The 144,179-nt window shown below is 43.5% G+C and overlaps 1 protein-coding gene across 1 annotated transcript; it reads left to right on the top strand.

Annotated features, from left to right (window-relative positions):
• The first annotated feature begins 37,303 nt into the window (after nucleotides 1-37,303).
• Nucleotides 37,304-141,996, top strand: LOC124795915 (proton-coupled amino acid transporter-like protein CG1139). The gene is made up of 8 exons (XM_047259995.1): nucleotides 37,304-37,372; nucleotides 46,258-46,385; nucleotides 77,373-77,645; nucleotides 97,542-97,626; nucleotides 108,944-109,216; nucleotides 114,773-114,951; nucleotides 141,285-141,460; nucleotides 141,749-141,996. Exons 1-8 carry the CDS (start codon nucleotides 37,304-37,306, stop codon nucleotides 141,994-141,996), a joined length of 1,431 nt encoding a protein of 476 aa, XP_047115951.1.
• The last annotated feature ends 2,183 nt before the right edge of the window (nucleotides 141,997-144,179 follow it).

Genomic DNA, 144,179 nt, shown 5'->3' with positions numbered 1-144,179 from the left:
CAGCTCGAAATACAATCAAGAAAAAAAAATTATCATGAATGCTGAATAGGACAGAAAGAATAGTCTGTGGGACCTACATCATCAACATGTTGCTGCCCAATGCCTTTGCCCATCTTGATTTTGTCAATGACGCCGCCAGCCAGTAGAAGATCCGATGACATGTCAATAACGCATCATGGCATCAGATGAACTCTCTTTTCAACACACCTACGATCTCAAATTCAATTACTCATGAATGTACTTACTAATTTAGTCTCAATGTTAGTATTGATGGTTCAAATGGCTCTGAGCACTATGGGACTTAACTTCTAAGGTCATCAGTCCCCTAGAACTTAGAACTACTTAAACCTAACTAACCTAAGGACATCACACACATCCATGCCCGAGGCAGGATTCGAACCTGCGACCGTAGCGGCCGCGCGGTTTCGGACTGTAGCGCCTTTAACCGCTTGGCCACCACGGCCGGCTAGTATTGATGCTTCTGAGACAGGGCGGCTAGAATACTGTTCGCATGACAGCTTACGTTTCTCCAGTGTTCTGTTAGTCGTGATGGGAGAAACACGGTGAAATAACTCCACATTAGAGCAATAGCTTAAGTTTTTTTGGACTCATCAATATCTGCCTACTTTGATGCGGCTCGCCAAGAATTGTTTTGCGAAAACACTTCATCACAGAGTAGGACTTACAACTACGTCCTCAATCATTTGTTACATGTGTTCAAGTCTCTGTCTCTCTCTTGTTTTAACCATCTAAAATTCTCTCTAGTGTTATGGTGATGCTGAGGGAATTAGATTAGGAAATGAGACACTTAAAGTAGTAAAGGACTTTTGCTATTTGTGGAGCAAAATAACTGATGATGGTCGAAGTAGAGAGGATATAAAATGTAGAGTGGCAATGGCAAGGAAAGTGTTTCTGAAGAAGAAAAGTTTGTTAACATCGAGTGTAGATTTAAGTGTCAGGAAGTAGTTTCTGAAAGTATTTGTATGGAGTGTAATCATGTATGGAAGTGAAACGTGGACGATCATTAGTTTAGACAAGAAGAGAATAGAAGCTTTCGAAATGTGGTGCTACAGAAGAATGCTGAAGATTAGATGGGTAGATCACATAACTAATGAGGAGGTATTAAATAGAATTGGGGAGAAGAGGAGCTTGTGGCACAACTTGACTAGAAGATGGGATCGGTTGGTAGGACATGTTCTGAGACATCGAGGGATCACCAATTTAGTATTGGAGGGAAGCGTGGAGGGTAAAATTCGTAGAGGGAGACCAAGTGATGAATACACTAAGCAGATACAGAAGGATGTAGGCTGCAGTAGATACTGGGAGATGAAGAAGCTTGCACAGGATAGAGTAGCATGGAGAGCTGCATCAAACCAGTCTCAGGACTGAAGACCACAACAACAATAACAGTGTTATGGAAGCTCTTCTCTGACGTTGGAACACATTTTCTATCATCCTGTCCCTTTTTTCTCGTCAGTTTTTTCCAAGTGTTACGTTCTTCTCCGATTCTGCGGAGAACCTCTTCATAGCTTGCCTTATCAAACCACCTAATTTCAACATTTCTCTGTAGCACCAAAACTCAAATGCTGCTATTCTCTTCTGTTCCTATTTTCCCACAGCGCATGATTCACTGCAAAACAGTGCTGTCCTCCATCCAGATGTACATTCTCAGAAATTTCTTCCCAAAATTACATCCTATGTTTGATACTAGCAGACTCCTTTCGGCCAGGAATGCTCTCTTTTCCTGTGCTTTCCTAACACGTTCAAACCTCTGACATTCCACGCCCCGACTCGTAGAATGTAGCCCTTTTGTCCTTCATTGCATCTTTCTCTCATGGTCACCTTCCCTTTGGCAGTCCCCTTTCGGAGATCCGGATGGAGGTAATCCGGTATCTTTTACCGATGGAGAGTTCACCATGACTTTTCCAATACGGGAACACTTTCTGATCTCTTACCATTGGGGTGGTAAAAGTGCCCTTAAAGGCGGATGAATCAGGCTTGATCGACGACACGATGACCAGAAGGCAATGGGAACCTCTGCTTTAAAGACACAGCTCAACTATGTGACTGAAAAATAAGTGTATGCAATCGATGTTGAAAGTTCATTCAGAGCTCCGAGTATCAATGTAACTAATTTTGTACACCGTCTCAAAAATTCTTTTGAGGTGTGAGATAATTCCAACATAACTGAGAAAAATGAGATCGTACATACCGAAACTCGTATGTCTTCTTGCTGGAGAATTTTTTCTACAGTCACTACTTTTCTGATATTGTACGAGGGGCGTTCAATAAGCAATGTAACACTTTTTTTCTGAAAGTGAGACAGTTTCATTCAGGAGTCCAATACACATATTACTGCCCACTCTTTTGGCTACAAAACCTTGTTTTCAGCGCAACCTCCGTTCAGTGCGACGGCCTTTCGCCAGCTTACTGAGAGGAGATGTATATTGTATCACTATACTGGTCGACATCGGAGCCAACGTCCTGATGCATCAGTAACCCCCCTATCACACGCGTTCTGCTTCCCAAGAAGTGCATCCTTCATTGGGCCAAACAGATAGCAAGACGGAAGGTGCTAGATCCGGACTGTAAGGTGGATGAGGAAGAACAGTCCAATGTAGTTTGTGAGCTCCTTTTAGATGCGCAGACTCGAGTAGGGCCTTGTGTTGTCACTCGAGTGAGAGTGTCCGCACCTTCCAACACTGCAGGAGTCGCAGCTATGTAGAACTGGCTGCCACGTGAGAGATCGGACGGGTTTGCGCGACCTTGTTGCGATGGTGAGAGACGCCTTGCCCAACGACGCACCGTGATTTTTTGCACTTTCAGGTCTCCATAGACATTCTACAAGCGCCTTTGAATCTTGTTTCCCGCTAAAAGAAACTAGAAGGCAGCTCTCTGCTTGGAACGCATCTCCATTACAGACGCCGTTTTGGAGGCTACGTATAGCACCGCCACCTATCGGAACTTCATGGAACTGTAGGGGTTGAAATGGGATTATTCATGCACATCCAGCAGCACATTAGTCAATCTACAGCGCACTTCTCGATGATACAGAGATTCTGGAAACATGTTTTGAATATGTTACCGATGGGTTCTGAGTAGCTCCCAAGTGTCGAATGTAACGGTACTATTTCCTAACTATGGATAGTTGTTAAAGTGCGCTTCTTGGCTCCAAAGGTGAAAGTATTCCAAACAGAATTTCACATTAACATCGAGAGATTCTCCATAAAATGGCTTCCTTCGAGGCTGACACTATCTCAGAATGCTGATATTCTTACAATGCAGTACACTCACACCTTTGACGACGTGAATGGTTTGATTTGATCTATTATAAATGGTTTTTGAAAGCCTGCGACTGTAGAAACAATAGGTTTGTTTATAAATAAATAAATCTTCCGCTACCAGTCACGATTTTTCTTTATTTTACTTTTCGCACGACGCGTTTCGAGAAATAATTCCGATTTTCAAGTGCGTTTTTTGTGTGTATTAAACCATTTCTTTTGATGTCATTGTGTGTGAGTCTGCTTCATTTCGTAATTTATTAGATGGGTTTTCTACAGCTAATAAACTACAGCAAAAACTAATACATAATATAAAGTGTAATCATGAGCCAGATTCAGACTCTGGAATATACAAGGTAACATGCCAGGAATGCTCCAAGTTCTACCTTGGACAAACAGGCCGAAATTTCAACACCAGGTACACAGAACACATTAGAGCATACACACACAACAAACACACTACATCAGCAATAGCAGCACACATACATAATACAGGACACCCATTTGGAAAAATAGAGCAAAATGTCAAAGTACTCCACCGACCGAATAAAGGACATAAAATGGATTTGCTAGAAGAACTGGAGATATATTCACATTACAGAAAATATGAAGATAAAATATTAAATGAAAAACTTGAAAAGCCGGCCGAAGTGGCCGTGCGGTTAAAGGCGCTGCAGTCTGGAACCGCAAGACCGCTACGGTCGCAGGTTAGAATCCTGCCTCGGGCATGGATGTTTGTGATGTCCTTAGGTTAGTTAGGTTTAACTAGTTCTAAGTTCTAGGGGACTAATGACCTCAGCAGTTGAGTCCCATAGTGCTCAGAGCCATTTGAACCAACCAAAAACTTGAAAGTGAATCAGTGAATTTCTTCAGATGTTTTGATAATATACTTAAATAAAAATAATAAAACATAGAAATACGCACAATTGTAATATCAATAAAAGTGATTTATGAGCCAAATTGTTAAGATAAATAACCTCTGTACAAAAGCGTATCATAATCTGTGGAAGACCTATAATGTTATCTCTGTGGACTACATGTAAGAAGATCTTTGCAACTGTTTTGTTTATGTAAGATATTTTCGATGTGTAAAGTGTACAGCAAGTTGTGTGTGATGTTTAGTGTGTGTAAGTACAAATTCTTCTAAATTTCGCCACTAACTTCACCAAAAGAATTAATACCCAACTAAAAAATCGCGTGTTTCTTATGTATTGCAGTATAAGTGAACGAAATGAAGCAGACTCACACACACTGACAGCATCAAAAGAAATGGCTTAATACACACAAAAACGCACTTGAAAATGGGAATTATTTCTCGAAACGCGTCGTGCGAAAAGTAAAATAAAGACAAATCGTGACTGGTAGCGGAAGATTTATTTATTTATAAACAAACCTATGAATGGTTTGATTTACGTTAAGCAATTTTGTGAAACATAGACATGATTCGATGTTATATTGTGGGAGACTAAGGGCGCGTTATGAGGGGGAGGGGCGTGCTGACTGAACATCGCACACTATACAAAGATGTGGTGGCCCTTACGGTAGGGACGTCGATAATAAGAGGGGAGGGGAGAGGAGAGGAGACGGACGCAATACAAGCAGGAGAAACCAATAGCAATCGCTGTAACGAGCCACTGAGTTATAAGCTCAACCTAATACAAACAGGAATTTCAGATTCCCTATCTGAGGGCTTTAGCTTGACTGACACCACCTAATTTGATAAGCCAATATCTGGATTACCAGTAAGAATATTGATCAAACTAACCAGGCCAATGTCATAACCCGCCTTCAGAGAGAGTTCCGTTAACAGTTCCTAAATCATTTTAAGATCAGAACTAAGTATGTCCATTAAGTATTATCTCTACTCTAGCAGTAATAACTGATAGATCTGTTATCTGAATAACAAAGAACTGAGGTAATCTTCTTCAATTGCCCACAATGAAATTTTCACTCTGCAGCGGCGTGTGCATTGATACGAAACTTCCTGGCAGGTTACAACTGTGTGCCGGATGGAGACTCGAAATTAGGATCTTCAAATGTTCAAATGTGTGTGAAATCTTATGGGACTTAACTGCTAAGGTCATCAGTCCCTAAGCTTGCACACTACTTAACCTAAATTATCCTAAGGACAAACACACACACCCATGTCCGAGGGAGGACTCGAACCTCCGCCGGGACCAGCCGCACAGTCCATGACTGCAGCGCCTAAGACCGCTCGGCTAATCCCGCGCGGCGTAGGATCTTCATTTTCGCTGGCTAGCGTTCTACCAACCGACCTACCCAAGCACGATTCACAACCTGTCTTTAAAGTTACTTCCGGCATTACTTCGTCTACTACCTTCCAAATTTCACAGAAGTTCTCCTGCAGAACTTGCGGGACTATCCAGTCTTGCAAGTTATTGAAATTGTGGTATATTACCTGGATATAGCAGAGAGTAGACTTTACTTCCATACAGAACTACACTGATACCTATTAAGACTGTGACACCTTGACGGTGGCATGCTGTAAAGTGCATCAAATGTACTGCATACTTAGGTTTGCAACTGATTAGCATTTCATCACTACCACACAAAGCAGGTTGGAGTATTGCAGTCAACATTCTGTATATTAGGAAAGATTGTGCATTAGGTTTCTCACTCATAAATCGCATTTGAATGTTGTTTACTTGTGAGAAGATCGTGTTATGTCTAGAGCAAGAAGGAGAAACGTCTACCCACAATGGATGGACTATGGTTTATCTAAACTGCGGGTCTACTATTAGACGATACTGCTGCTCATGCTGGTGGAGATCCCACAACAAATATGGAAATCAGTGGGTTAAGGAGGGCCATATTCCACCTCATTTGGGGTATCAACGGCCCCACGTAACTAGCGCCCGTGAACACAGACATATTGCTCACTTTGCTGTGCAATGCCATGCACCTTGATTTTGGGATTTGACATGCTTGTACGCGACGGAGGATGTGCGAAGGTGTCCGGAGCACCACAGACTGTCGGCACGACGACCATTGTTGATTTTTCTCATGACTTCGTAGCAGAGGCCCGCCGACAGTGGTGCGCCCTGCGACAACAATGGACTTCTGACTGGTACCCCGTGTTTCGGACAGTAGTCGAGACGGCGTGGTAACTGACACCTCGCAGGGCTGTTGCCAGCTTTCAACTGCGGAGCGCTAATGGTTTCAGGTGGAAACAGTTGCCGTTTACATAGCTGTGACAAGACCGTGCATTGCCATAGAGACGTTTACGAAATCGCGTTACGTTATTGGTTAAGGTGGTCCCACAAAGCTGCCGTCACCAGACCACTGCAACTGTCTGGGATCAACGAACGCCGACTCAACTATAGTCTGTTCTGCTTACTGCCTTATGACGTCCTGACCTACCGTGATACAAAGGGTTTTCGCCAGTTGACCTGGCAACCATTTTTCCACGTCTATCTATTGAAAACATCTCGTCGTGATTTGCCGAGAGACTGTCATATCAGCACTCATTGGCTACTTCCTTATAACTCAACTGCAAATTAACCCATTAATATAAATTCCAAGAGGAAGGAGACCAGAGCAAATCATTTCCTGATGTATTGAGGAACTGAATTGCAGGATCAGACTTTGGTTTCATCCATTCAGAGAAAAGTTGATAACTTATTCCAAATGGTGGTAATTATTACAAATTATGTAAAGCGTCAAACAGCCTCTTCTTCTTCTAATAGGGATGTAGAAACACATCAACGATCGTATTTTGATGGGTTGAACTTAACCAGAATGGAAAACCTCTGTCAGCTAAAGATATTGTCAGATCCCTGTGCCACAGTATGCAGACCATGGCCTCTGCTCCTCCCTGTGGTTGGCAACATCCCTACTGTTTAGGGCCGGAATCTCATTGAAGTTTAGCGACTCAGACATCACAAAAACCAGGAGCACAGCCACCACCTGCCTCATTTGCTCATTCCTCATTCTGTTACTTTGCTTCTAGACTGACAAGAGCTGTGGTGCTTTGAATTGCCGCACTCATGAACACGGCTTGCTCTAGGATGTATATATACTCACATTAATAAAAAACAGTGAGGTGGCGTAATTTGATCGTTGACAGTGGCAGTGTTCAGTGTGTGGCAGCTTCGCGCGCCTTCATCAACTCATAAAGTAACGCGATTTTGTAAACATCTCTACGTCAACGCCACATTGTTGTTACAGCTCTATAGACGGCTGTTGTTTCCGCCAGCAGACGTTCATGCTTCACATCTGAAAGCTAGCAACAGCACTGCGAGCTGTCAGGGAACTTCTTACTATAGTCGCAGTTTGTTTATTGCTGTGAGCAGAAGGTCATAGTGTCATTCGAGTACAGACGTCACCGTTCTTATTCGGCGCGCACGAATTTGTTGCGTCTCATCCGAACACTTACAGCGTTAACTATGTGGCAAAAAATGATTGCAACACCATTTTTCACATCGGTCATGATCTCATGGGTTCAGAACTCTCTCTCTGGTCTGACAGAAGCTATTCATGCATTCTATTCCTAGCCAGAGTTGATCTGACTAAACAAGTTTGTATCGTTCCATAATTCATGTAGATACTATCAATCTCTATTTTAGGTCTCCATTTACGTATTATTTGTTATCAGAATATATTTACTTGTTGATTTTTAACCTTTCTTTTGTAATTAGAGACCTAATCCCTATCCATCTCCCTCAGTCTCCAGATTAACATGTGTGCTTGCCACCTATACAATGAGAGCACCTACTACTCATAGGAAATGACATCACAATGGTTTGTCAAAGACATAAAAAAGGACGTATAAAATATTCATTGTACCAATTGTGTGCCCAGGAGTGGAGGTAGACAAATAGAAAGTGCAGTCACAGCCCAAGCATATCGCAGGAGGAACTCAGATTTCCTATTCACCGATGACAGATCGCTCCCTAAAAACATGTACAATTAATATTATTCTTGCAGTTTTCGCCGACGTACTAGTTGGTGTAACAATCAGAAACTTAATATATACCAAAAGGAAACTAAAGCGACTACAGCATGCCATGTTAAGTCTGTTACATCGATCAGGTACATTCCGCAGGCTTACAGTCATTCTGCAAGCTATGTTCAGGCGTGCTTTAACGATCGGGCCAGTGAGCTGAATGTGCTCAAAGGCCACCCAACAACTCTGCTGGCGATTGTAGAGTAACAGTGTAGTTTGGGCATCAGCACATGTAATCGACGACCGAACTGATTACGGGACTGTGTGCCGAATGGTATAAAACTCATGTGTAAACGATTTACGTGTCGTATGCATTCATTCCGAGGCTAGTTACAGCTGCACGCCACGGCGGTCTAAATGTGGTGCAACTCCGTAATAATCAAACTCCATCGGATACGAATTCTGTTATCTTGCCTCTTTCAAGATCAAACAACAGTAAGTAGGAGCGCGTAATAGACCGGAAAAGCATCAAGTTGTTCTCCAGCTCCCAGAATGTCTTGGGTCACCTGTCTTTCAGCCAATCGCGACGAGTCTTCTCGATTTCAGCGAATCGCAAGGAATCCGGCAGGTCTTTCCACAAGGTCAACGCAACACATATATTCCGCGTGCGGCCTAGTGGCACATTCCCGTTTATATCACAGGTGTGGTGGAAGGAGTGGGAGTCAATGGTTGGGACCCGAGGTGGGGACATCAGATGAAGCAGCGCTCTCGCTAATCTCAGTCTCGAACAGCTTTGCGATAGCTCACGTTCCACGAAGCGGGCGAAAAGCTGAGGGTCCACAGGCGTCGTAGCTGGTGAGTCATTTTTCGACAGAACTAGTGGAATGAGCTGTGTTGTTGTTTTTTGGGTGAGGAGACCAGACAGTGAGGTCATCGGTCCAATCGGATTGGGGAACGACGGGAAAGGAAGTCGGCCGTGCCCTTTCAAACGAACCATCTCGGCATTTGTTGGAGCGATTTAGGGAAATCACGGAAAACCTAATCAGGATGGCCGGACGCGGGATTGAACCGTTGTCCTCCCGAATGCGAGTCCAGTATGCTAACCACTGCGCCACCTCGCTCGGTACATATACTCGCGAAATCGATAGAATAAATTCTTTATTTCTCGTTTTAGCTATTTACTGCTTCTACGGTTCCCACGTTTTGAAAAACGTTCAAATGTGTGAGAAATCTGATGGGACATAACTGCTAAGGTCATCAGTCCCTAAGCTTACACACTACTTAACCTAAATTATCCTAAGGACAAACACACACACCCATGCCCGAGGGAGGACTCGAACTTCCGCCGGGACCAGCCGCACAGTCCCACGTTTTACGCGGTCTTCCAGGATTTGCTTTTTCCTCTTATTTTTTCTGGTAATCTTTCAGGACTCATTCATTACAAATGTTCGTTCCATTTTCTCTGCTTTTCGTCTAATGGCGCTTTCACTACACGTCTTCAGTTTATTTCTGGTTTCTAAATACCTAACTACTCTTTTAGACCTCCTTTATACTTCATACTCCAGGTATGCATTAATGCTCCTTGTTTACTACATATGTTTTACATTTACATAATGATAGAGCAACAGTACTTAGTCTCGCACTCGTATGTTCCTAAATTTTATTTTTTGGATATCAGCAATTTGTTTCTCAAATAATACTGAATTATTGCCATTATTTTGTGTATGCCATAAGCGTACATTAAACAAGAAATATGGCGTCTTCTATCAAAATGATCCTATCGACAATTTGAGCCCATGGTCTTAGTTTTCAGCATCAAAATTTTCAGATTATATCGTAAATAATTTTGCTTAGTTCAGTATCTACTATTTAGAAAGTACGAAGACGCGCTGAAAAGTAATGCCTCCGAATTTATTATGTGAAAACTGTTAAAACAAACTAACACCGCCCGAACAGGCCTTGAAGGCCCAAAGCACCGACCGGCCGCCGTGTCTTTCTCACTCCTTCGGTGTCACTGGATGCAGATACGGAGGAGCATGTGGCCAGGACGGCCGCTATACCGGCCGTTGTCAGATTTCGTGACCGGTGTCGCTGTTTCTCAGTGAAGTAGCTCTTCAACTGGCCTAACAAAGGGCTGAATGCACCCCGCTTGCCAACAGCACTCGACAGACCAGTACGGTCACCCATCCAAGTGTTAGCCAAGCGCTTAACTTCGGTGACTTGACGGGAATCGCAGCAAGGTTATTGCTGAAAACTGTTAAGATTTTCTAATTAAAACAAACATTATTAACACTCTATATCTTTATTTTGCATATCTACATATTTACAGCCCTCTGCCGCTAGAGGGCTCAGAATTGTGGCTAGTAACGGGGCGGTGTGTAAAGTAACTATGTCGGCGCGTGAGAAACACCGTGCCGTAATCAAGTATCGAATTAATAGAGTTTCAAGTTAGAAGCGTTCGCCCACACGTGGAGCACCTTCTCGTTCAGCTTGACAATGACGGACCACAAACGAGCGCTGCGACATCTGCAACAATGCGACGCCTTGTGTTCATTGTCATCGATCTTCCTCCATACAGACTTGGCTCCATCCGATTTTCATCTGTTTCCAAATATTAAAGAACGCCTTCGATGACTTCACTTTGACAGTGATGAAGCAGAGATGTGGTTGTGCCTCCGTCAACAAAGTCAAACATTCTACAGTGACGCTATCAACAAAAAGGTCCCTCGTTGGGAGAAATGTGTTCCTCGCAAAGGTGACTACGTTCAGAAATAAATATGTAGACATGAAGAATAAAAATGTAGAATGTTAATAACTTTTGTTTTATTTCAAAAGCTTTTAAAGTTTTCACATAAAAAATTCAGAGGCATCATTTTTCAACACGTCCTTGAATTATATCATTATGAAATTTAATTTTTATTCCGAACGTGATGAGTTACAGAAGTCCAACGATAGAGTATATTTTTGTTCGTTCTATTTTAGTCAAGTGCTGGTTTAAAGATTTTGTCCTATTATAGGACCAATGAAAAATATACCGTCAATAACTGTTGCAGTGAACAAAACTTTACTGTAAGAAACGTTTCGACTTCTTTCTTGAATTGCGTTTTCTTGCCTATATTTTTCGTATCTGTTGCAAATACAGTATACTAAAAATGGAATTTGCAGGGCATTCTACTTGTTTCCACACGAGTGTTTCTCTGTGTCTTATTTTAGGCCTGAATACTCTGTATCCTGTTGCAAATACAGTACGCTGAAAATGGAATTTGCAGGGCATTCTACTTCTTTCCACACGATTGTCTCTCTGTCTTATTTTAGGCTTGAATGCTCTGCTTCCTTCCGTAGAAGTTCATATTGTCGACAATAGTTCGCAAGGAGTAGCACACAATTTAGGTGGTTAATCTTAGAAATGTACATTTTTGGTAGGAGACCACGTAATGTACGCGAACTAAAACCGCACAATGCAACAATATGGACACCATTGTCGGTTGATATGTTTTCTAACGCAAGAGCGTTTTAATCACGGACGATGCATTAACTGTGAACATCCCCAAAAGCATTTCTTGCCTCCTTTTGTTCAGAAGAATTTGACAAGAACTGCGATCAAGAAATAACAATTTTTTTTCCAACCGCTTAGATTCAATCGGACGTAGCATTTACTAAAGTTTATCGCCTAATGGCACAAGAGCATTCACCGAAAAGTTTGCAACATCTCACACGTGCCCCAGCTGTGACATTATAGAGTCTGCTTAGTTTCGCAGTCATGATGTAGTGTTCGCTTTATTGTTTTTTCGTGCATCCTTCGTTTCAGGAATTATATTTCTGCTTTCACATCATTTTCACTTTCACCAACGACAGAAAGAAAATAAAAAAGTGATCTTCATCTCACCTTATTCTGGTAGATGATACTGAGAGTGAACGCAAATCGGAAGCGAGCTCACACTTTGTATAAGATTTTACCCAGCATAGCGGTGAGTTGCCAAAAATTGTCCACATAAAACATAATGCTGTTATATATTCAATAGAAGTAATAGCAACCAGAGTAGACTGAACCCGTGCAATTTTGTGAGTGTGAGAAAGGTTTTTTTTCCTTCTTCTTTGGGATGTTGTCCAATAGGCGCGTCATACTGGCTTGAATGGCGATTATGTAGTCAAAGCGTTGAGCCTGAATGTGAATTTCCACACTTTATCGTTTTTGATAGGTTCGTTTTGATAACAAAAAGTCTCGTCATCTGTGTGATATTTTCCAGGATGTCTTTTTGCATTTCAGTCAAGTTGCGGTAGGCGTCTACAAATCGTTGTTTTTGTTCGGGAGTCAAGGTGTGCAAAAGAAAAAAAAACTACACCCAAACTGTGCTTTTTTTCAAAACATTTTGGAGAGTGCCTTGAACGTTATCACTCCGTTGCGATTTGTGATGCAACAACGTTAACAGACTACGTCCACTGTTTACCACTGCCTAGACACAACTGACTGCTCGAATACACATATTTTATTTACAGTTGTTAGGTCAAGCTGCCATCCTAGTTAAACGAGCTGACGGCACTTACGCGTCTGGAATAAAATAAGCCTCGGAATTTATTGACGGACTTAGATTCTGCAGTTGTTCACAATAGTGTTGGGGAGTGCCTCCGGCGATTTTTGTTACAGCTTATCTACGTCCTGGAAACACTACTCTTCAAGTTCGTTTTCAACCTAAGAATCGGGAAAATAGATACAGCGGACAGATCCGGTGAGTAGGGGCTGTGCTTAGCGGTTGTCATTTTAATTCTGGCAAAAATTCTCTAACTGCTTACGCCGTGAGAGCGGGAGTGTTTTCATTTTGGAACAGCCAACCCATTGATCGCCACAAATGTAGTTCGATTTTCCTATAGTACCTCACGAAATCATTGTAGCACTTAACTGTACTAATGATGGTTAGTTCTGATACTTTGGTGAACAAATTAGTCGTGGGTAGCCTATTCATGTCGAAGAAACAAATCAGTATTGTTTTCACACTGAATCTTAACTGCTTGTCTCTCTTCTGTTGTGGTGTTCAAACAATCTTTCATTGGCTCAGATGTAACATATTTTCGAAACAGAGCGACGACTGCGGAAAAAATTTCCCTAACGTGACATTGTTAGATAGCTTCATGTTTCATAGATAATGTGAACGATTTTTTTGTCGAAAAGGTTTGGAATAAGTAAGTTTACGGAAAACATAAACATGATTAAATTTAACATCTGTGCGGCGCTATTTTTCAGTCTTACCCATATAACTCATTTGAAAACCATGTGTTTCTTACGGGGGCTACTATTTTTTAAGCAAAAATTCTTTTATGGAATAGAAGGAGTTATGCAGAAGAAGTGATTTTGAACCAGATTTAAAACTTGTTTTGCTACCTGTCAGACATTTTATGTAATTGAGGAAATGGTCAAAACTCATTATTGAAGCGTGTTGAACCCGTTTCTGAGCCAATGACAGCTTTAATAATGGGCAATAAAGAATGCATTTTCTTCTAGTGTCGTACGTACGGCCATCATCACTCCTCATAAATTATGGTGGATTATTTATGATGAATTTCATTTGCGAATATATACTGGGTGTTTGACTGCTATAGGTAGAAAGGAAAAGGACGAGTAAAGAACAATGAAACAAGCAAATAATCATGATAAGCATAGGTGTGGAAACCAGAGATATCACCGATGCGACATGTGCACAGTCAATGTTACAATATTGGTTACGTGAAAGGCAACGGGTATTTCGAAACAGCGCAAGTAAAGAGTAAATTACGAAGTGATAAACCGCTATCATTTGATTCCAGATACCTAAGTTCTTGGAAATTGCGTTTTGTCGAATGCATCAGTCGTGGCTCGTTAGTACACCATGGTCTCCCAGATATTCCGAGTTCAAGCAGTTTCATTATTTTTTGTTGTTTTGTAGCGTTATTTGGACGCTTTCGTGATTTCCACCTCGGATTGTAGTGTCGACTCCAGGAACGCCTTATCGAGGGTTGTCAACACATTCGGAACATGCCTGGGATTTTTGTGTGTGTGAGACGTGCTGAAGCCTCCCTTCACATAAACAATGACCATATGAAACACTTGCTGCACTGTGTTTGTTCTCAAGTGACACTCAGCAACATGGATCGGTTGTAAGGTGTTTTGTATTCAGTCATAATGAGTGCTTTCGGGGATGCCGCTGGTTTGCGCACCGATGTCTCTTACGATTACTAGGGTAATTTGCTTCTGTCTCGTTTGTACCTTTAACAAACAACCCGTTTATTGTAGAGGTGCAGTTAAAACGCCTAACTCATTGACGAGGTACCTACAACAGGGACTGCGGGTGAACACCACGTATTATTCTTACAGCTCGCTTCGTATAGTAAATCCTTTCTTTCTAAGCGATGAGTTACCTCGGAATATTATTCCTCAAGACATAACTCAACGTTAACACGCCTTTTAGTCATGTCCGCAACTAAAGAGCCGCTGATCGTCTGCTAACAGAGGGTACAGAAACAAATGCTACTCGACGTTAACACGCGGTTCAGTCACGTCCGCAACTACATAACCGCCGAACATGTATAATAAAGATTACGGAAACAAATGCTGCAATGTAGCTGGTAACATGCTGTAAGTAATATGTATATCAGAGGCACCTAGCGATAGAACCCGAGACCACAACCCATACGAAAATGAATTCTAGCAACTTTGTCCTCCCTATTGCCGTTCAGCACCACTGTTATCTCTTCAACTGCGAGAGTTGCTTCGGGTATCAAATATGCTGTATATTATTGTTGTTGTATGTGTGAGACTGGATTTTTATTTTTATTTTTTAGCGACGTATATCTTATGTTGATCATAGCTGATGCTTCAGTGTTATTTGACAGACCAAGGGCTCCAACCCAATCGACTGTCCGCTGCGAAATTGCGCTACAGGAGCACATATAATAGAGTGCGTCAGAGCTTCGGCTTACGGCAGATGCATCCCCATCCTTCATAATCCGTCTCAGGGTTCTCCCACTGTGCTTTGATAGGACTCTGACCGCATAAGGCACAAACGTTTAACTTATTGCACGCAATTAACGAAGACTACAAATAACAAAGACTACGCGCCGCTAAAGACTACAGGAAGTCAGTTTCAGTAACGTACAAGACGCTACTGACAAAGTAACAACATATATCAGCAATACAGAAATAGTGTCAGCAGCGCTGTTCAGAAACTGCTACATCCGGTAACAATTGAACAAAGATTCAGCAGGCCCACAGTACGAATGCAAGCAACTGGATTATTAGAACTAATGATATTAGTTTTTACTGTATATTCACCGTTCTTTTCTATTTGGACCATCTGAAGATGGTTTTACAATGAAATCGAACTAGTTTTCGTGCTTTAATCGTATAAGGAAAAAATTGCTGTCAGGGCAATAAATAAAAAAAAAGATTTTCATAAACTATGTTAAGACTGGCGTCCCCTCCTATGAACCCTGTACCATCTGTTGTATCACAAGCTTTATATTCAATGCCATACCCATTACACTGTGTCTGTATCTCAAGTACAAATCCCAAAATCGTTGACTCATTGGTCACTTTTGATATATGAGAGCATCATTTGCTAGTCAAAGAACGTTTGCACATCCAATCGGCGCAGATGTTTCTTCTTCTCAGTATTCAGTAACGCGTATAAGAGTGCCTTGCGAACTTCGTACCGCTGATTTGATTACATGATGAGCGCAATAAGCTGTGGCAATTAACGCGGGCGGCTTCACGCGCCACAGAGACGGTGGACTGAGGCCTACGAGGAAGACAGGCCGTGGCACTTACGTCACATCACGTGACATCGGAGGTCTTACGAGTGACAGCAGCCGTCTGCGGCAGAAAGCGAGTAACTGTTTCAGATAAGCTCTATAATTCTTGATTGCTCGTTCAAATGCATGCAAGCTGTCTATAGCGCACGACAAAGTTAATACCTTTATTAGGCACCATGTCAGTTACATATTGGTTTCCCTTGGGCCATACCAGAGCCCAGTGTTCTCGTGGGCCTCGGTGAAGTGTGTGACTTAATACAGTATTTTTACGAGCGAACTTGGCAGCTACAATGACGGGTTACAGTTTGTGGTGAAGGAATGACGAATGCTGCTGGAAGCTGGGTGTGGTGCTTAAGAATGAGCGAAAAATTACGTTGAAATATATTAAATTATTCTCCAAAATTTCTAGTACATGCGGAGTTACACCTCCGTCAGAAGACTTGTATGCTTTCCGGGTGATGAGAATCTGCAGAATGGTGTCGTCGACGGATTGAGCAAAGAGGTAGCCGTTGGTTGCGAAGAGGGATTACCCATATTTGTGTGAATAAACGATAAATGCATCAGCGTGCAGAGCGGATGTGCGGAAACGAGACTTTGTGGCAAATGACGTGTGTCATGTTTCGAAAGCAAGGCAAACCTGTCATCAGCCCGAAGGTTATTATGGGATCCACAGTTCTTGTTATGCACGGTTCTGTTGGAGGTCGTATGCCTCTATCTTTCTCTCGCCTTGCAGCTGAGTAATCCAACCAGTCGTCCATTAAAATTGAATCCGAAACACTGTGCCTCTAGCGTTTTTCGCATACACGGGTCAAAGCAACAGGGGTAAGAAGCGGTAAGCCACAAAAAAAAAAAAAAAAAAAAAAAAAAAAAACATACGATTCACTGAATACCGAACTTCTGAATGTCTAGTCATACCAACTGAGCAGGCGAGCCACACGTTTCTGTAGTATTGACAACAAGTACTTTTCTGTCGCAAACGATCCTCGTATTATCCCCTAGCGAGAGCCGACAGTAGTACTTTACAGCTATGCCTGTCCTCTTGACAGTAACTGAAAAGTGAATTAGCTTCTTTTGCTAAAGTTTTGCGGGTATAGGCTCGAAATTGAGTTAGGGATACAGCCCGACAAAGAAATGAAATGTTATGTTGCAGCTGCTATAATATGATCCCTGAATATTAGTAGTTGATATCGAAACGTTTTGCACGGACCAAAATACGGATTTCTGTCGACATTATTGAAAGTAAAGCAATGAACCTATACTGTCTACTAAAGACTCATAAGTAGAAATGGGATAAATACATAGAGAAGAGCTCTTAGAAAGCAGCAAAGTGCTACTCCGAGTTTAGAAATTGAAATTTGTCGTAAGGTCTTACGGGACCAAACTGTTGAGGTCATCGGTCCCTAAGCTCACATACTATTTAATCTAAGTCCGCAGCTCGTGGTCTCGCGGTAGCGTTCTCGCTTCCCGAGCACGAGGTCCCGGGTTCGATTCCCGGCGGGGTCAGGGATTTTCTCTGCCTCGTGATGACTGGGTGTTGTGTGATGTCCTTCGGTTAGTTAGGTTTAAGTAGTTCTAAGTTCTAGGGGACTGATGCCCATAGATGTTAAGTCCCATAGTGCTCAGAGCCATTTGAACCATATGTAATCTAATTTAAACTAACTTACGCTAAGGACGACACACACGCCCATGCTCGAGGGAGAACTCGAACCTCCCTCGAGGGAAGCCACGCGGACCGTTACAAGACGCCATAGATCGCGCGGCTAGAAGCGATAAAAATGCAAAGAAATGTAAATATTGTATGGAATTGTTTGCTGCGATACTCTACGCAGTGGATCCACCCACCTGTCGGAAAATCGGGAAAGGTGTTCTTCCTGCGTGCACAGTGGCCTCTCTCCTTGCGTAACTGTATGAATTGCCGTGTATGTGTATTTGTAGGAGTAGGTTTAATGACATCGGTGCATGTACGTATAGCGTAGTGTTATGTCCGTGTTGTTTGACGATGATGCGAGAAGGGAGAGAACCAAACCCGATGCCGGAACGTAGCCTACTCGCCTCAAATAGCTCCAAGGGTGTCGCCGAGCCTAATGTCCCCATCCGATGTACGGATCACCATCAACAGTGTAATCTACTCTCCCTCCGTAAGACACTGCCGAGAAGTTTGGAATTTAATCCAGTACAATGGCGCAGCTGAACGGAATGGACAGTGTCCTGAAAGGAGGATATAAGATGGACATCAACAAAAGCAAAACGAGGATAATGGAATGTAGTCGAATTAAATCGGGTGATGCTGAGGGAATTAGATTAGGAAATGAGACGCTTAAAGTAGTAAATGAGTTTTGCTATTTGGGGAGAAAAACAACTCATGATGGTCGAAGTAGAGAGGATATAAAATGTAGACTGGCAATGGCAAAGAAAGCATTTCTGAAGAAGAGAATTTCGTTAACATCGAGTGTAGATTTAAGTGTCAGGAAGTCGTTTCTGAAAGTATTTGTGTGGAGTGTAGTCATGTACGGAAGTGAAGCGTGTACGATAAAAAGTTTAGACAAGAAGAGAATAGAAGCCTTCGAAATGTGGTGTTACAGAAGAGTGCTGAAGATTAGATGTGTAGATCACATAACTAATGAGGAGGTATTGAATAGAATTGAGGAGAAGAGAAATTTGTGGCACACCTTGACTAGAAGAAGCGATCGCTTGGTAGGGCATATTCTGAGGCATCAAGGGATCACCAATTTAGTACTGGAGGGCAGCGTGGAGGGTAAAAATCGTAGAGGGAGAAAAAAAAGTGGCTCTGAGCACTACGGGACTTAATTTCTGAGGCCATCAGTCCCCCAGAACTTAGAGCTACTTAAACCTAACTAAGCTAAGGACATCACACACATCCATGCCCGAGGCAGGATTCGAACCTGCGACCGTAGCGGTCACGTGGTTCCAAACTGTAGCGCCTAGAACCGCTCGGCCACCCCGGCCGGCGTTGAGGGAGACCAAGAGATGAATACACTATTCAGATTCAGAAGGATGTAGGTTGCAGCAGTTACTGGGAGATGAAGAAGCTTGTACAGGATAGAGTAGCATGGGGAGCTGCATCAAACCAGTCTCGGGACTGAAGACTACAACAACAACAATAATGGTGCGAAGATTGATGATTAGGAGCCTTATGTCACCAACTGTACTTCTTATCTCGGCCGAAAAGTAGCAGTTAAAATTTCATTTACCACCAGAATTCGAACCGGCTTACCTCCGAGACGAGCGCAACAACATGGGCATGCGTTAACGACTTTTTTCCGAATGCGGTATTTTTTTTAATTCCCCAAAAACAGTATAAATTAAGAACTAGTTTACGATGAAATGACAAAAATAAGGCGACAGCTGATTGTAGTCATCAATTATAGCATTCACAGAATGGGGAATGATATTAAGTCTTTAAAAGCAGCACAGATTTAGCAACGTCCCCCATTCGAGAGACATCTTCACTGTCACCTTTGCAAAGGTAGCTTCGTTCAACATAAAACTCCCAAATGTGTTTCAGTTTACAACTTATTTTTTGTATGGTGATTATTGGGTCTACACTTTCCGGCTTGACAAGCTCGTATAGTTTTGCTGTAACGTATTCTTGATTGTTAAATATCATGCTCAAAAATCGTTTGACATACAACGCCATCGCTTTAGACTTGATGTCGGTTAGCACCATCCCTCCAATGCTTGCATGAAATACTGCTGTCTTCACGGGCACTGGACACAATTCCCCTTTGCTAAGGTGGACATGATCGTCTTCGCCACCAATAATTGGACGGGGTGAACCGGTGCTGTTTAGTAGGCCTTGGATAAAATATACGTGTTGATAAACTGCATTCTCTGGAACTGATCAATGCTACGTTGACCATTTTCAGCCAAATCTCCCTTAATTTTCCTCGCCACTTCTCGCCAATTTACTGCTATCATTTTTAAAAGGGAAGTTGTCAATGCTATTCCAAGAGCCTTGTGTTTACTAACATGATTGGCCCATTCATTGCGAAAGTTAGCAAGTCACTTTACACTCAGAAATTTACTTTTGTTTTCATTGACGCTCGCACCTGATGCGAAACAATATTTTGCAAATGCCATCTCCAGCTGTATCACATCTGCTTGGTTTCTGATGATTACGCGTACATCGGCTGCGTAGGCACCTACCACGGTCTTTGTTCCTTTAACGGTAATGCCTGTTAGTCTATGTTGTAGCTGTCTCAAGAAAAGTTCCAGTGATGTAACGAACAGAAGCATTGATAAGGGGCTTCCTTGAGTAACGCTCCTTTTTATTTCAATTTGTTTTGTCAGTTGACAATTAACGGAGATTTGTGCAATAACACCCATTGCATTGTTCTTGCTGATGTCGATGGTTTTTGGCAGGAAGCTCATTCGGCGCATTGTCTCTATCAGGTATTTGTGATCGATTTGATCAAATGCCTTGTGGAAGTCTATGAAAAGCAGATTGTTTTTAAAAATGTAGGTTCGTAGGCTTTAGCGACTGGAGTCAATTTCCATAAAATAGATTCGAATATTTTAAACCAGGCGTTAGCGTGACTGGCACTAATAACGATGGAACAACAATTTTACTGCTACCTGCCACACTTTGCTTTCTTTCCTCTACGTATTTCAGAGGTTTAAATCTCCGTCACAGATGGATTTGTGAATTTAGTACATCATGTATATGTTGTATTAATTCGCCAGGTTAACCGAGAGCGCTAATTCGATGCCTCCTGGACTCGGGAGGCGCGTCGACCCGGATCGAATCCACCCGGCGGATTACCGACGAGGGCCGGTATGCCGGCCAGCCTGGATGTGGTTTTCAGGCAGTTTTCCACATCCCACTAGGTGAATACCGGGCTGGTCTACACGTCCCGCCTCGGTTATACGACTCGCTGACATTTGAAGAACGTTCGCACTATTTGATGGCTTACACTAGAAGCAAACAGTTGGGGTACACAGATTCCATCACAGGGGGTATGGGTTGGCGGCAGGAAGGGCATCCGGCCACCCTCCAACACTAACGTCGCCAAATTCCATTGTAACAAGGCCGACACCGCGTTGCAGTGGGACAAAGGCCCCAGAAAATGATGACGATGTACATGTCGTATTAATTCACATAAATCCACCTCATGCTGGAGGTTTAGACCTGTGACGGTAAGTGGCAGTGTCATGTTATAAAATGTGCCAACGTTTCAGCCCCTATTGGAAATGATCTTCATCGGTATATATATTACACATTTCACAATGTCATAAAATTCTTCCGACTTCTAGAGCTTGCGTTCTTGTGAAACTTGTATTACACATCGTGATGAAAGCCATTTGCAATAGTGGTCGAAACGTTTGGCACGTTTTACAACATGTCACGGTTTACAGAACTGTTGAAGCTTTCGTGGGCACTTGCTGATAAACTGCCAGTTGACTTCAGTCTAAGGTTCTTCGGCAGACGTTTGATTGATGATTTTTCTGACGTTCCGCCAGCCGAGAGGGTGGCATTGTCAAAGCTTCACTCTCTATTGCTGGTGGTGGACTGGAGCCGAGCTCGCAGCTACAGATTGACAAACATGAGAACAGCTTCAACAAGAAAGAAGAAAACCTCAAGGTGAACGGATCGTGTATTCTCGTGCTGCAGCGAACGACCGTCGCAGGTAGCAAGGAGAGAACCGCAGCGGAAATAACCATGGGAAGCCACAGGCGCCGAATTTTGAATATCTTGGGGTATACTCATCATGTTACACTTTAAAATTCATAATTACCCCCTATCCATTTACAGAAAATGCAAATGGTACTAGTAACTTAAAATACATGTGCGCTCACCTAAACAGGGAGAGTCTGGAACATGCTCCTCCTAACAGTTGTTTTGCTGAAAATTCGTTGATTAGAGGTTCCAGGTACAGTTCCCTTGCGAGATCGGAATGCATTTCCAACAATGCTACATTATTTAACCGGTCTTGCTTCATGTTGGCACTAGTGTAAGTTTTCAGTCTTCGAAATGCAGAAAACGAACGTCCTGCAGTACTCGTGGATACAGGTATCATTAAAAGAAGTAGCAATAATTTTGGTTCAAATGGCTCTGAGCACTATGGGACTTAACTTCTGAGGTCATCAGTCCCCCAGAACTTAGAACTACTTAAACCTAGCTAAGCTAAGGTCGCACGGTTCCAGACTGAAGCGCCCAGAACCGCTCGGTCACCCCGGCCGGCCGCAATAATTTTACGTACTCTGGTATCATGTTCTTCAGAGCTACACATTTGTCATTCTCTGTCCTACCTAAGTATTGCACTACACTTTCAAAGCTATCTAGTGTAACATTATGCTGTTTTACCACATCCAACGAAAAATCTCTCTGAAGAGTGTCTTACACAGTCGAAATCGTCACGTAACTACTATTTTCTTTGCCTAATAAAAGCTTTTCTGTTATGACAAGGTGTGACATTGTTTAGGGCGGAAATCTGCTTTTAAAACTGCTTGCTGTTTGATCCACTACCTCAAAAAATAAAATTTGCAACTTTTCTTGAATATCTGATGAATTATGCTTGTCATCACCTCCTAGCTTTAATGGTAATTTTCTAGGGCGTGAAACGGCGGCGGGGAGACTTAAATTCAATGTGTCACACTTTCATTTAGCATGTTCCCAAAGTGATAGCCGGCCGGGGTGGCCGAGCGGTTCTAGGCGCTACAGTCTGGAACCGCGCGACCGCTGCGGTCGCAGGTTCGAATCCTGCCTCGGCCATGGATGTGTGTTGTCCCTAGGTTAGTTAGGTTTAAGTAGTTCTAAGTTCTAGGGGACTGATGACCTCAGGAGTTAAGTCCCATAGTGCTCAGAGCCAGTTGAATTTGAACCCAAAGTGATAAAAATATACTTCTATTTCTGGCTCCTCCTACTGAAGACAAAACAGCATCTATCGAATTTTTTTTACAAGCAAGGCGGAAATTCAATTAAATTTTTTGAAGTACAGCATTAAGGTTTTTCTATTCTTTGGAATACAATAATTAGCATCTTAATATGAAATAGAGTTTCAAATCTTTCCAGACAATTTAGAATCCTTTATATTTTGCACCAGCATCATTTCGTTCATCTTGCGTATCATTAAGAAACTTCAAAAGAACTTCATAATTATTACCTGTGCACAACAGAGAGACAACACACATGCACCATCGCGTTGGATAGAACGGTCTTAAACCTTGACCTGCTTCAGTGTCGTGTGACTCTGGAAGCAACTGCTTAAGATTTCCGAATTTTCCTAGCCTCTTGGAAGAGCCACGAATAAATAAATCAAATCTTTGAGAATTAACAGAATATCTGTTAATACTGGAATGCTATTAAATGAGCCAAGCAGTGAATGTAAACAGCTCTGGATTCAATTTCTTTTCTCCCTGACTGTAATCCTTGCAGACAACGCTAATATTTGTTGCGCCGTCATAGCATTGTCCACGAAAATTGACAACTGCTCACAGAAATAGAATATCTTAATAAAATATCATTCACAGACTTAAACAGTATATCTGAATCAGTTAATGGGAGTTCATAAAGACTATAAAACAATACATGAACAGCAAAATTTTGGTCAGCAGTATGAAAACAGACGTCTGCTCTCTAATTGATATATCGGATGTCTCGTCCAACATTAATGCATATAAATCATATTCTTTTATTTGTTGAATCAAAATTCTCTGAAGAGACATGCTTATCAATGTTACAATTTCATTAATTATGTCATGAGACATCCATCTGTAACTAGTAATTAAGCCAAAGTTTCAGTCCGGGTACATCCACGGGACGAAATTTCAGAAGACTGACAAAAGTAGAAGGTACATCAACATGACCACGTAAGGCCAATCCCTGGCAAAGCAAGAACAATATTTCAGTAAAAATTTAACTTAAACGATCAGTAGAGGCCTGCATTTCTTTTGATTTAGAATGACTAAATGATGATAGAATATCTACTCTTTTTTTTCCGTAGAATTATTTGTACGAACTGAACACATGTGCAAATTACTATTTTACTGAGATTTGAATCGTTTTAGAACAGCGGGCCAGTTCTTGAAGCCGTATTTAACGAATGCATTATAGGAATCCTTCTACGCAGTAACAGTTTTTGGAGGTAATCTTTTGTTCACACACACAGACCTACAAAAAACAATAAACTCTGTCATCCTTTTCGTCAAACTGAATCCATATATGTCTTTTTAACGAACGTTTTTGAAAAGTCCTGCCCGTGCGGCTGCCTCTTTCAGCACTGGTATTATTTTCGTGGAATTACCAGAAATAGCAACAGGGATTTCATTGTCACAAGTTACCGAAGATAGATCACTTTTACTGCTACACGCTGTCAATTGGATAACACCATCACTATCAGATTATCAGACGAAGCCCTTTTGTATGTCACCGTATACTTATCCACTTTAACGATTTTGACACACAAGACGTGAAGATATAATTCCAAGTGCAGGTGACATAAGTCAAGCAGAATACAAACTAGAGGTTTATACATTTGACTTCTGACTACTTCGTTGTTCATTCAGTTGTTGAAACATGGAAATTCAAATTCGTAAGTACTGTCCATTTAGTGAATGTTTTAGCTAGGAGGGGCGGGGCACTCTTGGTAGCAGATGTTGGAGTTCAATGGTAACGTATTTGGTTGTGTCAAAAGGTTATCTTAAAAGAAACCGCTAATTAAATTCGTATTTCGTAGTATAAACTTTTTCACTGTATCGTACCCAACCGGCTTCATTTCTAGTTGTTTAATACAATAATAATAATTAAAGGTTACCGCCTTCGGTTTACGTTATTGACTTAACAAATGGCACTCCCTTAATATTCAGAGATTTTAGAAAACGGTACCTTTCCTGATACGCCAACGCAGATTTTAAATCCCCGAATTCAATTAGTCGTTTGTTTTAAGATAATCTTTTTACGGTGGTGTATTACAAAAGCAGCTGTCCATAAATGTAATGAGGGAGTCGATTTTAATTACGGTTAAGACGCATACCTTTGCAGCGCCGGTTGGGTACGATGAAAACGTATGTAACGTACTGTTATTGTTGTTGTTGTGGTTGTGGTCTTCAGTCCTGAGACTGATTTGATGCAGCTCTCCATGCTACTTTATCCTGTACAAGCTCCTTCATCTCCCAGTACTTACTGCATCCTACATCCTTCTGAATCTGTTTAGTGTATTCATCTCTTGGTCTCCCTCCACGATTTTTACCCTCCACGCTGCCCTCCAATGCTACATTTGTGATCCCTTGATGCCTAAGAACATGTCCTACCAACCGGTCCCTTCTTCTTGTCAAGTTGTGCCACAAACTCCTCTTCTCCTCAATTCTGTTCAATACCTCCTCATTAGTTATGTGATCTACACATCTAATCTTCAGCATTCTTCTGTAGTACCACATTTCATAAGCTTCTATTCTCTTCTTGCCCAAGCTATTTTTATCGTCCATGTTTCACTTCCATACATGGCTACACTCCATACAAATATTTTCAGAAACGTGACACTTAAATCTGTACTCGATGTTAACAAATTTCTCTTCTTCAGAAACGCTTTCCTTGCTATTGCCAGTCTACATTTTATATCCTCTCTACTTCGACCATCATCAGGTATTTTGCTCCCCAAATAGTAAAAGTCCTTTACTACTTTAAGTGTCTCATTTCCTAATCTAATTCCCTCAGCATCACCCGACTTAATTCGACTACATTCCATTATCCTCGTTTTACTTTTGTTGATGTTCATCTTATATCCTCCTTTCAAGACACTGTCCATTCCGTTCAACTGCTCTTCCAAGTCCTTTGCTATCTCTGACAGAATTACAATGTCATCGGCTAACCTCAAAATTTTTATTTCTTCTCCATGGATTGTAATACCTACTCCGCATTTTTCTTTTGTTTCCTTTACTGCTTGCTCAATATACAGATTGAATAACATTGGGGAGAGGCTACAACCTTGTCTCACTCTCTTCCCAACCACTGCTTCCCTTTTATGTCCCTCGACTCTTATAACTGCCATCTGGTTTCTCTACAATTTGTAAATAGCCTTTCGCTCCCTGTATTTTACCCGTGCCACTTTTAGATTTTGAAAGACAGTATTCCAGTCAACATTGTCAAAAGCTTTCTCTAAGTCTACAAATGCTAGAAACGTAGGTTTGCCTTTCCTTAATCTTTCTTCTAAGATAAGTCGTAAGTTCAATATTGCCTCACGTGTTCCAATACTTCTACGGAATCCAAACTGATCTTCCCCGAGGCCGGTTTCTACCAGTTTTTCCATCGTCTGTAAAGAATTCGTGTTAGTATTTTGCAGCTGTGACTTATTAAACTGATAGTTCGGTAATTTTCACATCTGTCAACACCTGCTTTGGGATTGGAATTATTATATTCTTCTTGAAGTCTGAGGGTATTTCGCCTGTTTCATACGTCTTGCTCACCAGATGGTAGAGTTTTGTCAGGACTGGCTCTCCCAAGGCCGTCAGTAGTTCTAATGTAATGTTGTCTACTCCCGGGGCCTTGTTTCGACTCCGGTCTTTCAGTGCTCTGTCAAAGACGAAAACCTTTGCAGTGCCGGTTGGGTACTATGAAAACGTATGTAACGTACAGAAAAAAATAACACTACAATTTTCAATGAGGTATGCTGTGCATACCCACTGAAATTCTGGGGTCTACTTGAGCGACCGAGCATATCCGTAGTCGGCGCCTATGTGGAAGGTCCTTGGATGTTGGCACGCCAGGCACATGTAACCTGGGATCGCGAGCTTTAATCCAGTCCACCGACAGCAAGGGTGGGGGGTGGGAGGGGGTGGGGGTGGGGGGGGGTGGGGGGGGGGGAGGGGACGAAACTTTGATAGTCTGAAAAATCATCAGGCAAAAGTCGGACGAAGTATCCGAGACAGAAGACGACTGGCAATTTGATAACGCGGCCTAAAATTCAGAAGTATTTTATAGATATTTATAATGGAAATCTATTTTGTTACGAACTGTTTTTAAACTTAATTAAAAAGAGCACATGAAAAACTATTTCACTTTAAAATAAATCATTCGGCTTACTGAAATGTAACCAGATAATAAGTAAACTGGTGGTTGCAGTAGTGCTGATAAATTGCTCGATAACCATAGTTGGAGTCACGAACGATGGCGGTCGACTTCAGGCTTGTTCTGTGCACCTACGTCACGTATTCTCCGACAGCCAATGAGCGTTCAGTAGTGAGCTCTTTGCTGTAAATGCTGTAGCTAATGCGAGCATTAAACGTGACCGTTGCGAGTTGTTTAGTGAATTTCGATTCAGTTTGTTTCGAGTTCCGATCGCTGATTGTGGTAGTAATTGATAAGTTCTGCGTAAGCAGGCGAGAGACAATTTTAAGGATATAAGCGTTCTTCAGGCAAAAAGCACGCGCATGCGCGTACCGCAACTGCCGCTTGAAATCGTCGACAATGCAGTCCGTGTCTCGACATGCGAGTACCGCCCCTGTTTGTGATAATTTACTACACCAAATTACAACTGATCGTTGAGAACTTTTATTTCTGCTTGTAATTTGAGGTAATCGCCTCTCAATTGTCGTATAATTATGTTTCCCATTCAATGCAGAACATTTACACAGCAATCATCAACTTCATAGAGTAAAACACAGCTCCAGAATTCAACTGTGCGATTTCTCTGTTCGTCCCATGTACAAGTTCTACATCTACATTTATACTGCGCAAGCCACCCAACGGTGTGTCGCGGAGGGCACTTTACGTGCCACTGTCATTACCTCCCTTTCCTGTTCCAGCCGCGTATGGTTCGCGGGAAGAACGACTGCCGGAAAGCCTGCGTACGCGCTCGAATCTCTCTAATTTTACATTCGTGATGTCCTCGGGAGGTATAAGTAGGGGGAAGCAACATATTCGATACCTCATCCAGAAACGCACCCCCTCGAAACCTGGACAGCAAGCTACACCGCGATGCAGAGCGCCTCTCTTGCAGAGTCTACCACATGAGTTAGCTAAACATCTCCGTAACGCTATCACGCTTGCCAAATAACCCTGTGACGAAACGCGCCGCTCTTCCTCGGATCTTCTCTATCTCCTCTGTCAACCCGACCTGGTACGGATCCCACACTGATGAGCAAGACTCAATTATAGGTCGAACGAGTGTTTTGTAAGCCACCTCCTTTGTTGATGGACTACATTTTCTAAGGACTCTCCCAATGAATCTCAACCTGGCACCCGCCTTACCAACAATTAATTTTATACGATCATTCCACTTCAGATCGTTCCGTACGCATACTCCCAGATATTTTACAGAAATAACTGCTACCAGGGTTTGTTCCGCTATCATACAATCATACAATAAAGGATTCTTCTTTCTATGTATTCGCAGTACACTACATTTGTCTATGTTAAGGGTCAGTTGCCACTCCCTGCACCAAGTGCGTATCCGCTGCAGATCTTCCTACATTTCGCTGCAATTTTCTAATGCTGCAACTTCACTGTATACTACAGCATCATCCGCGAAAATCCGCATGGACATCCCAACCCTATCTACTAGATCATTTATATATATTGTGAAAAGCAATGGTCCCATAACACTACCCTGTGGCACGTCAGAGATTACTTTAACGTCTGAAGACGTCTCTCCATTGAGAACAACATGCTGTGTTCTGTTTACTAAAAACTCTTCAATCCAGCCACACAGCTGTCCATGAACCTGTGGCCAAAAGGAGCAAAAAGCATGATATGGGCGTATAGCCGGAAATATCTACCAAAGGAGGTACACCCACTTGAAGACAGAGATAGGAGATCTTTGACGATCACCCCGGTAACAGCACTAGACATGTGGGCCGCCAGCATGGGATCAACCAGACGACCGTATGGAACATTCTCTACGACAGCTGCAGCTAGCTATTGGTATCACTTACAACGCGTGAAGGCCTTATTACCTACGGACTTGCCTCTGCGGCGAAGGTTTTGTTACTGGTTCGTTGCACAAGCCACCACAGTGCTAGGACATCTGTTATCCATTCTATTTACAGATGAAGCTACCTTTACGAATTGCGTAATCGTCAGCATTCACAATAACCAACTGCGAGCTGTAGTATGACGGCAGCGAACCTTCAACATCAGTTCAGCCCCAATTATTGGCGACACCTGGAAGATGCGTCTTTCGTGGTGCGAGGGTACATGATGGTACTCCACCTCACTGCTGTCTTGAGTATGGAGTTAAAACACTAGCACAAACTGAACATTCCCACTTGCTAGTGTGTTCTGATATGAGTTTTCAATTCAGAAATATCGTTTATATCAACCTGCATGTTGATGTATCTCCCTTGGACACGTTTCCGGCAGTATGTCCATATGACAATTTTCGCTCTCATTTAGTAAAACCACCATTTATATTTGTGGACATGTTAGACATCATGCGACTTCTGTCACTTATGATGTGTTGTTCATAGAGTGTACAAAAAGTTTCAGATGTATTTTCATTCATGCCAACTTGTCGTTTGGACACGGAAATAGTAGACACGGAACAGTGTCTTGTGTTTTATTACCTGTTAACGTTTCCAATCATAGAGATAATTGAGATGTACTTTGAAAGAACGTTACGTGTTTATGATTTTTAATTTGTTGTAGAGTATTTGAAGAATTGACATCAAAAAATTTTCTGAGCTCCTCAACAGTGTCATGGCTGCTTCAAAATCGAAGCGCAATTGGCGTGATGAAAGACAGGATATTCCACAAGAGTGGCCGAACGGTTCTAGGCTCTTCAGTCCGGAACCGCGCTGCTGCTACGGTCGCAGGTTCGAATCCTGCCTCGGGTGTGGATGTGTGTGATGTCCTTAGGTTAGTTAGGTTTAAGTAGTTCTAAGTCTAGGGGACTGATGACCTCAGATGTTAAGTCCCATAGTGCTCAGAGCCATTTGAATATTCCACAAGATATGAAAAATCAAGACAGCTTCTGAGTGTGTTGGAGATAACACTGCAAATCAACAACACATAAAGGAAGAGGAGCACATCGACTGAGGGAAGTACCGCCGACAGTGTCATCGCGATCTTCAGCACCAAAATATAAGCGGCGCATTTTTTCAGTGCACTGCGAGATTCAGTTCGTCAGTGCTCGGAATAGTTTAACAAAAATGGCTCAGAATTAAAACTGTTTCAAGACTCTCATTTCACTAAGTCTCTATTTAGCGATGCTTCCTTATTTCGGTCTGCTTGTTTTACTTAATTTATTTGACGATAAAACCGACACAGGGATCCCACATACGTTAACTGACGCAAATAGAGTAGACGTAACTATCAACAAATGGCAATATTACTACAACGGAAAAAGAACGTCGTTGATGAGGAAGGTAATGACTGCATGCATTGTATTTTAATAACAAGTTTTGTATGAGAGAATATGAGGCTGTTAGTCTGCAGATAAGTGTATCAGCATCTGAAAAAGTATATAGAAGATAAGAGATGGTTCTTTACGGACGGTTACCGAAATAACGGGAGCTTCTGAAAGAATGTGATTGATGCCACGTTGAAGCACCTCTAAACCTTCATACAACTGCGATTCATGGAGGATTATACAAACTCGTTAATTGCATCCGGGAGCACGCTGCAGCATTCGCTGTGCTAGTGCAGCACTTTCTAGCATGTGCATTGTTGCGACAGGAAACCGGCGGCAAAAAGGCTCTGAAAAGTCGCTCACATACACCCAAAGTCGTATAATTAAGCAAGACCGGAGAGACGTTTTAATTCATCTACATGTTTATTAACCTAAGTCTCAAGGTTTTACATGCAGTGTCTTTTTTGTGTAATGATACCTGTAACACACAGGAGTTTAAAGCATACACATAATCCGATATCACAATTCACCCTAGGAGATTAGCAGCAGAAGTGACCCAGTACCATGAAACTGAATGAGCTCAACTTGTTGAAAGCAAATACGGTTTTCAAAAATCGCAACAAACGATCTGCCACTAGAATATAAAGGACACCAACATTAAGCTGTGATCAGTATATACCAACGAGAAAGACTGGACAATTCAAAAGAATACTGAGGAAGATAGAGCACATGTCAAAGTAAATGCTGACAAATTACGAAATATTTGAATATTTAGAGATCGTAAGAAGCTTGTGGACTAAAATACTATAGATTGTCGATCAGAAGTAGATGGAAAATGGGAAATAAGATTATAAATCTCTAAAGGTTCATGGAACATGCAGTTAAAAGTGTCGAAGCAATAAAAATGATTATGGATAATGGAAGGAAACACAAGAATGGAACAAATCACCACCACCTAGGGAGAAGGACGCGGCGCGGTGTGTGTGACGTCACCCGCAGTGGGTTAGGCTTGCCGAGGCGCTGCGCTGACAGAATCGAGGAGCACGTCCTGCGGTATTTCTCAAAACCTTTTACCGAATGTATTATGTAAAAAAAAAAATTGATTTCTACGTTGCCTGTAGCTTTACACGTCGGCATCATGTTGAAATGCCCATCATTTCGTTATTGGTCATAATTGTAGTGGTATTTCTCATATAAATAACAAGTTGGAAAACACTGCAGTGGTAAATAGGGGTCGCTATGATTTTGGGTTTGGTGTGTGTTACATCATACGTTGCTGCAAATGAAATTTAGCTAAGATATTGAATTTCTCTTTAGACTTGGGTAAAGGTCTGTCTCCCATCTCCAGAAAATTGATCTTAGTTTGCATGTTCTTTTGCAATCGCATGATCGCGGGAACGATGTATTCATAACATCCCTCATATCTCGTAAACCGTTCGATATATCGAAACGAGATTTTGGCCAATGATAGCAAACAAATAGCAGAGTGTTTTGCCTTATGGTTACCATACGGTACTTACGTCGAAATGGCAAAAGCTGCAGTTTTTATTTTATTTTGTTCAAACCAGTACTTCAGTTTTTTAAGAGTCGTGGACAGCTAGTGGAAAGAGAATTTACTAGTATGAAAAACATGAAATTTCTTCTCTTACGCTACTGCAAACGGACACAAAGAGATTTTCTATAAGCTATTGACCACTCTGGTCACTAATTGTTTGTTTAATGATACATCGTGTTTCAGGATTATGTCGCAACTGCTACTGCAAGGTTGTTTTGAGCGAATTATACTGGGTTTTGGAGAAAGAAGCAAAATTAAATATTTCAACAAAAGAAATGTAGCTGTTACTCGTAACACTTGATGTTTTTTCAAATAAGAAAGATTAACATTTCAGACAAAAATAAAACGCCAATTCTGTTGCAATTTTCTCAGAATCGTGTAACCCGTAGTATTCTGATTAGTGAACAGCTGTGACTAAAACTTTCGAAAATATTTGCTTCCTGTTCATCATCTGACAACTATGAACATAATTCACAGCAAATAGTGTACCATCTTTACGTTACTATACCCATTCAAAGTGAAGTTGCGAACATATTCACCTTAATTATCTCTTGATGTGTTAAAGATAAATTATATATATTTATAATCCATTTTGCCGGCCGGTGTAGTCGAGAGGTTCTACGCGCTTCAGTCTGGAACCGCGCGACTGCTACGGTCGCAGGTTCGAATCCTGCCTCGGGCATGGATGTGTGTGATGTCCTTAGGTTAGTTAGGTTTAAGTAGTTCTAAGTTCTAGGGGACTGATGACCTCAGATACCTCAGATGTTAAGTCCCATAGTGCTCAGAGCCATTTGAACCATTTATAATCCATTTTAATGTTACGAATTGTCCCAAGCGGTTCATAAAATAATGAACATTTTGTCTTTGTAACCTTATTAACCAAAAATAAACAGGTATCAAATATGTTAAAAAGATACTTTCGTTGATGGATTAGGAGATATTTGTAATAAGAAGATTCAGTCCCTCACTCTGTACAGAGATAGGAATGGAAAATGGTACACAATTTGCGGTAATTGTTCATATGTCAAAGATAACTGAAGTGTAGAAAGAAAGTCCCTTGGCAAGTTTCACTGTGTCTATTTAGAACAAAATAAGAGAAGAAATTTCACGTTTTTCATACGAGAAAATTCTCTTTTTAGTAGCTGTTCATGACTTAAAAATTACAGTACTGGTTTGAAAAAAACATGAAATAAAAACTGTAGCTCCTGTCACATCGCAGTAAATAAAGTTCTGCATGTTAACCATACGCCTACGGTGCTGCCGCAGTGGTAACACCGGTTCCCGTCAGATCACCGAAGATATGCGCTGTTGGGCTGGGCTAGCACTTGGATGGGTGGCCTTCCGGCCTGCCGAGCGCTGTTGGCTAGCGGGGTGCAATCAGCCCTTGTGAGGTAAACTGAGGAGCTACTTGATTAAGAAGTAGCGGCTCCGGTCTCGGGAACTGACATTCGGTCGGGAGAGCGGTGTTGCTGACCACATGCCCCTCCATACCCGCATCCAGTGATGATGCCTGTGATCTGAGAAGGACACGGTGGCCGGTCAGTATCCTTGGGCCTTCATGGCCTGTTCAGAGTGGAGTTTAGTTGTAGAGCATGTTAACCATATGGAAAAACACTCTCTTCTTTGCGTGCTATCATTGGCCAAAATCTCGTTTCCATATACACTACTGGCCATTAAAATTGCTACACCACGAAGGTGACGTGCTACAGACGCGAAATTTAACCGAGAGGAAGACGATGCTGTGATATGCAAATGATTAGCTTTTCAGTGCATTCACACAAGGTTGGCGCCGATGGCGACACCTACAACGTGCTGGCATGAGGAAAGTATCCAACCGATTTCTCATACACAAACAGCAGTTGACCGGCATTGCTTGGTGAAACGTTGTTGTGATGCCTCGTGTAAAGAGGAAAAATGCGTACCATCACGTTTCCGACTTTCTTAAGGATCGGATTGTAGCCTATCACGATTACGGTTTACCGTATCGCGACATTGCTGCTCCCGTTGGTAGAGATCCATTGACTGTTAGCAGAATAGGGAATCGGTGGGTTCAGGAGGGTAATACGGAACTCCGTGCTGGATCCCAATGGCCTCGTATCACTAGCAGTCGAGATGACAGGCATCTTATCCGCATGGCTGTAACGGATCGTGCAGCCACGTATCGATCCCTGAGTCAACAGGTGAGGACGTTTGCAAAACAACTACCATTTGCACGAACAAAAAAAAAAAAAAAATGGCTCTGAGCACTATGGGACTTAACATCTGTGGTCATCAGTCCCCTAGAACTTAGAACTACTTAAACCGAACTAACCTAAGGACATCACACACATCCATGCCCGAGGCAGGATTCGAACCTGCGACCGTAGCAGTCGCGCGGTTCCGGACTGCGCGCCTAGAACCGCTAGACCACCGCGGCCGGCTCTGCACGAACAGTTCGACGACGTTTGCAGCAGAATGGACTATCAGCTCGGAGACCGTGGCTGCGATTACCCTTGATGCTGCATCACAGACAGGAGCGCCTGCGATGTTGTACTCAACGACGAACCTGGGCCGGCCGCGGTGGTCTCGCGGTTCTAGGCGCTCAGTCCGGAACCGCGCGACTGCTACGGTCGCAGGTTCGAATCCTGCCTCGGGCATGGATGTGTGTGATGTCCTTAGGTTAGTTAGGTTTAAGTAGTTCTAAGTTCTAGGGGACTGATGACCACAGATGTTAAATCCCATAGTGCTCAGAGCCATTTGAACCATTTTTGACGAACCTGGGTGCACAAATGGCAAAACGTCATTTCTTCGGATGAATTCAGGTTCTGTTTACAGCCTCATGATGGTCGCATCTGTGTTTGGCGACATTGCGGTGAACGCACGTTGGAAGCGTGTATTCGTCATCGCCATACTGGTGTATCACCTGGCGTGATGGTATGGGGTGCCATTGGTTACACGTCTCGCTCGCCTCTTGTTCGCATTGACGGTACTTTGAACAGTGGATGTTACATTTCAGATGTGTTACGACCCGTGGTTCTAACCTTCATTCGATCCCAGCGAAACCCTACATTTCAGCAGGATAATACACGACCGCAGGTCCTGTACGGGCCTTTCTGGATACAGAAAATGTTCGACTGCCGCCCTGGCCAGCACATTCTCCAGATCTCTCACCAATTGAAAACGTCTGGTCAATGGTGGCCGAGCAACTGACTCGTCACAATACACCAGTCACTACTCTTGATGAACTGTGGTATCGTGTTGAAGCTGCATGGGCAGCTGTACCTGTACACGCCATCCAAGCTCTGTTTGACTCAATGCCCAGGCGTATGAAGGCCGTTATTACGGCCGGAGGTGGTTGTTCTGGGTACTGATTTCTCAGGATCTATGCACCCAATTAGCGTGAAAATGTAATCACATATCTGTTCTAGTATAAGATCTTTGTCCAATAAATACCCGTTTATCATCTGCATATCTTCTTGGTGTAGCAATTTTAATGGCCAGTAGTGTATCTAACGGTCTGCGAGATGTGACGGATGTTATGGATATTTCATTCCCGTGCTCGTGCGATCGGCAATGAAAATACTACTTAAAATCCATTTTTTCGGGGCTGGAGACAGATAGTGAGACCATCTCCCAAGTCTAAAGAAAAAATCAATATGTTAGCTAAATTTCATTTGCACTAACGCAAATGATGTAACGTGCACCAAATGCAAAATTACAGCGATCTCTATTTTTCGCTGCAGAGTTTTCCAACTTGTTATTTATACAGCACATATCACAAAAAAATTATGACAATTAATGAAATGATGGGCATTTTACCATGAAGCTGACGTGTAAAACTACAAGTCACGTAGAAATACAGTTTTTTTTACCGAATAAATTCTGTGAAATGTTTTGAGAAATACAGCAGGGCGTGCTCCTCGATTCTGTCAGTGCAGCGCCTCGACAAGTATGGCCTGTTCTGGGTGACGTCACATCGACCGCACCGCAGCCTTCTCTCTTGGGGGTGGTGAAAAAATCTGAGAGGAGATCCATTCTACGTGTCCCATAGGAAGACGAACTAATGCTCAAAGTGCTGCATGGAAGGATAGCTGTTTATAAATGTTACTGTTATACTTTAAAGGATGTCGAAAACGCAATGAGGAAAAGTTGTCACAGAGATATGTACGCCATAAATGACTGAGCACCAGTCAGTCATTTATGCCATGCAATTGCGACTGTGAAAGTAAACTATTCTTAAAATACATAGTTTCGACACCTGTCGCGACGAAACGCCATCCATTCGCACTCAAGCCAAACAGAGGGGCATGAGATGTGAATAACACGGTTTCTGCAAAGGGTACCAAATACAGAAAACCTAAAAAATGCATTCGGAATTAAGCTCGGTATAGATTTCGTAGTTAATGTCAGGCGCTGTTTACTGATTAGAAATATATGTTGTATCATGATCTGTATTTCAAATCAATAGATTTTTATCGTATTACCGACAACTTTTATTACGATTTGTAGTTCGTCGTCGAAATATACTTAACTATAAATATGGCCATCTGACGAATTGCTTGCATAAGTTTGAATGGAAGATCATGGGCAAATAAAAATTTCAGAATAATGCATCACGACTGGAAGCTGTTTTTGCTCATATCTTCGTGCACCGGTAAGAAATGCAAGATTATGCAGTATGGTAGAGGAACGAACACGTAATTAGAAAAGGAAGGAAGAATAAGCTATAGGGTCCCACCGAGAAGCCAGGTCATTATAGGCGGAGCACAAGCTCGCATTGTTTAAGGAAAGCGACCGCGGCCTTTCCAAAGGAACAATGATTGTTGTGTTAAGTGACTTAGGTAAACTACGGGAAACTTAAATCTTGTTGGGCAGACCGTTATTTGAACCCAGCTCCTTCCGAAGGCGTGTCCACCACAAGCAGTTTCTCCATTAGTAGAAACAGAGCAACGCAGCTGCGAATGTGGACGGTTTGGGAGTTTTATCCTTCGATGTATTGCAACATAAAGCAGCTATACGCTTAGACAACGTTTATGTTAAGAATATCAAATAAATCTCAATTTCTAACATAGTAAATGGGTTGGAATGGGCGAAGGAAGAATTTTGAATAAAAATAACCACTGGTGTTGAACATTCTCCTAGATATGGGTATCATTTTGCTTAAACTAAAGCATGTCACAGTATTCTAATGAGAACTGAAAAGATGTGAGCAATGAAACTGTGAAACCTTTTTAAAGATTGTATAGGAAGATTAAAACTGAACAGTAAGATATTATGCGGACGACCCGACGAAAAAGTCTGTGTAGAACTGTTACCAAATACTCTTCTGAGAGTCACCATTCTAACAAATCTCGTAATGCGTGTAATGGATACGAAACATCCAATTTCTATGGTTCTGTAACTTGATTTTTGCCCTGCTCTTGTCAGGACTAAAACATCGAATTTCTGTTTCAGAGAAGAGGTCTGAAGTGTTAACTCACTTAGCGTCTATACGGAGATGAGCCAGGATAACCCAGCCTTTTCGGACCAGTCACCGCACGAGAATGGCGGCGGCGGCAGTTTGCCGGTGAGTGTAAGAGTTGATGTGGACTGTACGGCTAATTTAAAGAGTGCAAATTGCATCCATATACACGAGTACTGCATATTAAATGCTTTTTAAAATGACTCCAGGGCTGGATATCAGACGTTAAGGAAAAGTGAGGAGGAGGCTCACAGATTAGGTAAACTAAAGGATTAACGTCATTTTTTGTTTTCCTCTTTGGATTGAAGGAGTGGTCTTTTTCTGCTTCTGTACATTTCTCTTTCTTTACTCTCTCTGCCTTTTCGTCTTCCTCCTACGAGTCTCCTTCAGAGCTACTTCTTCACCGCTCTCCACACTCCCCGGACTTAAGCCGTCTTCACTACAACTTGACTCCTAAATAGAAGGAATCACTTCGTGGTGTTCGCCTCAGTATTGTTACAGATATTCTTCGAGCAATAGACCACTCCACAAGGACTATCAACTCAACTGTCAGTGCTAAGGGTATCCCACGACTCGCACATCGCTGGCAACAATTATACACTCCTGGAAATTGAAATAAGAACACCGTGAATTCATTGTCCCAGGAAGGGGAAACTTTATTGACACATTCCTGGGGTCAGATACATCACATGATCACACTGACAGAACCACAGGCACATAGACACAGGCAACAGAGCATGCACAATGTCAGCACTAGTACAGTGTATATCCACCTTTCGCAGCAATGCAGGCTGCTATTCTCCCATGGAGACGATCGTAGAGATGCTGGATGTAGTCCTGTGGAACTGCTTGCCATGCCATTTCCACCTGGCCCCTCAGTTGGACCAGCGTTCGTGCTGGACGTGCAGACCGCGTGAGACGACGCTTCATCCAGTCCCAAACATGCTCAATGGGGGACAGATCCGGAGATCTTGCTGGCCAGGGTAGTTGACTTACACCTTCTAGAGCACGTTGGGTGGCACGGGATACATGCGGACGTGCATTGTCCTGTTGGAACAGCAAGTTCCCTTGCCGGTCTAGGAATGGTAGAACGATGGGTTCGATGACGGTTTGGATGTACCGTGCACTATTCAGTGTCCCCTCGACGATCACCAGTGGTGTACGGCCAGTGTAGGAGATCGCTCCCCACACCATGATGCCGGGTGTTGGCCCTGTGTGCCTCGGTCGTATGCAGTCCTGATTGTGGCGCTCACCTGCACGGCGCCAAACACGCATACGACCATCATTGGCACCAAGGCAGAAGCGACTCTCATCGCTGAAGACGACACGTCTCCATTCGTCCCTCCATTCACGCCTGTCGCGGCACCACTGGAGGCGGGCTGCACGATGTTGGGGCGTGAGCGGAAGACGGCCTAACGGTGTGTGGGACCGTAGCCCAGCTTCATGGAGACGGTTGCGAATGGTCCTCGCCGATACCCCAGGAGCAACAGCGTCCCTAATTTGCTGGGAAGTGGCGGTGCGGTCCCCTACGGCACTGCGTAGGATCCTACGGTCTTGGCGTGCATCCGTGCGTCGCTGCGGTCCGGTCCCAGGTCGACGGGCACGTGCACCTTCCGCCGACCACTGGCGACAACATCGATGTACTGTGGAGACCTCACGCCCCACGTGTTGAGCAATTCGGCGGTACGTCCACCCGGCCTCCCGCATGCCCACTATACGCCCTCGCTCAAAGTCCGTCAACTGCACATACGGTTCACGTCCACGCTGTCGCGGCATGCTACCAGTGTTAAAGACTGCGATGGAGCTCCGTATGCCACGGCAAACTGGCTGACACTGACGGCGGCGGTGCACAAATGCTGCGCAGCTAGCGCCATTCGACGGCCAACACCGCGGTTCCTGGTGTGTCCGCTGTGCCGTGCGTGTGATCATTGCTTGTACAGCCCTCTCGCAGTGTCCGGAGCAAGTATGGTGGGTCTGACACACCGGTGTCAATGTGTTCTTTTTTCCATTTCCAGGAGTGTACACAATCCTGTTGACTACTTTGAAGGACAGTAAAGCTTTGAAACATGTATGTGTCTTTTGTAAGTTGTAAATAAATAGTTGCCACTGTTCAAGTTTCAACCCTCGTACTGTGTTACTTTTTTTCATTTCTCAAATAGTCGTCGTTCTGCCATGTAAATAAAAAAAATAAATGAATCAAACCGACTCTTTTCACTTTTCTGCCACTATCCAGTCATCAAAAAACCAAATACAGGTAACCGATTATCTGGTTGCATGTTGCATAGATCATTTGAAAGTCTTTTTTTCTAAATTTCTTTGGATCAAGTTGGTTTTCGAATATCTTTACATGATCAGTTTTAACATTAATGAACATATTGTTTGTCATTGCTACTCAAGAAACTACGCATAAAAATTAGCTTTTTTCAGGCCGCAAGCTTTTAATTAGAAAATTCTCTGGTATAAAAGATTTGTCCAGAACAAATGATTGTACAGATAGGATAGAATATGTACGGGGTGATTCCGTAATAATGCTACAAACTTTCAGGGAAGATGACGAAAGGTAAATGTATCAGTTTGAGGTAAGTTACCCTGATCCGGAAAGAGCCGAGTCGAAAGTTATAAGCAAAAGTCGTTCTGATACCCCTGATCGTGGGATACACGTACCGATAGTGTTGTTGCTGAGATTACAGGGTAGGAAATCCGACGAGCACTTGGGTATAGAGATTGGGACAATAAATCAAATAATTCAATGCAGATGGCGTACTGTGTACTGACATGAACAGTCCTGGTGTACAGTATCTGTATTGTAGTAGACTGCGGTCTGTATTTACAAGCTTAAGTCTAAAATAGAACAGCCCGAACCATATGAAGCGACACCCGGTGACGGAACTTGCAGGCATGATTTTCGTGTGTGAGCAAGCAAGAAAAAGGAAGCAGCACAGGGTGCGGGGAATTGTAGAGAACCTAATATTCGCAGAAGATATCCGGCTCACGTCATGGTTCGAAGATTAAGTGACGACGAACTACACCGACCGCAGGCGAACAAAATGCAGTGCTTGCTCAAGTGGAAGAGGCGCCTGCTACCAGCTCTCGCTCAGATGCACGTGAAATGAATGTTTTTCAGAGTACTGTGTGGCAAGTATTACAGGAAATGCAGCTGCACCCCTACCAACCAAAGTAAGTGCGTGCTTTGACTTCTGCTGACTTCGGATCACGTTTCGTGTTCAGCCAGTAGTTCTTACAGCGCCTTAAAGTCGATCCTCACTTTCCTGCATATGTACTTTTCACAGGTGAAGCCTGTTTCACGAAAGAGGGAGCGCAAAATAGCCACAATAGTCATATTTGGGTCGATGAGAATCTCCACGCCACAGTTGTGAAAAGTCATCAATACAGATTATCTGCCAACGTGTGGGCGGGCATAGTCAACGATTATGTTCTAGGCCCGTATGTTCTTCCTCCCGGTTTAAGTGTACCAGTGTGCACACGTTTATCAGAACCATACTACCCAGGTTCCTGGAACATATCACACTTGTAATTCGTCAACGTATGTGGTTCCAACATGATGGAGCCCCACCTCACTTTGGACTGAGGTCTCGTGAACCCCTGGATCAAACATTCCTTGAAAACTGGATAAGCGGAAAAGGTTCTGTTTCGTGGAAAGCACTTTCTCCTGACCTCACACGACTCGACTTCTTCTTGTGCGGTCATGTGAGAATTCTTGTGTAAGAGACGTCTGTCGATACTGAAAAGAATCTCATGGCGAGATTTCTCATTACCTGCGACACTGTTTAAACGACAAAGGGGATTTTAGAGCGGGTGTGACAGAAATTTGTGCGACGATGCCATGCCTACACTGACGACATTTTGAACAACTGTTGCAAATGCAGCAACTTACGAAACTTGTGCAGGTAAATTGAATTCATCATTATTGTACCGTGGACTTAAGATTTTCGGTCTCTCTGATATCAAGTTACTTGCGCCATTGCTAGTCCATCAACACGGGACATTATCTGAGGGTATTAGAAGTGTTCAGCGGGAATTCTGTACGCCGTTATCAGCATACGAAAGTTGTGGCCTTAGTTCCAGCGCTGCGCTAGTCTAAGGTGGAGCCCTATATTCAGGGTGGTTCAAAAACAAATGTACACATTTCGCGATTGAAATTTATGGATAAACAGAAGAGTAAATGTTAAACAAAGTTTTGTCTGAAACTGCTTGATTTCCAAGTTATGGTGCATAATGTCATTTGTGATATGCCTTACATCAGGGGCCAGTACAACCTTTTCGCGCGTCGTTCAAAAATGGTTCAAATGGCTCTGATCACTATGGGACTCAACTGCTGAGGTCATTAGTCCCCTAGAACTTAGAACTAGTTAAACCTAACTAACCTAAGGACATCACAAACATCCATGCCCGAGGCAGGATTCGAACCTGCGACCGCAGCGGTCTTGCGGTTCTGGACCGCAGCGCCTTTAACCGCACGGCCACTTCGGCCGGCCTTTCGCGCGTCGTGTTCGGCTGCATATCGACTGATGTTGCTTTGCCGACGGTGCACCTGCACATTCAAGTCGGAAGGAAAAACAGTATCTCAAAGCTCCTTACCGCGAAAAGTGGCCAGATAGTGCAGGACCAGTCGCTTGGCCCGCCAGATCTCTGGATCTCAACCGCTCGATTTTGTCTTTGGGGCTGTCTCATGAAACTCGCGGATGTGCGCAATTGAGAATGTAGCGCAACTACAGCAGGGGACTGAAAATAGCTGTGCAACTCTGCAGAGTGAGATTAACGGAGCTTGCAAATTTCCGAGAGCGGTAAGAAGTCGAGCACGTTATTGTCTTCGTCTACATGGACATCATTTTGAAAATGTCCTGGAGTAAACGGACAGTACAAAGATGAGTTGAATTTCGTGTCGTTGCTTTCTGAGAAGAATTAAAATGGCTCTGAGCACTTTGAGACTTAACATCTGCGGTCATCTGTCCCCTAGACTTAGAGCTACTTAAACCTAACTAACCTAAGGACATCACACACATCCATGCCCGAGGCAGGATTCGAACCTGCGACCGTAGCAGTCGCGCGGTTCCGGACTGAGCGCCTAGAACCGCAAGACCACCGCGGCCGGCTGAAAAGAATTAACTTTATGTTATTGTGTTGGACTTGTGATGCATACTTTACTGTATAACTCCGAAATAAAGCAATTTCAGACAAAACTTTAATTTTTTACTCTCACGTTGGTATATATATCACACTCACGAAGTGTGTGCAGTTAAATTCGAATCAGCCTGGCTGGCTCTGAGCACTATCCGACTTAACTTCTGAGGTCATCAGTCGCCTAGAACTTAGATCTAATTAAACCTAACTAACCTAAGGACATCACACGCATCCATGCCTGAGGCAGGATTCGAACCTGCCACCGTAGCGGTCGCTCGGCTCCAGACTTTAGCACCTAGAACCGCACGGCTACTCCGGCTGTCTCGAATCAGCCTTTATAATACAGGGTGATTCAAAAAGAATACCACAACTTTAGGAATTTAAAACTCTGCAACGACAAAAGGCAGAGCTAAGCACTATCTGTCGGCGAATTAAGGGAGCTATAAAGTTTCATTTAGTTGTACATTTGTTCGCTTGAGGCGCTGCTGACTAGGCGTCAGCGTCAGTTGTTGCTAAGATGGCGACCGCTCAACAGAAAGCTTTTTGTGTTATTGAGTACGGCAGAAGTGAATCGACGACAGTTGTTCAGCGTGCATTTCGAACGAAGTATGGTGTTAAACCTCCTGATAGGTGGTATATTAAACGTTGCTATAAACAGTTTACAGAGAATGGGTGTTTGTGCAAAGGGAAAAGTTCTGTACGGCCGAGAACGAGTGATGAAAATGTAGCACGCATCCAGCAAGCATTTGTTCGCAGCCCAGGAAAATCAACTCGCAGAGCTAGCAGAGAGCTGCAAATTCCACAATCAACTGTATGTAGAGTCCTACGAAAAAGCTTAGTTATGAAACCTGAACGTCAACTACCCGAGGCGATGGATCGGCCGCCAGGCAGCCCGTGACAGAGCACTTCATCACTGGCCAAGAAGCCCTGATCTTACCCCCTGCGATTTTTTCTTATGGGGGTATGTTAAGGATATGGTGTTTCGGCCACCTCTTCCAGCCACCATTGATGATTTGAAACGAGAAATAACAGCAGCAATCCAAACTGTTACGCCTGATATGCTACAGAGAGTGTGGAACGAGTTGGAGTATCGGGTTGATATTGCTCGTGTGTCTGGAGGGGGTCATATTGAACATCTCTGAACTTGTTTTTGAGTGAAAAAAAAACTTTTTAAATACTCTTTGTAATGATGTATAACAGAAGGTTATATTATGTTTCTTTCATTAAATACACATTTTTAAAGTTGTGGTATTCTTTTTGAATCACCCTGTATTGTAGAGGTGCAGGTTAAAGGCTACGATGTCTCTGGGTAAACACCACATACGGTATAATTCTTACTGCTCGCTGTTATGCAATCAGTACATTGTGTCTAAGTGAAGAGCTACCCCAGAAAATTATTAAGCAATTATTATAAGCAAAACATTTTACGAGGGCGTTCTACTTGTTTCCAAGAATTAATTGATTGAGCAGCCAAGTGGTATATATGTTCTAATTCAAGTTCTCATCAGTATGAACATCAGTGGTACATCAGTTGTTGGTATGCATCTATCGCTAAATTTTCTCAAAATTTAGGTAGAGTTCGTCTTCAAAGAACCACTTCACAATTTCTTCTGTTGCTCTTTCTGTAACGAGATTCATTGCAACACTAATATCGTTTGCAAAAAGTGATTGTGCGGCAAATTCACAATATATGTTTGAGCTCCAGAATCCGCCATTAACTGTTATACTTATATGTATGTGGTGTCTGTTCTTTCGGACATGTCCATGTAAGTATATACACTACTGGCCATTAAAACTGCTACACCAAGAAGAAATGCATATGATAAACGGGTATTCTTTGGACAAATACATTATACTAGAACTGACATGTGATTATATTTTCACGCAATTTGGGTGCATAGATCCTGAGAAATCAGTACCAGAACAACCACCTCTAGCTGTACTAACGGCCTTGATACGCCTGGGCATTGAGTCAAACAGAGCTTCGATGGCGTGTATGGGTTCAGCTGCCCATGCAGCTTCAACACGATACCACAGTTCATCAAGAGTAGTGACTGGCGTAGTGTGACGAGCCAGTTGCTCGGCCACCATTGACCAGACGTTTTTAATTGGTGAGAGATTTCGAGAATGTGCTGGACAGGACAGCAGTCGAACATTTTCTGTGTCCAGAAAGGCCCGTACAGGACCTGCAACATGTGGTCGTGCATTATCCTGCTGAAATGTGGGATTTCACAGGGATCGAATGAAGAGTAGTCACGGGTCGTAACACATCTGAAATGTAACGTCCACTGTTCAAAGTACCGTCAGTGCTAACAAGAGGTGACCGAGAGGTGTAACCAATGGCACTCCAGACCATCACGCCAGGTGATACGCCAGTATGGCGATGACGAAGACGAATACACGCTTCCCATGTGCATTCACCGCGATATCGCTAAACACGGATGCCACTATCATGATGCTGTAAACAGAACCTGGATTTATCCGAAAAAATGACGTTTTGCCATTCGTGCACCCAGGTTCGTGGTTGAGTTCACCATCGCAGGCGCTCCTGTCTGTGATGCAGCGTCATGGGTAACCGCAGCCATGGTCTCCGAGCTGATAGTCCATGCTGCTGCAAACGTCGTCGAACTGTTCATGCAGATCGTTGTTGTCTTGCAAACGTCCCCATCTGTTGACTCAGGGATCGAGACGTGGCTACCCGATCCATTAGAGTCATGCAGATAAGATGCCTCTCATCTCGACTGCTAGTGATACGAGGCCGTTGGGATCCTGCACGGCGTTCCGTATTACCCTCCTGAACCCTCCGATTTCATATTCTGCTAACAGTCATTGGATCTTGACCAACGCGAGCAGCAATTGTGCGATACGATAAACCGCAATCGCGATAGGCTACAATCCGACCTTCATCAAAGTCGGAAACGTGATGGTACGCATTTCTTCTCCTTACACGAGGCATCACAACAACGTTTCACCAGGCAACGCCTGTCAACTGCTGTTTGTGTATGAGAAATCGGTTGGAAACTATCCTCATGTCAGCACGTTGTAGGTGTCGCCACCGGCGCCAACCTTGTGTGAATGCTCTGAAAAGCTAATCATTTGCATATCACATCATCTTCTTCCTGTCGGTTAAATTTCGCGTCTGTAGCACGTCATCTTCGCGGTGTAGCAATTTTAATGGCCAGTAGTGTAGTTCTGGCAACCGCAGCCATGACCTTCTTCTTCTGTGCGGATGCACATATATTCCCCGAACTCTTACGGGACTTGGTAAGAATGTCTTCCACGAGTAATGAGTGTGTTGGGGTGGGACACTACGAATGTAGTGCGTGGACATACAAGGTGAGAATTTGGATCTCGTGGGAGGCGTGCGCGAGATAGTCTCTGCAGTCGCGATATTCTCTGTGCCCTCGGTGGCTCAGCTGGATAGAGCGTCTGCCATATAAGCAGGAGATACCGGGTTCGAGTCCCAGTCGGGGCATACATTTTCACCTGTCCCAGTTAATAGACATCAACGCCCGTTAGCAGCTGAAGATATTAATATGATTCTAATCATTAACTCTTATGTTTCTTACACAATTACAGAAAGGAAAAAAATCTTAGGTGTGGCCCAGACGTCACATATTTATTTTCAGACCCCAAGGAAAACCTACATCAAGATGGTCGGGTACAGATTTGAGCCCAGCTCGTCTCCAAAACCAGTCCAGGTTTGCACCAGGTTACTAGTCTTAGTGTTGTGTATACTGCCAGAGAGGAGACGGGCACGGGACGCTCTGTTACTGACGACTGGTGCGACATAACGCGTATGCCTTTGGCCCAGGCTGCTACTGATTTCTGATGGTCTCCGTTGGCAGGGGTCCGCGACTTCCAACGACAGGAGGAAGCGCTCTGTCGTCAGTCTCACTGGTGGCGACCGGGACAATCTCAATGACAGCGGTGCGAAGGCGACGCCGGAGTCTGATCAACCTCCACCGTACAACAGGTAAGCCAATGAACGCAACAAACCTTAACGGTTTAGCAATAATAATAATTTGTTATCACATTTTATCATCAAGCATGTATTAGAAAATGCGTCTGAATGTAGTCAACGTCTTTACAAACCGTTTTGCTCTAGAAGATGGTCTAAAAAATTTAGTCAGATTAAGTTTCACCTGACAACCTCTTGTGAAATAAGTAAAATTATTAAATCTTTGAAAAATAAATGTACTGTTGGAGTAGATGACATCTCTAATAACATATTAAAACAATGTGGAGCAATTACAGCTGAGGTTTTGAGTAGCATGTGTAATGCATCAGTAACTCAAGGTATTTTCTCAGATGGGTTAAAATATGCCATTGTCAGGCCCCTCTACAAAAAGGGGGACACCATAGATGTGAATAATTATCGTCCAGTATCCTTGCTTACAGCATTTTCTAAAATCTTCGCTAGAGGAATGTTCTCAAGAGTGGTTAGCCTTCTCAACAGTAATGGGATACTTAGTAAACCACAGTTCGGATTTCAAAAATGCTGTTCCACTGAGATGGCAATATACAATTTCACTGTCCACATAATAGAGTCTTTAAATACTAATATGTCACCAATAGGAATTTTCTGTGACTGGTCCAAAGCATTTGATTGTGCGAACCATGGAATTATGTTACTGTGCTATGGTATAAATGGAATAGCATATGAGTGGTTTAAGTCGTACCTACAGAATAGGAAGCAAAAAGTTTCCTTATATGGGTCAAGTGATTTAAATAAGTTTGCCACTTCATCTAACTGGGGTGAAATTACATTAGGTGTTCCACAGGGTTCCACCATAGGTCCCCTTCTGTTCTTAATATAAGTGAACGACCTCCCTTTCTATCTGAAATAGCCTGCCGGAGTGGCCAAGCGGTTCTAGGCGCTACAGTCTGGAACCGCGCGACCGCTACGGTCGCAGGTTCGAATCCTGCCTCGGGCATGGATGTTTGTGATGTCCTTAGGTTCGTTAGGTGTAAGTAGTTCTAAGTTCTAGGGGACTGATAACCACACAAGTTAAGTCCCATAGTGCTCAGAGCCATTTGAACCATTTGAACCTGTCTGAAATAGGAAGCTGAACTGACACTGTTTGATGATGATACAAGCATCATTATTAATCCAGTAAAAGAAACTACAATTGAAAATGATACAAATAAGGTCTTTGGAAAAGTCATTAATTGGTTTTCTGCAAATGGGCTTGCTCTAAACTTTGAAAAAACACAGTGCATCCAATTTTCTACTGCAAAAAGTACTACGTTTTTGGGTATACGCATAGATGAGAATCTCAATTGCAAAATTCATATTTTGGATCTTCTAAAGCGTCTAGGTTCAGCAACTTTTGCAGTCAGAATAATTGCCGATTTTGAGGATATATAAATTAGTAAGCTAACATACTTTGCATACTTTCATTCTCTGATGTCATACGGAATAATATTTTGTGGTAACTCAACATTTAGACAAAAAGTATTCACTGCTCAAAAGAAAGTGGTTATAATAATGTGTGGGGTTCATAGTCGTACATTTTGTAGGCATCTTTTTAAAAGATTGGGAATTCGTACAACAGCCTCACAGTACATTTACTCACTAATGAAATTTGTTCTCAACAACATGGACCAGTTTAAAAACAACAGTGACTTCATGATTATAATACCAGAAAAAAGTAAGACTAACACTACCCTTCACTTAACCTATCCTTGGCACAGAAAGGGGTAAAATATTCTGCTATAAAAATTTTTGACAAATTACCAGATGAAATAAAATGTCTGACAGACAGCAGTAATAGCTTCAAAAATAAATTGAAGTCATATCTCCTTGACAACTCCTTCTATACCATAGATGAATCCTTGAATAGGAATAAATAAATCTATAAACATATATATATTAAAAATGTTGTTTCGTATGTGCGTTTCTTGTGCACTTGACACGTTCCACATCATAACGGCTATTGTACCATGCGATTGATCAATGGAACACGCAATAAACCAACTAACTGATAACAAAATTTTAATTTTCGTGGCTCATGATTTGTCCAAAATTTTTCATCAGGTTTGTTTATTTTAAATCCAACGCCGTTAATTAAACTGGTTTGTGACTGGAATCCCAATTATACCGTCCTTGGATTACGATTTTTGAACACATCAAAATTATTTTCAAGTGTGATTGTTACCAAGTGGGGTCACGTTGCCCGTTGGGATAACTGATGGCCACTTGTTACGAAGAAGCTTTTACTGCTAACAGTAGCAGCTTACAAAACCTCTAAAGTCGCTGCAGAGACTGCATGTAAATCTTTCACTTTTGATACTGGCATTCCTGAGTCATTGCGGGGCTTGCAATCGTTCACTGTGTCAATATACTTGTAATCACATGTTGCATGCACAGAAGATTTTGGGACCTGCGAACCTGTGGCAGAACAGCTCGTCACTTGAGGAGTTATATTAATGGTTCTGTGTTATTAGGCATATAATCAGGACTGGAATTTGAGTTGCCGATTTTTCACTAGCCCGTAAGGAAGTGAGCTCAAGCGTCCAAGAACAAGGAAGATCACTGCCGACAGCCGGTTCCAGGACTTACCAAGTCATGTTGACAGACATGCAAGGGTGATATTGAAGTCTGTCGTAGCCAACAGCCTTGGAAGCTGTAACTCTGGTGACTATGTGAAAAGTGTATTGTAGTGTGTAGTGACGTAACAAGACTGTTACGCCACTTGAAGTAGCCGAAAGAAAGGCACGCGTACACACACGCCGACGGGCGTGGATTCTGGAACAGGATAACTATTGAATGGTAGCAAGAAAAGTACGTAGCTGCTTTATACTTAACTTTAATGATCCTTGTGATACATCTCTCTTGACTATACAAATGTGACTCGTAAGATACATGCACTGTTACAATTGGCGCCTTGCTAGGTCGTAGCCATGGACTTAGCAGAAGGCTATTCTAACTGTCTCTCGGCAAATGAGAGGAAGGCTTCGTCCGTATTGTCGCTAGCAATGTCGTCGTACAACTGGGCGAGTGCTTGTTCGTATCACGAGACCTGCCTTGTGGTGGCGCTAGGTCTGCGATCACACAGTGGCGACACGCGGGTCCGACATGTACTAAATGGACTGCGGCCGATTTAAGCTACCACCTAGCAAGTGTGGTGTCTGGCGGTGACACCACATTCCTCCCCCGCAAATCGGCGAACGGTCGTGAGATAAGGCTTCCGCCCGCCGTGGGGAGGACCCCATGTTGACGTATGCGATGAGGTGGGGAGCCTAACAACAGGCGAGGCTGTGCCACCCGCACCTGGCCATTCGGTCCGAGGGGAGCTAGGAAACGCCTGAAAACCTAGTCCAGGGTGCATGTCAACATGCGGTGTATGCGCCCGTAAAGAAACAGGAGGGGCCGAAGGGTCGACCTCCATTGCGTCGGGGCAGCCGACGCGCGATGACATCATGTGATCCGGAGCGGGCGGGAGTTCCATGGCGGAGGACAGCTGGTCACGGGAAGCGATCGGCGGCGCGTGACCCTGGGAGGCGCTTGGCGGCTGCAGCGAAGCGTCGAATGCGGGCGGCGCCGGCCGGAGTACCGGCGGCTGCGGCGGCGGCGGCGGCGGCGGCTGCTGCGGCGGCGCGTCGCCATGGGGCAAAATGGAAGGCATCGTCGGTAACACCTGGGGATGAGGCGAGCCAGTAGATGGGTCCCCAGGGCGCTGACCGGACGGCACCGTCGCTGAAAGCAGACGGGGAGCGGCAGAACCCGTGCGACGACAGAGGCGCAGCTGATTGAGATGCCGACGCACCTCACCAGAGGCCCCCAAAACCAAATACATCGCGCGGCCGAGGCAGCGAAGAATGCGCCCTGCGAGCCAACGCCGTGGACCGCGATAGTTGCGATAGAATACAACGTCGCCTGGAGCAAAAGCAGGAGTCTGCCGCTGCACAGAAACCTGATGCGGCGGATGCAGCAAAGACGAAGACAAAAAGAGCAACAATGCGTCATCCCGAGAATGCGACTCTTTCAATTTCAACATCTGCGACTTGAAAGTCCGGACCAATCGTTCAGCGGCACCGTTGGACTGAGGCGAAAACGGCGCGGACGTCAGATGTTGAATACCATTGGCCTGGCAGAATGACTGAAATTCTGCGGACATGAAGTGTGGGCCAGTGTCGGAAACAATAGTCTGCGGAAGACCTTCAATGCAAAAGATAGCAGACAACGCTTGGATGGTGGCGGAGGACGTCGTGGAAGACATCCGGACAACAAAAGGAAAATTACTGAAGGCGTCGACCAGAACCAACCATCGAGCATTCCAGAATGGACCAGCAAAATCAATGTGCAAGCGTTGCCACGGGGAAGTGGCTTTTGGCCATGCAAAGACTTTCCGCAGCGGTGCGGATTGTTGTTGGGCACACGCCATGCAAGAAGAACACATATTCGTAATCGCAGCATCGATTCCGAACCAAGTACAGTGCTGACGAGCAAGTTGTTTCGTTCGCACTATACCCCAATGTCCGTGGTGAAGAAGCCGTAAAACAGAGGACTGTAACGAACGTGGGACCACGACTCTGGACTGATCATTAGCAGAACGCAACAACAAAACACCATGTCGAACAAAAAGTCTCTCCTTGTGAGCAAAAAATCGGCGAACCAACGGATCCTCGATCCGAGACTTTGACAAAGGCCATTTCGTAGCAACAAAACGCAAAACAGTAGCAAGGACAGGGTCAGCAGCTGTGGCTGTAGCTACACGACGAAAATCAATCGGAAACGATTCGACCACTTCATCGGTTTCCGAATCAATGAACATGCAAGCAAGTTCGGAAGAATCGAATGCTTTATCCTCAGCAACAGGCAAACCGGACAACGCATCGGCGTTTCCGTGCTTAGCAGTGGACCGATACAAGATATCGTAGCGGTACTGCGAGAGGAAAATAGACCAGCGAATGAATTTCTGCGCTGTACGCGGAGGTACAGGCTTGTTCGGATGAAAAAGCGATGTCAAAGGTTTGTGGTCTGTGATGATGGTAAAGTGACGACCATGCAAGAAATCATGGAACTTAGTAACACCAAACACGAGAGCCAAAGCTTCTTTCTCTATCGGCGAGTAATTTCTTTGCGCAGACGAGAGCAATTTGGACGCAAAGGCAATAGGGCGATCATGCGAGCCAACTTTGTGCGCAAGCACAGCACCGATCCCGAAATCCGATGCATCTACCATCAACAAAAGGGGTTTCTGGGGATCGAAAGGCGTGAGGCAAGTATTAGAAAGCAACGCCGATTTCAACTGGCGAAAGGCGCGTTCGCATTCGGTCGTCCAGACGAACGGAACACCTTTACGGCGTAAGCGATGAAGCGGAGCTGAAATGGAAGAGGCATTGCGCACATATTTATGATAATAGTTAATTTTACCCAACACACTCTGTAGCTGTTTCACATTGCGAGGGGAAGGTAAATCTTGTATGGCACGGAGGTGCTCTGGACTCGGATGTATGCCTTGGGCATTGATGACATGGCCCAGGTATGGTAAGTCACGAGCAAAAAACACACATTTGTCCTTCCTCAAGCGAAGACCATTTTGTCGCAAGACCTGAAATAACGTTCGTAGGTTCGCAAGATGATCTTCTTCCGTCTGTACAGAGATCACTATATCGTCCAGATAGTTTGCTGCAGTAGGGACCGACGCACAAATAGTTTGTAAATATTGCTGAACCAATGCAGGGGCGGATGCACACCCGAAGGGCAGTCTTTTGAACCTGTACAATCCAAGATGCGTGTTAACCACCAATACACGCTGGGATTCATCGTCTACCGGTATTTGCAAGTACGCATCGGCTAGGTCCAACTTTGAAAAATATTTTCCCGGGCACAGTTTAGCAAAAAGATCTCCCGGGCGGGGCAAAGGAAAAGTAGCAGTCACTAGTTGTGGATTCACTGTGGCCTTGAAGTCCACGCAAAGTCTCAATTTTCCGGAAGGTTTTGGCAAAATTACTAAGGGTGAGGCCCAGAGAGAAGCTTGCACACGTTCAATTACACCCTGTGATTCTAGATCGTTTAATGTTCTTGCGACCTCATCATGCAATGCGTGGGGAACATTGCACGCTCTGAAAAATTTCGGTTGCGCGTTTACTTTCATTTCCAAATGTGCTTCATAGTTTTTAGCGCAACCTAAGCCCGGTGCAAAAATGTCTGCAAATTCGTCACACAGACGAGAAACACTGTCTGAAGGCACAGTTTGATTCACTGATAGGACCTGATTTACAATAGACATGTTAAACAATTGAAATAAGTCTAAACCAAACAAGTTCACTGCAGAAGAAGAACGAAGAACGTAAAATGACACAAGTTTTGTTTGTCCTTTAAATGTTACAAGAAGAGTGCACTGTCCTATCACAGGAATTGTCTGTCCGGAATAACTTTTTAACTGAACATTTGCGGCACGCAACGGAGGTGCGCCCAGTTGTTTGCACGTGTCGTGATTGAGCAATGAAACTGCAGCTCCGGTATCGAGCTGGAATGGTATCACTTTGCCTTCAAAGTCTAAGTCCACAAAAAGTTTATTGTCCTGCTGACGACAAGAGCGACTGTTTTGTGCAATTTGAACAGACACTGGTACAGAATCACTTGCTAATTGACGTGATTTCCGGCGACGTCGACGCACAGTTTTTGTGGGACGAACACAGTCACTGTTAGAGAAAGTGGCACTGGACGAATCGGAATTAACTACATGAATGTCCATGGGCGAAGGTCCACGATCCTGAGTGTCCTTGGGTCGATTCCGGCGCGAAGCAAAGGGCCTGGAATGATTGTGATTATCTGATCGGAGCTTTTTCTGGCAAACACTTTGAACATGTCCTTTCATATTGCAGAAAAAGCAAATAGCTTGGCGTGACGGGCAATGTTCACGCGAATGTCTAGTAGCACACCGCGGGCATGATTTCACTACATTTGTGGGCTGGCGCGGCACACGTGGCTTAGAGCGCGGCGGCAGCTGCGTTTGTTTGCGCGAGGGCAGTTGACCGGGCCGTGCAGCTCGCCCGGCAGGCCGGTTAATGTTACACACTGCTGGCGAAGTTTCAAAAGATTCCTGAGCACAGTCAAGTGTGTCTTGTCTATCCAATATGTCTATCACTTGTTGAAGGGAGGGATTAACTAGTTTCAAAATTTGCTCCCGTATGCGAACATCAGAAACGTTCTGTGCAATTGCATCGCGTACCATTGTATCTGAATAAGAAAGGCCACAGGCACAGTCAAAGGCACAGTCCGTAGTAAGTCCTTGCAATGTTGCTACCCACTCCCTATTAGTTTGACCGGCCGTACGTTTTGTACGAAAAAACGTATATCGTTTTGCAACCACATTAACTGTTTCTTTGAAATAGGCATCTAAAGCAGACAAAATTTCCTCGTAGGACAGAGTTGCTACGTCGCGTCGGGGAAACAATTTCACTATCACACGGTAGGTGGACACACCGACACAAGAAAGCAAAAACGGCTGCCGCTCATTACCTTGAATTCTGTGGGCGGCGAGATGGAAGGCGAACTGGCGGGACCATTCCTGCCAAGTCTCGTGGGTTTCATTAAAACTGCGAAACGGTGGTGCAACGGCAGGTTGTGGCTGCGGTACCGGTGAAGCGGCAGCCGCCGCATCGGTTTGAATGGCACGTTGACCCTGGACGAGCTGTCCAAGGGCATCCAATAACGCCTGCGTCTGCTGATTCTGCAAGCGATAAAATTCGGACAGTACATCTGGCGAAGCCATGACACAAATGTAAGCAATCAGAAAAAACACGTTTCCTTGAAGCCTCGTTGCCAATCTGTAGTGACGTAACAAGACTGTTACGCCACTTGAAGTAGCCGAAAGAAAGGCACGCGTACACACACGCCGACGGGCGTGGATTCTGGAACAGGATAACTATTGAATGGTAGCAAGAAAAGTACGTAGCTGCTTTATACTTAACTTTAATGATCCTTGTGATACATCTCTCTTGACTATACAAATGCGACTCGTAAGATACATGCACTGTTACAATTGGCGCCTTGCTAGGTCGTAGCCATGGACTTAGCAGAAGGCTATTCTAACTGTCTCTCGGCAAATGAGAGGAAGGCTTCGTCCGTATTGTCGCTAGCAATGTCGTCGTACAACTGGGCGAGTGCTTGTTCGTATCACGAGACCTGCCTTGTGGTGGCGCTAGGTCTGCGATCACACAGTGGCGACACGCGGGTCCGACATGTACTAAATGGACCGCGGCCGATTTAAGCTACCACCTAGCAAGTGTGGTGTCTGGCGGTGACACCACATAGTGCATTACTGCGCGCAAACAGCTGGCTTGCAACATCTCTGAACAATAATTTCGTCGATTCTAATCATGAATTCTTATCCGAGAGCGTAGGTTTTGTTAGTGTCGGTAAACATGCACGTTTCGGACGGGACTGATAGGTGATGAGGTCATGCAATCAGGGTCGATTAAGTACACTGTTGATGAATGACGTCCTTGACGCTTCAGCCGAATGTGTCACATGTTTAGCACGAACGCAAGTCTACAGCAGAGAAATTCAAATCTAAAACACCTTAAATTAAGGAGATGCTTGTCAAACTTCGTATCTCCCTTAATAAATCATTTTCTACGTCTCGTCCCTTCTCTTCCAATTCTACCGTACACACATCCTGTTCTATCCATCCCTCAATCTCAGGTTCATCCCAAAATAATTCATTAAATATTTCCTTGCCCCAGATTCATTCCTTCCCCTCTAAACCTCTAGCAGTTTAAAACTTCTCTCGTTTCCACAAATACGGCAGTAACGTCCGTAAAGTTCTACTGCATCAACGCCAGTCACTCACACTAAACTCACACTCCACCTTCATATAACAATCTGTACGAACTTCATTACTCAAACTATCGCCATCCACACTATTTATGTCAGCCCTCTCTAAATTTTCTGTTAATTTTTCCACACCTTTCACCGATTCACTACCAACAGCATGCACACCTTTACTGTTTCTCTCCTCCAAAATATCGACACTTGTACCTTCAACAAAATTACACATCAATTCACTGTTAAACACTTTATCTTCCTGAAATAATACATCGATGCCTAAGCCATCATTACCATAAATATTCATCTCAGCAACCTTATCTGCTGATACACCATTTAAATCACTACATAAATTCACCTCAGAAACCTTACTTTGCTCCGTCGAGAAAGTAACTTTACATGAATCGCACACACCTTTATCATCCGCCACTACACCACACAAATTGCTGCTACCTTGTCGTGTAACTGTGGAGTTATTACAGCCTGACGCGATCGATAGTATCGGCCACTTTGACTTCCAATAACTCATGCACTAATTAAGTTACATGCCTGTAATTCATACCAATTTAGGTTTACACTAATAGCTTTCTAAAGACACGTAGATCGACGAAATCGGATGAATCGTTTAGATTTTGGAAATTCGTTGCTGGGTGTTACTTGTATAATTTATCGTCAGATACTAAACTTTAAACTAATAAATACACTCCTGGAAATTGAAATAAGAACACCGTGAATTCATTGTCCCAGGAAGGGGAAACTTTATTGACACATTCCTGGGGTCAGATACATCACATGATCACACTGACAGAACCACAGGCACATAGACACAGGCAACAGAGCATGCACAATGTCGGCACTAGTACAGTGTATATCCACCTTTCGCAGCAATGCAGGCTGCTATTCTCCCATGGAGACGATCGTAGAGATGCTGGATGTAGTCCTGTGGAACGGCTTGCCATGCCATTTCCACCTGGCGCCTCAGTTGGACCAGCGTTCGTGCTGGACGTGCAGATCGCGTGAGCCGACGCTTCATCCAGTCCCAAACATGCTCAATGGGGGACAGATCCGGAGATCTTGCTGGCCAGGGTAGTTGACTTACACCTTCTAGAGCACGTTGGGTGGCACGGGATACATGCGGACGTGCATTGTCCTGTTGGAACAGCAAGTTCCCTTGCCGGTCTAGGAATGGTAGAACGATGGGTTCGATGACGGTTTGGATGTACCGTGCACTATTCAGTGTCCCCTCGACGATCACCAGTGGTGTACGGCCAGTGTAGGAGATCGCTCCCCACACCATGATGCCGGGTGTTGGCCCTGTGTGCCTCGGTCGTATGCAGTCCTGATTGTGGCGCTCACCTGCACGGCGCCAAACACGCATACGACCATCATTGGCACCAAGGCAGAAGCGACTCTCATCGCTGAAGACGACACGTCTCCATTCGTCCCTCGATTCACGCCTGTCGCGACACCACTGGAGGCGGGCTGCACGATGTTGGGGCGTGAGCGGAAGACGGCCTAACGGTGCGCGGGACCGTAGCCCAGCTTCATGGAGACGGTTGCGAATGGTCCTCGCCGATACCCCAGGAGCAACAGTGTCCCTAATTTGCTGGGAAGTGGCGGTGCGGTCCCCTACGGCACTGCGTAGGATCCTACGGTCTTGGTGTGCATCCGTGCGTCGCTGCGGTCCGGTCCCAGGTCGACGGGCACGTGCACCTTCCGCCGACCACTGGCGACAACATCGATGTACTGTGGAGACCTCACGCCCCACGTGTTGAGCAATTCGGCGGTACGTCCACCCGGCCTCCCGCATGCCCACTATACGCCCTCGCTCAAAGTCCGTCAACTGCACATACGGTTCACGTCCACGCTGTCGCGGCATGCTACCAGTGTTAAAGACTGCGATGGAGCTCCGTATGCCACGGCAAACTGGCTGACACTGACGGCGGCGGTGCACAAATGCTGCGCAGCTAGCGCCATTCGACAGCCAACACCGCGGTTCCTGGTGTGTCCGCTGTGCCGTGCGTGTGATCATTGCTTGTACAGCGCTCTCGCAGTGTCCGGAGCAAGTATGGTGGGTCTGACACACCGGTGTCAATGTGTTCATTTTCCATTTCCAGGAGTGTATATTGAAAATCTGATTACACCATCAGAATCGTCGTGCAAATAATAGTGAAGTACATTATTCTTTATGAGAAATCATGATTCATCTGGCTACTGATAATTTCTATACGAACTGTGAAATGTCTGCCATTAAGGTTTCACAAAGTCCGCCATGCGGCCGATGGACCACGTAGTCCAGCCGTTGTGCGGCATCACGCGCCTGCTAACGAACCGCGCCTTGCCGAGCGGCCCGAGCGGTGGCCGCCAACTCTGAACTTGGAATGTTTCCAGGGCGCGATGACTCGCCCGTTACCTCACGAGCTCCATATGAGCATGTCTGTACAAGGGCCGATAAAAAAGTTGGCGTCTGATGGCGTTGCTGCAACGTATTTGATAAAGCTCTGTATAAAGGAAAGTACTGCCATCCTTTTCCGCTGCGTTTGCCGCCGTCTGTAGTTCAGGACTGGCTGAAGCCGCGTCACTTGACATTAGCAGCCAGTGTGGACTCAAGTGTTAAGTGTGAAGCATGGGAAGTGTTGTGTATCTTCGAAGTTTTCAGTAGAATAATACCTCAGTGCTGTGGTTTTGGCTGTTCGTTTTGAGAATTCCTTCCGAAGGGACAGATGCAACAAGAAGGAGGATATTGGTCGCAATGGGAAAGGTTGGAGGAACTCGACTTACCCATTCAGTTAATTTTATTCGTTTCTGGCACTTTGTCTTTGTCCCCTTTTTTACATTTCTGTTGCTTAGTTTCCAATCCATTCTAACAGCAAAAAAAAGTCACAATAGCTAAATGGATGGTTTAATGGTAATTTAATTACAAAACAGAGATCTTCAAGATAAAACTGCCACTGTTGGCACATAAAACGAAAAATAGTGAGTGGTACTGTACAAACTTATAATGACTCATAAAAAAATTTGACTGACTGTACATTATGGTTTAAACTTATATTTACGATGCTCACAATAATAAATTGTGCTTTGATCCACACAATATAACGTACATTTTTTTTTCTCCGTCCAAGTACTGAACGAACGGCCTTTAACTCGGTAGCCATTAATGTTACCAAGAGACTATTGTTACTGTTGCAACCTGGCACTTATTCTACACTCTATTAATACGAATACAGTTGTTACTGTTTCTTACGGTCCACTTTTGATCGTAGGCCTAGTTTTATTCGAACACATTTTAAAAACATTTTATTCTCTTGTACTTCCGTAATCATTCTCCTAATGTCATAGAACAATTTGCAGACAAAAGTTTATGGGATAGATCTGACAAAAATATAAAGCATGTGTAATCAAATGGTTCAAATGGCTCTGAGCACTATGGGACTTAACATCTGAGGTCATCAGTCACCTAGACTTAGAACTACTTAAACCTAACTAACCTAAGGACATAACACACATCCATGCCCGAGGCAGGATTCGAACCTGCGACCGTAGCGGTCGCTCGGTTCCAGACTGAAGCTCCTAGAACCTCTCGGCCACAGCAGCCGGCCATGATGTGTCACCGCCAAGTAACATAGCTCGATGGAACTTGGACCTTACATAGAAGGAAATGCTTCTGTATACTACAGAAGGTAACTAGAAGAAATATACAGTTTAACGGACAGAAATGACACTTCTATTCAAAGACAATAATTACTCTGTAGTCACCGCAATTCATGATGGTCCTCTGGGCAATAATATAAAAGCCTTGACTGGTTATTAATAGGGTGTGTGATGACCACGGTCGGCAATGTTGACTCTGTAACGACTCCTTGTGATAGGGCTTTCCATTTCTTCACCAACACTGGTGGATGTGGACGTGGTACAAAATGTTTCCCCGACGGATGCCGCACTTTTCCGGTGGGATTCAAGTCGGGGTAGTGGACAGTCCAATCCATTCGCCGAATATCCTTCCGTTTCAGAAGCGTCTCCACCTGAGAGACGAAGCGGTCGCCTATTGTCATCCACAAAAATGAAGTCAGGGCCGAATGCATCCCTTAAAAGATGCATCGGTAAGGAGTACACTTCCACAATAACATTTACGGGTGAGTGTACCGTGTTCAATCATCTGAAGGTCAGTACGCCTATGCAACATTATACTTGTCTTCGGAGTCTTTCTCGACGGCAGACATGAATAAAACGTTCTCGCTTTTCAAGCCGCGTCAAATCGAATAAAATCACCGAGCTTTCGACGTCCATCTCCGCCATCGTCGTCAGGAGTTCACTGACTGCCGGGGCTGCTACGGTTTCTCGCTTATATAGGCATGATGACATCATCAGCAGCCAATCAGATAGACCCAATGTGGCGCGCGCGCGCAAGTCGACCCGGGCAGCTAGCGGAGCTATTGCCCGTGGCAGCACCGGTGACGTCAGGTGGCGCCAGGGGCAGGCGCCACGTTTGAAACGGCCGCTCCCACGTCGCACATATGTCTTTGCTTTCATTCGGTGTTCGACGCCAGCCCCCAAGCCCTGATGAGTGTGTACCCCTGGTCTCTGTTGAAATTGTTGTTTAAACGAATCTCGGCCGCTTCCTTTATAACGGAGTCCCAATATGTAGATGCATGAGGCAACACTTTTGTATTTTCGAACGGTATTTTATGTTGGTTTTCTAAACAATGCTCCGCTATGGCTGATTTGTCTAGGTCCTTTTGTTTTATATGGCGCTTGTGCTCAGCACAACGCTTCTCAATCGTGCGAATTGTTTGTCCGATATACATGCTGCCACAATCACAGGGTACACCATACACCCCGGGCATTCTAAGAGCAATGTGATCTTTAACAGAGCGCAACATATCTCGTATCTTGGGGGCGGGTCGGAACACTGGTCTTAGCCCATGTTTCTGCAGCAGACGTCCTAACTTGCTGCTAGTTGCTCCACAGTATGGCAGGAATGCATTCCGTTTGGCCTATTCTACTGATTTACCAGGTGTTTTTCGTCGGCGGCCCTTGAAAGCGTTTGCGATGATTCTTTTGCTGTATCCATTTCCCCCGAAAACACGTTTTAAGTTCTGCAATTCAGACTGTACGTGGTCATCGTCAGAGATAATCTTGGCTCTGTGAACCAGCGTGTTCAGGAGCGCTTTCTTGTGAACAGGGTGGTGAAAACTATTGGTGTTCAAGCATCGATCAGTGTGTGTTGGTTTCCGGTACACTGAATGACCAAGCTGGCCTCCTACGTTCCGCTGAACCAAAACATCCAAGAATGGTAGCTTGCCGTGCTTCTCCATCTCGACAGTAAATTTAATGTTGGTATGGACACCATTCATGTGCCCAGGTCGACTTACGCGCGCGCGTCATATTGGGTCTATCTGATTTGCTGCTGATGATGTCATCATTCCTATACAAGCGAGAAACCGTAGCAGCCCCGGCAGTCAGTGAACTCCTGACGACGATGGCGGAGATGGTCATCGAAAGCTCGAGGATTTTATTCGAATTGATGCGACTTGAAAACCGAGAACGTTTTATAACATTATACTTGTCCACACCCTAACACCTGGACCGCCAAAACAATAATGTTCGTCAATGTTACCGGATGCATTACGTGTTCCGTTCCTTGATATATGGGGTACGTCCAGAATCATGTCGAACATGCTGGTCTAAATGTTATGGTGTGAGGAGGTGTAACGTTGGGTGGGCGTACTGACCCCCAAATCTTTGAACACGGTACACTCACGGGTCCACGTTGTCATGATACTGTATTCCTTCCCCATCTGTGTCTTTTCGACGGTGCATTCGGCCCAGACTTCCCTTTTATGGATAGTAATGAGTTACCACATCGAATAGTGCAGGAAGAGGAGCTCTTAGAACGAAAGAATGTCAGCGATTGGACTAGTCATCCCATTCCCCTATAGCACGTGTGGGATGCGTTGGGGAGACATATTGCAGCCCGTCCACATGCACCATCCAGATGTTGACAGTCGTCCTAGTGGGGGAATGGAACGTCCTACCGTAAGAACTTCTTACTAACCTTGTGGTTGGCATGGAAGCACGCTGCAGAGCATGCAATGCCGTCCCTGATGGTCACACATCCTATTAAGAACCATACCCCTTTTTAATGTCCAGGGAACCATCATAAATCGCGATAACTTCAGTGTAATTATAGATTCTTAATAAAAGTGTCGTTTCTGTTCCCTCCTGTTGTGTACTGTACCAGTTCCTTGTATTTATGATCCAACTTTCATTGAACTTGGCAGTGGCATATCAGGCGAAAGTTACTTTCGTACTTAAATTTTGCACACGAATATACAGGATGGTCCATTGATAGCGACCGGGCCAAATATCTCACGAAATAAGCATCAAACGAAAGAACTACATAGAACGAAACTCGTCTAGCTTAAAGGGGGAAACCAGATGGCGCTATGGTTGGCCCGCTAGATGGCGTTGCCATAGGTCAAACGAATGTCAACTGCGTTTTTAAAAAAAATAGGAACCCCCACTTTTATTACATATTCGTGTAGTACGTAAAGAAATATGAATGATTTAGTTGCACCACTTTACTCGCTTTGTGATAGATGGCGCCGTAATAGTCACAAACGTATACGTACGTGGTATCACGTAACATTCCGCCAGTGCGGACGGTATTTGCTTCGTGATACATTACCCGTGTTAAAATGGATCTTTTACCAATTGCGGAAAAGGTCGATATCGTGTTAATGTATGGCTATTGTGATCAAAATGCCCAACGGGCGTGTGCTATGTATGCTGCTCGGTATCCTAGACGACATATCCAAGTGTCCGGACCGTTCGCCGAATAGTTACGTTATTTAAGGAAACAGGAAGCGTCCAGCCACATGTGAAACGTCAACCACGCTCTGTAACAAGTGATGATGCCCAAGTAGGTGTTTTAGCTGCTGTCGCGGCTAATCCGCACATCAGCAGCAGACAAATTGCACGAGAATTAGGAATCTCAAAACGTCGGTGTTGAGAATGCTGCATCAACATCGATTGCACGCGTACCGTATTTCTATGCACCAGGAATTGCATGGCGACGACTTTGAACGTCGTGTACAGTTCTGCCACTGGGCACAAGAGAAATTACGGGACAATGACAGATTTTTTGCACGCTTTCTATTTAGCGACGAAGCGTCATTCACCAACAGCGGTAACGTAAACCGGCATGATATGCAATAGTGGACAACGGAAAATCCACGATGGCTGCGACAAATGGAACATTCGAGACGATGGAGGGGTTAATGTATGGTGCGGAATTATGGGAGGAAGGATAATTGGCCTCCATTTTATCGGTGGCAATCTAAATGGTGCAATGTATGCTGATTTCCTACGTAATGTTCTACCGATGTTACTACAAGATGTTTCACTGCAGGACAGAATGGCGATGTACTTCCAACATGATGAATGCCCAGCACATATCTCGCGTGCGGTTGAAGCGGTATTGAATAGCGTATTTCATGACAGGTGGATTGGTCGTGGAAGCACCATACCATGCATGGCCCGTACATTCGCCGGATCTGACGTCCCCGGATTTCTTTCTGTGGGAGAAGTTGAAGGATATTTGCTATCGGATCCACCGACAACCCCTGACAACATGCGTCAGCGCATTGTCAACGTATGTGCGAACATTACGGAAGGCGAACTACTCGCTGTTGAGAGGAATGTCGTTACACGTATTGCCAAATGCATTTAGGTTGACGGACTTCATTTTGAACATTTATTGCATTAATGTGGTATTTACAGGTAATCACCCTGTAACAGCACGCGTTCTCAGAAATGATAAGTTCAGAAAGATACATGTATCACATTGGAACAACGGAAATAAAATGTTCAAACGTACCTACGTTCTGTGTTTTAATTTAAAAAATCTACCTGTTACCAACTGGTCGTCTAAAATTGTGAGCCATATGTTTATGACTATTATAGCGCCATCTATCACAAAGCGGATAAAGTGGTCCAACTAAACCATTCACCTTTCTTTACATACTACACGAATATTTAATAAAAAAATGGGGGTTCCTCTTTTTTTAAAAAATTCAGTTAATATCCGTTTGACCTATGGCAGCTCCATCTAGCGGCCAACCATAGCGCCATCTGGTTTTCCCCTTCAAGCTAGAGAAGTTTCGTTCTTTGTAATTTTTTCATTTGACACTTATTTCGTGAGATGTTTGGCCCAGTCACGATCAATGGACCTCCCTGTATACAGGGTGTTACAAAAAGGTACGGTCAAACTTTCAGGAAACGTTCCTCACACGCAACTAAAGAAAAGATGTTATGTGGACTTGTGTCCGGAAACGCTTAATTTCCATGTTAGGGCTCATTTTAGTTTCGTCATTCCAACGTGATCAAATTGTAAATTTTCAAAATCAACATGTGTGGGCTGACGAGAATCCGCACGCAATTGTGCAATAACGTCATCAACACAGATTTTCTGTGAACGTTTGGGCAGGCATTGTTGGTGATGTCTTGATTGGGCCCCATGTTCTTCCACCTACGCTCAATGGAGCACGTTATCATGATTTCATACGGGATACTCTACCTGTGCTGCTAGAACATGTGCCTTTACAAGTACAACACAACATGTGGTTCATGCACGATGGAGCTCCTGCACATTTCAGTCGAAGTGTTCGTACGCTTCTCAACAACAGATTCGGTGACCGATGGATTGGTAGAGGCGGACCAATTCCATGGCCTCCACGCTCTCCTGACCTCAACCCTCTTGACTTTCATTTACGGGGGCATTTGAAAGCTCTTGTCTACGCAACCCCGGTACCAAATGTAGAGACTCTTCGTGCTCGTATTGTGGACAGCTCTGATACAGTACGCAGTTCTCCAGGGCTGCATCAGCGCATCAGGGATTCCATGCGACGGAGGGTGGATGCATGTATCCTCGCTAACGGAGGACATTTTGAACATTTCCTGTAACAAAGTGTTTGAAGTCACGATGGTACGATGTGTTGCTGTGTGTTTCCATTCCATGATTAATGTGATTTGAAGAGAAGTAATAAAATGAGCTCTAACATGGAAAGTAAGCGTTTCCGGACACATGTCCACATAACATATTTTCTTTCTTTGTGTGTGAGGAATGTTTCCTGAAAGTTTGGCCGTACCTTTTTATAACACCCTGTATATGGTGCACTACACTGGAAGATTTTTCACCTGTGTTAATAGTGACACATTACTGAAATTTACAAAAACAGACGCGGTTGAATCCTCATAGCATCTCTTAGATTATCGTAAACAGTTGAGGCATCCAATAACGACTTAGTACGTTATATACTCACAACCATCGTTTGCTTAAGATATCGTTTGCAATATATCTGGATGAGTAGGAAGTTACAGAAAGCTTTTAAAAATAAGCGAAGGACAACACTATCGAAACTCTGACGTCTTGTCAAAAGCTTCTTACCACTTTACGAAGATGGTATATTTCAAGGATCTCATCGCTTTTTCACTCTCTCGAAACTTACATCTTTCGATAATAATTAACTAAATACGACAGGGCCTACACAGTCTCCTGTACGAGAACTGTGTTGGCGAGGCCGTGCTCTGAGCATATATTCATTGTCATGCGAATACGTTATTGAAGCAACTGACTCAAGGCAACAGTACACCTTGAACGAGTCGCACTGACAAACGAGACTTTCTTAACATTAGTGGCAGAGAGAAGATTCTTTAGAAAACATTATCTTCGATACTTTAATCATGGCGGTAAAAACGTCCGGAATTTGGCACATAAAAAAGAATCATCATATTGCCAGTGTAAAGTGCTTCCCTCTGGATCAATCAATGACTACCTCACTTCTTTAGAATGCACATTTCTACGGTTAATACTTGGTAACCATTTGGCAATGCGCTATATCTGATTTTGTCACCCTGCCTTGATAGCCTCTTTCTTGCTACCTCCCCCCCCCCTCCCCCTCCAAATTATAATGTACAGGCTACGCTAATTTATCGTGCAGCGATTCATACTCCCTTCCCCACTTTCCCTCAGCGGATATCACATCTTTCTCTCTCACGCTCATTCTCTCGTATTTTTCACATGCAACTTTCTCTGCGTCTGGCGTGCCAGTCATCATTTCTTCGTCTTTCCTCATATTTCCAGTGCGTCCAACAGCTGTCACAGTTTTCACATTATCATTTCCTGTGAAGTTCCCTCCTTGTCCCTCCCATTACAGAACTCTTCAGATGTTCACATATTTCCATATTTCACATTGTTCTCTACCTTTTTCATATCTTCAACCCATTCACCTCCGCCCCTCGTGGCCTAAACCCCCCCCTCTCTCTCTCTCTGTCTCTCTCTCTCTCTCTCTCTCTCTCTCTCTCTCTGACTATCACTTTCTATATCACCGGCGGTTTCTGTCACCATTAGCACAGGTCGAATTTAATCCCTTTCTCTAATAACCCCATCATTTATGGAACAGTAATCTCTATAAATGTTCTTATTTTCTCTCTTTATATTATCATCGGCCTACGATGTTTTATTTTTGGTGTTTGAGAGCTACAATATTGACCACATTATTTGACGCGTTTCTAAGTCAGTTATTTATTTTGCAGCATCAGGCACAAGGTCAGTGCCTATTCCATCGAGTACGATCCCTACTTACGGCGTAACGTCGAACAGCCTATCTCGTAAGTACCTCTGACGCTTATGGTTTTTCTTTTTTTCTACTTTTCAGCTGTGAAACAATTTTTTAATTTTATTTTAACATGATTTCATGCAAAACTGCATATATATTAAAGAAAGACATAAATTTGAATTTCATTTGTTGTGATCTCACTGTGGGTAACTAATTGGATAGTACATTCAACGTGTACCATATTATCTTTTACAATTAAGTAAGCTGTGCGCTAAGTTTAGTCACCACATCGAATACCTAGTGCTGGTTGTGACGATGCGCGTTTGGGCCGCTTAAACATAGCAAAAATTTTGAGTCATGATGCTTGCAGTGCATAAAGAATGGTTCTCGTCTAGTCTCTTCCTTTAATAAAATAGCACATGCACTGGTGTGGAAAACTTAAGAACTGAAGTACCTTTCGTGTGATGTGTCATTGCCGTATAACACAGCTCGATAAAATTGGACCGTACACAGAAAGAACTCATTCAGTATTGTATAGAAGGTAACGGAAAAACCCGCAATGAAGCGAACAGAAAAGACACTTTCATTCAAAGACAACAATTAAACTGGAGTCGCCTCGATTTATGGTGGTCCCCTGGACTTTACAAAGGCGGCACATGGTTCTTAATAGAGTATGTGATCATCACGGATCAGCACATGTTCTGTAATGTGCTCTCATGGTGATCACAAGGTTGATAAGGAGTTCTTGTGGTACGGCGTTCTGTTCCTCCACCAGAGGGTCTGATAGCTTCTGGATGCTCGTTGGAGCATGTGAACGCCCTGCAATATGTTTCCCCAAAGCATCCCACACGTTTTAATTAAATCAGAACTGAATGCACCCCTGAAAAGACGCACGTGGGAAAGGAGTAAAGTTTCTCAATAACGTTGAAAGATTTGGAGGTCAGTAAACGTGTGCAACATCATGCCTCCTCACATAATTACACCTGGACCACCAAAACGATCATGTTCGTCAGTGCTCATACTCGCATGGAGAAGTTGGGAACATGTAATGCGGAGGTTCTAGTCCTCACTCGGGCATGGGTGTGTGTGTTTGTCCTTAGGATAATTTAGGTTAAGTAGTGTGTAAGCTTAGGGACTGATGACCTTAGCAGTTAAGTCCATAAGATTTCACACACACACAATATGTACTACAGCCAGGAAAATTGTCGAAGATGATCGGTTTGGTAGTCCAAGTGCTAGGGAGTGGTAAGGCGTAATGTCGCATGGGCGGAGTGCCCAGCACCTTCACCGGTCAACGTTGTTGTGACACTATACTCCTTCCACATGTACGTTCGTGACCCTCAATGAACAGCGCAGGCGGAGGAGGTCTTGGAATGAGAGGATACTCGGCGAATGGACTGACTTGTCCGTTCCTCTGACTTACACCCCATGGAGGGCGTGTGGGACTATACTTAGCATTTCTTTATATGTACGGTTCAGGGACCGATGACCTTTGAGTCTGATCCCTTCAACCCCCACAAACCAACCAACCATCTATGTACGGTTCAGTTTTCGTAGAGCTAGGTTCTGTGTCAGTGACACATCATGCAAAAGCTATGTTCGTCCTTAGGTTTTGCACGCCATATGTCAAAAAATATGCAGCCATTACTTTAGAAATTTTTTTATATTTATTTCATTCTGTGTGTTCTTTGCATTGTACTGAGTATCGTCTGATATTTATTTAATGTATTGTGTATGTCATTTTGAAATCGGCAGCTTACATGATAAACTGAGAAGTTGAAATGGGGAATTTGTTCTAAAACGTGACCATTTAGCAGTGTTTTGGAAAGTGAATAGTCTTTTCCTTTAAAAACCATAACTCTCTTTCTGTTAGAAATATCAGAATTGTAGCCACTGTATATCTGAAGGAGAAAATGTACTGCGCTTTGCAGGTCGTCATCCCTCTTTTGTAAAATTTTTGTGTGCTAAAAGTCATCAGGCGTATTTTCCCTTGTGTTTCGTCACGTATTTGCAGTTCCGTTTTTGCACTGTGTAACTCGAGTCAGCTCAGACAAATACTGCTCGTCACGTCTGTCATGCAAGACCCAGTCTCAACGGAAATCGCCGTTTTTTCCCCTTTACAAACGAAATGAGATTTAAAGCGAATTTTTACACTGAAAAGCCAAATAACTGGTACATCTGCCTAATATCTTGTAGGGCCCCCGCGAGCATGCAGAAGTGCCGCAACACGATGTGGCATGGACTCGACTAATGTCTGAAGTAGTGCTGGAGGGAACTGACACCAAGAATCGTGTAGGGTTGTCCATATATCCGTAAGATTACGAGTAGGTGCAGATCGCTCCTGAACAGCACGTTGTAAGGCATCCAAGATATGCTCAATAATGTTCATGTCTGGGGAGTTTGGTGGGCAGCGGAAGTGTTTAAACTCAGGAGAGTGTTCCTGGAGCCACTCTGTAACAATTCGGGATGTTTCGGGTGTCGCATTGTCCTGCTGGAATTGCCCAATTCACAATACATATGAATGGATGCAGGTGATCAGACAGGATGCTTACGTACGTCTCTTCTGTCAGAGTCGTATCTAGACGAATCAGGGATCCCATATCACTCCAACTGCACACGCTCCACACCTTTATACAGCCTCCACCAGCTTGAACTGTCCCCTGCTGACATGCAGGGTCTATGGATTCATGAGGTTGTCTCCCCATCCGTACAACCCCATCCGCTAGATCAATTTGACTCGTCCGACCAGGCAACGTGTTTCCAGTTATTACAAACAAGATCTGGAGACAATATTTGGATGACTTCATACCGGGGAGATTCGTCGGGAAACTGGAAGACGGACGAAGTTAGATGTGTGTAGCCCAGGAGTTTGGTATTGCTCCAAGCATAGTTTCACGTGCATGCAGGAATGGCTTAAGGCCCAAGCGACACAACCCGCCGCTTAGGGCACGAAACTGAGAGAGGGACCAGAGGTGCCATACCTGAAAGGTGTGAATATACACTCAAGAGCCAAAGAAACTGGTACACCTGCCTAATATCGTGAAGTGGCCCTGTGAGCCGCAACACCACGTGGCATGGACTCGACTAATGTCTGATGTAGTGCTGGAGGGAACTGACATCATGAATCATGCGGTTCTGTCCGTAAATCAGTAAGAGTACGAGGGAGTGGAGATCTCTTCCGAATAGCACGTTGCAAGGCATCCGAGATATGCTCAATAATCTTCATGTCTGGGAAGTCTGGTGGCCGGCGGAAGTGTTTAAACTCAGAATAGTGTTCCTGGAGCTACTATGTAGCAGTTCTGAACGTGTGGAGTGTCGCATTGTCCTGCTGGAACTGCCCAAGTCCGTCGGAATGTACAATGGACTTGAATGGATGTAGGTGATCAGGCCGCATGCTTACATACGTGCCAGCTGCCTGATTCGTATATAGACGTATCAGGGGATCCGTATCACTCCAAATGCACACGCCCCACACCATTATAGAGCCTCCACCAGCTTTAATTTTCCCCTGGTGACATGCAGGGTCTATGGATTCATGAGGATGTCTCCGAATCCGTACAAGTCTATCCGCTAGATCAATTTGAAATGAGACTCGTACGACCAGGCAACATGTTTCCAGTAATCAACAGTCCAAGGTCAGTGTTGACGAGCCCAGGCGTGGCGTAAAGCTTTGTGTCGTGCAGTCATGAAGGGTGGACTTCGGCTCCGAAAGCCCATATCGATTATGTTTCGTTGAATGGTTCGTGCGCTGACACTTGTTGATGTCCCAGCACAGAAATCTGCACCAATTTGCGGATGGGTTAATTTCTGTCACGTTGAAAGATTCTCTGCAGTCGTCGTTGGTCCCGTTCTTGCAGGAGCTTTTCCCGGCCGCAGCGATGTCGGAGATTTGATGTTTTACCGAATTCCTGATTCAGGGTACACTCGTGAAATGGTCGTACGGGAAATAACCACTTCATCGCTACCTTGGAGATGCTGTGTCCCATGGCTCGTGTGCCGACTATAACACCTCGTACAAACTTACTTAAATCTTGATAAGCTGCCATTGTAGAAGCAGTAGCCGATCTAACAACTGCGCTAGACACTTGTTGTCTTATATAGGCGTTGCCGACCGCAGCACCGTATTCTGCCTAGTTACATATCTCTGTATTTGAATAGGCATGCCTATATCAGTTTCCTTGGCTCTTCAGTGTATGTACCCATTCGATAGAGCGGTCCCAAATTAATCTAGTAGAGTATTTATTTTAACGACATATAGTGAGACAGAAACAGCCAAGACCAGTACTCCATCAGCGACGGAGTAGCGCTGCGGTATAGTGGTAGCAGACGGCATGGGGCAGGGCGCCCATGAGACGGGGCAAGTTCTTCACATTTTACAGTACCAGCTAAGACATACCTCTGAAAAGAATATAGCGCTAGTATAATTTAGGACCACTGCATGGAACGGGTACGCAAAATACCTGTTTAAAATCATTTTGTTTGCGACGGGACACAAATGGACGCACTCCGGCGACATCGCAAAATCGAATTTGCTAATATCTGCTGAAACAACAGAAAAAATGTACCTGACTACTATTAGATGGGCCGCCCAACGAATTTAGAGAGACAGAGAGTTGAAAGAAAAGTTATTCTAATGATACGTCCGGAAGTCAACACGTATGGGGATGTGAGCCATTAAAGATCCGCAGTTCACAGCGTGCCTTTTTTTTTTCTTTTTTCTTTTTTTACAGATGAGGCAGAATTCACAAGAGATGGCGTAGTAGATTACCAAAATACGCACATCAGGGCAGACACAAGTCCTAGAGGAATAATGGAAGTGAAGTACAGAATCACTTCGTTATTATTGTGAGGGCATGAAGTATCGGTGACTAATTTAGAGGACCATACACTTCGCCAAACAGATTAACCGGTGCTGTCTGTCACCGATTTCTGCGCTATTAATTACCAGTACTATTGGAGAACGCTACTCTCTCATAAAGACGGCTGTGGCTTATGCACAACGGGGCGCCACCCCATTTTCTACGGATCTTGCGACGCTGCCTCAGGACAACGGTTCATGAGCGGTGGATTGGTCGAGGTAGTCCGGTAATATGGTCTATCCGTTCATCCGACTTGAATCCCTTGTAATTTTTTTCCCTACGAAAATGAAAACTAGAGATGCAGTTATTCACGGAAGACCTGTTTTCACTGTTTTAAACCTCATACCTTCTGAAACACTTAAACCTTTTAGGATGGAAACGGTGTCACAATTTGTGTCTGGTTGCCTACAGCATGCAACCCGCATTATGGTACCGTTTGCGTTATTTAAAGTCTTAGTATTCCGGAAGGTATAAAGTGTAGAGCAGTGAAACCAAGTCAGACATCACTAAATGTACCTCTAGTTTTCATTTTGGTAGAAAAAAAACAGGTGCCATTAAAACAATGTAAATTTGTGTTGAAAGTGATGGTTGCTTACTTGTAGCGATTGTGAATACCTGATCATTATGTGAGCTCCTGACATAGGCTCACCTATTTCCAATTATATTTTTTTCATTTTGTTTTATTTCTAAAATGTGGCAAGTTTGCTACGACGCCCTAGAAATATATAGAGGGTGTAAGTGCAGATATTTTTATTATTGACTGAGGTCAGTTTACTGAACAACATCAGTATTTATGTCACTTGCAGACTAATAATTTTAGCTAATAGGAGGAGTATGTTTTACGTTGGTTAGTACCTCCGAGTCTTCAAGTACATGTGACAAGAGGAATCATTAATGCTTATTTTCCCATGGGCAGCAGCTCGGTCGTTGAGGGACGCAAAGTGGTCAGTCTATACTGACAGGTATAGTCAAATTAGTGGTGCAGTTACGACCATACACAATACATCAGGTAGCAATTTATGTGACGTGTTTGCTGGAAAACTGTTAGACACAAAGAAAAAACAGCACATTGAAGTGGTTACGTATTAAGATATATACAGGCTGAAGCGAAATTCGTGCACTCGGGCTTCGCAGCGCGACTCCTCACATACCAGTGATAAAAAAATGTCTGTCTCAAAATTTCGTTCTGTGAATACATCCGGAAGAAAAAGGACGTTAAAGAGTGGCAATCTGGCAACACTGTAACCACATGTATGGGAACCATTTCTGTCAGCAGCTAGGAATTGTAATGTACAGTTGCTGTAGTGGATATAGTTTTAAGTTGGCATGAAGGAGGTCAATGGTTCTATCCTCTGTTAAGCCTTACGTTTTTTTTATTTGGTAAAATTTCCAGATGGTACGGTATCTGGCATCTTAATCGTCAACAGCGACTGCAGTGAGTTCTCTAGAAAACATCTGCACGTACATGCTACAATAGTGAATTTATTCGCACCTATTCATCTACTAGATGCGAAACCTGTTTTCTTTGTACCCTCCTCTAACAGTCCCATAGATTAGTACCAACTATTATTTTTTCCTCGTTCAGGCCCATTACTTTTCCTTAGGGCCTTACGTTACCAGTAGGACTAGCAACGGGCCTTGCGAATAATATCGAAACTCGGTTACTGTTGGTATGTGTTATCACCATGGTCCCACTAATTATGCCTTTCGACATTGAGTCTGGTAACTGCATGCTGTATAGTACGTATCTTAATGCATTATTATTATTATTATTATTATTATTATTATTATTATTATTGTGGACACAGCTTTGCTGTGAAAGGTCCAGAGCTGTATGATAGGTTGCGCCATGTAAAGCATCTGTTATTCTGAGGACAACATAATCTGTTATGGAGGTCATGCGGTCATTAATATGGACATTATTATTGTTACTGGTTGCTAATGCGCGACATCTGAGCGCTCATATTAGTTGTAATATAGATGACAAGTAGATGTGTTATTGTACTGTGCTACCATCTTTAGCATCTCGAAATTGGGATTGTATTTATAGTTATTCTGTCCCATGACAGGTCGTTTGTTTCAACTGTTTATTTATAATTTATCTAACCACGCATTTGTTATGTTCAGCGTTACAAAATGTTGCAAATTTAGGATACATGTGACTTAAAAAATGGTGTATATTACATTATGAAATGTCAGAATGAAATTAGCAAATAAAAAATGTGCGCCACTCCCCAGGATTGAACCCTCGACCACCAGCATTCTAACCCAAAACTCTATCCACTGCACCACCTATAAAAAAAGCAAATAACATGTGCGGATAGAGGTAGTTATCATACATGTGATTACATTTTTTTTTATCGCTAGTATATGAGGAGTAGCGCTGCGAAGCCCGAGTACGCGAATTTCGCTTCACCCTATATATATATATATATATATATATATATATATATATATATATATATATATATAGTATATACCATAGCGCCATCTCGTTTCCCCCTTCAAGCTAGACACGTTTCATTCTTTGTAGTTTTTGCGTTTGACGCTTATTTCGTGAGATATTTGGCCCAGTCACGATCAATGGACCACCCTATATATATTAGACAAAAATAAAATGGAGAAAACGACAGACTGGACACAACTTTCAGGAAGAATCCGAGAGATCATGAAAGTAGCAGAAGCACCACGCACGAGGAAACACCGTTGGTGGAACCACACATGTGACCAAGCTGTTGACCAACGAATCAGTGCATGGAAAAAATTTATTAGCCATAAATCCCAAGAGAACTGGATGAAATTCCTGAAAACACAGAAACAATCAAGCAAAATCATTCGCAGTGAAAAACGACAGTATGATAAAAGGCAACTGACGGAGATCGAATCGGATTTCACGAAGAACAATACAAGAAACTTCTACAGAACGTTCAGAGAAAATATGACTGGATATCAACCATCCCAACTTATTCTTCAGATGACAGGATAGAACCCTAGAAACCAATACCAAAAACAATTATGACATTCTGGCAAAGTACTTTGAAAAACTCCTCAACACGGACCCCCCTATAGAAGTCATTATGACAGAAACGAGCACGTACAATCCAGATAGTGAACCTCGATCTCTAGAAGAAGTTAAAGAAATAATCAAGTCACTCAAGAATCGTAGAGCACCAGGAGAAGACGATATCATTGCGGAAATCTGGAAGTTACAAGACCCAGAACTCACCAAAGACATCCACGGGATCTTGGAAGATATCTGGAAGACCACGAAAATTCCGGACGACTGGAAACTGCCCTGATACACCCACTAAACAAAAAAGGTGGCAAGACTGACCGGAACAACTACAGAGGAATATCCCTACTACCGGTCACACGCAAGATCCTCTCAAAAGCTTTACTAAACAGACTAGAATGCTAGACCGACCACTTGATTGGGGAATACCAAGCAGGCTTCAGTAAAGGGCGGTCATGTGCGGAACATATTTGGAACCTGAAAATGATTTTACAACACAAACAGAACCTTATCATTACCTTTGTCGACTTCAAGAAGGCGTACAACTCTATCGACCGGAAAACTCTCTTCAAAATTCTTGCAGAATACAAAGTAGGCAACAAAACACGGACTATCATAGAGCGAACCTTGACCAACACGACCTCCAAAGTAAAGTTGTGTGGGGAACTATCAGAGCCCTTTGAAATTCGCACAGGTGTCCGACAAGGCGATGGCCTCTCACCTCTTCTTTTCAATCTAGTGTTAGATAAGGTAATAAAAGAACGGGAAACATCGCAACAGGGGATAACCCTAGGAAACCTACAGATTAAATTCCTGGTTTTTGCAGACGATTTGGCGATTGTCACGAAAAGTATAAACGAAACAAAAGACGCTATTGAAAAACTACACGAAATCGCTTCCAAAACTGGACTACAGATCCCTTACGAAAAGACACAGTTTATGAGCACAAAGAAACTCTCATGTCTGAACAGAAAGTACGGCACGATTTACAAAACGGCAAACTTCAAATACCTTGGTGAAACACTACAAATGAGTGGACATAACAGAGACTAAAACGAAGAAAGAAAAACTAAACTGAACAAAGCATACAAAGTAGAAAAACTAAACTGAACAAAGCATACAAAGTAGTGTGGAATCATTTCAACAAGAAGTCTATCTCACAAAAAGCCAAATTACGCCACTACGACACGGAGGTGCTTGCCGAAGCACTATATGCACCAGAGACCACACTAATCCTAGGGCATACACGTATCAGACAACTAGAAAAAGTAGAACAGAAAATACTGAGCAAAATATTTGGCGCAACTAACAACAATGGAATATGGATCAAGAAACCTACAGAGGAACTATACAAATATACGGAGACAATCACAGAAAAGATTACAAAACGCAGACTACAATTCTATGGACACCTATACAGAATGCCACTACACAGACTGACCAAACAGATCTTTGACTGGGTAACCACTAGAAACAACAAATGGATGGCAGAGGTAAAAAACGACCTGAGCCAACTGAACATAACAGAAGACACAACAAACGACAGAATACAATTCAGAATCATCATTAAGAAAAGCAAACTACATGAGATAAACTGTGACAAACAAACAGGCGTGAAATGGACCGAAGAACGCAAGCAAGATTACAGCCGGAAGATGAAAGAAATATGGGTAACCAAAAAGGCAATCAAGATGAGACCGAAGACACGAAGCCGACAAGTAGCATGGACAGACGACCGGAAACAGAAACACAGCGAGCGAATGAGAGAAGTTTGGGCAGCAAGGAAGGCAGCAAAAGGAATTGCCCACGTAGTTTAGTCCAACTGCGCTCTTTAAAGGCAAAACACCAATGTGTATAAGTGCAGCTAGTTTTTCATGTGGTACATTAATATGGACACACATCAGTGTGTAGATTCTTTTTTCTCTATATCTACACTACTGACCATTAAAATTGCTACACCACGAAGTTGACGTGCTACAGGCGCGAAATTTAACCGACAGGAAGAAGATGATGTGATATGCAAATCATTAGCTTTCAAGAGCATTCACAAAAGGTTGGCACCGGTGGCGACACCTCCAACGTTCTGACGTGAGGGAAGTTTCCAACCGATTTCTCATACACAAACAGCAGTTGACCGGCGTTGCCTGGTGAAACGTTGTCGTAATGCCTCGTGTAAGGAGGAGAAATGCGTACCATCACGTTTCCGACTTTGATAAAAGTCGGATTGTAGCCTATCGCGACTGCGGTTTATCGTATCGCGACATTGCTGCTCTCGTTGGTCGAGGTTCAATGACTGAATAAGGAATCGGTGGGTTCAGGAGGGTAATACGGAACGCCGTGCTGGATCCCAATGGTCTCGTATCACTAGCAGTCGAGATGACAGGCATCTTATACGCATGGCTGTAACGGTTCCTGCAGCCACGTCTCGATCCCTGAGTCAACAGATGGGGACGTTTGCAAGACAACAACCATCTGCATGAACAGTTCGACGACGTTTGCAGCAGCATGGACTATCAGCTTGGAGACCATGGCTGCGGTTACCCTTGACCTGCATCACAGACAGGAGCGCCTGCGATGGTGTACTCAACGACGAATCTGGGTGCACGAATGGCAAAACGTCGTTTTTTCGGATGAGTCCAGGTTCTGTTTACAGCATCATGATGGTCGCATCCCTGTTTGGCGATATCGCGGTGAACGCAGATTGGAAGCGTGTATTCGTCATCGCCATACTGGCGTATCACCCGGCGTAATGGTATGGGGTGCAATTGGTTACACTTCTCGTTCACCTCTTGTTCGCATTGACGGCACTTTGAACAGTGGACGTTACATTTCAGATGTGTTACGACCCGTGGCTCTACCCTTCATTCGATCCCCGCGAAACCCAACATTTGAGCAGGGTAATGCACGACCGCATGTTGCAGGTCCTGTACGGGCCTCTCTGGATACAGAAAATGTCCGACTGCTGCCTTGGCCAGCACATTCTCCAGATATCTCACCAACTGAAAACGTCTGGTCAATGGTGGCCGAGCAACTGGCTCGTCACAATACGCCAGTCACTACTCTTGATGAACTGTGGTATCGTGTTGAAGCTGCATGGGCAGCTGTACCTGTACACGCCATTCAAGCTCTGTTTGACTCAATGCCCTGGCGTATCAAGGCCGTTATTACGGCCAGAGGTGGTTGTTATGGGTACTGATTTCTCAGGATCTATGCACTCAAATTGCGTGAAAATGTAATCACATTTCAGTTCTAGTATAATATATTTGTCCAATGAATACCGTTTATCATCTGCATTTCTTCTTGGTGTAACAATTTTAATGGCCAGTAGTGTAACAGTCTTCCCGCAAACACGTTACATAATTTGATGTTTTCTGCTTGGTCGTAACTGCACCACTAAATGGACTACCCTTCTCAATACAGAATAAGCATTTTGCGTCCAAGTGTCCACACATCGACATCTGACTTGCTGCTTAGGTGAAAATAAACATTAATGGCTTGGTTTCGGGAAATATACTTGGAGAAACTATCCAATCTAAAAAACATAGCAGCTCAAATTATTATTAGTCTGCAAATGACATAAATACTGACGTAATGTTGTTCAGTACAGCGTCCTCAGTCGCCAATAGAAATATCTGTACTTATACCCGTCACATACAACCATTTTTGAATCCTGATATCTTTGCAGGTACCTGGCGGCACTGGTGCACATGTTCAAAGGCAGCTTAGGCACGGGCATCATGGCGGTGCCGAACGCCTTCATGCACTCTGGGTACATCATGGGCGTGATCGGCACACTTTTTGTCGGCGTGATGTGCACCTACTCGATGCACATGCTGGTGCGGGCGCGTTACGAGCTGAGCAAGCGGCGTCGCGAGCCCAGCCTCACCTACCAGGAGACGGCTGTGGCGGCGCTGGAGGACGGGCCGCGCTGCCTGCGGCCCATGGCGTCCTACGCCGGGTAAGCCGTCTCATTTCACTGTATGGCCATTCGTCGAGTACGTGAGATATTTTGCGTCAGCTTGCTGTAACATAAATGGCGCCCAAAAATCACCATACTCGCTTCACCTTTCAAATTTACAAAATGTATGCCGAAGGATGTAGGTTGCAGTAAGTACTGGGAGATGAAGAAGCTTGCACAGGATAGAGTAGCATGGAGAGTTGCATCAAACCAGTCTCAGGACTGAAGACCACAACAACAACAACAACATGCCACTCTCGGAAGCAGGGACAGGAATAAATTGCTATATTTTAGCCCAAATTTTGTGTTATTTTTTTCCAGAATTCGTTGTTATTTTTGCCAAATTACTTGTTATTTTTGGCGTATTACTTATAATTTTTTCCATTTAGTAGTGTTTTACCACACAAGGGATCACTTTTTTGCCAAAGTGGACCCTGTTGCTTTTCCAATCCTGACAAATTTTGGCAAAGTCGATGTTGTATTTTTGCCGAATTCCTGACATATAATGCCATATTCACCTTATATTTTTAACAAATTCTTTGTTATTTTTTGCCAGTTTCGTTGTTATTTTTTGCCGAGTGCAGTGTTATTCGTTGCCAAACTAGGTGTTATTTTCCTGCCAAATTCTACATAATTTTTGTGCCAATTTGTGTGTTATATTTTACCAAATTCTGTGTTATTTTTTGACAAATTCGTTGTTAATTTGTATCAGTTTTGGTGGTTTTTTTTCAGTCTCGAATCTCGGTGGTTTTTTTTTTTTGGTCAAATTCGGTGGATTTTGTGTCGAATTTGTATTATTTTTTGAAAAATTTGTTGCTAGTTTTGAGAAATTCCCTGTTTTTTGCCAAAATCGTTGTTATTTTTTGCCATTTCCGGTGTTGTTTTCGTCATCTCATCAAAATTAGTTACGTGGGAAATGAACTGTCATTTTAAAATTTTATATGAACCTCAGCGATGAGGAAATCAGGAGTCAAAATGCAGTTTTAACATTTGATAACTATCGGTTACGAATATTAGTAATCTGCTGTCTTGAGATTTATAATATTTTTGTACGACAAAATTACAACTTCGCGGTATCTCAGAAAAATTGCCGATTTTCCGTTGTTTCGCTAAAAACCTCTAATTTCGTGTTATTTTTCGCGTTATCGTTATCGCGAAATTTTCCTGTCCATAGCAATGGGACATCTTCTGCACCGTATGCAGGGTAATTTTTTTGACAGGGGTGATTAGAGTACACTCTTTGAAATTTTGAAATTAGTAGAGATAAAGAACAGAGCGTGAAGGGTTATCTACAACTTAAGCAGAAAATTGCATGCAGTTAAAAGCGTCGAAGAGTATGATAGGGAAGCAGTGGTTGATAAGGGAGTGAGACAGGCTTGTATGACATTTGTTATTCAGTACAGAAATTTGGAAAAGTAACTGGAGTTCAGAGAGAAAGAATTAACAATTTGTGTTTTTACGAAGACGTTATATTTCTGTTATAGATGAAAAAGGATTTTGTAGAGCAGTTGAACGGAAAGAGAAGCGTTTTAAAGTTACAAGATGGGCAACCCCGAAATTTAAACAAGACTGCATAATAAAAGCGGATGACGCATGGGAAACTGGATAAGGAAATGAGACACTAAAAAGTAATAGTTGTGTTTTGCTATTTTGGCAGCATAATAGACTGCCTGACAAACGAAGTGAAGCACCTAGACGACATGGTCGCATGTGCATGTAACTTCATACGCGTACACTCCATCGGTGGATATTTGAATCATTGGAGTTACAGTGCTCTGTGACAGGTAGAACAACCACCAGAGTGCATTATTGTTGTTCCTGTTTAGTGCTGGTACTATGGAAGGTAGTGTACGTAAAGCATGCGAACAGCGCTATTTATTGATGACTATTTAGAACGTGGAGATGCGCCTTATTCCTCTCTTACGGCATACTTGTCACAAAGTATTATCAGCGCCACACACAGTTTGAAATTGACGTGGGTCACCATTTGACTGGTTGGTCGAATCGTGCAATATCTAGATTTGTGGGACATATTTTACTTTACAAATAAAAACTCTTTCACACAATCACGAGACATGACAGGGAACACCGATCGAGGTGGCGCAGTGGGTAGCACACTGGACTCGCATTCGGGAGGACGACGGTTCAATCCCGTCTCCGGCCATCCTGATTTAGGTTTTCCGTGATTTCCCTAAATCGCTTCAGGCAAATGCAGGGATGGTTCCTTTGAAAGGGCACGGCCGATTTCCTTCCCCATCCTTCCCTCACCCGAGCTTGCACTCTGTCTCTAATGACCTCGTTGTCGACGGGACTTTAAACACTAATATCCTCCTCCATGACAGGGAACGAAATCATGAGAGCTGCACGTCTGACCATGGCAAGAGAGGATAGCCGCATTTTTTTCTTTATTGTTATTTTAACACCTTACAAAAAGTAGGCTGGCAGCAGCCTATCTACACCGCTCTTCGGCCACAGAAAAACAGACATACATGGATGCTAAAAACAGGAGACATACCGTACATAAGAAATGACATGAAGGCACCGTGGAAGGCGCTGGAGATACAAATAAGTTCAGCAATGCACGCAAACGTAGACAAACAGTTTCACACGCGAACGACGGAGCACACTGAGGAGGAACACTGACGCACTGGTGAAGAGAACACTGTAGCACATTGGTGATGATCTTCGGCGCACTGAACACACTGAGGAGATGGGGGGCCTGCCATTGGGTGCAGGAGATGGGAAGGGGGGAAGAAGAGGGGGAAGAACCACATGGGTGAAAAGAAAGGTGAGGGGAAGGGAGAGGGCAGGGTCAGGTGTGGAAGGCTAGGGAGGGGGGGAGGAAGGGGGAGAACTGGGAGAGAGGAGGGGGAGGGAGAAAGGAAGGTGGGAAGGTGGGAGGAAGCCGTGGAGGAAAAGGGGAAGGAAAAGAAGGGGAGGATTAGATCTGATAGGAGGGGTGTATGGAGGGAACGAGGAGATCATCAAGAAGGGGGAGTTGGCAGAAGCCTCCTCTGGCAAGGGTGTGGAGAGTGTGAAGATAGAGAGCAGGTGCGAAGCAAGAGTACAGGCATGGCAGTGGTTTGTGGTGGGAAAGGATGGAAGAGACAAGCGGTTGGGGAGGATAAGCTTGTGAGAGGTGTAAAGGATCTGTATCTGTTCGAGGAAAAGGAGGAGGTGCAGGAAAGGAATCAGGTTTTAAAGGACTGCATGGTGGATGGGAGATTGATGCTATAGGTGAGGCAGAGTGCATGGCATTCAAGGATTTGAAGGGAGGGGCGGAATCCAGGTGGGGTGGGTACAGTATTGTATAAAAATCACATTTAACCCTTCACATTTGCACCTGTCATCCGAGAACAAATAATGGACAGCATGCAACATTCTGTGTCATGCCGCAGCATTGGTCAGAGACTAGCAGCAGCCAGACGAGAGAACTAGCGACCCATGGGTAAGCTGCCATCAACACCACAATGTTTGGAGTAGTGCTATGACTGGGAAGCATGAACCGGTGATCAGTGGCGCTGCAGTGTGTACAGCGATGAATCGCACTACTGCATTACCCTGAATGACCATCGTCGGCACCGGACGAGGTGGCATGGTGGTTAACACACTGGGCTCGCATTCGGGAGGAGACGGTTCAATACAGATTTAGGTTTTCCGTGATTTTCCTAAATCGCTTTAGATAAGTACCGAGATGGTTCTTTTGAAAGGGCACGGCCTACTTCCTTCCCCATCCTTCCCTAATCCCATGGGACTGATGATCTTGATTTTAGGTTCTTTCCCCCAAACCGACCAACGAATCATCGTCGGTGAGTATGGCGGCGACCTGGTGACAGGTCCCACTGTTGTAGGGGCACAGTGGTGCTAGGCCTGGTGTCCGGGTGTAGGGAGCCATCGGTTGTGACATCAGATCACGGTCGATAGTGACTGAGACAACTCTGACGGTGCACATCTACATCACAGAAATCGTGCGTCCCCATCTCTTACCTCTAGTGCGACAGTATCATCGTGCCGATTTTCAACAGGACAGTGCTCATCCACATAAGACATGTTGAGACGCCTTGCTAAACCCGCAGGATAGGACAGGTAGCTTATATTGTGGAAAGGGGCCAAAATAAGCAGCTGTCAGTTACACTCGAACATACAACCTTTTATTAGATCAAACATTACAAGGGCCAAGAAGAATTTTAAAAAACAGAGGTTTAGTTTAGGAACTTAACTAGCGGCTGAATGCGCTGTACAATCTCATGCCTTAAGGGCAAGACCACTTTCATTTAAAAACGGCTGAAAGCCAATAACTTAAAACTCAGCCAAAATCAGAAATTTAAAAGGCACAGCCTTACCTTAAAAGAGTTCCTCAATTAGGCTGAAGGCCCAAAGAATCTGACACTTGAATTCAAAATCGGCTGAAAGCCCAACACTTAGGAGTCAATGGCGTTAATTTTGAAAATGCCAAATGCTTTATGTAAAACAGTTCTTAAATTAGGCTAAAGTCCCAAACCATCTGACGTGTTAAGGGCAAAACAACCTTAATCTAAAAATCGGCTAGAAGTCATACAAGTACAAACAACAAGAACAAACAAGAAAGGGAAGTACACCCAAGGGCGCTCAGAAGTTGTGAGGGTCGGCCTGTAATTCAAACACTAATGCTCGCTTAGGTGAGACAGGCAGCCGGCGCAACCATTGTCGATCCGACGACAACCCAACCGACAGACAGACAACAGACCAAGCGACAGGATATCTTCTGCTCCACCTGACCAGCACATGACAGGGATTTCAATGGAACAACGCTGAAGGTATCGGTACCCGCAACGAATTACACATTCAACTGTCAAACTACACGCCGTACTGGATAGCCACAACACGACGAGGAAAATACACTGCCTGAACTTATGTCAACGGTCAGGGCAGGTAACCGGAACGTTAACGGCCACAGGGCAGAAGATTCCGCTGGAGCACTTGAATTCAAAGTAATCAAAAGTTAAGTTAAACTCCACAGGAGGGTGGCTAGAATTTCGCCAACTTGAAAACACACGTTGTTGCTCGTGGGAATGTCCCACCAGCCCACAACGAAATTCAAACGACACAATGTGAACAGTTGGGGCAGGCTCAACTTTCGTGTCCGGGATAAATTACGTAAAAACTCAACTTTCGTGTCCGGGATCGGTGAGCAGCAGACCTCATAGCAATGGGAACAACACCAAACACTCCGACTGCGCGTGGAGGCCGCAACGACCCCACCCAGACATGTGCCCGGAGACTTCCTCTTCTCCACGCCAACCGACGAACTCCCCATACCCGGAAACGGTGAAAGGACCAAATATCGTCGGCCGATGAGACGACCAAGCGAACAACCAACCAATGGTCGTCCCGCTCCAATCTCCCTCCGTCGTACAGTTCATGTGTGTCGCCAGCGGTCGGTGAGCAGTGGCTGATCGCACCTCAGCGGCGCTCCGTCCCCGACTTCACTGCTGCCGCATCCCGACTGCACTGCTGGTCCGTCTCCATCTGACTGCCAGACACACGACAACCCGGACATACTATCGGTGGCTCCAGAGATGGTACGACAGTGCACTTATCGATCGCGCTGCTGCTGCCGCTCACGGGCAAGTAAGGCAGGAAGCTAGTGACACCAGTAAATGGAATAAGAAAATGAGGCGGCGGTGCCGTAATAGAAGGTGACAAACAATAAATGGAATAAATGCGAGCCGTGCACGGCTCACGTGTGTCCCAACGAAATTTCTGCGAGATTCTGAGGTACTTCGTGACCATCAAGACCTAGATCTGTCCCCGACAGAACATGTGTGGTAGCAGCTCAGACGTCAACTACGTCATGGTGCCAGTGTCCATTGTATCGAGGACCAGTTGCAACAGTCGTAGGACAACTTGACTCGGGAAAGGTTACAACGGCGTTACAGCACCGCTCCTAGCCGAATAAGAGCTTGCATCCAGGCCAAGTGGATGTAATGTAATAGTGATAAGCAGGCTCATACCGCCAGTTTCTTTGTAAATTTGGCTAGATTTTGCTATCACTGAAATAACACCACATAGCCTCTCAACCTGTAATGTTTTATTTCGTTGCCTCCTTCCCTTCTGGTTGCTTTGCTTTCTTCGTCAGGCGCTGTAACTGACTATGGCCGCAGTAGATGGGGAATAAAACGCAGATTGGAAAGAAAAGCATGTCTGAAAAATAGTAATTTGTTAACAGTTACCATAAATTTAGACAGTACACAATTTTTCTCGATATACAGGGGGTGTTCAATAGGTAATGAAACACATTTTTTTCATTTTTTTTAAATGCGGGTTTTGTTGTGGGATATCGTGGAATATTCCCGCTTCAGCCAGTACAGTTTCATGAACTTCCGATAGGTGGTGGCGCTACGTGTACCCTTCAAAATGGCGTCTGTAACGGAGGGGGGGTTCCAACCAGAGAACTGTCATTGAGTTTCTTTTGACGGAAAAACAGAGTATCGAAGAAATTAATAGGCGCTTGCAAAACGTCTACGGAGATCTGACAGTCAATAAAAGCAGGGTCAGACGTTGGGCGGGGCATCTCTCATCATCGCAACAAGATCGTGCGAACCTGTCAGATCGCCGCCTAACAAAACCACAAATAGCAACGATAGAGCATCTGTTTGGCCCAATGAAGGCTGCACCCCGCGGGAAGCAGTACTTGCATGATGGGAAGGTTATTGATGCAGCAAAATGTTGGCTCCGACGTCGACCAGTAGAGTGCTACCATACGGACATACACGCCCTCCCGGTAAGATGGTGTAAGGCCGTTGCACTGAACAGAGATTGCGTTGACAAGTAGGGTTTTGTAGCCAAAAGGGTGGTGAAAAATGTGGTGTTTTGTAATCCTGAATAAAACACACCTGGTTTCAGAAAAAATGTGTTTCATTACTTACTGAACGCCTCTTGTGTTTGTCTGGAATGTAGTCTTGTACATAAATGAGAAGTGGACGATAAACAATGCAGACAAGAAGAGAATGGAAGCTTTTGATATGTAGTGCTGCAGCAGAATGCCGAAGATTAGAGGGGTAGATGAGATGAACTGAGGCGAAAAGCAATTATGATACAACTTGAGTACAATAAGTGATCGGTTGATACGACGCTTTCCTGAGGCATGTAAAGCTTTCCAGAGGCATGTAGCAATACATCAATTTGGTGCTACAGCAAAGTGTGGGGAGTGAAAAATGTGGAGATAGACCAAGGGCTGACTACATATGCAAGTTCAAATGGATGCTGGATGTAATATTTATGTAGAGATGAAGAGGCTTCTTTAGTGTAGACTAGCGTGGAGAACTGTAGCAAACCAGTATTTGGACTGCAGACCACAACAAGCCAATGGACTCGCATTCTGGAGTAGATAGATTCACCATCTACATTTAGTTTCTCCATTCTTTTCTTAAATCACTCACGGAAGATGCCAAGATGGTTCCTCCAAAAAACGCAGTTGTCCATTCTTGTCCGCTAAGTGTTTGTAAAGTATTTGTTCCTAATTATTTTGTGGCAATGCGGCTAAAATGGGTTTTTTTCTTCATCTACAAATACAAGCCAGTCTGTTGCATTACACATATTTTGTTCTTGCTAACTTTATTGGTCGCACTGGATATTCTTTTAATTTTTCGTCACAGTTTGTTATAATTTTCTCAAGTGCATTTGAAGAGGGCCAGAGATAAACTGTCACCTTATTTGACATTCTTATTTATTTTGAAAGCTCTGTATAAATCTTTATGTACTTTGGCTCCTTTTCACCCCTCTTCCGGCTCATTCCGTTTCCCCGCGACATAGTCTTCCCTCCTATCTTTTTACGACCCTTTTCCCTTCCTCATCAGCATTCTCTTCCTCCTCCGCCTCCACAGCGGCCTGTGGTAATAGTCTTCCTTTTCTCTTGTCTTGGATATGAAAGTTTTGTGGCGGTGTTCGTAGCGACAAACACTTGGCTGTAGAAATGGCTTACGAAGTCACCGCCACACTTTTAATAGCGGCCGACCGGTCCGCTGGAACAGTAAACAGAAAGATGAAACCCCAAACACTCTGATTAAATAAGTCGGTACTTATCTTTATTCATGAAGATACAGAAACACAGTAGTGAACACGGTGTCTACAGAAATCTGTCTAGTTCGAGTCGGAGCGGCTAGGTCAGCGTAGGCTGACGACAAACAAGAACTCTGCTGCGATGAACACACAACTGACTAGCAAGTACACGATTCGGTGGCGAGTATACAACTGAGCGGCGAATACAGAACTGTCCTAGCGCTCGCGACTCCAGCGCTTAAGAAGCCAGAAGCCAGCGGTGGCGCGCGCAGACTTGCGGCGATTTCCTGTATCGCTGGCGCTGCTTATACGGACGGCGTCCGTACTTTGATGCTGCCAACCTTTTGGCAGCGGGCTCGGTTGGCATTACTGGCTAGGATACAACAGAAAGAGACTGTGGTTTTTAAAAAAAAGGAGTTATGCTACTACACTCTTTTCAGCGTAACAGAAAAGTAACAGTTCACACTCTCTTGTCGTCTGGAAGCAAACATAAAAATAAAAACAAAAAATATAAAAAAATTGGGTAATAACATACAGTGGAATCCAATGTCCATTCAGTTCTTGGAGAGTCTACAAGGGAGGCAGATGCGTGTGTGTGTGTGCGTGTGTGTGTGTGTGTGTGTGTGTGATGTGGGTTTAGTGCGTCAAACGGCGGAGTTACTAGGGTCTCATGTAATTCGTGATCTTCCACTCTTCTTAAATAATCGGTGACACTAAAGAAAGAAGTGCGATGGCACCATCCGCGGAGATAGTGGACTCATATCCTGGCGGTGGGGGAATATCGCGCCTCCAGTAATTGGTTATTAACAGACGGTTAAGAAGTGGCGTGGGAAAATGGTGGTGGCCAGTGGGTCCTGATTAATAGCAAACAGTATCTCACAGTAGTGTGTTAAATCGCAAACCTCTTTAGAGTGTCTAATGGAGTGAGAGCATGTGACTGCTGAAGGTGCTCCGTCCACCGGATGAACTTAGCTCGGTGACTGGTACTACTCGCGAGCATTAGCCTACGTGTAGAGGGATTGTGCCACAGTCTCCGTTCTTGTCATTCGTACAATTGTCCTTAACAACACAAACAGATATCCATACAGGAAAATAATTTGAACCAGTTATCCGTATGACACAGATAACACTGCTGACGTAGCATACTGAGAAAACGATATCAGTAGTCGGCAGCTGTGGCCGAGAGGTTCTAGGCGCTTCAGTCCGGAACCGCGCTGCTGCTACGGTCGCAGGTTGTAATCCCGCCTCGGGCATGAATGTGTGTGATGTCCTTAGGATAGTTAGGTATAAGTAGTTCTAAGTCTAGGGGACTGATGACCACAGATGTTAAGTGCCATAGTGCTTAGAGCCATTCGAAGCATTCGATATCAGTACGTCAATACCAACTATCAACACCCATGGAAACTGGTCACAACACTCACGTTTTAAGCAACTACAGTTACGTATCCCCTCCCAGTTACTATACAGTGCGGCGATCTTCCATCTACCTTGGGAAAAAGGAAGAAGAAAAACTCCTATTTTGTACTGATCCATGTTTTTAACCGAAGCTGCAATATACAGTGATGTGTGTCTGTTGTACTCTTTCTAGAATAAATTTACTTTCTGTATTTTCTCAAGTTCTCAAAACTTTGCAGCATGCTTGAAAACACAAAATAACCTACAAGAAGCACGTTTCACGTCTGATACTCGGCACGTAACTTGTATTGCTCCTTTGCAACCCCAAAACGAAAACTGCAGTGAATCATTGAACGTAAATTGCTGTCAACGCCGATTTAAATTAGTAATCAACTAAATTGAAATAAAAAAGAGCTACCATTAAGGTGTTTCTAAATGCATTGCTTACTACGGGGCAAGTGTTTCGATTGGACGCCTCAATTGGACCCCACGTTGGCGGCTTGTCTATTCATAACATATCGCAGTTATCCATTCGGAGAAAGGGCACCTGCATTCAACGTGGAATCTGAACCGCTTGTCGTTTCTGGTGAGTCACCATATTATTGAGAGGCGAATGCTAGGGATAAAAGACAGACCGAAATATTTGTTGTCGGACCGGGATTCGATCACGCTACGCTTTTGTGTCCAGGCGAGCACTTTACTGCTTGCTGTATCACCTGTTAAGTGCTTCCCTCCACCCGCTGACTGACACGGAACACTAATAGCACCCATTTGTTGTAAAATTTCTCAAGGTATAGTCTTCTTGTTGTTCGAGTCATTTCATGGACTCAGTGAGTTTTTGGACTGATAACAAACAAAAACTCCTACAAAGCCAAATGTCACATAACGGCCCTTACACATTTATCTGCTACACAACCGAGGAACGAATGGAATGGCTTTAGTCCATACATATTACAAAAATAGATCTCCTCCTAAACCACTGTGCCGTTTTCAACCAAACTTGGTACACATATCCCTTACGGTCAGGCAACAATCACTATGTGAGTAAGAACCACCTACATATCATAGTTTAGGAGATATGATGTCATAAACAACGAAATGCGTGACAAACAATTGCGTTATGTATGACGTTTAAGTGCACTGTTTCTGTGCTATGACCCTATTCGTATCACGTTTTGCACACAGTATCCACGTATGTAGCTGAACGTACCTACAAAATTATATCATTGTACGGTACATAGATCAGGAGATATGACGTCATAAATACTGAGATGTATGGAAAACTGACGCATCACGCATGGCGTTTAAATTTAGTAAATATATCACTCTATGACATATAAATCAGGAGATATGACGTCATAAACACCAGGTAGTGAAAATGATCCGCGTCATGAATGAAGTTTTAGTATATTTAATCTTTACTACTGAGACACACCTGGAGTATAGTCAACTTAAGGAAATCACTGACATCTGGTAGATCTTTTGACAGCTTTCAGTTACGAATTGAAAACTGTTGTAGGCGGAAACAATAGCCGTCTATAGAACTATGAAGAGAAGTTGCAACCGAGACAGACTATAAGATCGCGTTGCAGACACGCGAAGCAGCTGCGCCCAGAACACATCATGTTTCTTAATGTGGACTGCACTATACATCTGTGTATTATGCATATTTCTTTGTACGAGTGCTTCATAATTTCATGTGCGTTTTTACTAATACATTGGAAATGAAATTTCTTCAATGCTTCGCTGCAAACAAAGTTAATTTTTTGTTTTCGTTCATAATAGGAAAATTGTAAAACGAATACCAGGGCAAGGCTGGATTTGTCAACTCGTAAACACACAAACAAATAAATATATGGAAATAAAAAATTCTATACCGCTAATTATCGAATCACAGACAAAACATTTAAGATTGCGGTATGGTAGGGCTGAGGAGGCGGGGGGGGGGGGGGGGGGTGGAGAAAAGATTTTTCAGGGAGATGCCGTGCGTGTCAAATTAATTCACAAGCAACGAGAATGATTGCAGTATAATTTATCCCTTGTAATTTGGACGTCATTGCTTAGGTGCTGGAGAGGGCCGTGTCCTGTAGTGGATTTCCTGTTGACGATGACTTGCAAGAGGTTACTCAACACAATTATTAGTTATTGGGAGCTCCAACGTTAGGCGGGTGATGGAGCCCCTTAGGGAAATAGCGGAAAGGTCGGGGAAGAAGGCCAGTGTTCACTCTGTCTGCTTGCCGGGGGGTCTCATCCGAGATGTGGAGGAGGCCCTACCGGCGGCGATAGAGAGCACTGGGTGCACCCGACTGCAAATTGTTGCTCATGTCAGGACCAATGACTCCTGCCGTCTGGGTTCAGAGGTCATCCTCAGTTCGTACAGGCGGTTGGCGGAATTGGTGAAGACGGAAAGCCTCGCTCGCGGGGTGGAATCAGAGCTAACTATTTGTAGTATCGTTCCCAGAACCGATCGCGGTCCTCTGGTTTGGAGCCGAGTGGAAGGCTTAAACCAGAGGCTCAGACGATTCTGCGGAGATCTGGGGTGCAAATTTCTCGACCTCCGCTATCGGGTGGAGAAATGTAGGGTCCCCCTGAATAGGTCAGGCGTGCACTAGACGCCGGAAGCGGCTACAAGGGTAGCGGAGTACGTGTGGAGTGCACATGGGGGTTTTTTAGGTTAGAGAATTCCCTCCCTAGGCCCGACAAGACGCCTCCTGAGACGCGGTAAGGTAGGAGTAGGCAAAATGCAACAGGGAATAACAATATTAATGTGCTAATAGTAAACTGCAGGAGCGTCTATAGAAAGGTCCCAGAACTGCTCTCATTAATAAACGGTCACAACGCCCATATTGTACTAGGGACAGAAAGTTGGCTGAAACCAGACAGGCTGGACAGTGAAGGGGGAGGCGTGTTTATAGCGATAAGAAGTGCAATAGTACCGAAGGAAATTGACGGAGATCCGAAATGTGAAATGATTTGGTTATAGGTTACGGTTAAAGCAGGCTCATACATGGTAATTGGATGTCTCTATAGGCCCCCTGGCTCAGCAGCTGTTGTGGCTGAGCACCTGAAGGATAATTTGGAAAATATTTCGAGTAGATTTCCCCACCATGTTATAGTTCTGGGTGGAGATTTTAATTTGCCGGATATAGACTGGGAGACTCAAACGTTCATAACGGGTGGCAGCGACAAAGAATCCTGTGAAATTTTTTTAAGTGCTTTATCTGAAAACTACCTTGAGCAGTTAAACAGAGAACCGACTCGTGGCGATAACATATTAGACCTTCTGGTGACAAACAGACCAGAACTATTTGAAACAGTTAACGCAGAACAGGCAATCAGCGATCATAAAGCGGTTACGGCATCGATGACTTCAGCCGTAAATAGAAATATTAAAAAAGGTAGGAAGATTTTTCTGTTTAGCAAAAGTGACAAAAAGCAGATTACAGAGTACCTGACGGCTCAACACAAAAGTTTTGTCTCAAGGTACAGATAGTGTTGAGGATCAGTGGACAAAGTTCAAAACCATCGTACAATAAGCGTTAGATGAGTATGTGCCAAGCAAGATCGTAAGAGATGGAAAAGAGACACCGTGGTACAACAACCGAGTTAGAAAACTGCTGCGGAAGCAAAGGGAACTTCACAGCAAACATAAACATAGCCAAAGCCTTGCAGACAAACAAAAATTACGCGAAGCGAAATGTAGTGTGAGGAGGGCTATGCGAGAGGCGTTCAATGAATTCGAAAGTAAAGTTCTATGTACTGACTTGGCAGAAAATCCTAAGAAATTTTGGTCTTATGTCAAAGCGGTAGGTGGATCAAAACGAAATGTCCAGACTCTCTGTGACCAAAATGGTACTGAAACAGAGGATGACAGACTAAAGGCCGAAATACTAAATGTCTTTTTACAAAGCTGTTTCACAGAGGAAGACTGCACTGTAGTTCCTTCTCTAGATTGTCGCACAGATGACAAAATGGTAGATATCGAAATAGACGACAGAGGGTTAGAGAAACAATCAAAATCGCTCAAAAGAGGAAAGGCCGCTGGACCTGATGGGATACCAGTTTGATTTTACACAGAGTACGCGAAGGAACTTGCCCCTCTTCTTGCAGCGGTGTACCGTAGGTCTCTAGAAGAGCGTAGCGTTCCAAAGGATTGGAAAAGGGCACAGGTCATCCCCGTTTTCAAGAAGGGACGTCGAACAGATGTGCAGTACTACAGACCTATATCTCTAACGTCGATCAGTTGTAGAATTTTGGAACACGTATTATGTTCGAGTATAATGTCTTTTCTGGAGACTAGAAATCTACTCTGTAGGAATCAGCATGGGTTTCGAAAAAGACGGTCTATTGAAACCCAGGTCGCGCTATTTGACCACGACACTAAGAGGGCCATAGACACCGGTTCACAGGTAGATGCCGTATTTCTTGACTTCCGCAAGGCGTTCGATACAGTTCCCCACAGTCGTTAAATGAACAAAGTAAGAGCATATGGACTGTCAGACCAGTTGTGTGATTGGATTGAGGAGTTCCTAGATAACAGAACGCAGCATGTCATTCTCAAAGGAGAGAAGTCTTCCGAAGTATGAGTGATTTCAGGCGTGCCGCAGCGGAGTGTCATAGTACCGTTGCTATTCACAATATACATAAATGTCTTGGTGGATGACATCGGAAGTTCACTGAGGCTTTTTGCAGATGATGCTGTGGTGTATCGAGAGGTTGTAACAATGGAAAATTGTACTGAAATGCAGGAGGATCTGCAACGAATTGACGCATGGTGCAGGGAATGGCAATTGAATCTCAATGCAGACCAGTGTAATGTGCTGCGAATACATAGAAAGATAGATCCCTTATCATTTAGCTACAATATAGGAGGTCAGCAATTGGAAGCAGTTAATTCCATAAATTTTCTGGGAGTACGCATTAGGAGTGATTTAAAATGGAATAATCATATAAAGTTGATCGTTGGTAAAGCAGATGCCAGACTGAGATTCATTGGAAGAATCCTAAGAAAATGCAATCCGAAAACAAAGGAAGTAGGTTACAGTACGCTTGTTCGCCCACTGCTTGAATACTGCTCAGCAGTGTGGGATCCGTACCAGATAGGATTGATAGGAGAGATAGAGAAGATCCAACGGAGAGCAGCGCGCTTCGTTACAGGATCATTTAGTAATCGTGAAAGCGTTACGGAGATGATAAACTCCAGTGGAAGACTGCAGGAGAGACGCTCAGTAGCTCGGTACGGGCTTTTGTTAAAGTTTCGAGAACATACCTTCACTGAGGAGTCAAGCAGTATATTGCTCCCTCCTACGTATATCTCGCGAAGAGGCCATGAGGATAAAATCAGAGAGATTAGAGCCCACACAGATGCATATTGACAATCCTTCTTTCCACGAACAATACGAGACTGGAATAGAGGGGAGAACCGATAGAGGTACTCAGGGTACCCTCCGCCACACACCGTGAGGTGGCTTGCGGAGTATGGATGTAGATGTAGATAGAAAGCTTTATTTATAAGAGAGGCAAAAAATAAAAGATGTTTACTGACGCCTTTAGCAATGCGAACATAGTTGTATTTGGCCTATCGGAACTGTATTCAGTTGCGTGCAAAGTGCGCTTTGAAATTAAATGGAGCAGTACAGTCGAACACAATGTGGCGAAATAAAGAAAAAATTAAATTTATTGATTTTTTGAAAAGAGAAAAAATTATGGATACGGAACTGTAACTTTAGATTTTTTGAAAGGCTTTTTTTCGGACTGTATTGACCGGCTTGAATACGGACAAATTCAGTGCTGCGTTAAATTTGCCTGTAAAATAATTTACAATTCCGATTAATTACATTTTTGAATTCTACGTCATTGTTGATCTAATGAGAGTTCTCACCTTAGACGTAGAATTAGTCCTTCTGCCACAATATTAATTCAATAATCGCCATCGATGTTCTTCTCTTTGTTGACCGTGTGTATCTTCCTAAGTCGGCATCGGTTTACTTCACGAAGACGGTGGAAACCAAGGAATACAATGCTACGTCGCTTTAAATAATTCTCGTAAAACTTAGATATTTATCACTATCTTTTATTCACAAGACAATAAGACTTGCTCTGCTCGTCGCACAAACCATAAATACTAACAAGATGGCTGCCTTTTCGCACACACCAAAAATTACGTCCATCCCCTACAAGATAACAATAGAAAGTGTATCTTAACTCCTTCTTGGAGTGTGAAACAAAAGAGGATCCAATATGAACATTACAGAGATTATATTCTACATCCCTCTCGATTTAATCTTTGGTGCAAATTTTAAGGTATTGTATGCCTCTGCGTCGGAATGTGTCATTACAAGACACACACACACACACACACACACACACACACACGCACACGCACACAGGAAGACGTTGGTGACTTTGTAGCTGCGTCGTTCAAATTCATCCGTTGAGCGGCTTTCCCACCACCTGGCTCAGGATACCAACAGAAATGATAGCAACATGAAAGAACCAGCCACGACTATTACCGTACTTTCGCCAAGGGCAAGCAACTCACACCGTTGCCAAGACGTGGCCACAAAGTGCTGAAAGCAGCGGTCGGTCATTGTGTGTCGTAGCCTTGGCGCCAAGCTTTCTGTTGTCACGCCGCTGGCGGCCAGAATTACCGCACTTTTTGCCGCACCAAGGCTATGGAAGCAGCTTTCCCGCCCATAACCATCTACAGGGTGTTACAAAAAGGTACGGCCAAACTTTCAGGAAACATTCCTCACACAAAAAGAAAGAAAATATGTTATGTGGACATGTGTCCGGAAACGCTTACTTTCCATGTTAGATATCATTTTATTACGTCTCTTCAAATCACATTAATCATGGAATGGAAACACACAGCAACAGAACGTACCAGCGTGACTTCAAACACTTTGTTACAGGAAATGTTCAAAATGTCCTCCTTTAGCGAGGATACATGCATCCACCCTCCGTCGCATGGAATCCCTGATGCGCTGATGCAGCCCTGGAGAATGGCGTATTGTATCACAGCCGTCCACAATACGAGCACGAAGAGTCTCTGCATTTGGTACCGGCGTTGCGTAGACAAGAGCTTTCAAATGCCCCCATAAATGAAAGTCAAGAGTGTTGAGGTCAGGAGAGCGTGGAGGCCGTGGAATTGGTCTGCCTGTAGCAATCCATCGGTCACCAAATCTGTTGTTGACAAGCGTACGAACAAATGGCTCTGAGCACTATGGGACTTAACTGCTGTGGTCATCAGTCCCCTAGAACTTAGAACTACTTAAACCTAACTAACCTAAGGACATCATACACATCCATGCCCGAGGCAGGATTCGAACCTGCGACCGTAGCGGTCACTCGGTTCCAGACTGTAGCGCCTAGAACCGCACGGCCGCTCTGGCCGGCAAGCGTACGAACACTTCGGATGAAGTGTGCAGGAGCTCCATCGTGCGTGAACCACATGTTGTGTCGTACTTGTAAAGGCACATGTTCTAGCAGCACAGGTAGGGTATCCCGTATGAAATCATGATAACGTGCTCCATTGAGCGTAGGTGGAAGAACATGGGGCCCAATCAAGACATCACCGTCCACAGCTCGTGGTCGTGCGGTAGCGTTCTCGCTTCCCGCGCCCGGGTTCCCGGGTTCGATTCCCGGCGGGGTCAGGGATTTTCTCTGCCTCGTGATGACTGGGTGTTGTGTGACGTCCTTAGGATATTTAGGTTTAAGTAGTTTTAAGTTCTAGGGGACTGATGACCATAGATGTTAAGTCCCATAGTGCTCAGAGCCATTTGAACCAAGACATCACCAACAATGTCTGCCCAAACGTACACAGAAAATCTGTGTTGATGAAGTGATTGCACAATTGCGTGCGGAATCTCGTCAGCCCACACATGTTGATTGTGAAAATTTACAATTTGATCACGTTGGAATGAAGCCTCATCCGTAAAGAGAACATTTGCACTGAAATGAGGATTGACACATTGTTGGATAAACCATTCGCAGAAGTGTACCCGTGGAGGCCAATCAACTGCTGATAGAGCCTGCACGCGCTGTACATGGTACGGAAACAACTGGTTCTCCCGTAGCACTCTCCATACAGTGACGTGGTCAACGTTACCTTGTACAGCAGCAGCTTCTCTGACGCTGACATTATGGTTATTGTCAAATGCACGAAGAATTGCCTCGTCCATTGTAGGTGTCCTCGTCGTTCTAGGTCTTCCCCAGTCGCGAGTCATAGGCTGGAATGTTCCGTGCTCCCTAAGACGCCGATCAATTGCTTCGAACGTCTTCCTGTCAGGACGCCTTCGTTCTGGAAATCTGTCTCGATACAAACGTACCGCGCTACGGTTATTGCCCCGTGCTAATCCATACATCAAATGGGCATCTGCCAACTCCGCATTTGTAAACATTGCATTGACTGCAAAACCACGTTCACGTTCGTGATGAACACTAACCTGTTGATGCTACGTACTGATGTGCTTGATGCTAGTACTGTAGAGCAATGAGTCTCATGCCAACACAAGCACCGAAGTCAACATTACCTTCCTTCAATTGGGCCAACTGGCGGTGAATCGAGGAAGTACAGTACATACTGACGAAACTAAAACGAGCTCTAACATGGAAATTAAGCGTTTCCGGACACATGTCCACATAACATCTTTTCTTTATTAGTGTGTGAGGAATGTTTCCTGAAAGTTTGGCCGTACCTTTTTGTAACACCCTGTATATCGCACTTCAAGGGACAAAATCAAAAGTGAGGGACAGTTTGGTTAGGTGACTAGCTGTTCTGGCAAGTTATAACTCTTACATTTAATTGGCCGATTAAAGTCTGATACTCCAAAGATTAGCCACTTTTAATTAGTTATTTCACATAGATGGATTTGTTATACACCTCCGATTTATTCCTTTAGTTGGCAATAACTTACTACTTTGTACGAGGGTGAGTCAAATGAAAACCTTAAATTTGTAATAACAAATCTAAATTTCGCGCCGTTATCGTGTAAGTTGGTAAGCGTGCTACAAACAGCGTGCAGAATGGCCTGTAGGTGACAGCATAGTGCAGATGCACACATACCGTCGCAGTATCAGTATAAAGATGGCCGCCCCACTTGCGACTTGCACCAGGGAAGAACAAAGTTCTGTTATTCGGGTTTTGCGTAGTGAAGGTGTGAAACCTATTGAAATTCATCGACGAATTAAGGTTCAGTACGGTGGTGCATGTTTGTCACAGCAGCACGTTTACGGAGGAGGAGGAGATTTGTGTTTAACGTCCCGTCGACAACGAGGTCATTAGAGACGGAGGACAAGCTCGGATAGGGGAAGGGTTGGGTAGGAAGTCGGCCGTGCCCATTCAAAGGAACCACTCCGGCATTTACCTGAAACGATTTAGGGAAAGGCAAGTCTACGAATGGAGTAGGAAGTTCGCAAATGGTGTGACTTCAATGGAAGATGCTCCTCGTCCAGGTCAGGCACAACGAGCTGTGACTCCACAGAACATTGCTGTAGTTGAAGCCATAGTGAAGGAAAACCGCCGAGTGACACTCAAAGACGCAATGGGAGGAAAGAAGTTCCTTCTGATGAAGAGGTACGCCACGCGGTGCATGAGTGGTTGCGCGACTACCAAAAGAATTTTTTTCTACAGGAATTTATGCACTTTGTAAGCGCTGGAGGACTTGCATTGAGCGTGGGGGAGATTATGTTGAAAAGTGATACAGCTGTGTACCACTTGGGCACAATAAATAATATTTTAAAAAAATTTAAGGTTTTCATTTGACTCACCCTCGTATATATGCGTTATGTCTTCTTAAAGAGAGGGGAGGGTCGCTGCATTCCGCCACACCCGTTTCGGAAACGTAGCACTGCAAGGTCTCGTCCAATAACTATTGGCGTTGTTGACTAACTCATTTCACATTCAGCATTTACTTGCTCTGCTCGTCACACAAACCACAAATACTAACAAGATGGCTGCCTTTTCGCACACACCAAAAATTAAGTCCATCCCCTACAAGATAACAATAGAAAGTGTATCTTAACTCCTTCTTGGAGTGTGAAACAAAAGAGGATCCAATATGAACATTACAAAGATTATATTCTACATCCCTCTCGATTTAATCTTTGGTGCAGATGTTAAGGTATTGTATGCCTCTGCGTCGGAATGTGTCATTACAACACACACACACAGACAGAGGAAGACGTTGGTGACTTTGTAGCTGACAGAAATGTAATGGGAACATGTGGAATTTAAAGAATTCAAAACATACACGGGAGTAAACGAAAATCTTTCTTCTTCCTGTCGTCTACATTATTGAAATGAATTTATGTTTCCATGGAAATTTTCAAAACGGTATTCCAGATATAGGTCAAATCCTGGTTGGGTAGATATAAATGTACAGGAAAATAAATTAATAATTTTCTGCCAAACATTGTAGAAGTGATGACATCGTTTCTAATGCTCCCAACATATTTCAGGCATATTGTGAACGTCTTCATGTTAGTCTTTCAACTGGGAAGCTGCTGCGTGTACGTGGTATTCATCAGCAGCAATATAAAGGCAGTAAGTACATGGAGATGTCTTTCTTAATATTTTATGCCGTAAAATAAGAAAATAATAATAGCTGATTAAGTAAGCGGGTCCACTGACCATTCTGACTACGATACGTGGAGCAGGAAGAAGAGCTGTTTCATTGCTGTGTGATCGAAGTGTAATTATTGAGGCAAATGGAGAACCGTGAGTAGGAATAAAATGTTGGAATAACTTACGGCACGGACGGTCGCGGAGTGGCCGTATGTGGACCGACGATCGGCCTGTCTCGCCTTAGCTCCGTCCTTCTCGTTAGTATTCGGTACAGCACAACACTTCAATTAGCATTGCTTTGCGGCATTCTTCTGTCGGTACGACTTTCTTCAGTTCACCAGAATCGTAGTGCTACCGCAGTTTACTCTTTGCTATTTGTTTGTGGTATAAAGCAAGTTCACAAGTCCAGCGGCAGTTTTGTACAAAAAGGGACAGTCTAACGATATATCCTCACAAGATTTTGAAAATGGAAGATACTGAGAGTAGAGATGGGTAACACTTCTCAACATCGCATAAAAGATATACAGTCACATAGTCGACGGGTACCGTAAATTTGCTATGGGGCGACATTACAATACCATGCAGAAAGAATTTAAATTACAATACCATGCAGAAAGAATTTAAATATATGGTTGACGATGAAAGAGCACAAAATTGCAACGACTGAAAAAAATACTTTGTGCTAAATTTTCAAGAATAGAGCACGTAATGAAATTGCTGTTACTAGTAATAAATTTTCTGAGGTCGCACACATTAGTCCACTGTCAATTGCAGCTCTTTCTGAGGAACTGAACGCAGAGCATGGAGGGTTTATATATTATAGAGCACAAAAGAAAATTAGAACATCCAGAGTGGACTGCAGACCTCGCCTTTTAAGTATATTTAACTACACGCAGAGAGAGATTAGAAGGTGAGAAACAACTTCGTTCTGGTTTGATGGGGATGCATTTAAAAAGAAAATCGCATTGTGGAATGGACAAATTCTGTCAAAAAAAAAAACCGTTCATTTCCCTAAGCTCACTGGCGTTAAATCAAGGGCGAATTTTGAAGGATTCATTGTGGTCTTGAAAGGATTACAAGGGCAGTTTTCTAAAAATTTTGAGGACACCGTCAATCTAACATCTGGTTTTGAGCTGTTTTACTGTTTCAGTTGAAAGTGCCTCTGTGCACATACAGATTGATCTGATTCATGCAATGTAGATCCCTTTTAAAAGATTTTTTTTTTTACGCTAAAGCTATCCAGGAGGTCTACTTCGTTTTGCTTTGGAAGAGTTCCCAGATCTCTGTAATGAGTCTGAAAAGTTAGATGGCAGCCTGAGTGCGAAAATCTGAGAAATCGTCTGCGTCAGTCCGTATGCCGACATTATGTATCAGATGAATATTATATTATGTGTTCAGCATCCCAAAAATATTTAAACATTACTATAAATTTCTTTAATTTGTGATCCATGTTGTTGAGAAATATGAAATCAATTCGTGTACACTGTGACTGACTGCATTGCCATTTCCCGTATGTGCCCCCCTTATCACCCTCAAACAGCATTGCGTGGTAATGGGGGAAGTGTGCAGCCAGGCGAGAGAGCTATGGAATTGTAATATCACATTTTATTACAGAAATAGCTACGTCAGATACTGTGCTGTGTGTAAGAACCAAAGACAATACTCCTTGCGCAAGAAAAGCAAACACTATCATTGCATTATCTCTGATTTTTGTTATCTCTGTCGTCTTTTGTTCTTGCTCTGATAAAAACGAAGGGAACTTATAATTGTGAATATTATGTATTCGAACTCGATAGTAAAAGTTGTATTCCGAATATAAATAAGTGAGTGCTCATCTCTGATAAAAAATTAGGGGCGCCTCGATCGTAAATATTACTCTTTCTAGTCATTTTAATTACTATGGAAAGTTTTCCGTTATACTTATCACAGAAGATGGTAATATACTATTAGACTCCGAGCCACGGAAACGTTCAAACCGAATGCCGAGCAGACACAGAATGAAATTGTTCCAAAATTTCGGCATTCACTGGGTTTGGCTGGACGGTGATCGCAGACTTACTGGGCAGCATTTCACGTAGGACTGATTGTATTTTGCAAAAATGTGATGTGAAATGTGTTTCTCGAAGACCATCTGAGATAAGGATCCTTTTAGGAACCGTAAAGTATAATTTTGGTTCGCGTAAGGCATGTCTTCGTATTCTTTGCAGTCGAGGCGTGTCAAATTTTGGTCAGACCATCAGGACTGTGGATGACCGGTGAACTGAGCATAAGCGTCACACACGCTAACAACAGCAGAGCAAATCTCCAACTGCAGAACATTGCCTGTCTGGTCATCCAGCCGAATGTAACAACACGGAGATTCTGGTATGCATTTCCAAGTATTGGGTTACTGTTATTAAGAAAGAAGTTGAAATGAGATTTGCAAGTGACCTTATAAATAGAGATGGAGTTTTATGCTTAAATTCTGCGTGGAATAGTACTCCCTCTTTTGTCAAAAAACAAAGGGACAGAGTTAATGCTGCCTCATGTCTGTAATTCTTCGCCTACACTGAATTTTAATCCCACTCTTGAAACTTCTTTTTATTCCCGTCACAGCTTCTTCGACACATATACTGAACAGCAGGAACGAAAGACTGCTTCTCTGTCTTACATTCATTCTAATCCGTGATCTCCTTTCTTTGTCTTCCAATGTTATTGTTCCCTCTTAAGTTCTTGTACATATTGCATATTATCCGTCCCTCCCTATGCTTACTCCTATTTTTCTCAGAATTTCGAACATCTTGCACCATTTTACACTGTCGAACCATTTTTCTAGTTCGACAAATCCTATGAATGTGTCTTGATTTTTCTTTAGTCTTGCTTCCATTATGAACCGCAACTTCGGGACTGCCTCCCTAGTGCCTTTACGTTTCCTTAAAGCAAAATGATCATCATCTAACAGATCCTCACTTTTCGTTTCCACTCTTCTGTATATTATACTTATCAGAAACTTGGATGCATGACCTGTTAAGCTGACTGTGCGATAGTTCTCCCATTGATCAACTCTTGCTATCTTCGGAATTGCGTGGATGGTGTTTTCCTGAACGTCTGATGGTGTGTCGCCAATTTCGTAGGTTCTACACACCAACTTGAATTGTCGGTTGGTTACCACCTTGCCCAATGATTTTACAAATTTCGATAAATTGTTATTTACCCTTCTAGCCTTCCAAAGCCCTTCTAATTTCTAACATCAATACTAGCTCTCCTGTCTCTTCCCCATCGACTTCTTCTATCACACCATCAGCCAATTCCTCCCTCTTACAGCGGCCTACAATGTGCTCTTTCCACCCGTCTGCTCTCTCCACTGCGTTAACCACTGGAATTCATATTGCACTCTTCCTGTTGCCGTCCTCGCTTTTAATTTCACTGACAGTTGTTTTGACTGTTCTTTATGGTGAGTCAGTCCTTCAGGCAATCATTTATTTTTTTATTTCTTCTTATTTTTTCTGCAGCTATTTCGTCTTGGCTTCCCTGCACTTACTATTTATTTCGTTGCTAAGTCGTTCATATTGCTGTGTTTCTGTCTTTCCCTGAGCACTTTTTACTTCCTTGTTTCATCTATCAATTGAAGTAATTCTTCTTTTACCCATGGTTTCTTCGCAGTTATCCTTCCACTACCTACGTTTGTCATTTCAACATACGCTATCGCTATTTTGAGAGATATCACTCCGCTTCACCTGTACTGCCTACTTTAGCAAGCTTCGGACGAGTCTCATCTTCCTCAGTACTTGAGTATCCCACTTTCTTCCGCAATGATTCTTCTGCACTGCTCTCTTAAACTCCAGTCTACTCTAATTATTACTAAATAGTGATCTTAGACTATATTTTCTCCTGGGTACGCTTTAAAATCCAATTTCGAAATATCTGTCTGATCATGATGTAATCCAACGGGACTCTTGCGATGCCTCCGGACGTTTTCCTCGTATACGTCTTTCGATTGTTGAAGAGAGTATTACTAGCTGAAATTTATTACAGAAATCAGTCTTTCATCTCTCTCATTCCTACTATCAGGCCAATATTTTCCCATAACCCTTTCTTCTATTCCTTCCCCTACAACCGCAATTCAACCTCTCACGATTATCACGAGTTGTTTTCCATCTCCCTTTAGGTACTGTATCACCTGTTCGATAACCTTATATACTTCTTCTGTCTCTTAATTTCCTACTTGCGATGTCTGCATACAAGGGCGCCCATACGACAGTTTGTAGGGGCCTTGACCTGGCGGTACGAGGTATTCTTAATATTTTGGAAGACGGTAGGCGACTTGTAAGTGGCAATAAAAAGTTCTGGTTCCCAACCAGTTAAAAACCTACGTAAAACCGACTTTTAAATTATTTTATTGAAAGAAAAACACCTGACTACGCTATATCTCTTCGTTGACCTGAGAGCTAGGGGAGGGGGAGCGTGGCCGGCCTTGCCCTATCTTTTTTTTCTTTACAAAACGAAAAAATATAGCATTCTATGACTATACTATCAACGAGCCACAGTTGGAATAACTCAAATACCTGGGTGTAGTACTTTGTAGGGATATGAAATGGAATGATCGTATTGTCTTAGTGGTGAGTAAAGCAGGCGGTAGACTTCGGTTTATTGGTACGATACTGGGGAAATGCAGACAGTGTTCAAAGGAGACTGCTTACTCGGGTGGTCCATTCTAGAATACTGCTCAGGTGCGTGCGACTCGTACCAAATAGCACAAACAGGAGATTTTGAACGTGTACGGAACAGGGCGGCATGGATGTTCACAGATTTGTCCGACCCACTGGAGAATATTACAGTTACTCTGAAAAAACTGAATTGGCAGAATCTTGAAGATAAATGCAAACTAACTGCCGTCTGCTTCACGTCTGCTGTGCAGCGAGCTACGTTAATTTAAGTATTAACTGTATTTTTCTTACTTGTCACTTCTTCTTCCGTGTGTTTTTGCTTTTAGGAAGCTTTAATTGTCGAGTGCTAGTAATAGTGTTCCATAGATTTCGTGTTTGTTTTGAATACAGTCAGAGAGAGTCCCTTTAGTCAACCATAGTGCCAGTAGTGCTAGTGTTTGTTTTCAATACAGTCCAGAGACAGGTAGTGTTATTTTCATTGTTTTCTACAAGAAGTGTCTAGCAACCACAGTTTAGTCAACTATCAGCCGCCTTTAGCGAATTAGCAGTCTAGTTAAAAGTTGATTGACTCTCTACAGTAAATTGATTTCTTAGGATGGACAGGATGTGTGACTACTGTGTACGGACGCAGGAGGAGCTGGCCACTGTTCGCGAACAGCTGAACGTGTTGATGGCTGCGGTCAGCCGTCTTCAGGCTACTGCCTCGGAGTGTAGCGGAAGTGGGGAGTCTGGTGCGTCGCAAGGTACACCCCAGGTGTAACATGCTTCACCCACTGTCCCTGCTGTCGAGACATCTTCGCGGGTATCGTGGCGGTTGGGTCACCCTCTCCCCAAGGGAAGTGGCGGGTTCAGCGGCGTTCGTGGCGCACGAGGCAGACGGGCAATGTGGAAGCTGGCCGTGTGGCATCGCCTGCTTTGCCTGTGAGGGGACATGTGGCCGCTCCTTCAGCAAGGTCCGAGCAGGCACACGGGGGGGAGGAGTTTATTAGTTATTGGGAGCTCCAACGTTAGGCGGGTGATGGAGCCTCTTAGGGAAATAGCGGAAAGGTCGGGGAAGAAGGCCAGTGTTCACTCTGTCTGCTTGCCGGGGGATCTCATCCGAGATGTGGAGGAGGCCCTACCGGTGGCGATAGAGAGCACTGGGTGCACCCGACTGCAAATTGTTGCTCATGTCGGCACCAATGACTCCTGCCGTCTGGGTTCAGAGGTCATCCTCAGTTCGTACAGGCGGTTGGTGGAATTGGTGAAGACGGAAAGCTTCGCTCGCGGGGTGGAATCTGAGCTAACTACTTGTAGTATCGTACCCAGAACTGATCGCGGTCAGCAGGTTTGGAGCCGAGTAGAAGGCTTAAACCAGAGGCTCAGACGGTCCTGCGGAGATCTGGGGTTCAAATTTCTCAACCTCCGCTATCGGGTGGAGAAATGTAGGGTCCCCCTGAATAGGTCGGGCGTGCAATACACGCAGAAAGCGGCTACAAGGGTAGCGGAGTACGTGTAGAGTGCACATGTGGGTTTTTTATGTTAGAGAATTCCCTCCCTAGGCCCGACAAGACGCCTCCTGAGACGCGGCAAGGTAGGAGTAGGCAAAATGCAACAGGGAATAACAATATTAATGTGCTAATAGTAAAGTGCAGGAGCGTCTATAGAAAGGTCCCAGAACTGCTCTCATTAATAAACGGTCACAATGCCCATATAGTACTAGGAACAGAAAGTTGGCTGAAACCAGACGTAAACAGTAATGAAATCCTAAACTCAGATTGGAATGTATGCTGGACAGGCTGGACAGTGAAGGGGGAGGCGTGTTTATAGCGATAAGAAGTGCAATAGTATCGAAGGAAATTGACGGAGATCCGAAATGTAAAATAATTTGGGTGAAGGTCACGGCTAAAGCAGGCTCAGACATGGTAATTGGATGTCTCTATAGGCCCCCTGGCTCAGCAGCTGTTGTGAATGAGCACCTGAAGGATAATTTGGAAAATATTTCTAGTAGCCTTCCCAACCATGTTATAGTTCTGGGTGCTTCATCTGAAAACTACCTTGAGCAGTTAAACAGAGAACCGACTCGTGGCGATAACATATTAGACCTTCTGGTGACAAACAGACCCGAACTATTTGAAACGGCTAACGCAGAACAGGGAATCAGCGATCATAAAGCGATTACTGCATCGATGATTTCAGCCGTAAATAGAAATATTAAAAAAGGTAGGAAGATTTTTCTGTTTAGCAAAAGTGACAAAAAGCAGATTACAGAGTACCTGACGGCTCAACACAAAAGTTTTGTCTCAAGTACAGATAGTGTTGAGGATCAGTGGACAAAGTTCAAAACCATCGTACAATAAGCGTTAGATGAGTATGTGCCAAGCAAGATCGTAAGAGATGGAAAAGAGACACCGTGGTACAACAACCGAGTTAGAAAACTGCTGCGGAAGCAAAGGGAACTTCACAGCAAACATAAACATAGCCAAAGCCTTGCAGACAAACAAAAATTACGCGAAGCGAAATGTAGTGTGAGGAGGGCTATGCGAGAGGCGCTCAATGAATTCGAAAGTAAAGTTCTATGTACTGACTTGGCAGAAAATCCTAAGAAATTTTGGTCTTATGTCAAAGCGGTAGGTGGATACAAACAAAATGTCCAGACACTCTGTGACCAAAATGGTACTGAAACAGAGGATGACAGACTAAAGGCCGAAATACTAAATGTCTTTTTACAAAGCTGTTTCACAGAGGAAGACTGCACTGTCGTTCCTTCGCTAGATTGTCGCACAGATGACAAAATGGTAGATATTGAAATAGACAACAGAGGGTTAGAGAAACAATTAAAATCGCTTAAAAGAGGAAAGGCAGCTAGACCTGATGAGATACCAGTTCGATTTTACACAGAGTACGCGAAGGAACTTGCCCCCCTTCTTGCAGCGGTGTACCGTAAGTCTCTAGAAGAGCGTAGCGTTCCAAAGGATTGGAAAAGGGCACAGGTCATCCCCGTTTTCAAGAAGGGACGTCGAACAGATGTGCAGAACTATAGACCTATACCTCTAACGTCGATCAGTTGTAGAATTTTGGAACATGTATTATGTTCGAGTATAATGACTTTTCTGGACACTAGAAATCTACTCTGTAGGAATCAGCATGGGTTTCGAAAAAGACGGTCTTGTGAAACCCAGCTCGCACTATTCGTCCACGAGACTCAGAGGGCCATAGATACGGGTTCACAGGTAGATGCCGTGTTTCTTGACTTCCGCAAGGCGTTCGATACAGTTCCCCACAGTCGTTTAATGCACAAAGTAAGAGCATATGGACTATCAGACAAATTGTGTGATTGGATTGAAGAGTTCCTAGATAACAGAACGCAGCATGTCATTCTCAGTGGAGAGAAGTCTTCCGAAGTAAGAGTGATTTCAGGTGTGCCGCAGGGGAGTGTTGTAGGACCGTTGCTATTCACAATATACATAAATGACCTTGTGGATGACATCGGAAGTTCACTGAGGCTTTCTGCGGATGATGCTGTGGCATATCTAGAGGTTGTAACAATGGAAAATTGTACTGAAATGCAGGAGACTCTGCAGCGAATTGGCGCATGGTGCAGGGAATGGCAATTGAATCTCAATGTAGACAAGTGTAATGTGCTGCGAATATATACAAAGATAGATCCCTTATCATTTAGCTACAATATAGGAGGTCAGCAACTGGAAGCAGTTAATTCCATAAATTATCTGGGAGTACGCATTAGGAGTGATTTAAAATGGAATGATCATATAAAGTTGATCGTTGGTAAAGCAGATGCCAGACTGAGATTCATTGGAAGAATCCTAGGGAAATGCATTCCGAAAACAAAGGAAGTCGGTTACAGTACGCTTGTTCGCCCACTGCTTGAATACTGCTCAGCAGTGTGGGGTCCGTACCACATAGGGTTGATTGAAGAGATAGAGAAGATCCAACAGAGAGCAGCGCGCTTCTTCACAGGATCATTTAGTAATCGCGAAAACGTTACGGAGATGATAGATAAACTCCAGTGGGAGACTCTGCAGGAGAGACGCTCAGTAGCTCGGTACGGGCTTTTGTTGAAGTTTCGAGAACATACCTTCACCGAGGAGTCAAGCAGTATATTGCTCCTTCCTACGTATATCTCCCGAAGAGACCATGAGGATAAAATCAGAGAGATTAGAGCCCACGCAGAAGCATACCGACAATCCTTCTTTCCACGGACAATACGAAACTGGAGTAGAAAAGTGAACCGATAGAGGTACTCAAGGTACCCTCCGCCACACACCGTCAGGTGACTTGCGGAGTATGGATGTAGATGTAGATGTAAATGGTGTTGGCGCCGTCGTCGGCATGTTTACCTCAGCTGTTATTGTTGGCGTTGGTTTGCGTTGATCCTGATGTGAATAACCCGCTCTTCACATTAACTCACTCTCTGTCCTACCTTCCGTTTCATAACGTGCCCAAAGTCGGACGTCTGTAACCGCTGATCGCGGCCAGTGCTAACCTAAGGAGTTAGATAACGTCCGAAGTTTCGCACCTCGTCGAAACGTAAGCATATACGAATGAGCAATGGGGAGAAGGCTGTTCTAAATGAAGTGAACAGTAAGTATACTGAATAATTAAAGTAAAAATTTGGTACTTAGAATATCATAATATTGGAATCTGGGATTGTGGTTTGATCCTAAGGAGAGACGGAATATGGAATACAAAATTTCCTACTTGAACCCTCGTGATTGACCTTGACTACAGTAATACACTACTGGCCATTAAAATTGCTACACGAAGAAGAAATGCAGATGATAAACGGGTATTCATTGGACAAATATATTATACTATAACTGACATGTGATTACATTTTCACGCAATTTGGGTGCGTAGATCCTCAGAAATCAGTACCCAGAGCAACCACCTCTGGCCGTAATAACGGCCTTGATACGCCTGGGCATTGAGTCAAACAGAGCTTGGATGGCGTGTACAGTTACAGCTGCCCATGCAGCTTCAACACGATACCACAGTTCATCAAGAGTAGTGACTGGCGTATTGTGACGAGCCAGTTGCTCGGCCACCATTGACCAGACGTTTTCAATTGGTGAGAGATGTGGAGAATGTGCTGGCCAGGGCAGCAGTCGAACATTTTCTGTATCCAGAAAGGCCCGTACAGGACCTGCAACTTGCGGTCGTGCATTGTCCTGCTGAAATGTAGGGTTTCACAGGGCTCGAATGAAGGGTCAAGCCACGGCTGCAGGATCCGTTACAGCCTTGCGGATAAGATGCCTGTCATCTCGACTGCTAGTGATACGAGGCCGTTGGGATCCAGCACGGCGTTACGTCTTACCCTCCTGAACCCAACGATTCCATATTCTGCTAACAGTCCTTGGATCTCGACCAACGCGAGCGGCAATGTCGCGATATGATAAACCGCAATCGCGATGGGCTACAATCCGACCTTTATCGAAGTCGGAAACGTGAAGGTACGCATTTCTCCTCCTTACACGAGGCATCACAACGTTTCACCAGGCAACGCCGGTCAACTGCTGTTTGTGTATGAGAAATCGGTTGGAAACATTCCTCATGTCAGCACGTTGTAGGTGTCGCCACCGGCGCCAACCTTGTGTGAATGCTCTGAAAAACTAATCATTTGCATATCACAGCATCTTCTTCCTGTCGGTTAAATGTCGCGTCTGTAGCACGTCATCTTCGTGGTGTAGCAATTTTAATGGCCAATAGTGTATCTCTCAAGAATGGTAGTAATGAGAAAGAGAGCCAATGGAAGCGGCACAGATCCCAAGGGCGGCGTCATGTTACGTACATCATTGCTGATGGGACGGCCAATGATGTGTTGCATGGGCCACAAAAGTAGCAACCTCTTCTTTATAAAGGGTGCAGCACACATCAGACACAGTTTTGTTATGGTTTCGCCCATGTTTACTCACTGCACTGTCAGTTGGTACTTCACTTGGCACTTATCACTCTTCATGGTCATTAAATACGGACACTGTTCATAATACCCTTGCCGTAGACTTGACCATTGGATTGGCACGCGGTAACGCTCCAGGCACTGACCATACCTCTCTACAATCACTGCCGTGACTCGACTACTATCTGAATTCATTTAGTGTGGCCTGAACAACTGTTTCTGCATGTTCAATAAACACCTGTAAGTGTTTCGGTCTTTTTGGTACGTAAACTGATCAAATGTGGTATCTATCAGGTCATGCTCGAAAGCATAAATCTGAAGATTTAAACATTTGGTATTAGGATACGAGAGTGCAAACCGAAAACCGATAGTTTCAGTGATAACCACCGCCCTTACCCCGCAGCCTACATCCGCGGCCCGGCCATGCGGCGGTTATAGACGCCAGCACGCGTTGGACACTTCCGTTGTTCTCTTTCGACAGCCACTGACTCTACATCGGAAGTTTCGAACTACAATTTGTTATATTTGAACTTACATATTTTTCGGTCTTCATTCGCTTTATTTGTGTTTTGACCAACAGTGCGGGTCCGTCTTTTTAAGAATCTGTGTCAATCAAAATAATGGGTATCACAATATGAATTAAGCAACAACTTGTTACTTTGCGTTACTTAATGGATTTATAGCTAAGTAAGAAACGAATGTTCGTGCTGTGACACTACTTTACGATATAAATAATCTTACATTCTCACAGGTTGTGGACGAGTACTACAGTGGGCTGGACCTGAGGATCTACATGTTGATTTTGTTGCTGCCACTCATACTAATAAACATGGTGCGCAACCTGAAGCTCCTGGCTCCATTCACAACGCTGGCCAGCCTCCTGACCATAGCAGGATTCGGTATCACCTTCTACTACCTGGTGATCGACTCGCCTACACTCGACGACAAAGTGCCTTTTGGAACGCTCGAAGAATTTCCTCTCTTCCTCGGAACGGTGCTTTTCTCACTAGAGGCGATTGGTGTTGTAAGTATTTTACGAAGGAAATTCATCGCTTAATAAAGACGAACGTAATGAACACATGTATCCTTAGCATTATTATAAGTAAATGTGACTTTAAAGAATATCTAGTATGTGCAAGATGATTCGAGTTTACAGCTTTGCCGGCCGAGGTGGCCGAGCGGTTCTAGGCGCTACAGTCTGGAACCGCGCGACCGCAATGGTCGCAGGTTCGAATCTTGCCTCGGGTATGGATGTGTGTGATGTGCTTAGGTTAGTTAGGTTTCAGTAGTTCTAAGTTCTAGGGGACTGATGACCTCAGAAGTTAAGTCCCATAGTGCTCAGATCCATTTGAACCATTTTACAGCTTTAAAGTAGAAACTTCCTATACTTTCTTGACATTACTGCTTGCGAGTAGTTAATTCGATAATGGAGGTAAGTGATAGGCGGGGACTGGTGGTGTTGGGAGGGGGGGGGGGGGGCAGAAATTGTAGTGGGAGACCAAGGGTCATATACAGTAAGTGAATTAAAATGGACGTAATTGGCAGTAGCTATGTTGAGATGAAGAGTCTTGACCAGGAGAGATGAGCATGGAGAGCTGCATCAAATCAGTTTTTGGACTAATGACCACAACAAAAATCCTTTTGGTCAGATTAAGCATAAATACGACAGTTAGGATACTGGATAAATTACAAAAAAAAACTTAAATCATACATGTAGGTTCAATAGCTCAACATGCAGTCGCTGATCAACATAATGGCTTGTCAACAGGCGTAGTTAGTATGCTAGACGTAATTTTACTGCCATCATACAATTACCTTACACTACGTTCTAGCTGAAGACACCAAGCTATACAACGTTCATCTACGGGCTGCATAGGCGGACCTTCGACTTTTAACGAAGCCTAGCAGCCAATGTATTTCTGCAGTTCTTGAGAGAACCACTGCTTGCGATGCTGGAAGAAATGCCTTTGCATCTGCGAAGGGGCGTCAACATGATGATGCACCAGCCAACTCGTAGGACCTCAGTCTTTCGCACTTTTACTTATTTAGGCACGTGAATCCAGTTTCAGTTTGACAGAATGCAACACAGGTGTAAGAGGTCCATGACTAAGGAATTTATTGCTAGCGCACTCGAGCAGATGTAGTTTCGACGGATTGCTCACGCGCTGCCCGCGGTATGTAAGCTATAAGAGAATCTCAGACCAGAGAGCAGTGTTGTAGGCAGTAGGAACTAAGTGGCAGTAGGAGTAAGTAGTAGCTAGGAGTTTGGTGTATCGAATTGGATGGGCCGGTCGTGGGGAGCGACGGCGGTGCCTGAGCGATGTAGTATAAGGTAAAAGCAGCCTCGAACATATGTATTATTTTTATATCAAGTCCCATGTAAATGTTTTAAAAAAATCTCTTAATAATAATCTTTCTTAAAAAAATTAACTTTTGGCAATCATTCATCTCAATTTAAAGAATTTTCTAATTTCTCCAATCCATAATCATTCCGATTATTGTGAAGAAAAATCAGTTGTTTCTTTTTGTACATGACAAATCTATCGGCCAGAAATGCACTGGGCTGCGCCAGAAAGATTTCTTATAGGAGCAGATATATATGCGTTATTTGGCGACTTTATTGAGGTAAGAATTTTCAATTAATTCAAAATGAATTTTCGGGGCCATGACGCAGCACTGCTGACGTCCAGACTTTATCAGTTTAAATTCACAGTCAATTATTGAAAGGTTGTAAATGAGCCACAATTTTATTAGGAGGTTAGTCACATTTTATTATTGGTAGGTTACGGAATTTATCTGTTGCTTGGTTATGCTGAATGCGAATGTTATATTTTTTCTGTTGGGATGTTATTATAATTTATCTGTTGGGAGGTTACACAGATGTTGAGCAATTCATCGACTTTGCCTCTTACATACAGACTTACTTGAACTAGGACGTTATATCTTTGTCTGAGGTAAAAAGTCTCAGAAATAAAAAATAAAAGAAATAACACATATCTCCCAGTTCCGTCCGAGATTTCCTAGGGTCTTCCCTTCGTTTTAGGGCAAATAACGGAACCAATATTCTCCTCCCAAATTTAAACAATTTTAGTGATCTGCTAAAAAAAGGGACGCTTCGTGCATGGAATGTAATGAGCAGGGTGTTCGTGATACGAATAAACAGCGTTTAACACTGCCACCAAACATTTCCAGGCACATATTCATCTGACCTTGTTTATTTCCTATCCCCTCAAGGATAGTCTCCCGCTCGTAAGTAGTATATCTATAGCGACGACAGCGCACTTTACCTTAAATTACGTACTGAAGTATGCGATGCCACTGACTATCTTTGACGATGGCCAATTGACTCTCAAAAGTGCAAGTGTTAGCGTGGGTTGCCCACAAGCAAGGGCAGTCTTATCAATGATGTCATCTTCCTTATCAATGACGTCGTCAAGCAACGCCCTCTCCCCTGCCCCTCCGTGTGTGTGAGAGAGAGAGCGCCCGCGGGGGGGACGTACATGTGCTCACATAATTCAGAGGCAATTATATTACGTAAATACAATTGATATAGAATCAATATTTCCAGTCAAATATTATGGATTTAAAAACAGATATTTTACAAAATATTGTTCTATCTTTTCAGAAAATTTATAAGTCCTTAGAGTGTAATATCCTTAGCTAATGCACTACCACTCAGTGACTGACCTTAGAGAGAAACCTCTAAAAGCTCTTTGTTCCCCAAGAAAAAAATTGCACAATAATATATATTGCAAATCTTGATAACAGGAACAATAATACAAGATAAGGAGGATGGTAAGAAGCTTACAGCCGCGCGGGATTAGCCGAGCGGTTTTAGGCGCTGCAGTCATGGACTGTGCGGTTGGTCCCGGCGGTGGTTCGAGTCCTGCCGTGGGCATGGGTGTGTGTGTGTATGTGTGTGTGTGTGTGTGTGTGTGTGTGTGTGTTTGTCCTTAGGACAGTTTAGGTTAAGTGGTGTGTAAGATTAGCGACCTTAGCAGTTAAGTCCCATAAGATTTAACACACATTTGAACATTTTGAACAAGGAGCGTAGAGACATTACAACACTAAAAAATCACTAGTTACCATGTGTAGCATGTTAATGGTTTAATGGTTTATAGGAACTTACAATGTTATATATATAGGATGGTCCACTGATAATGACCGCGCCAAATATCTCATGAAATAAGCATCAAACGAAAAAACTACAAAGAACGAAACTCGTCTAGCTTAAAGGGAGACACCAGATGGTGCTATGGTTGGCCCTCTAGATGGCGCTGCCACAGGTCAAACGGATATAAACTGTGTTTTTTTTTTTGTAAATAGGAACCCCCATTTTTATTACATATTCGCGTAGTACGTAAAGATATATGAATGTTTTAGTTGGACCACTTTTTTCGCTTTGTGATAGATGGCGCTGTAATAGTCACAAACGTATAAGTACGTGGTATCACGTAACATTCCGCCAGTGCGGACGGTATTTGCTTCGTGATACATTACCCGTGTTAAAACGGACCGTTTACCAATTGCGGAAAAAGTCTATAGCGTGTTGATGTATGGCTATTGTGATCAAAATGCCCAACGGGCGTGTGCTATGTATACTGCTCGGTATCGTGGACGACATCATCCAAGTGTCCGGACCGTTCGCCAGATAGTTAGGTTCGAAAATGGCTCTGAGCACTATGGGACTTAACATCTGTGGTCATCAGTCCCCTAGAACTTAGAACTACTTAAACCAAACTAACCTAAGGACATCACACACATCCATGCCCGAGGCAGGATTCGAACCTGCGACCGTAGCAGTCGTGCGGTTCCGGACTGAGCGCCTAGAACCGCTAGTCCACCGCGGCCGGCGGATAGTTAGGTTATTTGTGAAACGTCTACCACAACCTGCAACAAATGATGATGCCCAAGTAGGTGTTTTAGCTGCTGTCGCGGCTATTGCGCACATCAGTAGCAGACAAATTACGCGAGAATCGGGAATCTCAAAAACTTCGGTGTTGAGAATGCTACATCAACATCGATTGCACCCGTACCATATTTCTATGCACCAGGAATTGCATGGCGCCGACTTTGAACGTCGTGTACAGTTCTGCCACTGGACACAAGAGAAATTACGGGACGATGACAGATATTTTGCACGCGTTCAATTTAGCAACGAAGCGTCATTGACCAAGAGCGGTAACGTAAACCGGTATAATATGCACTATTGGGCAACGGAAAATCCACGATGACTGCGACAAGTGGAACATCAGCGACCTTGGCGGGTTAATGCATGGTGCGGCTTTATGGGAGGAAGGATAATTGGCTCCCATTTTGTCGATGGCAATCTAAATGGTGCAATGCAAGCTGATTTCCTACGTAATGTTCTACCGATGTTACTACAAGATGTTACACTGCATGACAGGATGGTGCCTTACTTCCAACATGATGAATGTCCGGCACATAGCTCGCGTGCATTTGAAGCGGTATTGAATAGTCAATGCATGTGCGAACATTACGTTAGGCGAACTACTCGCTGATGAGAGGAATGTCGTTACACGTATTGCCAAATGCATTGAGGTTGACGGACATCATTTTGAGCATTTATTGCGTTAATGTGGTATTTACAGGTAATCATGCTGTAACAGTATGCGTTCTCAGAAATGATAAGTTCGCAAAGGTATATGGATCACATTCGAACAACCGAAATAAAATGTGCAAACGTACCTATGTTCTATATTTTAATTTAAAAAACCTACCTGTTATCAACTGTTCTTCTAAAATTGTGAGCCATATGTTTGTGACTATTACAGCGCCATATATCACAAAGCGAAAAAAGTGGTCCAACTAAAACATTCATCTTTCTTTACGTCCTACACGAATATGTAATATAAAATGGGGGTTCCTATTTAAAAAAACGTAGCTGATATCCGTTTGAGCTATGGCAGCGCTTTCTACCGGGCCAACCACAGCGCCATCTGGTTTCCCCCTTCAAGCTAGAGAAGTTTCGGTCTTTGTAGTTTCTTCGTTTGATGCTTATTTCGTGAGATATTTGGCGCGGTCACAATCAATGGACCACCCTGTACATTTCATCACAGAATATTCGAGCGTATTTGAAATGCTTAGGTATTATTCTTTAACGATAGAATTAATTTCCCTATTTATCAAAATGACCTTTAGTGAAGGAATGTGTTAATATAACTATAAATTTGTCGGCATCAAGGTGGTTGGAGCGAACCTTTAGCTTATCTGAAGTAGGGCGGTGCAAATGTTGTCATCTTTTTGTAATTAATTATCCAGACATAAGTCTACTGCGGTTCATGGACGTTATAGAATATTAAAGCAAAGTATACGAACAGAATATTATAAATGGACCGCTTTACCGAGTCTTAAACACTGATTTCCTCTCAGAGTGCACATAAAGATAAAGACCGTTATCTTGCACGCAAGATCTATCAGACCAGGAAAAAAAATTGAACGCAAAATTTGATCCTAAATGTGTTATTGTGAACGTGATGACACGAGAACACACTCATAGCCTGTAATTTGGAAACATTTGCGTCCTGTGTAATGCGTTCGTACCTTAAATTTATTACAGATTCTACCACTGGAGGACAGCATGAAAACACCGAAGAGATTCCGTGAGCCGCTTGGAGTACTTAACATAGCCATGGTTCTCGTCGTCTCTCTGTTCACGGTAACCGGATTCCTTGGGTACATGAAGTATGGGGATGAGACGAAAGGAAGTATAACGCTCAGCCTGCCAAACAAAGAAAAGTAAGTAATGCGAAAAAATGTCTGTCCATAAAAAGCCATTCGCCATTCCAGCAAATTAATTTGAAAACTTACTTGATTCTTCTAGTACATCAATACCTCATTACATTTACGAATAGCAAATTCCAAATCTAAAACAAACATTTTGTTGCGGTCTAATATTAAACTACTTTTTGAGTTCATAGTTTGTGATTGAGCGCAGTAGTAGAACTATTTTCCACGTAAGTGGGTGGGATTTCAGAATAATTTAGTTGATGTACAAGAGGATTAAACGTTGGAGAAATCCAGGGTAATAAAACCGAAAATGTCTTGATCTTTGCCGTTGTTGTTCCATAGAATTCAATGCCGAGAATCTATTTCTTATTGTAATGACAAAAAAGATGTGTGTGCTCCGGCAGCGAACAAAGACTGTAAGAGCCATGTAGTCTTGCACATGGTAATGCTTGACAAAAATCTGAAGCATTCCGACTACGCAGCTGTTTTTACGGATGGGTCGAAACAGGAGCATTCTGTTGGTTGCTCTGTTGTCTTTCCAGATCGTGTCCTCAAGGTCCGACTGCCTAAAGCATTTACTGTCTTTGCTGCAGAAATGACTGCTATCTTGCGGGCACTGGAGCAGATGAGATGCTCTTCCCGCCCTAATTTTTTTGTCTGTCTTGATTCACTAAGTGCCCTTCACTCATTGCAACGTTTGTATCCAGCAGATAAAATAGTCCAGACCATCCAGGATGCCCTCCTCCAACTATAACGACTCGGGAAGGAGGTGGTTTTTTGCTGGGTTCCAGGCACGTCGGCATTGCTAGGAACTAAAGGGCAGATCACGCAGCCAAGGAGACGTGTCTCGATCAGTGTGCCATCCCCCTGCACGCACTCACCTCGCTATTGAGCTCACGAATCATGCGTCGGTGTGAGGATAAGTGGCTGGAAATGACTGACAATAAGCTCCGTTTAGTCAAGCCCACAACGCGTGTGTGGTGTACTTCTTTCCAGACGGGACGAGGTTCTCCTGACTCGTCTTCGGATAGTCCACAGTCCTATGACGCATGGCTTCCTGCTCCGGCGAGAGGACCGTCCAATGTGTGATACTTGTGGCGGCCAGGTCACTGTGCGCCACGTTTTACTGGACTGCGTTTTATTTTCTGACCAGCGGGCTGCGGCTTACTTGCTGGCGGATCTGCCATGTCTTTTAGGAAATATTCTAACGATTGTGGTTAAAGTGTTAGAGCTCTGTGACTTGGCCAATGTTTTTAGCAAGATTTTAGGGAGAGAGTCTTAATTTGTGCACAGGATGACTGGCTCGCTCATATTTTACGTAAATGGCCAGACAGTGACAATTTCCTGTGGCATCCTTGACGCTCCTTTCTCGTTTTCCTTACGTTTTATTTTCTTATACAGCATTTTGCATCTTTTCCCCCTTTCTTTGCGTGTCTGCTTCGATTTTACTGAATTCGTACAATTTCGTTTCTTTTAATGTGTGTCAGGGCGCTGATGACCTCGACGTTCAGCGCCCGTAAGCCCGAACACACACACACACACACACACACACACACACACACACACACACACACACACACACGCACACAGAAGAAGAGGAGAAAACGAAATGAAACTTATCGAACGGAGAATATGATTGTACACTACTGGCCATTAAAACTGCTACACCAAGAAGAAATGCAGATGATAAACAGGTATTCATTCGACAAATATATTATACTAGAACTGACATGTGATTACATTTTCACGCAATTTGGGTGCATAGATCCTGAGAAATAAGTATCCGGAACAACCACCTCTGGCCCTAATAACGGCCTTGATACGCCCGGGCATTGACTCAAACAGAGCTTCAATGGCGTGTACAGGTACAGCTGCCCTTGCAGCTTCAACACGATACCACAGTTCATCAAGAGTAGTGACTGGCGTATTGTGACTAGCCAGTTGCTCGGCAACCATTGACCAGACGTTTTCAATTGGTGAGAGATCTGGAGAATGTGCTGGCCAGGGCAGCAGTCTAACATTTTCTGTATGCAGAAAGGCCCGTACAGGAGCTGCAACATGCGGTCGTCCATTATCCTGCTGAAATGTAGGGTTTCGCAGAGATCGAATGAAGGGTAAAGCCACGGGTCGTAACACATCTGAAATGTAGCGTCCACTGTTCAAAGTGCCGTCAGTGCGAACAAGAGGTGATAGACGTGTAACCAATGGCACCCCATACATCACGCCAGGTGATAGGCATGGCGATGACGAATACACGCTTCCAATGTGCGTTCACCGCGATGTCGCCAAACACGGATGCGACCATCATGATGCTGTAAACAGAACCTGGATTCATCCGATAAAATGACGTTTTGCCATTCGTGCACCCAGATTCGTCGTTGAGTACACCATCGCAGGCGCTCCTGTCTGTGATGCAGCGTCAAGGGTAACCGCAGCCACGGTCTCCGAGCTGATATTCCATGCTGCTGCAAACGTCGTCGAACTGTTCGTGCAGATGGTTGTTGTCTTGCAAACGTTCCCATCTGTTGACTCAGGGATCGAGACGTGGCTGTACGATCCAGTACAGCCATGCGGATAAGATGTCTGTCATCTCGACTGCTAATGAAATGAGGCCGATGGGATCCAGCACGGCGTTCCGTATTACCCTCCTGAACCCACAGATTCCAAATTCTGCTAACAGTCTTTGGATCGCGACCAACGCGAGCAGCAATGTCGTGATATGATAAACCGCAACCTCGATAGGCTACAATCCGACCTTTATCAAAGTCGGAAACGTGATGGAACGCATTTCTCCTCCTTAAACGGGGCATGACAACAACTTTTCACCAGGCAACGCCGGTCAACTGCTGTTTGTATATGAGAAATCGGTTGGAAACTTTCCTCATGTCAGCACGTTGTAGATGTCGCCACCGGCGCCAATCTTTTGTGAATGCTCTGAAAAGCTAATCATTTGCATATCACAGCATCTTCTTCCTGTCGGTTAAATTTCGAGTCTGTAGCACGTCACATTCGTGGCGTAGCTATTTTAATGGCCAGTAGTGTAATTGGCAGCATCAGTATTACATAGTATTCCCTCTGGCCTGGATGTACGCAGTGAGTCGGTTGGAAAGTGCATCAAAAAGCCGTTGTATCGTCTCATGAGCTAAGCTGGGCCACAACTGGTGTAACTCGTCCTTGGTATCCTGAATACTGGGGCTGAGACGGCGCTGACGTTCGAGTTGGTACCACTCATATTACATCGGGGACAGATCTGGGGATCTTGTTGGCCACGGGAGTACATTAACATCGCGCAGGTAGTTCACCGACACTAATGCCATGTGTGGACGACCATTGAACTACTGAAAAATGACACGAACAGACTGCCACCTGGGCGGTAACATACTCTGAGGTAAAAGAAGTCATGGGTTGAATCCTGTTATCATGTCGAACCTCATTCTGTCCGGCGTAGCGCTGCAACTCGACGTGATATGGACTCAAAAAGTAGTTGGAAGTCCATTACAGAAATGTTAAGCTGTTCTTTTCGTGCACGACCTAACCTTTCCGTTATGTCACAGAAACATTTTATGGGTTCCATAATGGGCGAACTAGGTGGCGAAATCATTTCTTTGAATAGTCCAGAATGTTCTTCAGACCAGTCGCAAACAACTGTAGCCCAATGACATGGCACTTGTCTTCCATAAAATACGTGAATGGCTGTAAATGGTCTCCAAGTAGCCGAATATAACACTACCAATCAATGATCGGTTGATATGGACCAGAGGACCCAGTCCACTCAGTGTAAACACAGCCCACACCTTTATGCAGCCACCACCAGCTTGCAGAGTGCCTTGTTGACAACCTGGGACCATGGCTTCATGGGGTCTGCGCCACACTTCTATCCTACGATCAAATCTTACCAAGTGAAGTTGGGACTCATCTGACCAGACCACGGTTTTCCATTCGTCTAGGGTCCGATCGATATGGTCACGAGCCCAGGAGAGGCGCTGCAGGCGACGCTGTGCTTTTGGCAAAGACACTCACATCGGTTATCTGCGACCATAGCCTGTTAACACCAAACTTCGTAGCACATTCCTAACGGATATGCTCGTCGTACGTCCCACATTGATTTCTTCCGTTATTTCATGCAGTGTTGCTTGTCTGTTGGTACTGACAACTCTACGTACACGCCGCTGCTCTCTGTCGGTAAGTGAAGACGGTCGGCCACTGCATTGACCGTGATATTTGGTATTCTCGGCCCACTCTTGACACTGTGGATCTTGAATTGCCTAACGGTTTCCGAAATGGAAAGTCCCACGCGTCTAGCTCTAACTGGCATTCCGCGTTCAAGGTCTGTTAATTACCATTGTGCGGCCATAATCATGTCGGAAACCTTTTCATATGATCCTCCTGATTGTAAATACCAGCTCCTGTCGCTGTCGCTTCTTTGGTGAACTTTCGTTGCTCAGCAGCTTGAGCACTGAAGGCATGAAAATGCTGTTCTTGCTGTTCCTGTGGGGAAGAAAATAAAAACCTTACCTATACGAATTTGCCTTGGGTGACATGCTGATAATTTCCTGTGACATTGGCGAGAAAATTACTCTGGCACCAGGTCAGACCAACGTGTGTTCGGCCTGTGATGGCACAATACACGGACGAGCACGTTGCAGGATTCCCCTGCTTTCTCCTAGGACGACCTCGCAATGATCCTGAATCTGTCCTGCAATAACAGGATGCCTTTGTCTTAGTGTAGTAGACGAGTGGAATGTTCCCTCGGAAGAGGTCGGTTCTCGATCCTTTGCAGCGTTGTGATGACCGAATTGGCGGCCTTTCCCCACACCGCAGCTGCATACTCTAACACTGGTTGCAGTGTTGGGTACAGCTTAACAAGGTGTAATGACGGCACAGCAGACTGTGGTTTGAGCAATGGGTACAGAGCGCGAAGGTGCCCTATTCCTCTGTTCGTCTCGGATATGACTCGCCCTGAATAGTCTTTGGTCTAATGTGACACCTAGGTACTTAGCCGTCTTGCTCCACAGGATTGGTTCTCCAAGGATTTCGACTGGTGCGAGATCTGGGGCAGTTCTCTTTGGGTGAAGATCACCGCGTCCTGTACTCATCAATCGCGACGCTCTGGGTCACAGCACAAAGTGTTAAGTGTCCTGATGTTCGTTGCATTTTTTTTAAATCCAGGCCTGTTGTTTTATCTGGTGTCTCGCTGGCACTGAGTGAGGTTTTACCTCACGTAACATGACCGCTGTTTTGTGAACGTTATATGGAACTTTTTTATCTCACTGCATGTAAAAATTAACAACAGCTTCAGTTCCTGTTCACTTTCAGTATCAGACCTGATGATGGGCATGCAAGAGCCCGAAACCGGTCGTGGTTTATGTACTGAATAATAAAAAGAACCTTACAACTGAAGCGGTATTTCCTACCTCTACTATAACGCTCAGTTGCGGACGTTCCTCCAGCAGAATTGTTTGTATAACGAATGTGTTATGAGCGCTGCCTGACATCAGAAGTTGTCCTCTCGTATATGGTGCTTGACCACGGTGCACCACATTTTAGTAGACTGTATTTTTCATTCGGGTAGCAGCTCTTTTGCCACCCATTTTATCCCTTTTTTAAATGACAGTGAAGCGAATGTGGTACATCTTCCAAAGTTTTGTGCAATGTCTGATTTGTTCCCTAAAATTTTAGGACAACGTCTTTAATGTGTTGTTAGGGCGGCTGACTCATCCGTGTTTTCTGTAAGTGATCAGCCGGCTACAGATTCCTGTGAATCTATTTTAGTTTTCCTCTTGTGTTACTTGTGTTTTACTTGAAAATTTTAGAATTTCCGACCAACTCTAACGCTTTATTATATGATGTGAGCTACTGCGATTGCGCGGGTGATTGTGGGTAAGATTGGAGAGAATGAACACGATTTTATCTCCAACTGCTATTTCTTTCTTTTATCGCATTTTATATTTTTTACCACAGTCGTTTCTACTAATTACGGATGAACGCAGATAACCTCGTCGCTGAGCGCCACTAACCTACAAACACACAAGACACAAACAAAACGAAAAATGTTTGGGAACTGAAAAGCAGATTCACGTGACACTCAAAGTTCGAGGTAGCTCCTTATCATTATTGAAGGAAGATGTGAACCTTTTAAATTTAGATCAATATGAAAACTGATGGCCTCCCATACGTTGTCATGCATAAATAGCTTCAAGGAATAAATTGCTGTTTTTTTTAAGAAATCAGTATCAAAATTTCGTTTCATGAAGACCTGCATGAATTCCCTGCAGCCTCACCCCTCCCTTAACCATCCCTGGTCTGGTGGCTCTCACCGTGGAACTCGTATTGGGTCACACAGAGCTTCCTCCGTTCTTACAGAATAGTTCGGGCAACTATCTGATCGCTACAGAATGAGAATTATCGATAAAAACTTACTCAGTATACACCGCTGAGCTAAAACATTATCGCCACCTGCTTAATAGTGTGTTGGGCTACATACGGATTCTGTATGGTACGGAGATAACAAGTTGAGTTTTTGGAGGTATCTGGGAGCAGATGTCTACGCACAGGTCACTTACTTTCTCTACATTACGGGCCAGCTGTTTGTGATCCGAAGTTGGCACCCGATAGCGTCCCATGGGTGTTCATCGGGCTGAGATCAAGCCGGGGTGGCCGAGAGGTTCTAGGCGCTACAGTCTGGAACCGCGCGACCGCTACGGTCGCAGGTTCGAATCCTGCCTCGGGCATGGATGTGTGTAATGTCCTTAGGTTAGTTAGGTTTAAGTAGTTCTAAGTTCTAGGAGACTGATGACCTCAGAAGTTAAGTCCCATTTGAACCAATGTCTGTGAGTCAACATGGGAACAGCCTGCGCTGAATATAATTCTCCGAATAGTTTGACTCTGGTCCAGCAGTGTATAAGTATGCTGTCGTCAGATCTGTCACAGATGGCTGCCTATCCTACTTCGCAGAACGGACAATTCCTAGACCTCCACGTTCTTTGGACGTCCACTCGTAGTTTCAACCATTCACCACAAATGCTCACAAGAGAAGCGGGCGAACAGCCGATTTGCTTCGCAGTTTACGTTATCTTGGCACCGGGTCTTAATAATCTGCCGTTTGTCAAAGTTGACGTCAGTGTACGATTCTTTATTCCTTACCGCGTCAGGTGGCCACAGCCGTCAAGTATCTGGGTGTGACTACTCGAAATGATCTCAAATGGAATCATCAGATTACACAAGTAACGGGTAAGGCGAACTCTAGATTGCGGTTTATTGGTAGAATCCTGAAGCGATGCACTCCTTCAACAAAGGAAATAGCTTACAATACGTTAGTTCGTCCTGTCTTGGAGTATTGTTCGTCTGTATGGGACCCTTACTTGTTGGGTCTGATTCAAGAGATTGAGAAGGTCCAACGAAGAGCGGCAAGATTCATGACTGGTACATTTAGCCATCGCGAGAGCGTTACAAATCTCATAGAAAGTTTGAAGCGGGACACACTTGCAGATACACGGCGCGCTAAACAGAAGGGGCTGCTCACTAAATTCCGAAATCCAATCTCCACCGAGAATGTAGAGCATATATTATTACCACCAACTTTCAAATCGCGCAATGATCACCATTCAAAGATAAGGAAATAAGAGCTCGTACTGAGGCGTTCAGACAGTCATTTTTTCGTCGCGCGATCCGCGAGTGGAACAGAGGGGGGGGGGGGGGGGGGGGATATGATTTAGGCCCGAATTGTGCCCTCCATCAAACACCGCTTGATGCCTAGCGGAGTATATATGTAGATGTGGATGTAGGCGGCATTTTTCTAATGGTGGGCAGTGGTCGTAATGGTATGGCTGATCAGTGTAAGTTTAACGAAGAAAACATCCGACTGGGAGTACAAATTGTACCAAGCTTCTAGCTGGGGAAAAATTCATATATTCATTACTTTCCCACGACGTAACCTTGCCGACTTACACCAATCGACATGCCGTCCAAGTCCAGGGTGCTGATCTCCTCAGAGTGATCTTTGGCTTCCATTGATCTGTGAAGACTGTGCCCTATGGGCTGTTGGTTGAAACTTTTGGATAACTCTCTGTTATTTATCTTCTCTGGTTACGATCTTAAAAGCACGTAAGGAAACTATTATTAGTATGCTGGAAGGGAAAAGCTTAATCCATCAGGAGTTCTGGTGTCATGATGCTGTACGACTGTAGGCAGGTTGTGGATCTGACGGTTCTGTGACATCATACTCGTTTACTCGTACAAACCACCGGCCAAACATCTGAACCTTTCCCTGAAGTGACGTATTCCGGCTACCTAGTTGAGTTCCGTCGTTGGAAAATGCTGAGATAGATCCAACATAAATTCAAGAGATCGAATTTACACCTACCGTAAACCGTCTATGTGAATATCGACAACGTTGCCCCATACTATTGTTCCATAGTCGGGAATGGGCCCCAGCAGTGCCTTACCATGGACGTCTTCCAAGTTCTGTGGCACAGCTGACGTCGAGTTTGGCAGTTGGTACAGTCGGAGCAATCGGGCCATTGCCTTGGCTGTCATATATGTGACATGATGGTGCCAAGCTAGACTCTTGTCGACTACGACACTCAGTCACGTGGTCCTGTTGCCTGCTGCACAGTGCCACCCACATGTCTATCTGTTGCACGATGGCAACGTAACCTTTTTATCGGAACTGGCGCTTCAATAGTTTCACTGAAGTACTCCTTATTGCATCATACGGTCATAGGCAAGAATATTTTAGCTAGAGAAACCTGAGATATCAGCAAACGGAATTAAGATTACAAGAATTCTTTCAGACTGTTTTGAGGGTACTTAGCTGAGAAGTTTTCAGGCCTTTGTTGCCTGGCTTAGATTAAAGACTGGGGTTGGTTTTTGCGATGTATTGTCGGTCTGTTAAACGAAACGAGAAATCATGACTATGACTGCATTTAGTTTGCACGTATTCCTTCACGCTGAGCCCTTTGATGATACCTACTAGCCTGAAAACACAAATCGGTGTGGGGTGGCCCATGCTTCAGCGCACCATCAGGCATTCATCAAACGCACACACACACACACACACACACACACACACACACACACACACACACACACACATTGCATAATGTTTCATTTGACTCTGTATTCCTACTTCACTAAAAATCAATGTTTATCTCAAACACTGTACTGACTTGCCAGTAAATTTGGTCTCTCTCTCTCTCTCTCTCTCTCTCTCTCTCTCTCTCTCTTCTGTGTGTGTGTGTGTGTGTGTGTGTGTGTGTTTGTGTGTATAGTCCACTTTTGGTTATGTCAAATACTGTACAGCCTGATCATCACTATATTTCCTCTCTCTCTGTTTAAGTCAAATTCTGTACTGCCTCATCAGTAAATTTCATCTCTGTCTTCGTAATATTTTACAGGGCGAATGGCAAGGAAAATATACAGATAAAAAAACTCAAAATATAAAGTTTATTATACAATAGATTACGTTCCAAAGGAAGTTAGCCGCACACTTAATTGACTGTGGAATATTCCGAGTTTAAATACACTCCTGCAAATTGAAATAAGAACACCGTGAATTCATTGTCCCAGGAAGGGGAAACTTTATTGACACATTCCTGGGGTCAGATACATCACATGATCACACTGACAGAACCACAGGCACATAGACACAGGCAACAGAGCATGCACAATGTCGGCACTAGTACAGTGTATATCCACCTTTCGCAGCAATGCAGGCTGCTATTCTCCCATGGAGACGATCGTAGAGATGCTGGATGTAGTCCTGTGGAACGGCTTGCCATGCCATTTCCACCTGGCGCCTCAGTTGGACCAGCGTTCGCGCTGGACGTGCAGACCGCGTGAGACGACGCTTCATCCAGTCCCAAACATGCTCAATGGGGGACAGATCCGGAGATCTTGCTGGCCAGGGTAGTTGACTTACACCTTCTAGAGCACGTTGGGTGGCACGGGATACATACGGACGTGCATTGTCCTGTTGGAACAGCAAGTTCCCTTGCCGGTCTAGGAATGGTAGAACGATGGGTTCGATGACGGTTTGGATGTACCGTGCACTATTCAGTGTCCCCTCGACGATCACCAGTGGTGTACGGCCAGTGTAGGAGATCGCTCCCCACACCATGATGCCGGGTGTTGGCCCTGTGTGCCTCGGTCGTATGCAGTCCTGATTGTGGCGCTCACCTGCACGGCGCCAAACACGCATACGACCATCATTGGCACCAAGGCAGAAGCGACTCTCATCGCTGAAGACGACACGTCTCCATTCGTCCCTCGATTCACGCCTGTCGCGACACCACTGGAGGCGGGCTGCACGATGTTGGGGCGTGAGCGGAAGACGGCCTAACGGTGTGCGGGACCGTAGCCCAGCTTCATGGAGACGGTTGCGAATGGTCCTCGCCGATACCCCAGGAGCAACAGTGTCCCTAATTTGCTGGGAAGTGGCGGTGCGGTCCCCTACGGACTGCGTAGGATCCTACGGTCTTGGCGTGCATCCGTGCGTCGCTGCGGTCCGGTCCCAGGTCGACGGGCACGTGCACCTTCCGCCGACCACTGGCGACAACATCGATGTACTGTGGAGACCTCACGCCCCACGTGTTGAGCAATTCGGCGGTACGTCCACCCGGCCTCCCGCATGCCCACTATACGCCCTCGCTCAAAGTCCGTCAACTGCACATACGGTTCACGTCCATGCTGTCGCGGCATGCTACCAGTGTTAAAGACTGCGATGGAGCTCCGTATGGCACGGCAAACTGGCTGACACTGACGGCGGCGGTGCACAAATGCTGCGCAGCTAGCGCCATTCGACGGCCAACACCACGGTTCCTGGTGTGTCCGCTGTGCCGTGCGTGTGATCATTGCTTGTACAGCCCTCTCGCAGTGTCCGGAGCAAGTATGGTGGGTCTGACACACCGGTGTCAATGTGTTCTTTTTTCCATTTCCAGGAGTGTAGTACAATACTTTTTACACTTAATATTTTTACATTTTCACACATTTTATGTTCTTACATTTTTTCACACGTACAAATACAAAAAATTATCTAGATATAAAAAATACTACATTCGAATAAACCACATTTTCGCCAATACACTAAAACTGCAGTTAACTTTAAATTATAGCACAAATCGTTTTCATGTGTTTTTTTGTCACCCAATGTAAACCTGTGAATTTAACACATGTTCCTATTCATCATCATTATTTTTAACACTTTTTAGAATACACGGTATTATAAACAGTGGCTATTACAATTATAATGAGAGAAATATTCCTTAGCTACCCAAGTTTTGTCAAATGTATCTGCCTTAATAAAATGAAAATGACACTGAATTGCATTTTGTGGGGAAACTGCATACGCAGTGAGTCAATACTTTCACAACCTCCAAACATGCCATATATCGCCAATATGACAAAAATGCATGACAGACAAACCAGGAAAAGTGGCTTGTTCCAACATACAAAATGTTTTATTAGTGAGTTCGTACTTGCCGATATCTGTTGAGGGCTATCATGTTTCACCAAGCCAAGTTAAATGCATTGTAAAGAAGTATGAGCTGAGTATACGAAATTTCAATACTTTCCAAAATGATTTATAGAAACATCAAGCATTTTTAGTCCAGCATCAATTGTATTCTGAGCTGCGCCTGTCTGCAGGCTTCTGTTTGAAGCTATCAGCTCATGCCTTGTACAGTCTTTCATGTACGACGCGAGTGCTGTCGATGTCTTTATCTGAAAAAGAAGTATCGAGAGTGCCTTATGAAACAATTCACTTCTGACATATCAGGTGTAGAAGCATGAAACCCGAGTTTGTTTGCAATAATTACGCGTCTGCTGTTTGAAACTGATAAAAAATGTTTTATTCAAAATAATCTCCATTGCTATTTATACTTTTCCTCCACCTCGCCGGCAGGCTATGAATGACACGCCAAAAAAAAAAAACACTTCTTCTTTTGAAGCGAACCAGTCAGCGAGACATTTTCCTACATTTTCATACGAATTGAAGCGTTGTTCAGGGAGAGCGTGTCCCAGTGATCCAAGTAGATGATAATAGGACGGAGCCAAGTCTGCAGAGTAAGTCGCATGCCCTAGTATTTCCCAACTGAACGCCTCGATCGTTTCCCTGACCCGTTTTGCTGTGTGTGATGGGGCGTTATCATGGAGCAATATGACTGTGTTGCCTTTTTCCATATTCTGGTCGTTTTTCACGTAATGTTAAATTTAAATTGAACATTTGCTAATGATAGCGGTCAGTGTTAACGGTTTCACCAGTTTTTAGCAGCTCATGGTAGATAACATTCTTCTGATCCCACCAAACACAGAACATTGTCTCCTTTCCAAAGCGATTTGGTCTTGCAGTGGATGTCGATGGTTTGCCTGGATTCATCCAAGATTTACGACGCTTAGGATTCTCAAAATATATCAATTTTTCATTTTCTGTCACTATTCGATGAAGAAACGACTTTCTTTTATACCTGGAGAGCAGCATTTCACAAGTGGTCTTTCGATTTGCTTGCTGTCTTCCATTCAGTTCATGCGGAATCCATTTTCCCATTTTCTGCACCTTTGCCACAGCTTTCAACCGAAGAGAAACGGATTTCTGTGTAACATTCAATTGTTCCGCGAGTTCCTGTTGATTTGAGTATCAGCTTCATCCAATAAGGCCTGCAATTCGTTGTCTTCGAACTTTTTCTGTGGTTCCCCGCACTCGTCGTTTCTCACGCCAAAATCACCACTTTTGAATTTTTTGAACCTCCCGAGACACTGTGTTTTCCCAAGAGCATGTTCGCCGATAGCTTCGACAAGCATTCGATGCGATCCTGCAGCAGTTTTCTTCAAATGATAACAAAAAACCATTGTTGTACGCAAATCGTAGTTCGTAGGCACAAAAGTCGACGTGTTTACGGGCTTGAAAAAGATACCGATGAATGGAACTTGGGTTATTGTGTGTAGACATTCGTCGTCAGCCGCTACAGAAAGCAGACGGTGCTGCAGAAGCGGTCTCACGGGCGCTACACTGACGGCTATAGCGAAATTCCGGTTTCATACTTCTACACTTAAAGTAGTAAAGGAGTTTTGATATTTGGGGAGCAAAATAGCTGATGATGGTCGAAGTAGAGGGGATATAAAATGTAGACTGGCAATAGCAAGGAAAGCCTTTCTGAAGAAGAGAAATTTGTTAACATCGAGTATACATTTAAGTGTCAGGAAGTTGTTTCTGAAAGTATTTGTATGGAGTGTAGCCATGTATGGAAGTGGAACATGGACGATAAATAGTTTAGACAAGAAGAGAATAGAGGCTTTCGAAATGTGGTGCTACAGAAGAATGCTGAAGATTAGATGGGTAGATCACATAACTAATGAGGAGGTATTGAATAGAATTGGGGAGAAGAGGAGTTTGTGGCACAACTTGACTAGAAGAAGGGATCGGTTGGTAGGACATATTCTGAGGCATCAAGGGATCTCCAATTTAGTACTGGAGGGCAGCGTGGAGGGTAAAAATGGTAGAGGGGGACCAAGAGATGAATATATTAAGCAGATTCAGAAGGATGTAGGCTGCAGTAGGTACTGGGAGATGAAGAAGCTTGCACAGGATAGAGTAGCATGGAGAGCTGCATCAAACCAGTCTCAGGACTGAAGACCACAACAACAACTTCTACGCCTGGTATAAATCTTTATTCAATAAGAAGCATTGTTTTTCTAGGTAAGGGGAGCTAGAATGTAAATTTTTCCTTGGTTTTTCGGATTTTTATCCAGTTACAAAATTTGGAATTTTCTCTTTTAAATTGATATATAAATCACTTAAAAACTCGAATAGAAAGTATTTTATTATTAAAAAATCATCTGCTCCTGTTTAAAAAGTTGAAAAATTTTACACGCATCACTTCAAGATCAAATAAATCTGGTAACTTTTTATATAGAAGGCTGTGGTTAGCAGTATTACGAAGACGAAATTATGTTGATGCTGTTGGTAGCACTGTCGAAAACTATATAGAAGCTTTTCATAACATAATCCCATATAGCACGTAGAATTTCTAATAATTGTGCTGTTATGGGGACCAGTGTGAAAAGGTAATCGACTTGCAGATTCTGAGAACGCACTGTTATAAACGTAATTCGGTGAACCAGGCAAATCTTACCTCTAATAGAAACTATGAACGAACGGGTAATGGAATGGAGGCCTCTGCAGCTATTGAAATTTTCAGTTGATCGGTGGAAGAGACAGGTGTTTGTTATTCTAAGTTATTAGGTGATGGGAACTCAAAAGCATATAAAAATATAGTAGCATCTCGGCCTTATGGTGATAAGAGTATCACAGAACAGGAATGAAACTAAGTCTGAGAAACAAGAAAACTTCTGGTTGTAAAACCATAAGAGGAAGGCTGGCAGAGAAAATTGTTGATGAATTACTAAAATACTACGGGGTGTCCATTAGGAATAAAACTGATGATTTGTTCAGCGGGGGGTAGTGTGGGTTGCATTCTTCCACAAACTTTCAATAAACGACAAACCAATACATCAACGTGCGCCTCCTGGACAAATTCATGGTGCAAGTAACACAGTGCCCAATACTCAAACACTTTATGTAGCCAGAAACATTCCATTCCGGCAGTAGTCATATAGGTCATAAAAACCATTTACAGGGTCTTGACACGTCCCGACTTGGTTAAGCGTGTACATGGACAGGCCCATAATTCAAATGGGTCTTTCTACAATCTCATTTGGACTCTCGTACCAAAATCTGTTTTTGTTGGGAGAGAGACTTTAAAATGGTGGGGGTCTTGATATTGTTATTGCTTTTAACGATGGTAACATTAGTAGGGTGGATGTGCTACCGCTATGGGAATTAAATTCCAGAGTTAACTGTATCAGAGAACTTAAAGGGATGAACAGAGTTCGCATCGATAAAGCACAGTATGCAGCATAAATGGCCACTAAGGAGTCCAGGAGGAAGAAAAGTATAAGATCCGTGTAAAACGCAGCGTGGCGCAGAGTGCCTCTCAGTGAGTAAAAATAAAAAAAGTAAAACAAATATTAGGTAACGTCCTAATTTCAGAAGCTGTTTCTGTAAATTTACATCGTCAGTTGCATTATTCCCTAAATCTAAGGAAACACTTGGAATAGAGTACTGAAATTTTCACTGACCTGCATAAATGTACCGGGTCTACTGGACTAAAATAAAACCGGAATAGTAAGCACAATTAAGATTATTTTTAAAAAAGCACGAAAACTTGTACAAAATTGCGCCCACACAGTTAAAACATTGTTTCCCAAACACTGACTGAAATCCAATGATTTCAGTTCATTACACCAAGAACATAATGTGTAACGTCCTGTAACACTTTCATATATATTGTTACACTCGTTTCAAAAATAAAGGGAAAATACAGGAAACACGAGTAACAAAACGAAAAACTGCCGTTATAGGAGATTCCAAATCCCCTTAAGCTAGGCTGTGGGTGAAATATTTTAGACCAGCCCGATGGGGACTTGATCTAAAAGTCTACACGTCACTTACATTTGAACTAATACTTCATACTGAAGTCGGTGTTGGCTCTTAACCAAACATTCGCAGTCGTCTCATAAACAGCATGTTTACAGACCCACGTCCCTGAAAAGTTCTTTGCTCTTACTGTCGTATAATGTCATTCGTGTTAGTTTATCGCTGTTAATTATGATGCTTATTGTGTATACGTAAGATGTAATCACTCTTTACTAAAGTGGTTACCAATGAACGACACTACAGTACACAAACGGATGCCTCTGTCTGTGATATTAAGAAGGAGTACCACAGCTGAAATCGGTTACCTAAGAGAAATACACTGAGGTAACAAGAGTCACGCGATAGCGATTTGCACACACGCAGATAGCGGTAGAATAGCGTACACAGGATATAAAAGGGCAGTAAATTGCCGTAGCTATCATTTGTACTCAGGTGGTTCATGTAAAAGATTTTCGACGTCACTACGTCCGCATGACGGGAATTAACAGACTCTGAACGCGGAAAGGTAGTTGGAGACATTCCGTTTCGGAAATCGATAGGGAATTCAATATTCCGAGACCCACAGTGTCAAGAGTGTAACGAGGATACCAAATTTCAAGCGTTGCCTCTCACCACGCACCTGCAGTGACCGATGGCCTTCACTTAACGACCGAGAGCAGCGGCGTTTGCGTAGAGTTGTCAGTGCCAACAGTCAAGCAACACTGATTGATATAAAAGCAGAAATCAGTGTGGGACGTACGACGAACGTATTGGTTAGGACATTGCGGCGAATTGTGGCTTTAATGGGATGTGGCAACTGATGGCCGACGCGAGTGCCTTTGTTAACAGTACGACATCGCTTGTAGCGCCTCTTCTGGGCTCAAGACGACATCGGTTGAACCCTAGACGACTAAAAAACAGTGGCCTGGTCGGATGAGTCCCGACTTCAATTGGTAAGAGCTAACGAAGCCGTGGATCCATTGCCAACAAGGCAGTGTGAAAGTTGGTGGTGGCTCCATAATGGTGTGGGCTCTGTGTTCGTGGAATGGACTGGGGCCCTCGTCCAACTGAACCGATCTTTGATTGGAAAAGATTATGTTCGATTGCTTGGAGGCCATTAGAGCCGTTCGATTGCTTGGAGACCAGTTAGAGCCATTCATGGTCTTCACGTCGCAAAACGACAACGTCATGTCACAGGGCCACAGTTGTTCCAGATTGGTTTGAAGAACATTCTGGAATATTCAGAAGAATGATTTGACCACCCAGATCGCCCGACATGAATCCCCATTGATGTTTTATGGGACATAATAGAGAGTTCAATTCGTGCACAAAATCCTGCAGCGACAACACTTTCGCAGTTATGGACGGCTATAGAGTCACCATAGCTCAACATTTCTGCAGGGAACTTCTAACGACTTGTTGAGTCCATGCCACGTAGAGTTGCTCATTACGCCGGGCAAAAGGAAGTCCGACATGATGTTAGAAGGCATCTCACGACTTTTGTCACCTCAGTGCATCTCGCGTTTATGCCTGCAAATAAAGATATGAATAGAAAAAGTTTTCTCGATGTTCTGATACTGTTATCTATAGGAAGGGAGCAATGCCAGAGGTCTCTAGCGAAATGCAGACACTGACATTAATTCCACCCTGACCGCAAATAAATGTAACGTATTGCACGAAAATCAGTGGAGCCTACATTATTACTTATTATAAACAGCCACAGCCTAAAAATGCTAGGAGCAAAGTTACTAGCCAGCTTTTCATACAAAACTTAAAATTTTGGTTTCGACATGTGGAATGAACGTGGGTTAAGACTGAAGAGATAAATGCGAGGACGTTTCACAAGTTTGTAACTTGTGCTATAGGTCACTAGTCGCTATGTCTTTATGTTGCACGATAAAAACGGAGAATCACTTTTATCTGTTTATTTACTTTGTTTCTGTTTGTTGTATTGCGCATTATCGTATTACCGAGTCCCTGCGACAATAAATTTCGCTGCGGTGATATTACGGAATACTGTACCAGTATGCCAAAGTGAAACATCCCTCGAAAATGAATTTGGATCTATGGCATGCAGCAGATTTGCATTTATCGATTTTTTTTAAATCTTCGCTTATAGAAAAAATAAAATATCATTCTCACATAATCGTCTTCTAAGTCGTAGAAACGATTATTACAGTTTCCTATTGCAAGTAGATTTGAATAAGTCATATGGCTTCGAGATCTGTGTAATGTGGAAATGACTCGCACTGTCATGTGCAATTGTGAACTGCTTGAAATGTGTGTACAGGTGATTGTAACTAAGTGCAGCTACTCAGAGAGATTCCGTGTGCGCTTTAATTATCGTACAACAGCCAAACTTGGTAGATTTGCTAATGCCTTAATGCGGAACCAAGTTACGCCAGAAAGAAATTAGTTCCAATTACGGCCATCAGGTGCAAAGCTGCAAATCTGGTGCTAGAAAGACTCTCGTCAAGTATCCGGTGCTCATACTGAACAAATTCTGCAAGCGGTGCTTAATAAAAAAAATTAACAATATGCCTTTCTCCCATCTTTGACGCTTTCTGCCCACGCCCCGTTTCTAATCCATTATATATGGAAACAATTCTGTACATCTCCCTTGCATTCACATGGGCAAATTTGCACCTGTTGATCAAAAATGGCACTAATTTTTCAAGCGTAAATCGGTTCCACATTAACCAGTCATAACGTCTACCAAGTTTCGCCGCTAGACGAAGTTTTGCATCGCCTCGGTTCAGAGAGTTTCGAAACCTGTACAGAAAATTGGAACAGAGGGCAACGTAAACATAATTTTCCGCCCTTTTTATTGCTCATGAAAACTACACATTGCATGTTGTGCCACCATAAAACCAGACCTTCAGAGGTGGTGAGCCAGATTTCTCTACACACCGGTACCCCAAATACCCAATAGCACGTCCTATTGCATTGATGCATGCCTGTTTTCGTCGTGGCGTACTATCTACAAGTTCATCAAGGCACTGTTGGTCCAGATTATCCCACTTCTCAACGGCGATTCGGTGTAGATCCCTCAGAGTAGTTGGTGGGTCACGTGGCCCATAGACAGCCCTTTTTCATCTATCCTAGGCATGTTCAATAGGGTTCATGTCTGGAGAACATGCTGGCCACTCTAGTCGAGCGATGTCGTTATCCTGAAGGAAGTCATTCACAAGATGTGCACGATGGGGGCGCGAACTGTCGTCCATGAAGATGAATGCCTCGCCAATATGGTTGCACTATCGGTCTGAGGATGGCATTCACGTATCGTACAGCCGTTACGGCGCCTTCCATGACCACCAGCGGCGGACATCGGCTCCATATAATGCCACCCCAAAACAGTAGGGAACCTCCACCTTGCTGCACTCGCTTGGCAGTGTGTCTAAGGCGTTAAGTCTGACCGGGTTGCCTCCAAACACGTCTCTGACGATTGTCTGGTTGAAGGCATATGAATTTGATGCCTATCCCGAGCGATCAGTTCAGCATGTTGTTGGGCCCATCTGTACCGCGCTGCATGGTGTAGTGGTTGCAAGGATGGACCTCGCCACGGACGTCGGGAGTGAAGTTGCGCATCATGCAGTCTACTGCGCACAGTTTGAGTCGTGACACGACGCCCTGTGGCTGCACGAAAAGCATTATTCAGCATTGTTGCGTTGCTGTCAGGGTTCCTCCGAGCCATAATACATAGGTAGCGGTCATCCACTGCAGTAGTAGCCCTTGGCCGGCCTGAGCGAGACATGTCATCATGTCACTCTGTATGCCCTCCATGTCCGAACAACGTCGCTTTGGTTCACTCCGAGATGCCTGGACACTTCCCTTGTTGAGAGCCCTTCCTGGCACAAGTATCAATGCGGACGCGATTGAACCGCGGTATTGACCGTCTAGGCATGGTTGAACTACAGACAACACGAGCCGTGTACCTCCTTCCCAGTGGAATGACTGGAACTGATCGGCTGTCGGACCCCCTTCGTCTAATAGGAACTGCTCATGCTTGGTTGTTTACATCTTTGGGCGGGTTTAGTGACATCTCTGAACAGTGAAAGGGACTTTGTTTGTGATACAAGTGCATGGGGGCGTAATTATAATACAATAAACATAATTTTAGTAGCTGTGTGTCCGGTTACGAAGTCTCGTAACCGGTTGGCCCTGAGTAGTATTAGTACGCAATCTGACTGCATAAAATGACAATAAAGAATGAAAGGAAATTTCCGTTAACACAATTGATTAATTAAGTCCCCTGCAACTATAAAAGCTACGAAACAACAAAGCACAAGTGTAACTGTTCTGTGTGTGGAAGTGTGATTCAACGTACACGTATCTGGCACGGTTCTTCCTCAATACTATAACTGCACATAGAAACCAGAATTACAAGTCTAATACGTGAACTCGAGCCAGATGCTTTGTTGACTGAACCTGTGACCAAGAGGCATGGTTATTAAAGAAATGTGAAATAAAAACATTTTTGTTACCTCCATATATATTGACAAAACATACACTGTGATCATTGCAACATCTTCCATATATACATTACACCAACCGAACAGCTGCACACGACATGCTCTCAACTAGTACTGCCCTCGACCTCCTCTCAACAAGTACTTCCCAAGACAACATCTGAACTACTACTGCCCTCGACATTCTCTGAACAACTACTGCGCCAGTGGAGGCGGTGGAATAATACTCTTTGGCGCCATCTCTGGCGCTGTGACTCAGTGTAGCCACCTTTCACAATATCCATAGTAAACGTCTATATTCAGGAGTTCTGGGAACCAGGGTGAAGCAAAACCTTTTTTTGATGTGTCTATATGACAGCGTAGTCACATGCATTAGCCTGGGCACGTCGAAACTCAGATCTAATTTTTCAAGCAAACTTTGGACACTAAAGAGTTTTATCAGGCCAATGCCGGAGGAGTCATTTAATTTGCCACTTTAGGATGGTGAATGGAGGATTCACTATGACGTTGCTTTCTTTAATAGTTTGAAAAGATACTATTTTCTAGTTATTAATTCGAAAACGTGGTACTTTTTGTTGAATCACACAGCAGAGAGGAAGAACGCTTGTATTTCGAAAAGTACGCCATATACATGTAATGCATAGTGAGATGTACAATCCTTCACATACGACGACTATTCTGTTCGTTCAAAATTATACAAACGTTCTGAATTTTGCATAAATTAGCATTATGTTCAAGAGGATCAAAACGGACCGAAATGGAACGTAATGGACCGGAACAGAACAATACGGGCGGGACATCACTGAAAGGGTCAGTGTGGAACGAAACGGTACGTGACGGAACTGAATGGATCGGAACAAAACGGAACGGTAGGAGCAGATCGAAATGGAATGGAGCGGATAAGAACAGAACAGATCGGAATGGAACGAAACAGAAAGGATCGGGAAGCAACAGCTGACCATCGCTATGTTTCTTTTTTTCCCGAACCATTTGAATTTAACGTGATAAGCTGCATGTGAGCAGTTCTGTGTTGTGGTATAAACTGAGATATTTGCTTGTAATAGGTTCAGATATTGATTGAGCATTTTGGTTGTTGATATCCTTCTCAGTTCCGTTGGACGAAAGATTAGTCTTAAAAATTAGGAGTAAAAATCTCGACGAAATATCCGCAGAAAATGCGGTTACTGCAAAAAAGGCAAGATGAAGATGAGTCTCTACTGGAAAATATATTTGATCTTATTTCTCAACTGCTGTAGGGACTGAGACAGCTATTCTGAAAGAATTCAGAAGAAGGTGAAGAAGATCATAACAAACAAATGAATGTATTTAAGGAAGCAAAAGATGGAGATATTGGAAGAGGAGGAGAATAACAATAAGAAGAATATGATGAGGAATATGGTGATGGAGAAGAAGAAGAACCCACAATAGAAAATTGAAGTAGAGACAGGGGGTAAGTTGGTAGCATCATTTTTCCTAGACGAACAGATAAAGCATATGATATTGTGTGTGGCATCAGCGTTGAACTGACAACAAGAGTATGGATGGTTGGTGATCACTGGTTGATGCTGAAGGAGATGATTTAATAATTCACAGTATAAGATAGTGGGTAGCGATAGGACTATGTAATCTGTTGTTTAAAATTAAACCTCCTAAAACGAGTAAGACAACACAAGATCTCCAAAATTGTGATGAAATTTTCGGTGCTACTAATGTTCATAAGCAGAAATCTCTCCCTCAGGCAAGCAAATTCTAGCACAGGCTGTAAATATACCAACAGCGTTCGACATAACCAACCACATGGTAAATAGAAGGAGAAGAAGATGAAGGCAGGCCATGACAAAGATATTAAAACCAAAGAAATCAATGCACTTATGCATAATGGAAATTTGGAAGGATAAAGAAAAGGATTATGACGAGGAAGACGACGTTCAGAATTGGTCTCTGACAAATCGCCAGCAAATATCGATTTTGTCCACCGTAATGAATTGAATGAATCGTTTTAGTGATTAGTTTTTTTAATAGCTTTGAAAGTAGTGGGCAGTAATTCACGTGATAGTTAAATAATATCTATTGAAGGGGAACTTCGAGAAAATCGATTATTGTTTGAGGTTTACAATGGTTGTGCAAAATAAAGTAAAAGACTCAATTGCAGAATGGAAAGTTGTGTAATATACCGTCCATTGACAATCGGTCAAAAAAATATTTTTCGGAAGATGAGGAAACAGTTTACGTACTTTCTGGATGGGATTTCGCGCGAGGAACAGCATGCTTTTGATTTTGGGAACAGATGGAGAGAGAATGTATTTGATTTCAAAGGAGAACTGAATATACGAAGTCTGTTCTAAAAATCACGGAATATTCGTAATTTCACGCCAATGGTGTGTTGGACCGAAATGTGGTTGGCGCCGCTGCACACGCCTATGTTTATCGTGTAACTGCTGGAAGTTTCTTTATTGTTTGTCTGTTAGTTATTGATCAGTACCGTATTGAGTAGAACGTTCCATAGCACAGTTAGCGAATTTCGAGAGGACATAGTAAGAGGAGCAGCAAGTCAGCATTAAATTTTGCCTGAGGCTCAAGAAAATCTTGAATAGAGACACACCAAATGATGCAGAAAGCCTACGGTGAGGACTGCGTAAGCTGTACTCTGTGTTACGGTTAACACGGCTTAAAAATAGCCGGACGGAAGTTAAAGATGACCGTTGTTCAGGAAAACTTTCGACGTCTGTTGACGACGCATATATCAGGACCGTCAACGAAACTGCGCGTACCAATCGAAGACTGTCCGAGAGATTGCAGAAGAATGTAAATTTCAGTTGGATAATGTCATGAAATCCTGAGACACCATCTTGGAATGCATCGTGTTGCCGCCAAGTTCGTCTCACGGCACATGAGTCAGGACCAGGAAGACCTCACTCTATGAAAAGCTTTTGAATCGGAGCTTTTGAATCGCGCAAATGAGAACGACATGTTCCTTAAGAGAATCATAACTAGGGATGAGACGTGGGTCTACGGTTATGATGTTAAGACCAAGGTTGAATCTTCACAGTAGGTTGGGAAAGGTTCTCAAAGATCAAAAAATCTCGTCAGGTCAGGTCACATGTCAAAGCCATGATGACAGTTTTCTTTGACTTTGAAGGATTAGTTCATCATGAAGTCGTGCCACAGGGACAGACTGTTAATCTGTGGTACTATCGGGACGTGTAGCGACGCCTGCGAGAAAATGTGGGAAGAATTAGGCCTGAAACGTGCCGAGACAATTCATGGCTCTTGCATCATGATAGCGCATCCTTTTGGTGCTTCACTATTGCTCAGAAAACGAAACCACCGTGCTGCTCCATTGGAAGGGCAAAGATTTGCAACGATAGACGAGATGAAAGAAAATTCTCAGTCGGCTCTTCGCACGATCCAGAAGGATGCGTACCTAGACTGCTACCGGAAGTGAAAACAGCGTTGGGAGCGGTGTATCAGTTATGGAGGGAAGTATTTCGAAGGAGACCATGCACAATAAGTAAAAGATAAGCGTACAAAAATTTGTTTGACGAAGTTCTGGAATTTTTTGAACGACCTCGTACAGGCAGAATGATAGTACCATTGTTAAAAGCTGGTCGTCACAGAAAGTGAGAGTTCAGCAGATGCGCATGTGTTTATATTATATACCGTTTGCCCATAAACACAGTCTGTATCAGTTCCAGGCAGAGGCAGCGGTCAAAACTTGTTTATCTGATGGAGATGTCTCACACATTTTATTTCGTTGTAACAACCTACTGTGTGCAATAGATGAAATTTTAAAAATGATGTTGAAGGATCATATGCTTCCATCGTGTGTGATGAATTAAGATAATAAACTATTTCTGATTCAGTACAAAGTTAGCTGTGGTTGTAGAGTATGTGCGAAAATCCAAAAAAATAAACTTATAATAAAATTTACACCTGGAGTATTTTTGTTTTGGTTTTTCCGTCCCATCCGTCTTTGTAACATATTATACAGTTTATCCTTCATTCACGTAAAAGTTACAAAAAGAGAGAGAGAGATTATATTTCATGTAAACTAGGTTTTTACATATTTTTGATGTTAGAAATACTGTGAGCTATACCATAATGTAACTGATGACACATTACACTCATCAGGCAGAACGTTAGATACTCAGGTATTTTGGTGAATAATGCATCTACATCTACGTCCATACTCCGCAAGCCACCTGACGGTGTGTGGCGGAGGGTACCTTCAGTACCTCTATCGGTTCTCCCTTCTATTCCAGTCTCGTATTGTTCGTGGAAAGAAGGACTGTCGGTATGCCTCTGTGTGGGCTCTAATCTCTCTGGTTTTATCCTCATGGTCTCTTCGCGAGATATACGTAGGAGGGAGCAATATACTGCTTGACTCTTCGGTGAAGGTATGTTCTCGAAACTTCAATAAAAGCCCGTACCGAGCTACTGAGCGTCTCTCCTGTAGAGTCTTCCACTGGAGTTTATCTATCATCTCCGTAACGCTTTCGCGATTACTAAATGATCCTGTAACGAAGCGCGCTGCTCTCCGTTGGATCTTCTCTATCTCTTCTATCAACCCTATCTGGTACGGATCCCACACTGCTGAGCAGTATTCAAGCAGTGGGCGAACAAGCGTACTGTAACCTACTTCCTTTGTTTTCGGATTGCATTTCCTTAGGATTCTTCCAATGAATCTCAGTCTGGCATCTGCTTTACCGACGATCAACATTATATGATCATTCCATTTTAAATCACTCCTAATGCGTACTCCCAGATAATTTATGGTATTAACTGCTTCCAGTTGCTGACCTGCTATTTTGTAGCTAAATGATAAAGGATCTATCTTTCTGTATATTCGCAGCACATTACACTTGTCTACATTGAGATTCAATTGCCATTCCCTGCACCATGCGTCAATTCGCTGCAGATCCTCCTGCATTTCAATACAATTTTCCATTGTTACAACCTCTCGGTACACCACAGCATCATCTGCAAAAAGCCTCAGTGAACTTCCGATGTCATCCACCAGGTCATTTATGTATATTGTGAATAGCAACGGTCCTATGACACTCCCCTGCGGCACACCTGAAATCACTCTTACTTCGGAAGACTTCTCTCCATTGAGAATAACATGCTGCGTCCTGTTATCTAGGAACTCCTCAATACAATCACACAATTGGTCTGATAGTCCATATGCTCTTACTTTGTTCATTAAACGACTGTGGGGAACTGTATCGAACGCCTTGCGGAAGTCAAGAAACACGGCATCTACCTGTGAACCCGTGTCTATGGCCCTCTGAGTCTCGTGGACGAATAGCGCGAGCTGGGTTTCACATGACCGTCTTTTTCGAAACCCATGCTGATTCCTACAGAGTAGATTTCTAGTCTCCAGAAAAGTCATTATACTCGAACACAATACGTGTTCCAAAATTCTGCAACTGATCGACGTTAGAGATATAGGTCTATAGTTCTGCACATCTGTTCGACGTCCCTTCTTGAAAACGGGGAAGACCTGTGCCCTTTTCCAATCCTTTGGAACGCTACGCTCTTCTAGAGACCTACGGTACACCGCTGCAAGAAGGGGGGCAAGTTCCTTCGCGTACTCTGTGTAAAACTGAACTGGTATCCCATCAGGTCCAGAGGCCTTTCCTCTTTTGAGCGATTTTAATTGTTTCTCTATCCCTCTGTCGTCTATTTCGATATCTACCATTTTGTCATCTGTGCGACAATCTAGAGAAGGAACTACAGTGCAATCTTCCTCTGTGAAACAACTTTGGAAAAAGACATTTAGTATTTCGGCCTTTAGTCTGTCATCCTCTGTTTCAGTACCATTTTGGTCACAGAGTGTCTGGACATTTTGTTTTGATCCACCTACCGCTTTGACATAAGACCAAAATTTCTTAGGATTTTCTGCCAAGTCAGTACATAGAACTTTACTTGCATATGTGGAAATACAGTAATTATTGATGTGTAGATGTGTGTGTGTGTGTGTGTGTGTGTGTGTGATGAATAGCGCCAATTTACGCAATTCAGGTGAAGCTTATGTAAGTTTTTCATTTGGAATACTTTCGAACATGGTGCAAAAGAATCGGGTACTTTTGAATATCGAGGACTATACATACTGACTAGCTATTTAGTTTTAGTTGAAATATACCGCACTGTAATTGGCTGTTTCATTTTTAGAGATGAAATTAATTTTCAATTTCCCACAAGTGACATGTTGGGTTTTTTTAATTTCAAACCCACCTTTATTATGATGATGTCTATTCAAAAACATTGATGACATCATACATGCATGTGAGGGACATCTGATAACCTTCAGTAGATGCTTGAAGATGATGTAATGTAAGCTTAAGAATACATTCAATTATATTCCAACTAAAAGTGTGGTGACATTTTTCCTTTTGTTACAGACTTGCACAATCTGCCAAATTAATGTTGGCTATTGCAATTTTTGTAAGCCACAGTCTCCAGAACTATGTGAATATTGAGATTGTATGGAATGGTTATTTAATGGAAAAGTTAGAGAAACATCCATATAAGATGTTGTTTGAATACCTCGTTCGTATCTTTCTTGTCACTATTTCATGTGAGTATTACAAATTTCATACACAATAAAATTATAGTAGTAGATTAAGTCATAATGTTTCAGAAATGTAAAGAAAGGTGTACTAATGACTATGAACTTGCAAATTCAAATTTAGCATAGGATGTCGGCAGATTTCACAAAGGTGAAAGAAATTAGTCTTTTTAACACCTAAGAATTGTAGGTCAAAGTCATCATCTTTTTAATTTGCCTTCACTTAAATATCTATAACTATGTTTTTACCATGATCATATTATGGAATTCACAGTATTTCCTTTTTCATGTTCACAGTCGTTCTGGCAGTAGCAGTTCCAAATTTGGAGCTGTTTATATCTCTGTTTGGTGCACTCTGCCTGTCAGCTATTGGAATTGCTTTCCCAGCCATAATTTATTGCCTCTGCGTCTGGAACAACAAAACCACTCGATTCAAATTTGTGCTGTTGATTTTGCGAACTGGTTTTATAGTCTTGTTTGCTGTGGTGGGATTTGCTGTAGGAACTTACACCTCACTTTCAAACATTGTCATTGAATTCAGCTGATGTCATGATTGAAAGCCAAACGTTTTAAGAAGACTAGTCACTGACGATTCTTCTAAAACAACCAGTGTTGAAGAAGTGCTCAGTTACAGACATCGTATGTCTCATTCTCCTAACTGAGTGGTGGAAGTGTGAATTATGCAGTTCACATATGCAGTTTGCTCTCAGTTCGGGCAACATACAAAAGCTGGAAGTAGAAAGCTGTTGCAGTGAACATAAACCATCTGAAAGTCTTTCTGCAAATGTCTTTTAAATGTTATAAAGCTTAATTCAACAAAATGTATAGTATCATACAGTACTGAACTTGTTTGAAATATCTTAGCACAACTACATCATTTGGAGAGCTGGATTATATATGATCCACCTTAAAAATGTACGATATGATAAATGAACACAATACTAACTGAGAAGGCCAACGCAAAGTGTCGTTAGTCACCAGAACATTAAAATATTTATTGTTTTCTTGTTTACGTATTTTCTGTACGATTTGTTGCAAGGAAATATTTTCATTCCACCTGATCCTATACTGAAGTCTCTGCATAAATGAATAATGTTATTTCTACAAATGATACAAGAGATTGTTATCAATTACCCTCCAAACTTTCAAGAAGACAAACAATACCGGTTTTTGTTCCAATTAATAGAGTGAGAGCAATATGTTAATTGAACTTTAGACAATATGATATACCATTAGTACTTAGGTGTAAATGCATATTATCTCAATATCTGAAATATACTTGTATTATCAATTGCTCATAAAATACGCAAATAGTGATTGTGTTTAATTCGACACTGTAAATCGCCAGATGTATAAAGAGATCTATATTAAGTGCATGTAAATAGAAATTTAAAATCTATCCTGTCATTTCAGTGCAACTAACATTAGTTGTCAAGAATGTAATCATCGGAATTACGCAATTCAAGAAACATTTTCAGACTAAAAATTAATGAGAAATTGTCTTCAGTTATTAAAGATGATTGCCAATACAGAAATTCACAAAACTTTAACTGTTAATAGAATATTTCAAATAAATTTGATCATCTTATTGTTTCTCTGATGCATGTGTTATATTTTAAACAAACTAGTGTTAAGTGTTTATTTGTATAGTCTCCTTCAAACTGCTGTCTTGACATATGAATATAAGTAGTTATTATGAAAGTCATGTTGCAGAGTTTGTTGATAGTATTAAATCCAGTCTTGCACATATTACCTTGTATGTATGAATTTGCAGCAACTGTGAGTGTCTATATGTTGTCTTATTGCTGTATCAGTATTGTGAATGATAATAAATTATTAAAATACGTTTTGAATAATATCACATCATTAATATGCATTTCTCTTAATGTTCATACAAACCCGACGTATTATTGTTATTATGTGTGAAAATATGTACAAAAATACAAAAGAAGTGACAGCTCAGAAGTCTGAAGGTACCAAGCAGAAAGAAATGTAAATGATAACTCTGGCAATGTCGAAGAAGATGGTACACTGAAAGATGAGATGATTGTGTGTTTTAGTATACAGCTTCCCATATAGAGCAACGTACATTCACTAAGAGTTTGTTGAGATATTATTTGGTATTTGTGTACGAGTTAAATAACAGCTGACTGTCAATAATTTTAATTCCTTTAAGGCCTCACTAAATTACTCTTCTGTAAAGTTACATTGATATTTTTCTGCACTCTGCACTAATCTGCTTCATGATGGCTATGCAAGAAGTTGCTAATTACTCCAGATCAGCACCACATGACTTTCTCAGACAAATGTGATAAAGCATTTTCTTTGAATCTACAACATTCTGCAAGAATTTTACTTACTTTTGTGCAATTAGGGGAACGGAGGCCATGGGCTAAATATGCACTGTTGATGATTATATTTACATTGAACTTTCCTGATACTGAAGTAAGTGCTCAGTCTTGTATTCAGGAACTGCTGGACGACCAGAATAACCAAAGAGATGCTAGCACCAATTGATTGATAAAATTGATAAACAGGCCCAAATTTAAGTTCGACATACTGAGAAATGAAATTACCTAAAATCTGAAAGGAGCGCTAATCCAACCTGTTCACAAGAATGACAGTAATCAGATTCCATAGGAACAAGTAAGCCTAAGCTGAATGTTTATAGAACATGTTAAAATATAATTCACAAAAAAAATTATCAGAAAATTTTAGAGAGTAGAAA

This window comes from Schistocerca piceifrons, chromosome 4 (assembly GCF_021461385.2).
Source record: "Schistocerca piceifrons isolate TAMUIC-IGC-003096 chromosome 4, iqSchPice1.1, whole genome shotgun sequence".
In the NCBI taxonomy this organism is placed as follows: domain Eukaryota; kingdom Metazoa; phylum Arthropoda; class Insecta; order Orthoptera; family Acrididae; genus Schistocerca; species Schistocerca piceifrons.
Note: the sequence above shows the minus strand (reverse complement) of the source record. Positions and strands in the feature narration are given on the sequence as shown.

Coding starts and splice junctions, on each gene's coding strand:
- LOC124795915 (XM_047259995.1), top strand. CDS start 37,304: ATGAGCCAGGATAACCCAGCCTTTTCGGACCAGTCACCGCACGAGAAT. Junction 109,217..114,772: donor CACTAGAGGCGATTGGTGTT/GTAAGTATTTTA, acceptor AATTTATTACAG/ATTCTACCACTGGAGGACAG. Junction 114,952..141,284: donor AGCCTGCCAAACAAAGAAAA/GTAAGTAATGCG, acceptor CTTTTGTTACAG/ACTTGCACAATCTGCCAAAT.